We start from the raw sequence: 143,375 nt of genomic DNA, 5'->3' as shown, positions 1-143,375 counted from the left end.
ATCCTACAACTGATAGAGGGCTTATATCCAAAATATACAAAGAACTCAAGAAGTTAGACCGCAGAGAGACAAATAACCCTATAAAAAATTGGGTTCACCCCTCTGAACGTGATTGTTGGGGGGAGGGTGGTAATTGGGGGAGGATGGGGAGGGGAACACCCATATAGAAGGGGAGGGGGAGGGGTTAAGGGGATGTTGGCCCGGAAACCGGGAAGGGGAATAACAATCTAAATGTAAATAAGAAATACTCAAGTTAATAAAGATTAAAAAAAAAAGACTAGAGGCCACAGAGAATAGGGAAGTTTGCTGTGTAAGGGGGTGTGGTATGTACATGTTCATGGAGACAGGGTTGGGGAGGAGATAATGGGATATGGAACAGAGGGTGGACCAGGTAAAGGATAAAATCTGGACTGTAAAAAAGAAAAGACTAGGGGCTGGGGATTTAGCTCAGTGGTAGAGCGCTTACCCAGACAACTTTATGATGTCATTGTCTGTGAACAATAGTTCCCTCTACCCTACTAAGCCACTGACAGTCAAGATACTTGCCAGGACTTTTTTCTCCAAAGACAGAGTCCCTCTTGTACCTAGGTCTTTCTTTACCATGCACATGCAGCCAAGTACAGACGTATACAGTATAAAAAAAAATAAAAACCCTAGGTTCTCTGGTGGTATCTACATAGACACGAGGGCATGCAGACACACAACAGAGAACCCGGGCCTCTTTCCCTTGCTAGGATGACAGTACCACGCCTATCTCAACAGCACCCTTTCCTTAGGCTGTCCCTCTTTGTCTCATGTTGCCGAACTCAAAAGAAACTAATACTTCATCTTGTTTTCTCCTACGGATCTGAACACATGGAGGACAAAGTCAGTAGGGGCATCAGGAGAAGGAATACCATTTCTCTGTGTGTCTCTGCCTGTTTCTTTCTGTCTCTGTCTCTCTGTCTCTCTCTCTCTCTCTCATACACACACACACACAGAGAGAGACAGAGAGAGACAAAGAGAGAGAGAGGGACAGAGAGACACACACACAGAGAGACACAGAGAGAGAGAGGGACACACAGAGAGAAGCACAGAATGGGGATAGGAGTGTGGGATGGAGGAACAAGGAGGAAAGCCCAATACGACTGAAGGAGAACAGGGAAGAAGGATGGGCTAAGGGAGGAAAAGGGAAAGAAGAAAGGCAAGCATATGTAAATGGTGTGTGGATGTTCTGGGGCTCCCCAAAACCATGGAGAGAGCTCCAAACTCCAAGGCAGTGTCTGATTGCAGGAAATGGAGGCTAGGTATAGATGAGGGTTCAAAAAGTAACATGAATCCAGGGACCCTGTTGTGCCCAGAGCTACCTGGGCTGACTCTGCTTCTCTACGGTGGTAGGAGGATATGTGGTAGGAGGAACCATTAGCAGGTTGCCCACATATCTTCACCAACACAGCTCACTACTATCAGAGAGCTCCTCCTCACTCTGAAAAACATGGCTTCCATAGGAAATCCAAGTGTGCACTTTATGTGTGAGGTGTGTGTTGGGTTGCAGCTGTAGTAGTCACAGGTGTAACAGAAGATAAAAAGTTACAACTCATAGAGGTACCCGGGGTCCTTTAGATAAAGAAAACAAACATATACTCAGAAACCGTGTGGGAACAGAGTGGGGAGAAGTGTTAGGTTACAACAGATCAGGAATTCCTACTGAGTGATGGACAATTCCAAGGAGATCCTTATGGGTTGGTATTCAGGTCTCAAGAAGCAGAGAGTAGCTGAGGTGCAGCATTTTTCTTATGACATATTACCCTCTCAAGATAAGGATCATACACAATCTGTTATTTCAGCAGACATTTATTAGGGGTGTTCTCAGCTGAGCCACGAGCAAGCTGTGAAAGACGGCCTATGTGTATAATCTCTATGCCTTCATGGTGCCATACCCATGAGTGGAGAGTCTCAGTCCAGTGAAATTGAGAACCCTTTGTGGTCTTCGGCATGAAGGCCATTCCTATGACTCACTCTGGGAGATCCACCTCTGGCCTGCAGTACCTACGGTAGTAGGTTGTCACCAGGATGCCTGGTGGCAGGTAAGTATTTGGGGTGTTTTGCTAGGTGGGGGCCCAGGACCCAGGTATAGGATGCTCGACATTCTAAGAGAAATACTGCCTGGAAGCCTAATTATCTTGAGGATGTGCCTAAACTTTGCTTTGCTTGGTATGGCTTGAAAGCGTAGAGTCCATGTCATCTGGGGCAGGGCAAAGGATTCCTTCAGGCTTTGGAGTCCAGAGGGAGCTAAAGTGACTCTGGCAGCCTGAGCCAATACAGGCTACCAAAGCAGTCAAGGGTCGTGGGTCTTGGCCTACTAGACACAGGAAGCACGCATGCCTTCCATTGGATCTTTGCAGTAGAAAACAGTGTGTCAGTACAAAGAGCTTCCCACAGGAATCCTAGCAGCTTTCTGAATTCCCCAGTCACAGCAAAGCTCTTTTCTTGGAGCTACAAGCTGTCCTGGATATTCTGGCCTCTTCACATGGGATTGGGGATACACAGACCTTCCTCGAAAGGTTTTATTTATTTATCCAATTATTTACTTATTTATTTATTCATTTACATCAAACAATGCCCCTCCCATTCCCCCCTCACAGAGATCCCAATCCCCTTCTCTGAGAGGCTGCAGCCTCCCCTGGGTATCTTCTGACCCTGGCACATAAAGTCTCTACAGAGCTCTATGGGCTCATAGAGGACAGATCCTCTCCCACTGAAGCCTGACAAAGCAGCCCTGTGGAGGAATGCGTAGCCCAGTCAGGCTAAAGTTTTAGGGATAGCCTCTCCTACAGCAAAGTTTCTTTGTTGGTGATTTATTTTGAGTTATGGTTGTTGTGAGACAGGATTTCACTCTGTAGCCTTGGCTAATCTGGAACTCACTCTGTAGACTAGGCTGGCCTCAAATGCAGAGATCTGCCTGCCACTGCCTCTCCAGTACTAAAAATAAAGTCATGCGCCACTACTGCCCAATTCAAACCTTATTTTCTCCCATTGGTTGTTGTTATTTATTCAATTTACATGCTGATCGCAGCCACCTCCCTCCTCTCCTCCCAGTGCCACCCTTACAAATCCCTCCCCCATTACGCATTCCCTTCTTAGAATAAGGGACACTCACTTTGGGTACCACCCTGCTCTGGGACAGCTAGGCCTTGCAAGACTAAACACATCCTCTCCCCCTGAGGCCTAACCAGGCAGTCCAGCCAGAAGAAGATTTTTTTTTCAATTTCTGATATTATCATATAATTATTTTGTTTCTCTCTTCTCTTTTCTCCCTTCAACCCCTTCCATATAGCTTCTTCCTCTCTCTACACTGATCAGGGCTCACCAGTATGATACTTTAAACATGAGATGAACAAGGGCAGAATATATGGTAAACTGAACAGAGACAGCCCATGAGGCCTTAGCCCTACACAAGAGACTACGGGCAACTATAGAATGCTGAGAGTGGAAGTAATACCTGGTGCAGTGAAGAGCACACAGATTGGTTAGCAAATATTATTATTATTATTATTATTATTATTATCATTATTATTATTTCTTTTGTTGGGGTTATAATATAACCACACCATTTTCCCCTCCCCAGCAGAATATGAAATAAATTTTCCCCTATCCAGGTTTGAAGCCATTTGGGAACCTAGTAACCAGTTGAGGTAGGGGCTTGTGTCCCCCATGACAGTGACCCACCTTTTTATGCTCTACGTCTCCAGCAGTTTGGGTGTGGTATGGATCCATCGTGCTAGCACAGGCTAAGCAGGCCTGGCCACCCTGGGCATCACTCTGCCTTTGAGGAGTCAAGGTGGTAGCTGAGGATCCTGTACCAATGTCCTAGTGGTCATTTTTCCATTGCACAGTGAGAGGACCTGAGTTCAGCCCCTGGATCCAGTGTCCGTTCTATTGTTTCTGAAGTTTCTGATCTCTCCTCCAGGGATGGGAATCCATAAGGAGAGTTATACAATGGGTTCCTGTCCCTTAAGAGAACATTCTAGTCATAAGTACAATGTCACAGTACAGTGGACATGGGGACACAATAGGGTTTTTGTCTCCCAGGATGAACTACCTGATTTATTCTAAGAGGCCCATATCTAGCCTGAAGTGGCCAAGATACAGGAGTAGCCAACATTGAGTCTGAAAGGTAATAGGTTAGCGTATTGTGCTCAGTAGAGGGACCAGGTAGTGTGTGTCAATGCATCACTATGAAAATGCCTCTACAGCTGCAATTGGTTCCCGAGGTTGTGTCCAAACTCCCAGGACAGCATCTTGTCAGCTTAGTCAGCTGTCCTGTCAGTGGAACAGACAGGCAATTCTATGTACAGGACCCCCACTGTAATGAGAGAAGAGCGCTTCCTCTTTTAGGGATTCTGTTCCATGGAATTGGAGACTGCCTGTTTCAGTAGCCAAGTCTGCAATTTCATTCATACTGCCTTTATCTAAGTTACCTTTTGTCTCAGAACTAGGGTCGTGTCTGGGTTGCAGACTGGCTGTTGGCTAGAATACACAGTCCTGGGTTGGATCCCAAGCACCACAAAAACAAGATGTTTTCTTACTCATGTGTGAAATTTACATTTACTATTTTAAAATATTGAGATTTCCGCTGACACAAAGTCTGTTATTCTTGCTTATAAACACAGTACCTGGTACATTGCTTAATACACAATAGGAAATTAAATTATATCTCATGAATAAAGGGTTTGAAACCTTCAAAACATGCCTCTAATATCCCAGTTCTATGATCCTAGGGTTGACTCAGCAGAAGGGCATGTTGCTCAAGTAGCAGACTCTGCATCCTGTGTAATAAGCACCATGCCACCCACCTCCATCCCTAACCCTAGAGTTGTAGTTGATGACTACTACTAAAGGAACTTCATGATAGACTTATCTGTAACTCCATTATAAAATTACACATAACTGAAGTGATAGAGGCTCCTGACGACTATGGGGACTCCTTCTAACACATCCTTGATATAGCTGCCAAAAGCAAAAACCAGATTTCACAGATTTTAATTGCAATTTATTCCATTAATTTCAAGTTTAAAGGTATCTACCACTAAGAAACCCATTCTTTTGCTACAGTCTGGGGTAATCCTCTTCTTGGCTAATTCTGTAGTTAGTTCAGTGTGCTTAACCTCATACCAGTATATATCACAACTTTCATACGGCTCACCTATCTGAATTTCCTGTGGGTCTTTTGAGATCCTTTAATACATTGAATTTACATACCAGAATAATCCTGACAGACATGAAGAACTTGCTGCAGAGTAAAACAGAGAGGAAATTAGAGGGATCAATTCAGGTAATATGCACCTTTTGAGAATTAGCTTGATGACTCTAACGTCAGCACAAAATGGTTTTCTCAATTTAAGTTACAGTGACTATGTTTAGTTAAGATAAAAGGTAAACTGAGTAGTAGTTTATGTATACACAAATGACTGACAAAAATGGGCAATTTTTTTGGAATTGTCACAGAATAGCTTTAATAAAAATTACAATAAAACAATCACCAGTCTCTTGACCTGGAAATTCCATTATTTTCAACTCTAACTGGCTCTCAAGCCCAATATGTATCCTATCCCGTGACATTCCCAGAGAAAGAAGGCTAGCACTGTTCCTTTTTAGACAGACTATTAGAAAAATAAATTCCAGAGGCAAAATTATGCTAATCAATCAGTATAATACCTTTTTAGATGCGTTTACTAAAACGCATAATTTAAAATATACAGGCCTTTGTTGCTAAAAGAAATCTTTACTTGTTTTATTGGATATTTTTATTTACATTTCAAATATTATTCCCTTTCCAGGTTGTCTGGCCATAACCCCCCTATCCCATCCCACTCCCCTTCTTCTATAAGGGTGTTCACCCTACCCCTCACCACCTATACACCCCGACATTCCACTACACTGCAGTGTCCAACCCTGGCAGGACCAAGGGCTTCCCCTTCCAGTGGTGCTCCAACAAGGCTATTCTCTGCTACATGTGCAGTTGGAGACCAGGGTAAGTCCATGTATAGTCTTTGGGTAGTGGTTTAGTCCCTGGAAGCTCTGGTTGGTTGGCATTGTTGTTCTTATGGGGTAACAAGCCCCTTCAGTTCCTTCAGACCTTTCTCTAATTCCTCCAATGGGGGTCCTGTTCTCGGTCCAGTGGTTTGCTGCTGGCATTTGCCTCTGTATTTGACATGTTCTGGCTGTGTCTCTCAGGAGAGATCTATATCCAGTTCCTGTCATCATGCACTTCTTAGCTTCATCCATCTTATCTAGTTTTGGTGGCTGTATATATATGGCCCACATGTGGGGCAGGCTCTGAAGGACTCTTCCTGCAGTCTCTGCTCTAAACTTTGCCTCCCTATCCCTTCCTATGGGTATTTTGGTTCCCATTTTAAAGAAGGAGTGAATGGTCATCCTTCTTGAGTTTCATGTGATCCGTGCATCTTGGGTAATTCGAGCATTTGGGCTAATATTCACTTATCAATGACTACATCCCATGTGTATTTTTCTGAGACTATACCCCATTTTTAATAGGGTCATTTGGTTCTGGTGGCTAACTTCCTGAGTTCTTTCTATATTTTGGATATTAGCCCTCTATCTGATGTAGGATTGGTAAAGATCTTTTCCCAATCTGTTGGTTGCTTTCTTATCCTAATGGCAGTGTCCTTTTCCTTATAGAAGCTTTGCAGTTTTATGAGGTCCCATTTGTCGATTCTTGATCTTAGAACATAAGCCATTAGTGTTTTGTTCAGGAATTTTTCCCCAGTGACCATGCCTTCAAGACTCTTCTCCACTTTTTCTTCTATTGTTTGAGTGTATCTGGTTTGATGTGGAGGTCCTTGATCCACTTAGATTTAAGTTTTTGTACAGAGCTATAAGAATGAATCAATTTGCATTTTTCTACATGCTGACCTCCAGTTGAACCAGCACCATTTGCTGAAAATGCTATAGTTTGTCCACTAGATATTTTTAGCTCCTTTGTCAAAGATCAAGTGACCATAGGTGTGTGGATTCATTTCTGGGTCTTCTATTTTCTTCCACTGATCTACCTGCCTGTCTCTGTACCAATACCATACAGTTCTTATCACCGTTGCTGTGTAACACTGTTTGGGGTCAGTGATGGTGATTCCTCCAGAAGTTCTTTTATTGTTAAGAAGACTTTTTTCTATCATGGGTTTTTGTTAGTCCAGAGGTTCTTGCAAATTGTTCTTTCTAACTCTATGAAGAATTGAGTTGGAATTTTGATGGGGATTATACTGAATCTGTGAAAATTTTTTGGCAAAATAGCCATTTTTGCTATATTAATCCTGCCAATCCTTGAGCATGGGAGGTCTTTCCATCTTCTGAGATCTCAAATTCCTTTCTTCTGAGACTTGAAGTTCTTACCATACAGATCTTTCCCTTGCTCAGTTAGACTCACACCTAGGTGTTTTATATTACTTGTGAGTATGGTGAAGTGTGTCATTTCCCTAATTTCTTTTTTTAATGTGTAAAATGGAAGGATTTTATTGTGATACCATATAAGAAACCATAGTTATATCTGCTAACCACCTAGGAAATACCAGGCAGTACTACTGATTCACAGACTCATTTTGAATTGAAGGACGATGGTTTTGACTACATTTTCCAATATAATTTGCAACGATTAGAATTAGCATGTTCCAGGCAAGTATGTCTGTTTGTTTCCTTGAAAGAACTTGGACAAGCCCAGTTCCCCCAACTCCATTCTGTCTTCTTGAAATGGGTTTTATTTGGCAGAATAAGTAAAAATACGAGTAGGATTCTGAGAACCTAAATTCTGGTCTCCTTGCATCGTAAACTATACACAACTCCGTCATAAGTTCTGTAGACACCCATTTTAACTGCAAGACTCTGTGCTTGCCTGGCCTTTTTTCATTTAACTTCGAATTTACATAAGCAGAGTTCTACTTTTACACAAATTCACTTTCAGAGAGGTCAAACAATGCGGCCAAGAACCCACAGGTACAGCATGCCCCAATGAACCAAACTCATATTACCTCATTTGAGATTCTAATACTGGAATGTGTCAGGCTCCAGAGTTTAAGTGAATGAATCGGTAACTTTCTAGGTCTCTTGAGGGATTTATTTTATACTTCTACCGGCTACTTTTTCTCCTAGAATGAAAACAAGTATAAATGTTTGGTTATCAAATCAGATCCTCTTATTTTTTGCTGTTCATTCATATTTCTCTCATTTCTAAATTAAAGCAAGTTATTTGTTCAAATAGTCTTAAGTATTGCCTCTCAGAAAACTTTTCAAGTTACCTATTTCTATTTGTCAAGAGACAGCTACTAGGTCACAGACACTAATAATTCTTCTGAAAAGTTATTTCATATTTAAAACCAATTTAAAACATTAAAAACCCTCAAGGATTTTTATTTTGTTGAGTACTAATATATATTTTACTTCCTTTGCACTCAGTTTCCTCTCTTTCTTCACTTGGGAAATATAGTCACTGTGTCTCACTGCTGATTATCTGTCCCTAACACAATGCCAGTCTTATAGGAGTCAGGAGGGAGGGCTCTTCTTTCAGTGTCTCCTCCAAAGAACAAACCATCCTAAATTGGAAAGTGAAACTTAATATTGAATCATTCGACCCACATGATCAATACTGCTGACATATAGCCAGGAACTACACATAAATTAGAAAAATATATATGAACAATCCTGAAGAGGTCAAAGAGCTATCCAAGTTATGGCCCTCAATCACAGTAACTTGTATCATTTATATACATGAAAAACAAGGACTCAGAGTTTGGGAGCGCACACAGGAAATCGTTTTGTGATTTTCTTCATTTTGATTGTATTGCTTTCCTGTCTTCAGGAGGAACGATTTTGACTTCAAAAGTAACGAAATATTTGAGAAGGGAATTTACATCCTTCAGTTCTAAATGGTATTCTTGGGCGATTTTCTCAGCAGTCCATGTCTCTAGAGAGAGTTTATGGTTATTGAGAAGGGTCAGTGCTTCTACAACAGTGATCATCTTGCCTTTGGGAATGTCCATGACATTCTTGTCAAAGTGATCTCCTATTGGCAGTCTGAATTCCTTTGGTTCTTGCTGGGGTTCAATGGCTTTTACCGGCAAGGAAGGCACCGATCTTTGGGATCGACATAAACATCTCTTAGTAAGGATAGCAGCTTGTTATCTTTCCTAGAAACTTCTTCCTCGTTCTGGATACCGACTCAGGTCCTCCTGCAGGAGACTGTGGGTAGAAGGGTGCTTGGGTGCCATGGAGGGCTTCCTCTTGCTGATGTCCTGCTCTGCTTGCTTCTCCACGTTGAAGTTCCTGAAGGCACGGGTCATGCGAGCCCCCATCTCTACCTCATGATGCCCTTAGTTCACTACGCACGTGGGGAGACACAAGCACGGGTGACCCCCTAATTTCTTTCTCAGCCTGCTTATCCTTTGAGTAAGGGAAGGCCACTGGATTGTTTGAGTTAATTTTATGCCCAACTTTGCTGAAGTTGTTTATCAGGTTTAGGAGTTCACTGGTGGAATTTTTGGAGACACAACTATACTATCATATCATCTGCAAATAGTGATATTTTGACATCTTCCTTTCCCATTTGTATCCATTTCACCTCCATTTGTTATCTAATTTCTCTGGGCAGGACATCCAGTACAATACTGAATAGGTAGGGAGAGAGTGGGCAGCCTTGTCTAGTCCTTGATTTTACTGGGATTGCTTCAATTTCTCACCATTTAGTTTGATTTTGGCTACTGATTTGCTGTATATTTCTTTTACAATGTTTAGATACCAGCCTTGAATTACTGATTGTTCCAATACTTTTAACACGAAGGGGTGTTGAATTTTGTCAAATGCTTTCTCAGCATCTAATGAGATGATCATGTAGCTTTTTTCCTTAGGCTTTGTTTATATAGTGGAATAGGTTGATGGATTTCCACATATTGAACCATACCTGAATCCCTGGGATGAAGTCTACTTGATCATGATGAATGATCATTTTGATGTGTTCTTAGATTCAGTTCAGGAGAATTTTATTGCATATTTTTACATCGATATTCATGAGGAAAATTGGTCTGAAGTTCCCTTTCTTTGTTGAATCCTTGTGTGGTTTAGGGATAAGCACAATTGTGGCTTCATGGAAAGAATTGGATAGTGTTCCTTCTGTTTCTATTTTGTGGAATATTTTGGACAGTATTGGTATGAGGTCTTCTATGAAGGACTGAGAGAATTCTCCACTAAACCCATCTAGTCCTGGGTTCTCTTTTGTTGGGAGACTTTTAATAACTACTTCTATTTCTTTAGGAGTTATGGGGTTGTTTAGATGGTTTATCTGTTCCTGATTTGACTTTGTTACCTCGTATTTCTCTACAGAATTGCCCATTTCCTACAGCTTTTCACGTTTTGTTTAATATAGGCTTTTGTAGTAGGATCTGATGACTCTTTTGAATTTCCTCAGATTCTTTCGTTTTATCTCCCTTTTCATTTCTGATTTTGTTAATTTGGACACACTCTCTGTGCTCTCTGGTTAGTCTGCCTAAGGGTTTACCTATCTTGTTGATTTTCTCAATGAACCAGCTCCTAGTTTTGTTGATTCTTTGTATAGTCCTTTTTGTTTCTACTTGGTTGATTTCAGCCCTCAGTTTGACTATTTCCTGCCTTCTACTCCTCTTGGTGTATTTGCTTCCTTTTGTTCTAGAGTTTGAGGTGTGCTGTCAAGCTGTTAATGTATGCTCTCTCCTGTTTCTTTTTGGAGGCACTCATAGCTATGTGATTTCCTCTTAACACTGCTTTCATTGTGTCCCATAAGTATGGGTATGTTTTGCCTTCATTTTCTTTAAATTCTGAAAAATCTTTCATTTCTTTCTTTATTTCTTCCTTGACCAAGTTATCATTGAATAGAGCATGGTTCAACTTCCATGTATATGTGGGCTTTCTGCCATTTTTGTTGTTATTGAAGACCAGCATTAGTCCATGGTGATCTGATAGGATGCATGAAATTATTTCAGCCTTCTAGTATCTGTTGAGCCCTGTTTGTTGACCAATGATATGGTCAATTTTGGAGAAGGCACCGTGACATAATAGAAGAAGATATATTCATTTGTTTTACGAAGAAATGTTCTATAGATATCTGTTAAATCCATTTGGTTGATAACTTTTGTTAGTTTCTCTATGTCTCTGCTTAGTTTGTGTTTCCATGATCTGTCCATTGTTTTGAAATTTCCCACTATTATTGTGTGAGGTGCAATGTGTACTTTGAGCTTTAGTAATTGTTTTTATGAATGTAGGTGCCCTTGCATTTGGAGCATAGATGTTCAGAATTGAGAGTTAATATTAGTAGATTTTTTTGATGAGTATTAAGTGTCCTTCTTTATCTTTTTTGATAACTTTTGGTTGAAGGTTGACTTTATTTGATATTAGAATGGCTACTACAGCTTGTTTCTTGGGAGCATTTGCTTGGGAAATGTTTTCCCATCCTTTTACTCTGAGAGAGTATCTGTCAGTGAGGTGCATTTCCTTTATGCAGCAAAATTCTGGTTCCTCTTTATATATCCAGTCTGTTAGTCTATGTCTTTGTAGGAGAATTGAGTCAATTGATGTTAAGAGACTTTAAGGATTAGTGACTCTTTCCTGTTATTTTTGTTGTTAGAGATGGAATTATGTTTCTGTGGCTATCTTCTTTTGAGTTCATTGCAAGAAGATGACTTTCTTGCTTTATTGAGGGTGAGGTTTTTCTGCTCATGTTGGAGTTTTCCATCTATTGTCCTTTGTTGGGCTGGACTCGTGGAAAGCTATTATTTGAATTTCATTTTGTCAGGAAATATCTTGGTTTCTCCATATATGTTAATTGAGAGTTTTGCTGGATCTCTTAGCCTGGGCTGGCATTTGTGCTCTCTTAGGGTCTGTATGCCATATGTTCAGGATCGTCTAGCTTTCATAGTCTCTGTTGAGAATTCAGGTGGAATTCTGATAGGTTTGCCTTTATATGTTGCTTGAACTTTTTCCCTTACTGCTTTTAATATTCTTTCTTTGTTTTGTGCATTTGGTGTTTTGACTATTATGTGACAGGAGGAATTTCTCTTCTGGTCCAATCTATTTGGAGCTCTGTAGGCTTCTTGTATGTTTATAGGCATCTCTTCCTTTAGATTAGGGAAGTTTTCTTCTATAATTTTGTTGAATTTATTTACTGGACCTTTGAGTTGGGAGTCTTCACTCTCTTCTATACCTATTATCCTTAGGTTTGATCTTCTCATTGTGTCCTGGATTTCCTGGATGTTTTGGCTTAGGAGCTTTTTGTGTTTTACATTATCTTTGATGGTTGTGTCAATGTTTCCTATGCTAACTTCTGCTCCTGAGATTCTCTCTTCTATCTCTTGTATTCTGTTGATTATGCTTGTATCTACGGCTCCTTTTCTCTTCCTTTGGTTTTCTATATCCAGGGTTGTCTCCCATTGTGCTTTCTTTATTGCTCCTATTTCCATTTTCAATTCTTTCACCTGTTTGGTTGTATTTTCCTGTAATTCTTTCAAGGATTTTTGTGTTTCCTCTCTAAGGGCTTCTACTTGTTTACTTGTGTTTTCCTGCATTTCTCTAAGGGAGTTCTTTATGTCTTTCTTGGTCACAGAGACTGGCACTAAGGTAATATGAAATAAAGTCAAGTGTAAGTTACCCTTGGAACAAAGCAATGCTCTTGGGTATCCCATAGCTAGAGGACACATTTGAAGGTCCTATGAATATAGATGTAATGAATGAGAAACTCTTGGCCACCGGAGCCAAACCTGAGGTCTCAGTCATCATTGTTCCCTGGGACATACACCCTCAGCCAGGAAATGAGTGTATCTACAGCCCTTGTGGTTGAAGGAGAAAATTATAGACTCCTTTTGACCTACACCGACCTTCATGCAAGTGGACCTGATTCTGGCTTCTTCTTCTACTATTTTTTTTTACATGCAACAATGTCTTTTATTAGGCACAGAATTTTAAATGATCTCTTCAATTTTTCTATACATAGGCAAAACTATGTGTGCCACTTAACTTACTGGAGTTGCCAAATACCTAGAGAAGGACACTTGTCCCCAACATGTTTAACCAGGAGGCAAGTTCATCTGCTGACCCCCAAGGACGTGGAGGTGAATATGATAGACAGACTGTCCCCGTCCTCACCTTCATTTACCACCACCTCATTCCAGCACTTCACGCCCAGATCTGCAGCATTTTTCCTGCCAACAATCATTAAATGTCCTAGAAGACTTTCGTCATCGTCATCTGCCACAGAAATCTGGGATATGTGCTTCTTGGGTATCACCAGAAAGGGTGTTGGTGCTTGAGGGGAAATGCCATGAAAAGCAACTAACTGATCGTCCTTGAAGATGATCTTGGTGGGGATTTTTTGCAGATGACCTTACCAAAGATCCTGTCACCACCGGGCTGGGCCACGTGAGTCTTGGCAATCTAGTCAGCCATCGAAGCCCGTCTCTGTCCTTCCCATGCTACAGCCTGATTCTGGCTTCTACAGAGGGAATGACACAAGGCTTACCCAGCTGGAGCCTCCTTAGCCAGAAAAAAAAGACTTAGTCACACGTTCAAAGAAATGAAAAGTTGGAGAGTCTTTCCACTACATGAGTACTTGAGACCACCTTGGGCAAATGGTGAAGGTCTGCAGTAGGGTTAGTCATAGCAGGGAGGTCTGACATTCTCTTCAATGAAATAAATGAATTGGTTTAGTTGGTAACTTGGGAAGAGAGAAAGCACTGGGTCCCTTATGAGAAAGAGAAAACTTTGAGACCTGGTTATGCAAAGGTAAAGCTCCCTCCAAATTTAAGGTTACCTTGAGACTTCCGTTATTCAAACAAAATAGAATGTAGCCATCTTCCTTGATAGAATATGTCTGTAAGAGGTTCTTCACTGTATCACAATTGAACCTACAGTTTACCTTGAACTGAAGAAGAAACCTGGGAAACATTAGGAAAATTATCTGAGGCTCAGTCCATAATATCAGGAAGTTGTGTGGGGTTCCTGACCCTAAATGAGCGTCTAAACCTGCAATGGACAAACTGGAATGATCTGAAGCTACCTTTGCATCAGTGAGAAGATATGATGCCTCCTTAATCAAAGGTAGAAGGAGTGAGTAACCTTGGGAAGAGAAGAGCAAAAATATAATTGCTTACCATAGCTCATGAGGTCCTAGCGTTGCCTCACCTTGTAACTGTTCATCATAGTTTAGTGTATCCATATCTTTAGCTGAATCTGCAAGAGAATAAATATAGTTTCCATGATTCATAAACAGCTGAGCGTGTCCTCAGCATGATTGCCTCCTAAAGAACTGTGTTCAACCAACCAGAACTGAGCCAGACTGATGACTTCATGCCATGTCATGTGACTTGACTCAAGGAAATGGCATAAGGTTGCCAGATTTGCTTCCTCTTCTTGATTTCTGTGAACTTTGACCACAGGGAGCAATGCTCCTTGGTCAGAGGTAAAATATCCCATGGGCCCCTAAGCAGAGGGATGGTTCTGAGAGATCATTGGGTCAAAGGGGTAACTTTAAGGCCTCAATCATCAGAGGAAGAAAACTACCAAAGTTTTGAAAGTAGAAAGGCCTCAAAGCTGTTGGACAGCAGGGGAGTATCCCTGTTTACCTTCTGTAGATAAGGATGGTCCAGGCACTCCAGGCCTCCATATCTTCAGAGGACTCATGAAAATTCTTATCTCTGAGAACTCTACGGCAGATTGACAGAAATCTGAGGTTTCTACTGAGACATTGGGTCAAAGTCCCTAGATCTGTTCCCTATTTACACTTATAATAAGCCACAAAGGTGTTGAGTGTGTGTTGCAGTGGTCTTTCTGGTGAAACGCTTACATAGATGGCCTTGGATCCAGGCTGGGGTTTTTATTCATCAGCCATGGGACTTGAATCCAGAGTTCTCGGAGGTTTTTGATGGTTAAAGGTATATTTCCTAACCAATAAGTTCTGAGGAAGAAGTTATAGCTTCTCTTATTTGAATGGTAGGCCTGAGTCAGCCATGAACAAAGAGAGAATCTCCTATGCATTCTTAGTCACAGGATTCAGTCTCAAGCACACTATAGCAGAGGCTGAATGAGACACACTCCTCAGTCACAAGGTCAGTTCTATAGCTTGCTTCATCAGAGGGGCATGTCTCAGACCCCTCCAGTGGAGACAGAGGAGAATGAAGTGTTTTATTCTAGGGCAGCTGAATCCTTTGTGAAAACATTAAAGTCAGGGGCCACTATGGTTAGAGGAAAGAAGCCTAAGGCCCTCTTCAGAGGATATTCCAACTGGGTGTCAGGCCCCTTGAAGTCATGGAATAGTTTACTTCTGAGGGGGCATGAATTGTTGAGTTATTAGCTGGAGGAATAAATTTTCCTGGCTCTAGAAGGGCAGGTCTGAGTCCCTGTTGTTATTTCATTAATTCTGTTGCATGCTGATATTAAAAGGGCTATATTTGTGTCTTTCTTAGGACTTTGTTGAGGTCTAAAGTCCTTTGCTTATTGTGTCATATGTCTGGGGACCTCTTCAATCATTGAAAACCTATGTGACACCTTTGTTCTAAAGTGGTAAGTCTGAGGTAAATTTGAGCAATTAATAAATGTCTGAGGTTGTTGAACAGTGAAAGACCCTCGTTCCTGGTTGAGGAGGTTTGAAAACCTGGTGACCCTGAGGGATGGTAGGCATTTCACCTGACCCCAGGGAAACCAGGCAGGTCACTAGCCCAAAGCCCATCCATAGATTTGTGACCATCAGTCATATAAAGATGACACCCCAAGCACCTTAATAGGTAGAGGAGATGACCACAGGTCAGGAAGGCTCAAGACAGATCTCTATTATAATGGAGTACCTAAAGTCCTGGAGACTTAGCCAATGAATTTCCCTTCCCAGACACTCCTCCCTGCAAAAGGTATTTAATCTCATGCCCACTCTGAGAAGTGGAGAACGATTTTACTCATCCACCTTCTGCCATGACAGTAGACCCGCTGAAAACATGGACTGCCTCTTTTCACTGGGATCTGCTGTGGGGAGCCACAGAGAAGGCCAAAGTCTCTCCCCACAGGACTAGCTGAAGCTCCACCATTTCTCCTTCAGCCCCAGTCTAGATCCAGCCCCACGGGCCCCCATTCCATTCTCAGCTCTTTGGCAGCATCCCAGCAGTGCCTGGACGCCCAAGAGCCTGAGAAACAGACAGCCTCCTTGCAGGCCCGGGGAAATCCCGATCCAGCTCAGGCTGTGTCTTGCTCTCAGACTGCACTTTCCCAACCCCAGAGCAGTGTCCCACAGCCTAACACACGCTCGGCAGATACCCCAATTAATCCTACAACTGGCGTCCAATGTGGAACCCCATGACCCTAGGATTAAGAGTCTCATGCTGTACCAACTGAGCTAGCCAGGCACTGGTGACTGCTGTAGGGTTAATGGTGAGGTCCTGCGTCAGTTCTGCCACAAGGCTTGGGTTGCATGGAAGGCAAGACAGAGGAAGTTTGATGGCACTTACCCCATGCCACAGCCAGGTGAATACCTGGCAGTGGGAAGCTGCAAGACACTGCTCTGTGGATGGGGAAGTGCTCTCTGAGACATGGGACACAGCCAGAGTTGGGTCAGGGGTCCCAGTCCTGCAATAAGCCTGGGGTCATCTGGTTCTTAGGCTCTTGAAGGGGCATCCAGGTGCTGCTGGGATGACACAGAAGAGGGGAGTATAGAATGGGGTCCCACAGAGCTGAATCTAGCCCGGGGCCAAGGAGGAAAAGGAGGAGTTCTGGCTGGTCCCGTGGGAAGAGTATTTGGCTTGACTGCGGGTGCCTCTGGGATCACAGGGAGGCTTTCTTCAGAACATTAGATGGTGGCTCTATAGGCTAAGGCCTTCTCTGTGGCTTCCCATGGCAGGTCACAATGAAAAGAGGCAGTCCATGTTTTCAGCGAGTTTAATGTCATAGCAGAAGGTGGATGAGTAAAACCGTTTTCCACTTCTCAGAGAGGGCATGAGATTAAATACCTTTTGCAGGAAGGAGTATGTGGGAAGGGAAATTCATTGGCTAAAAGCTTCTAGGCCTTAATGTACCTCATTACAATGGAGATCTGTCTTAAGCCTAACTGACCTATGCTCAAGTACTCTATTTGTGAAGGGACTTGGGTCGTTGCCCTTAAGTGACTAATGGTCACAAATCTATAGAGGACTGCAGGCTAGTGACTGGCTTGGTTTCCTGGGAGTCAGGCAAAATGCATACCATTCCTCATAGTTACCTGGGTTTCAAACCTCCTCCACTGGGAACCAGGGTCTTTCACTCTCCCACATGAGTTTTCTTAGTTCTTGAAAGAACTGTAGGTTAATGCTCCTATGAACACTGTGGAGTTTCTGACACATTTGATGTTGACAGGGTATATCTGAAACCCCCGTGAGTTACTGGTGAAAGTTGTGAAACTCAATGGTTCTACACAGGTAAGATTAAGGTCACTTTGGCTATTCTGAGAGATCTTAGGATCCCTGGTTCAGGTCCATACACTAGTTTAGAAAATGTGTGGTTCTTAAGCAGTCGGTCTGAATCCTTCTGGAGAATGACTGGAGTGCCCTTGACTTCCTGGTTTAGACAGGATATGCCTGAAGACTCCTTGAGCCCTTGAGAATGATTTGCTCTCCACTTCAGTTATTGGGGAAAGTGTGAATCTCCATGGTTCTGAAGGAATAAATCTGAGGCCTCTGTGTCAGAAACACAACTTGGAGGACGCATTGACAGAATGAGAATGCTGGGGTATCTACAAACAAACTATTATGGATCCCATCCTTTAGAAGCAGAAAGTCTCATACTATGTTGGGGAAAGCAGAAATGCCAAAGACTGTTGTACCAGGGAAGATCAGAGTCAGATTGGAGAGTAGAGAAGGCCTGAGTATTTCCTTATCCAGGCTTCGTGGGAACCTAGGACCTCCATTTCATGCAGGGTGACCAACAGTGTAATCAATCTCCATCATTCTAGGAGGCAGTTCATGCTAGGTCTCCTGATAAATCAGCTGCCTACTTCTGAGCATGACTGGCTTTCTCATTTTTGCTGACCAACTTTAAGGTCTATATCCTGGGTCTATGGCTCTGCTTTCTACTCTTAGGCACTAGGACCTCAGGCACCAGGACCTGTTCTTTGAACAGAGGTTATAAGGACACAGGGTCATAATAAGATGCACTCTGTGCACCTTAGATCAAAGGAGCTGATTTGTCACCAATTAGGTGACATAAAGTAGGTCTCGGTCCACAGTGGTCAATGGAAGCACATATTATTCTCCATGAGGAGCAAATTGTATAGCATGCTCTCCCGGCTACAACTTGTGATCTACTCTTAATCAGAAGGAGAATACTTGCTGTGCTTTTAATCAGAGGGTCCTATCTGATGCTTCAATGTGGATCTGAGGCAGCTAGGAGTAGAAGTTGTAAGTTTGATAGATGGTTGATGAGAATAAAAAGTTCTAAACTCCTGTTGTTCAAATTCGGCGTAGCGTGGGAAAACATGAGGTTGGCTTGTGGATAAATAGAACAGAAAGTGCCATGGTAAGAAAGTGTTGGGCCCAGGCCAGAATCTTGAGATGGACTGCCTTACAGGTCCCATTTCCAGACTGGGGAGCTCTGGTAAGTTGAAGGCTACCTAGGGCAGAACTTGAAGGTCTCATCCACTCTTGATTAGAGGACATATTTCTGCAGTCTGAAGAATGTCTGAGCTGCCTTTTTGAAAAAGAGGTTGGTTTGCCACTCTCATGTTCTAAATGGGAACCTTGCATGTCCCTTTCATTAGAAGAACGCTTTTCTGATGTGGTTTTGGTAGATTAGGAAGGTCTGTGATTGCCTTGTCTAGTCAGCCACCTTGATCTATGATTCCCAGTCTCCAACTCTCCAAAGTGTCAGTGAGCAGGTACACTCTCTCAATGGTGATTGGGTACTGGGGATCTGAATTCTTGTCCTCATATTTGTGTGGCAAGTGCTTTATCCACTCAACTATCTCCCAGTTACTATTATTTTCTTATTAGGAATTGTCTTTTATTTCCTTTATTTCTTTCTCAGCAAGTTCATTGTTGGCATATATCAAAGTTGTTGATTTTTTTTTTCCGGAGCTGGGGACCGAACTCAGGACCTTGCGCTTCCTAGGCAAGTGCTCTACCACTGAGCCAAATCCCCAACCCCAAAGTTGTTGATTTTTATAGGATATTTTATACACATTTGAAATGTTAATTCCTTTCTCAAATTCCTGTCCATAAGCCACCTATCCCATCCCCTCCCCTTCTGTAAAGGTGTTCAAGCTTGCCAACCACCCTTGTTTCCTGCCTCTCCAACCTGACATTACCCTACACTGGGGGGCGGAGCGTCAGCCTTGGCAGGATCAAGGGCTTCTCCTCCCATTGGTGCCATCCTCTGCTACATATGCAGCTGGAGACATGGGTCTGTCCATGTGTAGTCTTTGGGTGGTGGTTTAGTGCCTGGGAGCACTGGTTGGTATTGTTGTTCCTATGGGGTTGCAAACCCATTCATCTCCTTCAGTCCTTTCTCTAACTCCTCCACCAGGGACCCAGTTCCCAGTTCAATGGTTTGCTGCTTGCAGTCACCTCTATATTCGTCATGGTCTGGCTGAGCCTCTCAGGAGACAGATGTATCAGGCTCCTGTCAGCACGTACTTCTTGGCTTCATCAATATTGTGTAGTTTTGGTGACTGTATATATATGGGCTGGAACCCCAGGTGCAGCAGGCTCTAAATGACTGTTCCTTCAGTCTCTGCTCCAGTCTTTCTCCCCATATCCCCTCCTATGAATATTTTTCTTCCCCATTTTAAGAAGGACTGAAGGATCAGCACTTTGGTCATCCTTCTTCTTGAGCTTCATGTGGTCTGTGGATTGTATCTTGGTAATTCTAGCTTTCGGGCTAATATCCACTTATAAGTGAGTGCCTACCAAGGGTGTTTTGTTGTGATCCGGTTACCTCACTCAGGATGATATTTTCTAGTTCATCCATTTACCTATGAATTTCATGGAGTCATTGTTTGCAAATATTGTGCCTTCATTTTCATTAAATTCTAAAATGTCTTTAATTTCTTTCTTATTTCTTCCTTTATCAAGTTTTCAATGAGTACAGAATTGTTCAACTTCCATATATATGTGGAGTTTTTGACAATTTTTTTGTTATTGAAGACCAGCCTTAGTCCATGGTGATCTGATAGGATGCATGGGTTTATTTCAATGTTCTTGTATCTGTTGAGGCCTGTTTTGTGCCCGATTATACGGTCAATTTTAGGGAAGGTACCATGAGATGCTGAGAAGAAGTTATTTTCTTTTGTTTTAGGATGAAATTTTCTATAGATAACTGTTAAAACCATTTTGTTTGTAATTTCTGTTAGTTTCTCTATGTCCCTGTTTAGTTTCTGTTTCCATGATCTGTCCATTGATGAGAGTGGGGTGTTGAAATCTCCCACTATTATCCTGTGAGGTACAATGTGTGCTTTGAGCTTTAGTAAGGTTTCTTTTATGAATGTAGGTGCCCTTGCATTTGGAGCATAGATATTTAGGATTGAGAGTTCATCTTGGTGGATTTTTCCTTGGATGAATATGAAGTGTCCTCCCTTATGTTTTTTGATAACTTTTGGTTGAAAGTAGATTTTATTCAATATTAGAATGGCTACTCCAGCTTGTTTCTTCATACCATTTGCTTAGAAAATTATTTTCCAGCCTTTTAGTCTGAGATAGTCTCTGTCTTTGTCACTGAGGTGTGTTTCCTATAGGCAGCAAAATTCTGGATCCTCTTTATGTATCCAGTCTGTTAGTCTATGTCTTTTTATTGAGGAATTGAGTCCATTGATGTTAAGAGAGATTAAGGGATAGTGATTGTTGTTTCCTGGTATTTTTGTTGTTAGAGGTGGAATTATGTTTGTGTGCCTCTCTTCTTTTGGTTTCGTTGCAAGGAGACTACTTTATTTCTTTTTTCTGGGGTGTAGTTTCCCTCCTTGTGATGGAGTTTTCCATCTATTATCCTTTGTAGGGCTGGATTTATAGAAAGATATTGTATAAATTTGGTTTTGTCATAGAATGTCTTGGCTTTTCCATCTATGTTAATTGGGTGTTTTGCTGGATATAATATCCTGGGCTGGCATTTGTGTTCTCTTAGGGTCTGTATGACATCTGTCCAGAATCGTACTGTTTTCATAGTCTCTGGTGAGAACTCTGGTATAATTCTGATAGGTCTGCCTTTATATGTTACTTGACCTTTTTCCCCCTTACTGCTTTTAATACTCTTCCTTTGTTTTGTGTGTTTGGTGTTTTGATTATTGTGTGATGGGAGAAATGTCTTTTGTGGTCCAATCTAGTTGGAATTCTGTGAGCTTGCTATATGTTTATGGGCATCTCTTTAGGTTAGGGAGTTTTTCTTCTATAATTTTATGAAGATATTTACTGGTCCTTTAATTTGGGAGTCTTCACTCTCTTCTATACCTATTATCCTTAGGTTTGATCTTCTCATTGTGTCCTGGATTTCCTGTATGTTTTGGGTTAGGAGCTTTTTGCATTTTACATTATCTTTGATGGTTGTGTCAATGTTTTCTATGGTGTATTCTGCCCCTGAGATTCTCTCTTCTATCCCTTGTATTCTGTCGGTGATGCTTGTATCTATAACTCCTGATCTCTTCCCTAGGTTTTCTATCTCCAGGGTTGTCTCCCTTTGTGATTTCTCTATTGTTTCTATTTCCATTTTTAAATCCTGGATGGTTTTATTCAATTCCTTCACCGGTTTGGTTGTGTTTTCCTGTAATTCTTTAAGGGATTTTTGTGTTTCCTCCTTAAGGGCTTCTACTTCTTTACCTGTGTTGTCCTATATTGCTTTAAGGCTGTTATTTATTTCCTTCTTAAAGTCCTCTGTCATCATCATGATCAAATGTGATTTAAAATTCAAATCTTGCTTTTCTGGTGTGTTGGGATATCCAGTATTTGCTTTGGTGGGAGTACTGGGCTCTGATGATACCAAGTAGTCTTAGTTTCTGTTGCTTAGGTTCCTGCACTTGCCTCTGGCCATCAGTATGTCTCTGGTGTTAGCTTGCATTGCTATCTCTGGCAGCGGTTTGACCTTCCTGTAAGCCTGTGCTGGCATTCCTGGAGACCAGCTTTCTCTCATCTCAAATAAGAAGCAGGAAGACGAGAGAGAAAACTTGAAATGCTGTGAGTCTTATAGCTTTCAAAACATGCCCCTAGTGACATACCTTCTTTAGCAAGGCCATACCTCTAAGACTCCCCCAAACAGCCACCAACAGGGGACCAAGTATCCAAATGCCAGAGAACAGGGGAGACAGATCATTCAAACACCACTGACAACTATTGAAGGAAGAAAGAAACTAGCCAGTGGAAGTCATGGGATCTGGGATGTCAATACAGCAGGTTGAACAATATGGAAAAAGGGAGGCTAGAGAGATGTCTTAGCAGCTGAAGGAACTGGCTGCTCTTCCAGAGGAGCTGTGTTCAACCTCCAGATCCACATGCTGTATGCATACATCTTTGCAGACTACTTTTAATAAAGCTTCAACCTCTCCTCCAGATCACCACCCAACAGAGGTAGTGGAAGAGAAAATGTATTAGGTTAGAGGGGAAGTGGACCTAGTCAGCAATAGTTCTTTGGGGGTGAGCCCGATGTTCTTGGACAGCAGTTCAGTCCCATAGCAAACACTGGAATGTTTGCCTAAGAGGACTCAGCAGCTGCAGACCAGTCCTCTCAGCAGGCAGACACCAGGCATGAACCTGCAGTGCAGTCAGTCCTTTCAGCAAGCAGACACCAGGCAGCTGGAGTGCAATCCTGAGGAAACCGACAGGTTCACCAACTGACCTGAGGCAAGGCCACAGAAGGGGCAAGCTGCCTCAGGAACCACAGGAGCAGTTCTTGGGCTAGTTTCTCTCAATGTCAGAGTTATCACGAGTTGAGCTCAACAATGTTATATGAGGCAAACCAATACATGCAGGTTGGTAGCAAATAGTGAAGCAATGCAAACCAAACCACTGAGCTGCCACTGCTAACCTGTGAACTGAACTGTGTTCCAGACAACACAGACAGGAGTTGCTGGATGGTAGGCTAAAAAGGGAGATTAGAGTGTTAAAAATCATTAAAAATAGGTTTTGACATTCTAATATTGTTCATCATGTGATACTGTTAATGTACTACTTCCACCTCCTTCCATGGTACCTGGCTTTTATTTTTAAATCTCAATAAAAGCTGAAAAGTTTCTTCTTTGGAAAAAAATAGGTTTTGATAAAATTAAATTACACCTCCTAATGATTTTTTCAAGTATAATATTCTTCAGTATTTGTTTTTTAAATAAACTTGGTATATTTCTTAAATGTTAGCTCATAGTTTGGCAGCTAGATAGCATTCCCTTTTTTTCCGCCTATGGCATGTTACTCTACCCATAATAATCTTATTTTCAGGGCGAAGTTCGGCGTGCGCTCCGCGGTGGAGGCTCCACTCCGCGCTCCTGCGCGAGGATCGCTGCCGCTCGGCTCCCCGGATACCACAGGGATGCTTTTCCCCTCGCGCTCCCTGGCGGGGTGGAAACAGCTGTGCCCACTGCCCTCGCCCGCGGTCGGGGAGGCCGGAGACGGGCAGAGCGTGGGGTAGCCGGAGAGCGCCTCGCCGAGGACGGCCGCCTGCCCACGGCGCCCCGCGGCCTCTGCCCGGCCTCCCACGCGCAGCCTCGGATCGCTGGGCTCCTGCTCGCACTTCTCTGATCTTCATCCTGTGCCCCCGTGGGTGCCTCCTCCTGTCAGCCCGCACTCTGGGCATTCCCTGGCAGCCCACGTCTCTTCGAAGCCGCCCTACGTCCCTGTCCCCAGCGTCCTGTGCCACCCAGCGTGCGAGCTCGTGGGCCTGCTCCTCCGCCTCGATAGAAACTCGCCCTCTTAATTTTTTTTTTCTTACGATGCCCCACCCTTGCGGACTCGAAACGACTACAAAAAGAACTGTTGGCTTTGCAGAATGACCCACCTCCTGGAATGACTTTAAATGAAAAGAGCGTTCAGAATTCAATCACCCAGTGGATCGTAGACATGGAAGGTGCACCAGGAACCTTATATGAAGGGGAAAAATTTCAACTTCTGTTTAAATTTAGTAGTCGATACCCTTTTGACTCTCCTCAGGTCATGTTTACTGGTGAAAATATTCCTGTTCATCCTCATGTGTATAGCAATGGTCATATCTGTTTATCCATCCTAACAGAAGACTGGTCCCCGGCGCTCTCAGTGCAATCGGTCTGTCTCAGCATTATCAGCATGCTTTCCAGCTGCAAAGAAAAGAGACGACCACCAGATAATTCCTTTTATGTGCGAACATGTAACAAGAATCCAAAGAAAACAAAATGGTGGTATCATGATGATACTTGTTGATGCCACTGTTCTCATCCTCGTAGCAGAAGATAGTCCTACTGAGAAAATGAGCACTTTGATCATTCAGTCTTTGAACTTTAACATTTGACTGGAAGTGACCTATAGGCAATGAAGACTACTTCCTTTTACTGCATTTTTACTCGTGTGCATTCTGGGCGCATGTTGATCGCTGGTTCAGTCCAGGCAACTGACATGCTTTTATAAGTCATACAGTATTAATGCAGGTGTCAGGAAATGTCAAATATAATTCCATTTTTTTATTTTTATTTTTTTAAGCTTTTGGAAAAGTTCCAGGTCCTCATGTATTGTGCAATAACAGTGACTTCCTCAGTGGTTTGGGGGCGTTCATTGCCGGCAATGGACGTTGTGAAAGAGTGAGTTTTCTTAACTCCTGCCACTCAGTGATTAATGCATGATAGGGCCTCTGAAATGAATTTACCGATTATTGTGGGATTATAAGGAAAGTGAGGGATCCAATGTTATATTGAAAGACACCCCAGCTGTTGATATTGGATTCTATGCACTGTGATCCTAAGGCTAACAGCATGAAAACATGCATCTTTAAAGGACCGTGAGAAAGATCATTGCATATTTATTTAATTGTTTATATCTGCTGTCAAATTGTTTTGACATGGAAAGTTTTCGAGGAACATTGGCAGAGAGGTACAATATGTTATCCCTATGGTGAAAATAAATTCATTTATTGTATATAATCCTCAATCTCTGAAGTAAAGGTGTGAATAATAGGGTATGAATGGTTTAACTAAGGCTTTGTTTTGGAAGTAAAAAAATAGCAGTGATGATTAAATTACTGCCATCCATCATTTGGGCCTGTTATTATTTTCCAAGTATATGACACTCTTACTTCCTGCTAGCCATCAGCATGAGCCCTGTTACCTAAACACTATTCATCTATTTATGTTTGGAAAAATCCATAAACATTTTTGTTTGTAATCTTGTTTCTTTTGTTATGTTTTCAGTTTGTTTTAATGTTACAATACTTTAATTGAAAGAATTTTGTCAACTTTTTCTTGTAACTTTTCTTTACTTGTATCATCTTGTTCTTCAATACTGTACCCTAAAATGAGAAATACATTTTTGACAGAGGCTTAATGTTTTAAAAAAAAAATCTTATTTTCAGAACTACAATACTTGACTCTTGTGGAAAACACAAGCTGTGTGTAAATCATTTATTATTTTAATCAGACGTTAGAGAATGGGATAGCAGAAGAGACGAGTCTTCCAAATACAAAGCCTCTTCCGCCTCCTGCCAGTGCATAGTTAGAAGCAGTGAATGAGCCAGAAATGGGTTCCAGAATGTTGGCAGCTTTAACGAGCAAAGAAAGCGCTACCACCGCGCCTGCTGATTGCAATTTTAGTTTCCAGTTAAAACTGCTTTTGATCTGGGCCTGCTTCTTAGATGCTCATATGATTAAACTGTTATGTTCATATCAAATTCAGAATGGAAAAGTTCACCATTAAACGTGGTTTTAGATTTTGGTGAATCGCGTTACGGGTAGGATGGATTCTGGTGAAACCAGCATGTACTCCCTCCTTTTTCCAACAGGTCAGGTCACTGTCACTACTTCAGGAATGTGCTGTGTTTCAGTTCTGTCTTTTTAAACCGGAGACTGGAAATAAAATCAGCATGAAATGCTTTGAAAATAATTACACACTGTTTTGTGCCTTGTAAGGACTTTACCAGCTGGGAGGTTTTGTAAAATTAATTGTTAGCTGATGCCATTTTCTGGCTCTCTCTGACTTCTTAATGACATTGAAATTGTTCCCTTCCAGTCCTAAGAAAGGCCCCTTGTGATTGGCTGATACGAGCGCCAAAATGCCACAATGTAAACAGGATTGGCATCTATTGAGAAAATACAGGGAGGGAGCCAAGTAGAACTGATGAAAGGACGGTGACACAATGATACACAATATCTCCCCCCACCACCTCATTTTTATTTTTATGGCTTGGTTTCTCTGTGTAGCCCCTGGCTGTCCTGGGTCTCTCTCTGTAGATCAGGCTGGCCTCACAGGGATCCAAATGCCTCTGCCTCCCTAGTGTTGGCATTAAAGTTGTGCACCACCATTGCCTGGCTAGATGATACACAGTCTAAACACGAAAATTATGAAGGATAAATGTCCTCAGGAATTCCAAAGTTGTACAAAAATTCGCAAGCCATTGGTTCAAGTGAGAACCAAGGGTTCTGACTGATTATTGTCTTCTTTTATTTGGGTTCAGCTTAGTGTCTTTGACAGATGGCTATGGTCACTTAGAAAACCAAATTACAGATCAGATGGTTGCTGTGTGGGGACAGGATTAGAACAACAGGAGTGAGATTAAATGTTATCTGAGAGATATTTCCATCCCGTTTTAGTTTCATGATGAACTGGCAATTTGTCTTTTTGGGGTACTTGTTCTGTAATTTTTGGTCTTGGCTATTTAGTTCTGTTTTGAAAAAGCTCATCTAGGATTAGAGCATTCTTCCTCCAGTTAGTGTCCAAGAATTAGTCTGTACAGTATTTTAGAGCATTTGACTCTAGAGCTTGGGGTGGAGTAATGGAGTTTGTATTTAGCATGCATAAAGCCCTGGTTAAATTCTTACCAAAGCAAAGACCAGAAAGAATGTAAAGATATACCATATAATGCCAGGATCCTGATCCTGTCACACACACACACACACACACACACACACACACACACACACACACCACCCAACACACACACACACACACACACCACCCAACACACACACACACACACACACACACACACACACACACACACCTACCCCTTCATATAACTGGTAAATTGGTCAGAGATAATTCATAATTTTGCAGGGCGTGGTGCCATGTGCCTATAATCTCAGCATTTGGGGAGGCAGAAGCGCAAGGATCTCTGTAGGTTACAAGGCCAGCCAGAACTATAAGAGTAAGACCCTGTCTCAAGCTCAAACTGCCAAATAAAAGTGCAGACACAACACAGTCAATATTTTAGAGGTTGTCCCAAAGTTAACTGCTGTAAGTCACACTTAGTTCACGTCATAAAAATATCCAACGTCTGTACTGTAACCCAGAAGAATGTGCAGGAGCCATAAAAAATGGCCTCTTTCCCCTTTGTTCACTGTGCTGAAGGATGCTAGACCTCTGCTGTTCCAGGAGCACAGGGCATGCACATCCGCATCACATATGGTGAGAGCTCTTTCCCCTACTTGAAATCGCTCAATCCTGGTGTCTGCCTTTGTCTCACACAAGTCTATATTCAAATGGAAGCTCTCGCACAATGGCTGTCCTTGACTATTCTGTCTGCATAATGGCCGTCCTTGACTTTTCTGTCTGAACAGTAGCCCCCACAATGTCATTATAACCCAGAGTTACTCAACCTCAGGGCCGCTTATATGTTGAGCTGCACCAGTCTGTGCTGCCTAGTGGCCAACAGTGTGTCATATGTGATGTGTTGCTGGAGATTTCGTGGGGTCCTTGCTCTCGACCCACTGGATGCCAGGAGCATCTTCTCCCCATTCAGATATGGCAATCAGAGACATCCTCAGCCAGAGCTGGTTGTTGGGTGCACGGCTGTCATCCCAACACATACAAGGCTGAGACAGAGATATCAGCACAAGTCACTGTGAGTTCTAGAGTAACCCGGGCAGCATAGTGCTACTCAGTCTCAGGAACACATGCAGAATCGTGCAGATGCTCCTCAGTTCCCTGCCTGGGTGCAGAGGAATGGCTGCTGCTCCAACCTTCTCCACTTCAGTTTTCATCGAAGGTTCATTTGCATTGTCATATGGTGTATTGTCATATGGTGCACTGTCATATGGTGCATTGTCCTATAGTACATTGTCCTATGGTGCATTGTCATATGGTGCACTGTCATATGGTGCATTATCCTATGGTGCACTGTCCTATGGTGCACTGTCGTATGGTGCACTGTCGTATGGTGCATTGTCCTATGGTGCATTCTGCTATGGTGCATTGTCATATGGTGCATTGTCCTATGGTGCACTGTCCTATAGTGCACTGTCCTATGGTGCATTGTCCTATGGTGCATTGTCATATGGTGCATTGTCCTATGGTGCACTGTCCTATGGTGCACTGTCCTATGGTGCACTGTCCTATGGTGCACTGTCCTATGGTGCATTGTCATATGGTGCATTGTCATATGGTGCTGTGCCTCAAAGTCGCACGGGCTCAGTTTGCACTGAGGTTAGAATGTGGGATCCATAAGGCCAGACATTCTGGGGCACTTTGGGTTCTAAGAAGAGTTCTCGGTGAGGCTTTTGGTTAATCCTGTTCATTTTGAGACAGAGTCTCTCTATGTAGCCCTGGCTGTCTTAGGGACCACTTTTTAGACCAAGCTGGCCTCGAACTCACAGAAACCCGCCTGCCTCTGCTTCCAGGGTGGGGGACTAAAGGTCTGCGCCACCTATCTGCCTTGGCAGAACTTTTAAGTAAATTCCCTGATCAAAACATTTCCAACATGGTCATCATGGGTCATTTGTTCATTTCTAGATTATTTCGTCCTTTACATTCTAATATACCTGCACTTCAAGATGCTAAACACAAAGAGATCATTTATAGAATCACTTTTTTTTTTTTATGAAGTAAAACATTTAATTGAGCCTGGCTTACAGTTTTAGGAGCTCAGTCCATATCATCATGGCAGGAAGCATGGCAGTGTCCAGGCAGACATGGTGCTGGAGGAGCTGAGAGTTCTATATCTTGTTCTGAAGGCAGCCAGGAAGAGCATTTCATTTGCACTAGGCAGAGCAATAAGACCTCAAAGCCCACTCTCACAGGGATGCACTTCTTCCAACAAGGCCACAGCTCCTAATAGTGCCACTTCCCATGGGCCAAGCACTCTCAAAACACCACAGTAGGAAATGAGCAGGAAAATTTGACCTTTGGTTGGAGTAAGCAGTCTTCAGTTGCAATCCTCCATCACTAAGTGCTTATAGAATCACTTTTTTTTGTTTTGTCTTTTTTTTGTTTTGTCTTTTTTTTTTTTTTTGTTTTTTTTTTTTGTTTTTTTTTGGAGCTGAGGACTGAATCCAGGGCCTTGAGCTTGCTAGGCAAGCGCTCTACCATTGAGCTAAATCCCCAACCCTATAGAATCACTTTTCACGCCTGCTTTACACAGTGCTCCCTTATTCTGTTGAACTATCTATTTGTCTGAGATTAAAGTTTGTTCACATTAACTCAAAAAATTGACCCTCGAAGCTGTTACTCCTGCTCAGACATGCTTTAAGATAAAATCACTGCGAAACCATAAAACCCATTTTGCAAAAAGAAAAGAATACAGATCAAATCCTACATCCTGCATAGAGACAGTAGAAATTAGGTTACACCGTGACAGTTTGTTGTTGTATAAAACATTATTTCTAAGACTCTCCTTGTTTCTATGATTTAATAATACCTTAGAAACTATAGTTTCTTATAATCAGGGATGTTTTTAAATAAAGATTTGTACACATTTTAAAATGCAAGATACATGATATAAATAAAACATTACCCTTCAGTTAAAATATACATTCCTCTTCCACACATACTTAGATTTCAAAGGATAAAAAAGATTTTAATTAGGCAGGCCTGAAAGTGATGATATTCTTACAATTTGATTTGTAGTCTTTTTTCTCTTTTCTTTGGCTGTTTTTTCCTTCCTCTTTTGCTGAAGACCTCAACTGCAATGGATTCATTTGCCACTATGAACTTCATGAGCTTTTCAAGGAATCTAATATGCCATTGTCTGGATGATGACAGAAATAAATATGGGAAGATAGGCTTTAATGGATTTATGTAAGTATGTGAAAGATCTGATTATTAAAAGTCATTGTTGTTCCACTGTTGAAGTGGAAGATTAAGGGTTCTTTGGAAAGTAAGTTGTGCTGGATGGTGTTCTGATGAGGCAAGTACAAGAATGAAGGTTTCACTTTAGTAGACACAGGCAAAAGGCAAAATCAGATTCGTGAAGGAGAGTACTGCTGAGGCAAGACATGGTGAGACAAGTCCTGTGGAGGACACGCGACATTTGGAGGGAGTAGAAGTAGGACTCGGGGTACTATGAGAAGGGCTTGGCTTGCTTGCATAGTCAAATGCTTCTTGGTTTCCCATCTTCACTTCCATAAGAGAGGAACAGCTGAGAATGTCTCCCGATAATCCTGAAAGTCCAATGATGATTAGTGCCTTCAGCTGAGGCCTGGTTGTCTCTGCTACGCCGTGCCACCGCTGCAATCCCGACTCTACTGAACTGGACTGCTGGTGTACCCATGAAGTGTTTGTGAGTGGATCAAGCTGCTGCTGCCCACTTGTGAAGTGAATTGCTCATTTCCTGACAAAGGCGAAAAGATGTGCTCCAAAGCACCATTTTCTAAACAGGAAAACTTACTCCGTATACTTTCTGTTCCAATACAGCTGGTGAGTGGTGGGCTAGAAGGGAAGTTAAAGCATTTAAGAACCGTCATAAAAAGTGGGCTTTCAAAAATAAAGTTGTACACTATCTAGTGGGAATCTTAAAACGTAAATATTACTGTATTGAAGGATTAAAAATATCATGGTAATACACTGGTCCTAATAACATTTTTATCATTTTGACCGTTAAAGGAAATTGCTTCAGCCATTAGAATATTTAAGAACACATCCAAAGAAAAAAGTACACTGACTAAAAAAGGCTATAGCATAATGTTCACAATGGGCAAAAGCAATCGCTTTAGGGACACCATTAGAGGACAACGATCAAGGTGCTACATAAATGTATTGAGCATTTTTCTCATCCAGATATAAAGGAACATGCTGCACAAGTTTAATAATAACATAAGACTGAGAAGGAAGCCTTTTGAGCCGAACTTTCTGATGAAAACAATGTAATCTAATCCCTGCACTAGTGATAAGGGACTAGTGAAATACCCTGTATTATACAAGGATATCATCTTGATAATTACAAGGTATAATGATATTATTGAATCAATTGGAAGACAAAATTACACTTTTGTTTTCTTTTCTAGTATCATCAAATGTTCCTCAAGGTTCGTGGCTGATTCGATGCAACATGTCCTCTGTAAGGATTTATAGTTCAGTGCTAGCAATACCTGTGACAGGCATGTGTTTCTTAAAAAGATCAAACTAACTTAGCTGACAGAAACCACGATCCAGAGTACACTGATGACCAGGAGCTGACACTGCCCACTGGGACCCTGATCGCCACCTGCTGAAGAGCCCAAAGAGAGAGCCTTTTCCAAAAGAAAGGAAGGGAAAATCAGAGATGACACTGGCCAGTGACAGGAAGGGGTTGAGGTGGGGTCATCTTGGGCCGACAGTGAGTTATTTGGATTAAAGACATGTGACCCCCAAAGGCTACCTGGCCCAGAGATTTGGAGACAGCCAGGAGAAGCTGTGTAGCCTGTCCTCTCGCCCTGTGTCTCTGGGTCTAACATGGGGTGCTGGGGGGCGTCAGGAGTTGACTTCCCGGAAGGCAGGTGCTGGGGAGACTCAAATGAAAACCAGGGGACCCTGGATCTATCTGGTGAACAGGGACGGGCAGGACAAGTTGCCCGCAAACACCCAGTTGCAGGCCTGGGTGCAGATTCCCGTGTACAGTGATCCAGGGCACCCTGTCGAGCCTAAGATGTCTGCCAGCCCTAGCTCAGGACCTGGGAGGCTGGGCTCGCAGAGTCCATCTAGCCAAAGCCTGTGTCGCCCGTGCTGTCCTCTGGACAGCTGCATCATGGAGGCTCACAGGCCTCTCCTCGGCCACCAAATCCTCGGAAAGCCCTGCTCCTTCCCGTTTAACCAGGAAACTTTCTAGACACTAGCAGGACTGCCGCCATGTTGAGAGAGGCGAAGTAGCCTGCAGGAGGAATACTCGAAACAATTCCGCTTGATGGCAGTAGTGCACTGCGAATGCTAACCATGGGTCGGCACTGGCGCTCTCCCTCCGCCCTTTCCGTGTCAAAAAACACCAAAATGCCACAGCCGCAAGCCACCAACATGGCCGACCAGCACCAGGACTTCTGCTACACTCAGATGGGTCTCTCTGCAGGACACTGGGGTTATCTAAGACATAGTTTTATAGGTTCTGCTCTGTGGCCTGTGTGTCCATGTGTATCCCCCGGTGCGTGCGGGCGGGAGTGGGTCTGTGTGTGTGTGTGTGTGTGTGTGTGTGTGTGTGTGTGCGCGCGCGTGTGTGTGTTTGTGCAAACCCCCACTCGAGTGTGCTGGGTGGAGCTTGTCTAGAAGATTCGGGACTTTTGAGGGTGTTTAAGTGCCACGGGAAAGTAGGAGCACAGGTCAGAGAAGACAGTAAGGGTTGCCAATCTCAGGCAATCCTCAGCTGTAGGGCATCTCCCAGCAACTGAAGCATCTGGCAGAGGAAGGAAATCACAAAGGGGCGTGACCATTTTCTCACAGTGGACCCTCAGAGAGCCCCACACAAGGTCAGTGACAATGGGGATCACAGGGGCTGATCCTCAGAAAGAGAGAAATGCCTCGACTTGATGACCAGGAGCTGACACTGCCCACTAAGTGCCCAGAAAGGCCACTGGTCTGAGGTGGGCGGGCCCAGGGAAGCAGCAGCTGCCTGCCTGACTCCGCCCACATGGGTGTCTAATACTGTAGGCAGCACCTTCTCTTCCCTCTTCAGGGTGCAAACTCCATGCTCCCAGGGCACACTCAACTTTCTAATCGAGGCAGCCAGCCAAGAAGGCCCTCACAGGATGGCCCGAGAGGAGACTAGGGCGGGTGGAGGGCCACCAAACTGCTCCATGGGGCACTAGGCACAGCACTGCCTTCCCACCAGGCAGGAGGAGGCTCTCCACCGGACCCTAGTCACAGCACTGCCTTCCCACCAGGCAGGAGGAGGCTCTCCAGTCGACCGGGTGCCATGGGTGGGCAGTTGTGTGTGCCTGACAGGCCTTCAGTTTCCCTGGCCTGAGCCCCTGCTCCGATGGGAGGTGACAAGAAGAGGCCAGGAAACCTCGTCCTACTTACTCGTGCACACAGCTTGTTATCTCTTGCATCCCTTCAATGGGACTTTTGGCTGATGCTGGGCCAAAGAGTCATCCAGCCGCCATCTGTCCACGACCGAGGCCTCAGAAGGTCCGGGAAGATCAAGTCCGCAATCTCAACTCCAGGCCGCCCGGCACCCTGAGCAGAAGACGAGGACATATCCAAAGAAAGAATGAATATACCACCCCAGGCCAGGCATGCGGGCTTCAGGCTTCCCCTCACAATCCAACCTGTCCTTCTCACACAACGCTGACCTCAGCCCAGAAAGGACTGCTACAACGTGGACTCTCACTGGACCTGCTTCACAACAAACACTCTCGGGCCTTGGATCCAGAACTGGGCTCACACAACCCATCGATTCATAGTCACAAAAGCACAAAGAGACAGAGACAGAGACACGGAAGGGGGGCGAGGGAGAAGGAAAGGGAGAGGGAGAGGGAGAGAGACCTAGAGGTACAAACAGACACAGAAACACTGGTTCCCAGACTTTTAAGAATCTAGACGGTGCATCTGCTCTTTCCAGAACCATCTCTCTCCTTCCACAAAATCCCTGGACAAGGCAGAAACGGCCAGGTGTCTTTTGATACTTCTTTCTGGCTCATCTGCCTGGATGTTAGGGAAGGTGAACCAAGAGTAATGCTTCCTGCTTGGGAGTGAGGCACCACAGCCACGAGGCTTTCCAAAGACCCTGTCCAGATGTCACCCTACCAGCCAGCCCTGAGTAGAACCCCCTTGGCAGCACAGCATCCTCTGGCTGTTTGTGTTCACATTTCCCCTGAGCCCCAATGCTGCCCCTGGCCTCTTAGTCCGCTTGGTACACACAGGGCGGTTGCTTGTTCTGGGCATCCAGGGCTTTTCCTGACAAGTCTGGGACAATTCCGGGACAGCATCATCTAGAGAGCCAGATGGAGAACGACAATGAGAGAGGAGGCAGAACTTTACTCCACAGCTACCAAGAGCCCTAACAATGGCCAGTGCCAATCCGGGCCACAGGGGTGCAGTCTGTGAAAGAACCAAAGGCCTGGATTTGAGGACCAGGAGCTGACACTGCCCACTGGGACCCTGCTCGCCACCTGCTGAAGAGCCCAAAGAGAGAGCCTTTTCCAAAAGAAAGGAAGGGAAAATCAGAGATGACACTGGCCAGTGACAGGAAGGGGTTGAGGTGGGGTCATCTTGGGCCGACAGTGAGTTATTTGGATTAAAGACATGTGACCCCCAAAGGCTACCTGGCCCAGAGATTTGGAGACAGCCAGGAGAAGCTGTGTAGCCTGTCCTCTCGCCCTGTGTCTCTGGGTCTAACATGGGGTGCTGGGGGGCGTCAGGAGTTGACTTCCCGGAAGGCAGGTGCTGGGGAGACTCAAATGAAAACCAGGGGACCCTGGATCTATCTGGTGAACAGGGACGGGCAGGACAAGTTGCCCGCAAACACCCAGTTGCAGGCCTGGGTGCAGATTCCCGTGTACAGTGATCCAGGGCACCCTGTCGAGCCTAAGATGTCTGCCAGCCCTAGCTCAGGACCTGGGAGGCTGGGCTCGCAGAGTCCATCTAGCCAAAGCCTGTGTCGCCCGTGCTGTCCTCTGGACAGCTGCATCATGGAGGCTCACAGGCCTCTCCTCGGCCACCAAATCCTCGGAAAGCCCTGCTCCTTCCCGTTTAACCAGGAAACTTTCTAGACACTAGCAGGACTGCCGCCATGTTGAGAGAGGCGAAGTAGCCTGCAGGAGGAATACTCGAAACAATTCCGCTTGATGGCAGTAGTGCACTGCGAATGCTAACCATGGGTCGGCACTGGCGCTCTCCCTCCGCCCTTTCCGTGTCAAAAAACACCAAAATGCCACAGCCGCAAGCCACCAACATGGCCGACCAGCACCAGGACTTCTGCTACACTCAGATGGGTCTCTCTGCAGGACACTGGGGTTATCTAAGACATAGTTTTATAGGTTCTGCTCTGTGGCCTGTGTGTCCATGTGTATCCCCCGGTGCGTGCGGGCGGGAGTGGGTCTGTGTGTGTGTGTGTGTGTGTGTGTGTGTGTGTGTGTGTGCGCGCGCGCGTGTGTGTGTTTGTGCAAACCCCCACTCGAGTGTGCTGGGTGGAGCTTGTCTAGAAGATTCGGGACTTTTGAGGGTGTTTAAGTGCCACGGGAAAGTAGGAGCACAGGTCAGAGAAGACAGTAAGGGTTGCCAATCTCAGGCAATCCTCAGCTGTAGGGCATCTCCCAGCAACTGAAGCATCTGGCAGAGGAAGGAAATCACAAAGGGGCGTGACCATTTTCTCACAGTGGACCCTCAGAGAGCCCCACACAAGGTCAGTGACAATGGGGATCACAGGGGCTGATCCTCAGAAAGAGAGAAATGCCTCGACTTGATGACCAGGAGCTGACACTGCCCACTAAGTGCCCAGAAAGGCCACTGGTCTGAGGTGGGCGGGCCCAGGGAAGCAGCAGCTGCCTGCCTGACTCCGCCCACATGGGTGTCTAATACTGTAGGCAGCACCTTCTCTTCCCTCTTCAGGGTGCAAACTCCATGCTCCCAGGGCACACTCAACTTTCTAATCGAGGCAGCCAGCCAAGAAGGCCCTCACAGGATGGCCCGAGAGGAGACTAGGGCGGGTGGAGGGCCACCAAACTGCTCCATGGGGCACTAGGCACAGCACTGCCTTCCCACCAGGCAGGAGGAGGCTCTCCACCGGACCCTAGTCACAGCACTGCCTTCCCACCAGGCAGGAGGAGGCTCTCCAGTCGACCGGGTGCCATGGGTGGGCAGTTGTGTGTGCCTGACAGGCCTTCAGTTTCCCTGGCCTGAGCCCCTGCTCCGATGGGAGGTGACAAGAAGAGGCCAGGAAACCTCGTCCTACTTACTCGTGCACACAGCTTGTTATCTCTTGCATCCCTTCAATGGGACTTTTGGCTGATGCTGGGCCAAAGAGTCATCCAGCCGCCATCTGTCCACGACCGAGGCCTCAGAAGGTCCGGGAAGATCAAGTCCGCAATCTCAACTCCAGGCCGCCCGGCACCCTGAGCAGAAGACGAGGACATATCCAAAGAAAGAATGAATATACCACCCCAGGCCAGGCATGCGGGCTTCAGGCTTCCCCTCACAATCCAACCTGTCCTTCTCACACAACGCTGACCTCAGCCCAGAAAGGACTGCTACAACGTGGACTCTCACTGGACCTGCTTCACAACAAACACTCTCGGGCCTTGGATCCAGAACTGGGCTCACACAACCCATCGATTCATAGTCACAAAAGCACAAAGAGACAGAGACAGAGACACGGAAGGGGGGCGAGGGAGAAGGAAAGGGAGAGGGAGAGGGAGAGAGACCTAGAGGTACAAACAGACACAGAAACACTGGTTCCCAGACTTTTAAGAATCTAGACGGTGCATCTGCTCTTTCCAGAACCATCTCTCTCCTTCCACAAAATCCCTGGACAAGGCAGAAACGGCCAGGTGTCTTTTGATACTTCTTTCTGGCTCATCTGCCTGGATGTTAGGGAAGGTGAACCAAGAGTAATGCTTCCTGCTTGGGAGTGAGGCACCACAGCCACGAGGCTTTCCAAAGACCCTGTCCAGATGTCACCCTACCAGCCAGCCCTGAGTAGAACCCCCTTGGCAGCACAGCATCCTCTGGCTGTTTGTGTTCACATTTCCCCTGAGCCCCAATGCTGCCCCTGGCCTCTTAGTCCGCTTGGTACACACAGGGCGGTTGCTTGTTCTGGGCATCCAGGGCTTTTCCTGACAAGTCTGGGACAATTCCGGGACAGCATCATCTAGAGAGCCAGATGGAGAACGACAATGAGAGAGGAGGCAGAACTTTACTCCACAGCTACCAAGAGCCCTAACAATGGCCAGTGCCAATCCGGGCCACAGGGGTGCAGTCTGTGAAAGAACCAAAGGCCTGGATTTGAGGACCAGGAGCTGACACTGCCCACTGGGACCCTGCTCGCCACCTGCTGAAGAGCCCAAAGAGAGAGCCTTTTCCAAAAGAAAGGAAGGGAAAATCAGAGATGACACTGGCCAGTGACAGGAAGGGGTTGAGGTGGGGTCATCTTGGGCCGACAGTGAGTTATTTGGATTAAAGACATGTGACCCCCAAAGGCTACCTGGCCCAGAGATTTGGAGACAGCCAGGAGAAGCTGTGTAGCCTGTCCTCTCGCCCTGTGTCTCTGGGTCTAACATGGGGTGCTGGGGGGCGTCAGGAGTTGACTTCCCGGAAGGCAGGTGCTGGGGAGACTCAAATGAAAACCAGGGGACCCTGGATCTATCTGGTGAACAGGGACGGGCAGGACAAGTTGCCCGCAAACACCCAGTTGCAGGCCTGGGTGCAGATTCCCGTGTACAGTGATCCAGGGCACCCTGTCGAGCCTAAGATGTCTGCCAGCCCTAGCTCAGGACCTGGGAGGCTGGGCTCGCAGAGTCCATCTAGCCAAAGCCTGTGTCGCCCGTGCTGTCCTCTGGACAGCTGCATCATGGAGGCTCACAGGCCTCTCCTCGGCCACCAAATCCTCGGAAAGCCCTGCTCCTTCCCGTTTAACCAGGAAACTTTCTAGACACTAGCAGGACTGCCGCCATGTTGAGAGAGGCGAAGTAGCCTGCAGGAGGAATACTCGAAACAATTCCGCTTGATGGCAGTAGTGCACTGCGAATGCTAACCATGGGTCGGCACTGGCGCTCTCCCTCCGCCCTTTCCGTGTCAAAAAACACCAAAATGCCACAGCCGCAAGCCACCAACATGGCCGACCAGCACCAGGACTTCTGCTACACTCAGATGGGTCTCTCTGCAGGACACTGGGGTTATCTAAGACATAGTTTTATAGGTTCTGCTCTGTGGCCTGTGTGTCCATGTGTATCCCCCGGTGCGTGCGGGCGGGAGTGGGTCTGTGTGTGTGTGTGTGTGTGTGTGTGTGTGTGTGTGTGTGTGCGCGCGCGTGTGTGTGTTTGTGCAAACCCCCACTCGAGTGTGCTGGGTGGAGCTTGTCTAGAAGATTCGGGACTTTTGAGGGTGTTTAAGTGCCACGGGAAAGTAGGAGCACAGGTCAGAGAAGACAGTAAGGGTTGCCAATCTCAGGCAATCCTCAGCTGTAGGGCATCTCCCAGCAACTGAAGCATCTGGCAGAGGAAGGAAATCACAAAGGGGCGTGACCATTTTCTCACAGTGGACCCTCAGAGAGCCCCACACAAGGTCAGTGACAATGGGGATCACAGGGGCTGATCCTCAGAAAGAGAGAAATGCCTCGACTTGATGACCAGGAGCTGACACTGCCCACTAAGTGCCCAGAAAGGCCACTGGTCTGAGGTGGGCGGGCCCAGGGAAGCAGCAGCTGCCTGCCTGACTCCGCCCACATGGGTGTCTAATACTGTAGGCAGCACCTTCTCTTCCCTCTTCAGGGTGCAAACTCCATGCTCCCAGGGCACACTCAACTTTCTAATCGAGGCAGCCAGCCAAGAAGGCCCTCACAGGATGGCCCGAGAGGAGACTAGGGCGGGTGGAGGGCCACCAAACTGCTCCATGGGGCACTAGGCACAGCACTGCCTTCCCACCAGGCAGGAGGAGGCTCTCCACCGGACCCTAGTCACAGCACTGCCTTCCCACCAGGCAGGAGGAGGCTCTCCAGTCGACCGGGTGCCATGGGTGGGCAGTTGTGTGTGCCTGACAGGCCTTCAGTTTCCCTGGCCTGAGCCCCTGCTCCGATGGGAGGTGACAAGAAGAGGCCAGGAAACCTCGTCCTACTTACTCGTGCACACAGCTTGTTATCTCTTGCATCCCTTCAATGGGACTTTTGGCTGATGCTGGGCCAAAGAGTCATCCAGCCGCCATCTGTCCACGACCGAGGCCTCAGAAGGTCCGGGAAGATCAAGTCCGCAATCTCAACTCCAGGCCGCCCGGCACCCTGAGCAGAAGACGAGGACATATCCAAAGAAAGAATGAATATACCACCCCAGGCCAGGCATGCGGGCTTCAGGCTTCCCCTCACAATCCAACCTGTCCTTCTCACACAACGCTGACCTCAGCCCAGAAAGGACTGCTACAACGTGGACTCTCACTGGACCTGCTTCACAACAAACACTCTCGGGCCTTGGATCCAGAACTGGGCTCACACAACCCATCGATTCATAGTCACAAAAGCACAAAGAGACAGAGACAGAGACACGGAAGGGGGGCGAGGGAGAAGGAAAGGGAGAGGGAGAGGGAGAGAGACCTAGAGGTACAAACAGACACAGAAACACTGGTTCCCAGACTTTTAAGAATCTAGACGGTGCATCTGCTCTTTCCAGAACCATCTCTCTCCTTCCACAAAATCCCTGGACAAGGCAGAAACGGCCAGGTGTCTTTTGATACTTCTTTCTGGCTCATCTGCCTGGATGTTAGGGAAGGTGAACCAAGAGTAATGCTTCCTGCTTGGGAGTGAGGCACCACAGCCACGAGGCTTTCCAAAGACCCTGTCCAGATGTCACCCTACCAGCCAGCCCTGAGTAGAACCCCCTTGGCAGCACAGCATCCTCTGGCTGTTTGTGTTCACATTTCCCCTGAGCCCCAATGCTGCCCCTGGCCTCTTAGTCCGCTTGGTACACACAGGGCGGTTGCTTGTTCTGGGCATCCAGGGCTTTTCCTGACAAGTCTGGGACAATTCCGGGACAGCATCATCTAGAGAGCCAGATGGAGAACGACAATGAGAGAGGAGGCAGAACTTTACTCCACAGCTACCAAGAGCCCTAACAATGGCCAGTGCCAATCCGGGCCACAGGGGTGCAGTCTGTGAAAGAACCAAAGGCCTGGATTTGAGGACCAGGAGCTGACACTGCCCACTGGGACCCTGCTCGCCACCTGCTGAAGAGCCCAAAGAGAGAGCCTTTTCCAAAAGAAAGGAAGGGAAAATCAGAGATGACACTGGCCAGTGACAGGAAGGGGTTGAGGTGGGGTCATCTTGGGCCGACAGTGAGTTATTTGGATTAAAGACATGTGACCCCCAAAGGCTACCTGGCCCAGAGATTTGGAGACAGCCAGGAGAAGCTGTGTAGCCTGTCCTCTCGCCCTGTGTCTCTGGGTCTAACATGGGGTGCTGGGGGGCGTCAGGAGTTGACTTCCCGGAAGGCAGGTGCTGGGGAGACTCAAATGAAAACCAGGGGACCCTGGATCTATCTGGTGAACAGGGACGGGCAGGACAAGTTGCCCGCAAACACCCAGTTGCAGGCCTGGGTGCAGATTCCCGTGTACAGTGATCCAGGGCACCCTGTCGAGCCTAAGATGTCTGCCAGCCCTAGCTCAGGACCTGGGAGGCTGGGCTCGCAGAGTCCATCTAGCCAAAGCCTGTGTCGCCCGTGCTGTCCTCTGGACAGCTGCATCATGGAGGCTCACAGGCCTCTCCTCGGCCACCAAATCCTCGGAAAGCCCTGCTCCTTCCCGTTTAACCAGGAAACTTTCTAGACACTAGCAGGACTGCCGCCATGTTGAGAGAGGCGAAGTAGCCTGCAGGAGGAATACTCGAAACAATTCCGCTTGATGGCAGTAGTGCACTGCGAATGCTAACCATGGGTCGGCACTGGCGCTCTCCCTCCGCCCTTTCCGTGTCAAAAAACACCAAAATGCCACAGCCGCAAGCCACCAACATGGCCGACCAGCACCAGGACTTCTGCTACACTCAGATGGGTCTCTCTGCAGGACACTGGGGTTATCTAAGACATAGTTTTATAGGTTCTGCTCTGTGGCCTGTGTGTCCATGTGTATCCCCCGGTGCGTGCGGGCGGGAGTGGGTCTGTGTGTGTGTGTGTGTGTGTGTGTGTGTGTGTGTGTGTGCGCGCGCGTGTGTGTGTTTGTGCAAACCCCCACTCGAGTGTGCTGGGTGGAGCTTGTCTAGAAGATTCGGGACTTTTGAGGGTGTTTAAGTGCCACGGGAAAGTAGGAGCACAGGTCAGAGAAGACAGTAAGGGTTGCCAATCTCAGGCAATCCTCAGCTGTAGGGCATCTCCCAGCAACTGAAGCATCTGGCAGAGGAAGGAAATCACAAAGGGGCGTGACCATTTTCTCACAGTGGACCCTCAGAGAGCCCCACACAAGGTCAGTGACAATGGGGATCACAGGGGCTGATCCTCAGAAAGAGAGAAATGCCTCGACTTGATGACCAGGAGCTGACACTGCCCACTAAGTGCCCAGAAAGGCCACTGGTCTGAGGTGGGCGGGCCCAGGGAAGCAGCAGCTGCCTGCCTGACTCCGCCCACATGGGTGTCTAATACTGTAGGCAGCACCTTCTCTTCCCTCTTCAGGGTGCAAACTCCATGCTCCCAGGGCACACTCAACTTTCTAATCGAGGCAGCCAGCCAAGAAGGCCCTCACAGGATGGCCCGAGAGGAGACTAGGGCGGGTGGAGGGCCACCAAACTGCTCCATGGGGCACTAGGCACAGCACTGCCTTCCCACCAGGCAGGAGGAGGCTCTCCACCGGACCCTAGTCACAGCACTGCCTTCCCACCAGGCAGGAGGAGGCTCTCCAGTCGACCGGGTGCCATGGGTGGGCAGTTGTGTGTGCCTGACAGGCCTTCAGTTTCCCTGGCCTGAGCCCCTGCTCCGATGGGAGGTGACAAGAAGAGGCCAGGAAACCTCGTCCTACTTACTCGTGCACACAGCTTGTTATCTCTTGCATCCCTTCAATGGGACTTTTGGCTGATGCTGGGCCAAAGAGTCATCCAGCCGCCATCTGTCCACGACCGAGGCCTCAGAAGGTCCGGGAAGATCAAGTCCGCAATCTCAACTCCAGGCCGCCCGGCACCCTGAGCAGAAGACGAGGACATATCCAAAGAAAGAATGAATATACCACCCCAGGCCAGGCATGCGGGCTTCAGGCTTCCCCTCACAATCCAACCTGTCCTTCTCACACAACGCTGACCTCAGCCCAGAAAGGACTGCTACAACGTGGACTCTCACTGGACCTGCTTCACAACAAACACTCTCGGGCCTTGGATCCAGAACTGGGCTCACACAACCCATCGATTCATAGTCACAAAAGCACAAAGAGACAGAGACAGAGACACGGAAGGGGGGCGAGGGAGAAGGAAAGGGAGAGGGAGAGGGAGAGAGACCTAGAGGTACAAACAGACACAGAAACACTGGTTCCCAGACTTTTAAGAATCTAGACGGTGCATCTGCTCTTTCCAGAACCATCTCTCTCCTTCCACAAAATCCCTGGACAAGGCAGAAACGGCCAGGTGTCTTTTGATACTTCTTTCTGGCTCATCTGCCTGGATGTTAGGGAAGGTGAACCAAGAGTAATGCTTCCTGCTTGGGAGTGAGGCACCACAGCCACGAGGCTTTCCAAAGACCCTGTCCAGATGTCACCCTACCAGCCAGCCCTGAGTAGAACCCCCTTGGCAGCACAGCATCCTCTGGCTGTTTGTGTTCACATTTCCCCTGAGCCCCAATGCTGCCCCTGGCCTCTTAGTCCGCTTGGTACACACAGGGCGGTTGCTTGTTCTGGGCATCCAGGGCTTTTCCTGACAAGTCTGGGACAATTCCGGGACAGCATCATCTAGAGAGCCAGATGGAGAACGACAATGAGAGAGGAGGCAGAACTTTACTCCACAGCTACCAAGAGCCCTAACAATGGCCAGTGCCAATCCGGGCCACAGGGGTGCAGTCTGTGAAAGAACCAAAGGCCTGGATTTGAGGACCAGGAGCTGACACTGCCCACTGGGACCCTGCTCGCCACCTGCTGAAGAGCCCAAAGAGAGAGCCTTTTCCAAAAGAAAGGAAGGGAAAATCAGAGATGACACTGGCCAGTGACAGGAAGGGGTTGAGGTGGGGTCATCTTGGGCCGACAGTGAGTTATTTGGATTAAAGACATGTGACCCCCAAAGGCTACCTGGCCCAGAGATTTGGAGACAGCCAGGAGAAGCTGTGTAGCCTGTCCTCTCGCCCTGTGTCTCTGGGTCTAACATGGGGTGCTGGGGGGCGTCAGGAGTTGACTTCCCGGAAGGCAGGTGCTGGGGAGACTCAAATGAAAACCAGGGGACCCTGGATCTATCTGGTGAACAGGGACGGGCAGGACAAGTTGCCCGCAAACACCCAGTTGCAGGCCTGGGTGCAGATTCCCGTGTACAGTGATCCAGGGCACCCTGTCGAGCCTAAGATGTCTGCCAGCCCTAGCTCAGGACCTGGGAGGCTGGGCTCGCAGAGTCCATCTAGCCAAAGCCTGTGTCGCCCGTGCTGTCCTCTGGACAGCTGCATCATGGAGGCTCACAGGCCTCTCCTCGGCCACCAAATCCTCGGAAAGCCCTGCTCCTTCCCGTTTAACCAGGAAACTTTCTAGACACTAGCAGGACTGCCGCCATGTTGAGAGAGGCGAAGTAGCCTGCAGGAGGAATACTCGAAACAATTCCGCTTGATGGCAGTAGTGCACTGCGAATGCTAACCATGGGTCGGCACTGGCGCTCTCCCTCCGCCCTTTCCGTGTCAAAAAACACCAAAATGCCACAGCCGCAAGCCACCAACATGGCCGACCAGCACCAGGACTTCTGCTACACTCAGATGGGTCTCTCTGCAGGACACTGGGGTTATCTAAGACATAGTTTTATAGGTTCTGCTCTGTGGCCTGTGTGTCCATGTGTATCCCCCGGTGCGTGCGGGCGGGAGTGGGTCTGTGTGTGTGTGTGTGTGTGTGTGTGTGTGTGTGTGTGTGCGCGCGCGTGTGTGTGTTTGTGCAAACCCCCACTCGAGTGTGCTGGGTGGAGCTTGTCTAGAAGATTCGGGACTTTTGAGGGTGTTTAAGTGCCACGGGAAAGTAGGAGCACAGGTCAGAGAAGACAGTAAGGGTTGCCAATCTCAGGCAATCCTCAGCTGTAGGGCATCTCCCAGCAACTGAAGCATCTGGCAGAGGAAGGAAATCACAAAGGGGCGTGACCATTTTCTCACAGTGGACCCTCAGAGAGCCCCACACAAGGTCAGTGACAATGGGGATCACAGGGGCTGATCCTCAGAAAGAGAGAAATGCCTCGACTTGATGACCAGGAGCTGACACTGCCCACTAAGTGCCCAGAAAGGCCACTGGTCTGAGGTGGGCGGGCCCAGGGAAGCAGCAGCTGCCTGCCTGACTCCGCCCACATGGGTGTCTAATACTGTAGGCAGCACCTTCTCTTCCCTCTTCAGGGTGCAAACTCCATGCTCCCAGGGCACACTCAACTTTCTAATCGAGGCAGCCAGCCAAGAAGGCCCTCACAGGATGGCCCGAGAGGAGACTAGGGCGGGTGGAGGGCCACCAAACTGCTCCATGGGGCACTAGGCACAGCACTGCCTTCCCACCAGGCAGGAGGAGGCTCTCCACCGGACCCTAGTCACAGCACTGCCTTCCCACCAGGCAGGAGGAGGCTCTCCAGTCGACCGGGTGCCATGGGTGGGCAGTTGTGTGTGCCTGACAGGCCTTCAGTTTCCCTGGCCTGAGCCCCTGCTCCGATGGGAGGTGACAAGAAGAGGCCAGGAAACCTCGTCCTACTTACTCGTGCACACAGCTTGTTATCTCTTGCATCCCTTCAATGGGACTTTTGGCTGATGCTGGGCCAAAGAGTCATCCAGCCGCCATCTGTCCACGACCGAGGCCTCAGAAGGTCCGGGAAGATCAAGTCCGCAATCTCAACTCCAGGCCGCCCGGCACCCTGAGCAGAAGACGAGGACATATCCAAAGAAAGAATGAATATACCACCCCAGGCCAGGCATGCGGGCTTCAGGCTTCCCCTCACAATCCAACCTGTCCTTCTCACACAACGCTGACCTCAGCCCAGAAAGGACTGCTACAACGTGGACTCTCACTGGACCTGCTTCACAACAAACACTCTCGGGCCTTGGATCCAGAACTGGGCTCACACAACCCATCGATTCATAGTCACAAAAGCACAAAGAGACAGAGACAGAGACACGGAAGGGGGGCGAGGGAGAAGGAAAGGGAGAGGGAGAGGGAGAGAGACCTAGAGGTACAAACAGACACAGAAACACTGGTTCCCAGACTTTTAAGAATCTAGACGGTGCATCTGCTCTTTCCAGAACCATCTCTCTCCTTCCACAAAATCCCTGGACAAGGCAGAAACGGCCAGGTGTCTTTTGATACTTCTTTCTGGCTCATCTGCCTGGATGTTAGGGAAGGTGAACCAAGAGTAATGCTTCCTGCTTGGGAGTGAGGCACCACAGCCACGAGGCTTTCCAAAGACCCTGTCCAGATGTCACCCTACCAGCCAGCCCTGAGTAGAACCCCCTTGGCAGCACAGCATCCTCTGGCTGTTTGTGTTCACATTTCCCCTGAGCCCCAATGCTGCCCCTGGCCTCTTAGTCCGCTTGGTACACACAGGGCGGTTGCTTGTTCTGGGCATCCAGGGCTTTTCCTGACAAGTCTGGGACAATTCCGGGACAGCATCATCTAGAGAGCCAGATGGAGAACGACAATGAGAGAGGAGGCAGAACTTTACTCCACAGCTACCAAGAGCCCTAACAATGGCCAGTGCCAATCCGGGCCACAGGGGTGCAGTCTGTGAAAGAACCAAAGGCCTGGATTTGAGGACCAGGAGCTGACACTGCCCACTGGGACCCTGCTCGCCACCTGCTGAAGAGCCCAAAGAGAGAGCCTTTTCCAAAAGAAAGGAAGGGAAAATCAGAGATGACACTGGCCAGTGACAGGAAGGGGTTGAGGTGGGGTCATCTTGGGCCGACAGTGAGTTATTTGGATTAAAGACATGTGACCCCCAAAGGCTACCTGGCCCAGAGATTTGGAGACAGCCAGGAGAAGCTGTGTAGCCTGTCCTCTCGCCCTGTGTCTCTGGGTCTAACATGGGGTGCTGGGGGGCGTCAGGAGTTGACTTCCCGGAAGGCAGGTGCTGGGGAGACTCAAATGAAAACCAGGGGACCCTGGATCTATCTGGTGAACAGGGACGGGCAGGACAAGTTGCCCGCAAACACCCAGTTGCAGGCCTGGGTGCAGATTCCCGTGTACAGTGATCCAGGGCACCCTGTCGAGCCTAAGATGTCTGCCAGCCCTAGCTCAGGACCTGGGAGGCTGGGCTCGCAGAGTCCATCTAGCCAAAGCCTGTGTCGCCCGTGCTGTCCTCTGGACAGCTGCATCATGGAGGCTCACAGGCCTCTCCTCGGCCACCAAATCCTCGGAAAGCCCTGCTCCTTCCCGTTTAACCAGGAAACTTTCTAGACACTAGCAGGACTGCCGCCATGTTGAGAGAGGCGAAGTAGCCTGCAGGAGGAATACTCGAAACAATTCCGCTTGATGGCAGTAGTGCACTGCGAATGCTAACCATGGGTCGGCACTGGCGCTCTCCCTCCGCCCTTTCCGTGTCAAAAAACACCAAAATGCCACAGCCGCAAGCCACCAACATGGCCGACCAGCACCAGGACTTCTGCTACACTCAGATGGGTCTCTCTGCAGGACACTGGGGTTATCTAAGACATAGTTTTATAGGTTCTGCTCTGTGGCCTGTGTGTCCATGTGTATCCCCCGGTGCGTGCGGGCGGGAGTGGGTCTGTGTGTGTGTGTGTGTGTGTGTGTGTGTGTGTGTGTGTGCGCGCGCGTGTGTGTGTTTGTGCAAACCCCCACTCGAGTGTGCTGGGTGGAGCTTGTCTAGAAGATTCGGGACTTTTGAGGGTGTTTAAGTGCCACGGGAAAGTAGGAGCACAGGTCAGAGAAGACAGTAAGGGTTGCCAATCTCAGGCAATCCTCAGCTGTAGGGCATCTCCCAGCAACTGAAGCATCTGGCAGAGGAAGGAAATCACAAAGGGGCGTGACCATTTTCTCACAGTGGACCCTCAGAGAGCCCCACACAAGGTCAGTGACAATGGGGATCACAGGGGCTGATCCTCAGAAAGAGAGAAATGCCTCGACTTGATGACCAGGAGCTGACACTGCCCACTAAGTGCCCAGAAAGGCCACTGGTCTGAGGTGGGCGGGCCCAGGGAAGCAGCAGCTGCCTGCCTGACTCCGCCCACATGGGTGTCTAATACTGTAGGCAGCACCTTCTCTTCCCTCTTCAGGGTGCAAACTCCATGCTCCCAGGGCACACTCAACTTTCTAATCGAGGCAGCCAGCCAAGAAGGCCCTCACAGGATGGCCCGAGAGGAGACTAGGGCGGGTGGAGGGCCACCAAACTGCTCCATGGGGCACTAGGCACAGCACTGCCTTCCCACCAGGCAGGAGGAGGCTCTCCACCGGACCCTAGTCACAGCACTGCCTTCCCACCAGGCAGGAGGAGGCTCTCCAGTCGACCGGGTGCCATGGGTGGGCAGTTGTGTGTGCCTGACAGGCCTTCAGTTTCCCTGGCCTGAGCCCCTGCTCCGATGGGAGGTGACAAGAAGAGGCCAGGAAACCTCGTCCTACTTACTCGTGCACACAGCTTGTTATCTCTTGCATCCCTTCAATGGGACTTTTGGCTGATGCTGGGCCAAAGAGTCATCCAGCCGCCATCTGTCCACGACCGAGGCCTCAGAAGGTCCGGGAAGATCAAGTCCGCAATCTCAACTCCAGGCCGCCCGGCACCCTGAGCAGAAGACGAGGACATATCCAAAGAAAGAATGAATATACCACCCCAGGCCAGGCATGCGGGCTTCAGGCTTCCCCTCACAATCCAACCTGTCCTTCTCACACAACGCTGACCTCAGCCCAGAAAGGACTGCTACAACGTGGACTCTCACTGGACCTGCTTCACAACAAACACTCTCGGGCCTTGGATCCAGAACTGGGCTCACACAACCCATCGATTCATAGTCACAAAAGCACAAAGAGACAGAGACAGAGACACGGAAGGGGGGCGAGGGAGAAGGAAAGGGAGAGGGAGAGGGAGAGAGACCTAGAGGTACAAACAGACACAGAAACACTGGTTCCCAGACTTTTAAGAATCTAGACGGTGCATCTGCTCTTTCCAGAACCATCTCTCTCCTTCCACAAAATCCCTGGACAAGGCAGAAACGGCCAGGTGTCTTTTGATACTTCTTTCTGGCTCATCTGCCTGGATGTTAGGGAAGGTGAACCAAGAGTAATGCTTCCTGCTTGGGAGTGAGGCACCACAGCCACGAGGCTTTCCAAAGACCCTGTCCAGATGTCACCCTACCAGCCAGCCCTGAGTAGAACCCCCTTGGCAGCACAGCATCCTCTGGCTGTTTGTGTTCACATTTCCCCTGAGCCCCAATGCTGCCCCTGGCCTCTTAGTCCGCTTGGTACACACAGGGCGGTTGCTTGTTCTGGGCATCCAGGGCTTTTCCTGACAAGTCTGGGACAATTCCGGGACAGCATCATCTAGAGAGCCAGATGGAGAACGACAATGAGAGAGGAGGCAGAACTTTACTCCACAGCTACCAAGAGCCCTAACAATGGCCAGTGCCAATCCGGGCCACAGGGGTGCAGTCTGTGAAAGAACCAAAGGCCTGGATTTGAGGACCAGGAGCTGACACTGCCCACTGGGACCCTGCTCGCCACCTGCTGAAGAGCCCAAAGAGAGAGCCTTTTCCAAAAGAAAGGAAGGGAAAATCAGAGATGACACTGGCCAGTGACAGGAAGGGGTTGAGGTGGGGTCATCTTGGGCCGACAGTGAGTTATTTGGATTAAAGACATGTGACCCCCAAAGGCTACCTGGCCCAGAGATTTGGAGACAGCCAGGAGAAGCTGTGTAGCCTGTCCTCTCGCCCTGTGTCTCTGGGTCTAACATGGGGTGCTGGGGGGCGTCAGGAGTTGACTTCCCGGAAGGCAGGTGCTGGGGAGACTCAAATGAAAACCAGGGGACCCTGGATCTATCTGGTGAACAGGGACGGGCAGGACAAGTTGCCCGCAAACACCCAGTTGCAGGCCTGGGTGCAGATTCCCGTGTACAGTGATCCAGGGCACCCTGTCGAGCCTAAGATGTCTGCCAGCCCTAGCTCAGGACCTGGGAGGCTGGGCTCGCAGAGTCCATCTAGCCAAAGCCTGTGTCGCCCGTGCTGTCCTCTGGACAGCTGCATCATGGAGGCTCACAGGCCTCTCCTCGGCCACCAAATCCTCGGAAAGCCCTGCTCCTTCCCGTTTAACCAGGAAACTTTCTAGACACTAGCAGGACTGCCGCCATGTTGAGAGAGGCGAAGTAGCCTGCAGGAGGAATACTCGAAACAATTCCGCTTGATGGCAGTAGTGCACTGCGAATGCTAACCATGGGTCGGCACTGGCGCTCTCCCTCCGCCCTTTCCGTGTCAAAAAACACCAAAATGCCACAGCCGCAAGCCACCAACATGGCCGACCAGCACCAGGACTTCTGCTACACTCAGATGGGTCTCTCTGCAGGACACTGGGGTTATCTAAGACATAGTTTTATAGGTTCTGCTCTGTGGCCTGTGTGTCCATGTGTATCCCCCGGTGCGTGCGGGCGGGAGTGGGTCTGTGTGTGTGTGTGTGTGTGTGTGTGTGTGTGTGTGTGTGTGCGCGCGCGCGTGTGTGTGTTTGTGCAAACCCCCACTCGAGTGTGCTGGGTGGAGCTTGTCTAGAAGATTCGGGACTTTTGAGGGTGTTTAAGTGCCACGGGAAAGTAGGAGCACAGGTCAGAGAAGACAGTAAGGGTTGCCAATCTCAGGCAATCCTCAGCTGTAGGGCATCTCCCAGCAACTGAAGCATCTGGCAGAGGAAGGAAATCACAAAGGGGCGTGACCATTTTCTCACAGTGGACCCTCAGAGAGCCCCACACAAGGTCAGTGACAATGGGGATCACAGGGGCTGATCCTCAGAAAGAGAGAAATGCCTCGACTTGATGACCAGGAGCTGACACTGCCCACTAAGTGCCCAGAAAGGCCACTGGTCTGAGGTGGGCGGGCCCAGGGAAGCAGCAGCTGCCTGCCTGACTCCGCCCACATGGGTGTCTAATACTGTAGGCAGCACCTTCTCTTCCCTCTTCAGGGTGCAAACTCCATGCTCCCAGGGCACACTCAACTTTCTAATCGAGGCAGCCAGCCAAGAAGGCCCTCACAGGATGGCCCGAGAGGAGACTAGGGCGGGTGGAGGGCCACCAAACTGCTCCATGGGGCACTAGGCACAGCACTGCCTTCCCACCAGGCAGGAGGAGGCTCTCCACCGGACCCTAGTCACAGCACTGCCTTCCCACCAGGCAGGAGGAGGCTCTCCAGTCGACCGGGTGCCATGGGTGGGCAGTTGTGTGTGCCTGACAGGCCTTCAGTTTCCCTGGCCTGAGCCCCTGCTCCGATGGGAGGTGACAAGAAGAGGCCAGGAAACCTCGTCCTACTTACTCGTGCACACAGCTTGTTATCTCTTGCATCCCTTCAATGGGACTTTTGGCTGATGCTGGGCCAAAGAGTCATCCAGCCGCCATCTGTCCACGACCGAGGCCTCAGAAGGTCCGGGAAGATCAAGTCCGCAATCTCAACTCCAGGCCGCCCGGCACCCTGAGCAGAAGACGAGGACATATCCAAAGAAAGAATGAATATACCACCCCAGGCCAGGCATGCGGGCTTCAGGCTTCCCCTCACAATCCAACCTGTCCTTCTCACACAACGCTGACCTCAGCCCAGAAAGGACTGCTACAACGTGGACTCTCACTGGACCTGCTTCACAACAAACACTCTCGGGCCTTGGATCCAGAACTGGGCTCACACAACCCATCGATTCATAGTCACAAAAGCACAAAGAGACAGAGACAGAGACACGGAAGGGGGGCGAGGGAGAAGGAAAGGGAGAGGGAGAGGGAGAGAGACCTAGAGGTACAAACAGACACAGAAACACTGGTTCCCAGACTTTTAAGAATCTAGACGGTGCATCTGCTCTTTCCAGAACCATCTCTCTCCTTCCACAAAATCCCTGGACAAGGCAGAAACGGCCAGGTGTCTTTTGATACTTCTTTCTGGCTCATCTGCCTGGATGTTAGGGAAGGTGAACCAAGAGTAATGCTTCCTGCTTGGGAGTGAGGCACCACAGCCACGAGGCTTTCCAAAGACCCTGTCCAGATGTCACCCTACCAGCCAGCCCTGAGTAGAACCCCCTTGGCAGCACAGCATCCTCTGGCTGTTTGTGTTCACATTTCCCCTGAGCCCCAATGCTGCCCCTGGCCTCTTAGTCCGCTTGGTACACACAGGGCGGTTGCTTGTTCTGGGCATCCAGGGCTTTTCCTGACAAGTCTGGGACAATTCCGGGACAGCATCATCTAGAGAGCCAGATGGAGAACGACAATGAGAGAGGAGGCAGAACTTTACTCCACAGCTACCAAGAGCCCTAACAATGGCCAGTGCCAATCCGGGCCACAGGGGTGCAGTCTGTGAAAGAACCAAAGGCCTGGATTTGAGGACCAGGAGCTGACACTGCCCACTGGGACCCTGCTCGCCACCTGCTGAAGAGCCCAAAGAGAGAGCCTTTTCCAAAAGAAAGGAAGGGAAAATCAGAGATGACACTGGCCAGTGACAGGAAGGGGTTGAGGTGGGGTCATCTTGGGCCGACAGTGAGTTATTTGGATTAAAGACATGTGACCCCCAAAGGCTACCTGGCCCAGAGATTTGGAGACAGCCAGGAGAAGCTGTGTAGCCTGTCCTCTCGCCCTGTGTCTCTGGGTCTAACATGGGGTGCTGGGGGGCGTCAGGAGTTGACTTCCCGGAAGGCAGGTGCTGGGGAGACTCAAATGAAAACCAGGGGACCCTGGATCTATCTGGTGAACAGGGACGGGCAGGACAAGTTGCCCGCAAACACCCAGTTGCAGGCCTGGGTGCAGATTCCCGTGTACAGTGATCCAGGGCACCCTGTCGAGCCTAAGATGTCTGCCAGCCCTAGCTCAGGACCTGGGAGGCTGGGCTCGCAGAGTCCATCTAGCCAAAGCCTGTGTCGCCCGTGCTGTCCTCTGGACAGCTGCATCATGGAGGCTCACAGGCCTCTCCTCGGCCACCAAATCCTCGGAAAGCCCTGCTCCTTCCCGTTTAACCAGGAAACTTTCTAGACACTAGCAGGACTGCCGCCATGTTGAGAGAGGCGAAGTAGCCTGCAGGAGGAATACTCGAAACAATTCCGCTTGATGGCAGTAGTGCACTGCGAATGCTAACCATGGGTCGGCACTGGCGCTCTCCCTCCGCCCTTTCCGTGTCAAAAAACACCAAAATGCCACAGCCGCAAGCCACCAACATGGCCGACCAGCACCAGGACTTCTGCTACACTCAGATGGGTCTCTCTGCAGGACACTGGGGTTATCTAAGACATAGTTTTATAGGTTCTGCTCTGTGGCCTGTGTGTCCATGTGTATCCCCCGGTGCGTGCGGGCGGGAGTGGGTCTGTGTGTGTGTGTGTGTGTGTGTGTGTGTGTGTGTGCGCGCGCGTGTGTGTGTTTGTGCAAACCCCCACTCGAGTGTGCTGGGTGGAGCTTGTCTAGAAGATTCGGGACTTTTGAGGGTGTTTAAGTGCCACGGGAAAGTAGGAGCACAGGTCAGAGAAGACAGTAAGGGTTGCCAATCTCAGGCAATCCTCAGCTGTAGGGCATCTCCCAGCAACTGAAGCATCTGGCAGAGGAAGGAAATCACAAAGGGGCGTGACCATTTTCTCACAGTGGACCCTCAGAGAGCCCCACACAAGGTCAGTGACAATGGGGATCACAGGGGCTGATCCTCAGAAAGAGAGAAATGCCTCGACTTGATGACCAGGAGCTGACACTGCCCACTAAGTGCCCAGAAAGGCCACTGGTCTGAGGTGGGCGGGCCCAGGGAAGCAGCAGCTGCCTGCCTGACTCCGCCCACATGGGTGTCTAATACTGTAGGCAGCACCTTCTCTTCCCTCTTCAGGGTGCAAACTCCATGCTCCCAGGGCACACTCAACTTTCTAATCGAGGCAGCCAGCCAAGAAGGCCCTCACAGGATGGCCCGAGAGGAGACTAGGGCGGGTGGAGGGCCACCAAACTGCTCCATGGGGCACTAGGCACAGCACTGCCTTCCCACCAGGCAGGAGGAGGCTCTCCACCGGACCCTAGTCACAGCACTGCCTTCCCACCAGGCAGGAGGAGGCTCTCCAGTCGACCGGGTGCCATGGGTGGGCAGTTGTGTGTGCCTGACAGGCCTTCAGTTTCCCTGGCCTGAGCCCCTGCTCCGATGGGAGGTGACAAGAAGAGGCCAGGAAACCTCGTCCTACTTACTCGTGCACACAGCTTGTTATCTCTTGCATCCCTTCAATGGGACTTTTGGCTGATGCTGGGCCAAAGAGTCATCCAGCCGCCATCTGTCCACGACCGAGGCCTCAGAAGGTCCGGGAAGATCAAGTCCGCAATCTCAACTCCAGGCCGCCCGGCACCCTGAGCAGAAGACGAGGACATATCCAAAGAAAGAATGAATATACCACCCCAGGCCAGGCATGCGGGCTTCAGGCTTCCCCTCACAATCCAACCTGTCCTTCTCACACAACGCTGACCTCAGCCCAGAAAGGACTGCTACAACGTGGACTCTCACTGGACCTGCTTCACAACAAACACTCTCGGGCCTTGGATCCAGAACTGGGCTCACACAACCCATCGATTCATAGTCACAAAAGCACAAAGAGACAGAGACAGAGACACGGAAGGGGGGCGAGGGAGAAGGAAAGGGAGAGGGAGAGGGAGAGAGACCTAGAGGTACAAACAGACACAGAAACACTGGTTCCCAGACTTTTAAGAATCTAGACGGTGCATCTGCTCTTTCCAGAACCATCTCTCTCCTTCCACAAAATCCCTGGACAAGGCAGAAACGGCCAGGTGTCTTTTGATACTTCTTTCTGGCTCATCTGCCTGGATGTTAGGGAAGGTGAACCAAGAGTAATGCTTCCTGCTTGGGAGTGAGGCACCACAGCCACGAGGCTTTCCAAAGACCCTGTCCAGATGTCACCCTACCAGCCAGCCCTGAGTAGAACCCCCTTGGCAGCACAGCATCCTCTGGCTGTTTGTGTTCACATTTCCCCTGAGCCCCAATGCTGCCCCTGGCCTCTTAGTCCGCTTGGTACACACAGGGCGGTTGCTTGTTCTGGGCATCCAGGGCTTTTCCTGACAAGTCTGGGACAATTCCGGGACAGCATCATCTAGAGAGCCAGATGGAGAACGACAATGAGAGAGGAGGCAGAACTTTACTCCACAGCTACCAAGAGCCCTAACAATGGCCAGTGCCAATCCGGGCCACAGGGGTGCAGTCTGTGAAAGAACCAAAGGCCTGGATTTGAGGACCAGGAGCTGACACTGCCCACTGGGACCCTGCTCGCCACCTGCTGAAGAGCCCAAAGAGAGAGCCTTTTCCAAAAGAAAGGAAGGGAAAATCAGAGATGACACTGGCCAGTGACAGGAAGGGGTTGAGGTGGGGTCATCTTGGGCCGACAGTGAGTTATTTGGATTAAAGACATGTGACCCCCAAAGGCTACCTGGCCCAGAGATTTGGAGACAGCCAGGAGAAGCTGTGTAGCCTGTCCTCTCGCCCTGTGTCTCTGGGTCTAACATGGGGTGCTGGGGGGCGTCAGGAGTTGACTTCCCGGAAGGCAGGTGCTGGGGAGACTCAAATGAAAACCAGGGGACCCTGGATCTATCTGGTGAACAGGGACGGGCAGGACAAGTTGCCCGCAAACACCCAGTTGCAGGCCTGGGTGCAGATTCCCGTGTACAGTGATCCAGGGCACCCTGTCGAGCCTAAGATGTCTGCCAGCCCTAGCTCAGGACCTGGGAGGCTGGGCTCGCAGAGTCCATCTAGCCAAAGCCTGTGTCGCCCGTGCTGTCCTCTGGACAGCTGCATCATGGAGGCTCACAGGCCTCTCCTCGGCCACCAAATCCTCGGAAAGCCCTGCTCCTTCCCGTTTAACCAGGAAACTTTCTAGACACTAGCAGGACTGCCGCCATGTTGAGAGAGGCGAAGTAGCCTGCAGGAGGAATACTCGAAACAATTCCGCTTGATGGCAGTAGTGCACTGCGAATGCTAACCATGGGTCGGCACTGGCGCTCTCCCTCCGCCCTTTCCGTGTCAAAAAACACCAAAATGCCACAGCCGCAAGCCACCAACATGGCCGACCAGCACCAGGACTTCTGCTACACTCAGATGGGTCTCTCTGCAGGACACTGGGGTTATCTAAGACATAGTTTTATAGGTTCTGCTCTGTGGCCTGTGTGTCCATGTGTATCCCCCGGTGCGTGCGGGCGGGAGTGGGTCTGTGTGTGTGTGTGTGTGTGTGTGTGTGTGTGTGTGTGTGTGCGCGCGCGCGTGTGTGTGTTTGTGCAAACCCCCACTCGAGTGTGCTGGGTGGAGCTTGTCTAGAAGATTCGGGACTTTTGAGGGTGTTTAAGTGCCACGGGAAAGTAGGAGCACAGGTCAGAGAAGACAGTAAGGGTTGCCAATCTCAGGCAATCCTCAGCTGTAGGGCATCTCCCAGCAACTGAAGCATCTGGCAGAGGAAGGAAATCACAAAGGGGCGTGACCATTTTCTCACAGTGGACCCTCAGAGAGCCCCACACAAGGTCAGTGACAATGGGGATCACAGGGGCTGATCCTCAGAAAGAGAGAAATGCCTCGACTTGATGACCAGGAGCTGACACTGCCCACTAAGTGCCCAGAAAGGCCACTGGTCTGAGGTGGGCGGGCCCAGGGAAGCAGCAGCTGCCTGCCTGACTCCGCCCACATGGGTGTCTAATACTGTAGGCAGCACCTTCTCTTCCCTCTTCAGGGTGCAAACTCCATGCTCCCAGGGCACACTCAACTTTCTAATCGAGGCAGCCAGCCAAGAAGGCCCTCACAGGATGGCCCGAGAGGAGACTAGGGCGGGTGGAGGGCCACCAAACTGCTCCATGGGGCACTAGGCACAGCACTGCCTTCCCACCAGGCAGGAGGAGGCTCTCCACCGGACCCTAGTCACAGCACTGCCTTCCCACCAGGCAGGAGGAGGCTCTCCAGTCGACCGGGTGCCATGGGTGGGCAGTTGTGTGTGCCTGACAGGCCTTCAGTTTCCCTGGCCTGAGCCCCTGCTCCGATGGGAGGTGACAAGAAGAGGCCAGGAAACCTCGTCCTACTTACTCGTGCACACAGCTTGTTATCTCTTGCATCCCTTCAATGGGACTTTTGGCTGATGCTGGGCCAAAGAGTCATCCAGCCGCCATCTGTCCACGACCGAGGCCTCAGAAGGTCCGGGAAGATCAAGTCCGCAATCTCAACTCCAGGCCGCCCGGCACCCTGAGCAGAAGACGAGGACATATCCAAAGAAAGAATGAATATACCACCCCAGGCCAGGCATGCGGGCTTCAGGCTTCCCCTCACAATCCAACCTGTCCTTCTCACACAACGCTGACCTCAGCCCAGAAAGGACTGCTACAACGTGGACTCTCACTGGACCTGCTTCACAACAAACACTCTCGGGCCTTGGATCCAGAACTGGGCTCACACAACCCATCGATTCATAGTCACAAAAGCACAAAGAGACAGAGACAGAGACACGGAAGGGGGGCGAGGGAGAAGGAAAGGGAGAGGGAGAGGGAGAGAGACCTAGAGGTACAAACAGACACAGAAACACTGGTTCCCAGACTTTTAAGAATCTAGACGGTGCATCTGCTCTTTCCAGAACCATCTCTCTCCTTCCACAAAATCCCTGGACAAGGCAGAAACGGCCAGGTGTCTTTTGATACTTCTTTCTGGCTCATCTGCCTGGATGTTAGGGAAGGTGAACCAAGAGTAATGCTTCCTGCTTGGGAGTGAGGCACCACAGCCACGAGGCTTTCCAAAGACCCTGTCCAGATGTCACCCTACCAGCCAGCCCTGAGTAGAACCCCCTTGGCAGCACAGCATCCTCTGGCTGTTTGTGTTCACATTTCCCCTGAGCCCCAATGCTGCCCCTGGCCTCTTAGTCCGCTTGGTACACACAGGGCGGTTGCTTGTTCTGGGCATCCAGGGCTTTTCCTGACAAGTCTGGGACAATTCCGGGACAGCATCATCTAGACAGCCAGATGGAGAACGACAATGAGAGAGGAGGCAGAACTTTACTCCACAGCTACCAAGAGCCCTAACAATGGCCAGTGCCAATCCGGGCCACAGGGGTGCAGTCTGTGAAAGAACCAAAGGCCTGGATTTGAGGACCAGGAGCTGACACTGCCCACTGGGACCCTGCTCGCCACCTGCTGAAGAGCCCAAAGAGAGAGCCTTTTCCAAAAGAAAGGAAGGGAAAATCAGAGATGACACTGGCCAGTGACAGGAAGGGGTTGAGGTGGGGTCATCTTGGGCCGACAGTGAGTTATTTGGATTAAAGACATGTGACCCCCAAAGGCTACCTGGCCCAGAGATTTGGAGACAGCCAGGAGAAGCTGTGTAGCCTGTCCTCTCGCCCTGTGTCTCTGGGTCTAACATGGGGTGCTGGGGGGCGTCAGGAGTTGACTTCCCGGAAGGCAGGTGCTGGGGAGACTCAAATGAAAACCAGGGGACCCTGGATCTATCTGGTGAACAGGGACGGGCAGGACAAGTTGCCCGCAAACACCCAGTTGCAGGCCTGGGTGCAGATTCCCGTGTACAGTGATCCAGGGCACCCTGTCGAGCCTAAGATGTCTGCCAGCCCTAGCTCAGGACCTGGGAGGCTGGGCTCGCAGAGTCCATCTAGCCAAAGCCTGTGTCGCCCGTGCTGTCCTCTGGACAGCTGCATCATGGAGGCTCACAGGCCTCTCCTCGGCCACCAAATCCTCGGAAAGCCCTGCTCCTTCCCGTTTAACCAGGAAACTTTCTAGACACTAGCAGGACTGCCGCCATGTTGAGAGAGGCGAAGTAGCCTGCAGGAGGAATACTCGAAACAATTCCGCTTGATGGCAGTAGTGCACTGCGAATGCTAACCATGGGTCGGCACTGGCGCTCTCCCTCCGCCCTTTCCGTGTCAAAAAACACCAAAATGCCACAGCCGCAAGCCACCAACATGGCCGACCAGCACCAGGACTTCTGCTACACTCAGATGGGTCTCTCTGCAGGACACTGGGGTTATCTAAGACATAGTTTTATAGGTTCTGCTCTGTGGCCTGTGTGTCCATGTGTATCCCCCGGTGCGTGCGGGCGGGAGTGGGTCTGTGTGTGTGTGTGTGTGTGTGTGTGTGTGTGTGTGTGTGTGCGCGCGCGTGTGTGTGTTTGTGCAAACCCCCACTCGAGTGTGCTGGGTGGAGCTTGTCTAGAAGATTCGGGACTTTTGAGGGTGTTTAAGTGCCACGGGAAAGTAGGAGCACAGGTCAGAGAAGACAGTAAGGGTTGCCAATCTCAGGCAATCCTCAGCTGTAGGGCATCTCCCAGCAACTGAAGCATCTGGCAGAGGAAGGAAATCACAAAGGGGCGTGACCATTTTCTCACAGTGGACCCTCAGAGAGCCCCACACAAGGTCAGTGACAATGGGGATCACAGGGGCTGATCCTCAGAAAGAGAGAAATGCCTCGACTTGATGACCAGGAGCTGACACTGCCCACTAAGTGCCCAGAAAGGCCACTGGTCTGAGGTGGGCGGGCCCAGGGAAGCAGCAGCTGCCTGCCTGACTCCGCCCACATGGGTGTCTAATACTGTAGGCAGCACCTTCTCTTCCCTCTTCAGGGTGCAAACTCCATGCTCCCAGGGCACACTCAACTTTCTAATCGAGGCAGCCAGCCAAGAAGGCCCTCACAGGATGGCCCGAGAGGAGACTAGGGCGGGTGGAGGGCCACCAAACTGCTCCATGGGGCACTAGGCACAGCACTGCCTTCCCACCAGGCAGGAGGAGGCTCTCCACCGGACCCTAGTCACAGCACTGCCTTCCCACCAGGCAGGAGGAGGCTCTCCAGTCGACCGGGTGCCATGGGTGGGCAGTTGTGTGTGCCTGACAGGCCTTCAGTTTCCCTGGCCTGAGCCCCTGCTCCGATGGGAGGTGACAAGAAGAGGCCAGGAAACCTCGTCCTACTTACTCGTGCACACAGCTTGTTATCTCTTGCATCCCTTCAATGGGACTTTTGGCTGATGCTGGGCCAAAGAGTCATCCAGCCGCCATCTGTCCACGACCGAGGCCTCAGAAGGTCCGGGAAGATCAAGTCCGCAATCTCAACTCCAGGCCGCCCGGCACCCTGAGCAGAAGACGAGGACATATCCAAAGAAAGAATGAATATACCACCCCAGGCCAGGCATGCGGGCTTCAGGCTTCCCCTCACAATCCAACCTGTCCTTCTCACACAACGCTGACCTCAGCCCAGAAAGGACTGCTACAACGTGGACTCTCACTGGACCTGCTTCACAACAAACACTCTCGGGCCTTGGATCCAGAACTGGGCTCACACAACCCATCGATTCATAGTCACAAAAGCACAAAGAGACAGAGACAGAGACACGGAAGGGGGGCGAGGGAGAAGGAAAGGGAGAGGGAGAGGGAGAGAGACCTAGAGGTACAAACAGACACAGAAACACTGGTTCCCAGACTTTTAAGAATCTAGACGGTGCATCTGCTCTTTCCAGAACCATCTCTCTCCTTCCACAAAATCCCTGGACAAGGCAGAAACGGCCAGGTGTCTTTTGATACTTCTTTCTGGCTCATCTGCCTGGATGTTAGGGAAGGTGAACCAAGAGTAATGCTTCCTGCTTGGGAGTGAGGCACCACAGCCACGAGGCTTTCCAAAGACCCTGTCCAGATGTCACCCTACCAGCCAGCCCTGAGTAGAACCCCCTTGGCAGCACAGCATCCTCTGGCTGTTTGTGTTCACATTTCCCCTGAGCCCCAATGCTGCCCCTGGCCTCTTAGTCCGCTTGGTACACACAGGGCGGTTGCTTGTTCTGGGCATCCAGGGCTTTTCCTGACAAGTCTGGGACAATTCCGGGACAGCATCATCTAGAGAGCCAGATGGAGAACGACAATGAGAGAGGAGGCAGAACTTTACTCCACAGCTACCAAGAGCCCTAACAATGGCCAGTGCCAATCCGGGCCACAGGGGTGCAGTCTGTGAAAGAACCAAAGGCCTGGATTTGAGGACCAGGAGCTGACACTGCCCACTGGGACCCTGCTCGCCACCTGCTGAAGAGCCCAAAGAGAGAGCCTTTTCCAAAAGAAAGGAAGGGAAAATCAGAGATGACACTGGCCAGTGACAGGAAGGGGTTGAGGTGGGGTCATCTTGGGCCGACAGTGAGTTATTTGGATTAAAGACATGTGACCCCCAAAGGCTACCTGGCCCAGAGATTTGGAGACAGCCAGGAGAAGCTGTGTAGCCTGTCCTCTCGCCCTGTGTCTCTGGGTCTAACATGGGGTGCTGGGGGGCGTCAGGAGTTGACTTCCCGGAAGGCAGGTGCTGGGGAGACTCAAATGAAAACCAGGGGACCCTGGATCTATCTGGTGAACAGGGACGGGCAGGACAAGTTGCCCGCAAACACCCAGTTGCAGGCCTGGGTGCAGATTCCCGTGTACAGTGATCCAGGGCACCCTGTCGAGCCTAAGATGTCTGCCAGCCCTAGCTCAGGACCTGGGAGGCTGGGCTCGCAGAGTCCATCTAGCCAAAGCCTGTGTCGCCCGTGCTGTCCTCTGGACAGCTGCATCATGGAGGCTCACAGGCCTCTCCTCGGCCACCAAATCCTCGGAAAGCCCTGCTCCTTCCCGTTTAACCAGGAAACTTTCTAGACACTAGCAGGACTGCCGCCATGTTGAGAGAGGCGAAGTAGCCTGCAGGAGGAATACTCGAAACAATTCCGCTTGATGGCAGTAGTGCACTGCGAATGCTAACCATGGGTCGGCACTGGCGCTCTCCCTCCGCCCTTTCCGTGTCAAAAAACACCAAAATGCCACAGCCGCAAGCCACCAACATGGCCGACCAGCACCAGGACTTCTGCTACACTCAGATGGGTCTCTCTGCAGGACACTGGGGTTATCTAAGACATAGTTTTATAGGTTCTGCTCTGTGGCCTGTGTGTCCATGTGTATCCCCCGGTGCGTGCGGGCGGGAGTGGGTCTGTGTGTGTGTGTGTGTGTGTGTGTGTGTGTGTGTGTGTGCGCGCGCGTGTGTGTGTTTGTGCAAACCCCCACTCGAGTGTGCTGGGTGGAGCTTGTCTAGAAGATTCGGGACTTTTGAGGGTGTTTAAGTGCCACGGGAAAGTAGGAGCACAGGTCAGAGAAGACAGTAAGGGTTGCCAATCTCAGGCAATCCTCAGCTGTAGGGCATCTCCCAGCAACTGAAGCATCTGGCAGAGGAAGGAAATCACAAAGGGGCGTGACCATTTTCTCACAGTGGACCCTCAGAGAGCCCCACACAAGGTCAGTGACAATGGGGATCACAGGGGCTGATCCTCAGAAAGAGAGAAATGCCTCGACTTGATGACCAGGAGCTGACACTGCCCACTAAGTGCCCAGAAAGGCCACTGGTCTGAGGTGGGCGGGCCCAGGGAAGCAGCAGCTGCCTGCCTGACTCCGCCCACATGGGTGTCTAATACTGTAGGCAGCACCTTCTCTTCCCTCTTCAGGGTGCAAACTCCATGCTCCCAGGGCACACTCAACTTTCTAATCGAGGCAGCCAGCCAAGAAGGCCCTCACAGGATGGCCCGAGAGGAGACTAGGGCGGGTGGAGGGCCACCAAACTGCTCCATGGGGCACTAGGCACAGCACTGCCTTCCCACCAGGCAGGAGGAGGCTCTCCACCGGACCCTAGTCACAGCACTGCCTTCCCACCAGGCAGGAGGAGGCTCTCCAGTCGACCGGGTGCCATGGGTGGGCAGTTGTGTGTGCCTGACAGGCCTTCAGTTTCCCTGGCCTGAGCCCCTGCTCCGATGGGAGGTGACAAGAAGAGGCCAGGAAACCTCGTCCTACTTACTCGTGCACACAGCTTGTTATCTCTTGCATCCCTTCAATGGGACTTTTGGCTGATGCTGGGCCAAAGAGTCATCCAGCCGCCATCTGTCCACGACCGAGGCCTCAGAAGGTCCGGGAAGATCAAGTCCGCAATCTCAACTCCAGGCCGCCCGGCACCCTGAGCAGAAGACGAGGACATATCCAAAGAAAGAATGAATATACCACCCCAGGCCAGGCATGCGGGCTTCAGGCTTCCCCTCACAATCCAACCTGTCCTTCTCACACAACGCTGACCTCAGCCCAGAAAGGACTGCTACAACGTGGACTCTCACTGGACCTGCTTCACAACAAACACTCTCGGGCCTTGGATCCAGAACTGGGCTCACACAACCCATCGATTCATAGTCACAAAAGCACAAAGAGACAGAGACAGAGACACGGAAGGGGGGCGAGGGAGAAGGAAAGGGAGAGGGAGAGGGAGAGAGACCTAGAGGTACAAACAGACACAGAAACACTGGTTCCCAGACTTTTAAGAATCTAGACGGTGCATCTGCTCTTTCCAGAACCATCTCTCTCCTTCCACAAAATCCCTGGACAAGGCAGAAACGGCCAGGTGTCTTTTGATACTTCTTTCTGGCTCATCTGCCTGGATGTTAGGGAAGGTGAACCAAGAGTAATGCTTCCTGCTTGGGAGTGAGGCACCACAGCCACGAGGCTTTCCAAAGACCCTGTCCAGATGTCACCCTACCAGCCAGCCCTGAGTAGAACCCCCTTGGCAGCACAGCATCCTCTGGCTGTTTGTGTTCACATTTCCCCTGAGCCCCAATGCTGCCCCTGGCCTCTTAGTCCGCTTGGTACACACAGGGCGGTTGCTTGTTCTGGGCATCCAGGGCTTTTCCTGACAAGTCTGGGACAATTCCGGGACAGCATCATCTAGACAGCCAGATGGAGAACGACAATGAGAGAGGAGGCAGAACTTTACTCCACAGCTACCAAGAGCCCTAACAATGGCCAGTGCCAATCCGGGCCACAGGGGTGCAGTCTGTGAAAGAACCAAAGGCCTGGATTTGAGGACCAGGAGCTGACACTGCCCACTGGGACCCTGCTCGCCACCTGCTGAAGAGCCCAAAGAGAGAGCCTTTTCCAAAAGAAAGGAAGGGAAAATCAGAGATGACACTGGCCAGTGACAGGAAGGGGTTGAGGTGGGGTCATCTTGGGCCGACAGTGAGTTATTTGGATTAAAGACATGTGACCCCCAAAGGCTACCTGGCCCAGAGATTTGGAGACAGCCAGGAGAAGCTGTGTAGCCTGTCCTCTCGCCCTGTGTCTCTGGGTCTAACATGGGGTGCTGGGGGGCGTCAGGAGTTGACTTCCCGGAAGGCAGGTGCTGGGGAGACTCAAATGAAAACCAGGGGACCCTGGATCTATCTGGTGAACAGGGACGGGCAGGACAAGTTGCCCGCAAACACCCAGTTGCAGGCCTGGGTGCAGATTCCCGTGTACAGTGATCCAGGGCACCCTGTCGAGCCTAAGATGTCTGCCAGCCCTAGCTCAGGACCTGGGAGGCTGGGCTCGCAGAGTCCATCTAGCCAAAGCCTGTGTCGCCCGTGCTGTCCTCTGGACAGCTGCATCATGGAGGCTCACAGGCCTCTCCTCGGCCACCAAATCCTCGGAAAGCCCTGCTCCTTCCCGTTTAACCAGGAAACTTTCTAGACACTAGCAGGACTGCCGCCATGTTGAGAGAGGCGAAGTAGCCTGCAGGAGGAATACTCGAAACAATTCCGCTTGATGGCAGTAGTGCACTGCGAATGCTAACCATGGGTCGGCACTGGCGCTCTCCCTCCGCCCTTTCCGTGTCAAAAAACACCAAAATGCCACAGCCGCAAGCCACCAACATGGCCGACCAGCACCAGGACTTCTGCTACACTCAGATGGGTCTCTCTGCAGGACACTGGGGTTATCTAAGACATAGTTTTATAGGTTCTGCTCTGTGGCCTGTGTGTCCATGTGTATCCCCCGGTGCGTGCGGGCGGGAGTGGGTCTGTGTGTGTGTGTGTGTGTGTGTGTGTGTGTGTGTGTGTGTGCGCGCGCGTGTGTGTGTTTGTGCAAACCCCCACTCGAGTGTGCTGGGTGGAGCTTGTCTAGAAGATTCGGGACTTTTGAGGGTGTTTAAGTGCCACGGGAAAGTAGGAGCACAGGTCAGAGAAGACAGTAAGGGTTGCCAATCTCAGGCAATCCTCAGCTGTAGGGCATCTCCCAGCAACTGAAGCATCTGGCAGAGGAAGGAAATCACAAAGGGGCGTGACCATTTTCTCACAGTGGACCCTCAGAGAGCCCCACACAAGGTCAGTGACAATGGGGATCACAGGGGCTGATCCTCAGAAAGAGAGAAATGCCTCGACTTGATGACCAGGAGCTGACACTGCCCACTAAGTGCCCAGAAAGGCCACTGGTCTGAGGTGGGCGGGCCCAGGGAAGCAGCAGCTGCCTGCCTGACTCCGCCCACATGGGTGTCTAATACTGTAGGCAGCACCTTCTCTTCCCTCTTCAGGGTGCAAACTCCATGCTCCCAGGGCACACTCAACTTTCTAATCGAGGCAGCCAGCCAAGAAGGCCCTCACAGGATGGCCCGAGAGGAGACTAGGGCGGGTGGAGGGCCACCAAACTGCTCCATGGGGCACTAGGCACAGCACTGCCTTCCCACCAGGCAGGAGGAGGCTCTCCACCGGACCCTAGTCACAGCACTGCCTTCCCACCAGGCAGGAGGAGGCTCTCCAGTCGACCGGGTGCCATGGGTGGGCAGTTGTGTGTGCCTGACAGGCCTTCAGTTTCCCTGGCCTGAGCCCCTGCTCCGATGGGAGGTGACAAGAAGAGGCCAGGAAACCTCGTCCTACTTACTCGTGCACACAGCTTGTTATCTCTTGCATCCCTTCAATGGGACTTTTGGCTGATGCTGGGCCAAAGAGTCATCCAGCCGCCATCTGTCCACGACCGAGGCCTCAGAAGGTCCGGGAAGATCAAGTCCGCAATCTCAACTCCAGGCCGCCCGGCACCCTGAGCAGAAGACGAGGACATATCCAAAGAAAGAATGAATATACCACCCCAGGCCAGGCATGCGGGCTTCAGGCTTCCCCTCACAATCCAACCTGTCCTTCTCACACAACGCTGACCTCAGCCCAGAAAGGACTGCTACAACGTGGACTCTCACTGGACCTGCTTCACAACAAACACTCTCGGGCCTTGGATCCAGAACTGGGCTCACACAACCCATCGATTCATAGTCACAAAAGCACAAAGAGACAGAGACAGAGACACGGAAGGGGGGCGAGGGAGAAGGAAAGGGAGAGGGAGAGGGAGAGAGACCTAGAGGTACAAACAGACACAGAAACACTGGTTCCCAGACTTTTAAGAATCTAGACGGTGCATCTGCTCTTTCCAGAACCATCTCTCTCCTTCCACAAAATCCCTGGACAAGGCAGAAACGGCCAGGTGTCTTTTGATACTTCTTTCTGGCTCATCTGCCTGGATGTTAGGGAAGGTGAACCAAGAGTAATGCTTCCTGCTTGGGAGTGAGGCACCACAGCCACGAGGCTTTCCAAAGACCCTGTCCAGATGTCACCCTACCAGCCAGCCCTGAGTAGAACCCCCTTGGCAGCACAGCATCCTCTGGCTGTTTGTGTTCACATTTCCCCTGAGCCCCAATGCTGCCCCTGGCCTCTTAGTCCGCTTGGTACACACAGGGCGGTTGCTTGTTCTGGGCATCCAGGGCTTTTCCTGACAAGTCTGGGACAATTCCGGGACAGCATCATCTAGAGAGCCAGATGGAGAACGACAATGAGAGAGGAGGCAGAACTTTACTCCACAGCTACCAAGAGCCCTAACAATGGCCAGTGCCAATCCGGGCCACAGGGGTGCAGTCTGTGAAAGAACCAAAGGCCTGGATTTGAGGACCAGGAGCTGACACTGCCCACTGGGACCCTGCTCGCCACCTGCTGAAGAGCCCAAAGAGAGAGCCTTTTCCAAAAGAAAGGAAGGGAAAATCAGAGATGACACTGGCCAGTGACAGGAAGGGGTTGAGGTGGGGTCATCTTGGGCCGACAGTGAGTTATTTGGATTAAAGACATGTGACCCCCAAAGGCTACCTGGCCCAGAGATTTGGAGACAGCCAGGAGAAGCTGTGTAGCCTGTCCTCTCGCCCTGTGTCTCTGGGTCTAACATGGGGTGCTGGGGGGCGTCAGGAGTTGACTTCCCGGAAGGCAGGTGCTGGGGAGACTCAAATGAAAACCAGGGGACCCTGGATCTATCTGGTGAACAGGGACGGGCAGGACAAGTTGCCCGCAAACACCCAGTTGCAGGCCTGGGTGCAGATTCCCGTGTACAGTGATCCAGGGCACCCTGTCGAGCCTAAGATGTCTGCCAGCCCTAGCTCAGGACCTGGGAGGCTGGGCTCGCAGAGTCCATCTAGCCAAAGCCTGTGTCGCCCGTGCTGTCCTCTGGACAGCTGCATCATGGAGGCTCACAGGCCTCTCCTCGGCCACCAAATCCTCGGAAAGCCCTGCTCCTTCCCGTTTAACCAGGAAACTTTCTAGACACTAGCAGGACTGCCGCCATGTTGAGAGAGGCGAAGTAGCCTGCAGGAGGAATACTCGAAACAATTCCGCTTGATGGCAGTAGTGCACTGCGAATGCTAACCATGGGTCGGCACTGGCGCTCTCCCTCCGCCCTTTCCGTGTCAAAAAACACCAAAATGCCACAGCCGCAAGCCACCAACATGGCCGACCAGCACCAGGACTTCTGCTACACTCAGATGGGTCTCTCTGCAGGACACTGGGGTTATCTAAGACATAGTTTTATAGGTTCTGCTCTGTGGCCTGTGTGTCCATGTGTATCCCCCGGTGCGTGCGGGCGGGAGTGGGTCTGTGTGTGTGTGTGTGTGTGTGTGTGTGTGTGTGTGTGTGTGCGCGCGCGTGTGTGTGTTTGTGCAAACCCCCACTCGAGTGTGCTGGGTGGAGCTTGTCTAGAAGATTCGGGACTTTTGAGGGTGTTTAAGTGCCACGGGAAAGTAGGAGCACAGGTCAGAGAAGACAGTAAGGGTTGCCAATCTCAGGCAATCCTCAGCTGTAGGGCATCTCCCAGCAACTGAAGCATCTGGCAGAGGAAGGAAATCACAAAGGGGCGTGACCATTTTCTCACAGTGGACCCTCAGAGAGCCCCACACAAGGTCAGTGACAATGGGGATCACAGGGGCTGATCCTCAGAAAGAGAGAAATGCCTCGACTTGATGACCAGGAGCTGACACTGCCCACTAAGTGCCCAGAAAGGCCACTGGTCTGAGGTGGGCGGGCCCAGGGAAGCAGCAGCTGCCTGCCTGACTCCGCCCACATGGGTGTCTAATACTGTAGGCAGCACCTTCTCTTCCCTCTTCAGGGTGCAAACTCCATGCTCCCAGGGCACACTCAACTTTCTAATCGAGGCAGCCAGCCAAGAAGGCCCTCACAGGATGGCCCGAGAGGAGACTAGGGCGGGTGGAGGGCCACCAAACTGCTCCATGGGGCACTAGGCACAGCACTGCCTTCCCACCAGGCAGGAGGAGGCTCTCCACCGGACCCTAGTCACAGCACTGCCTTCCCACCAGGCAGGAGGAGGCTCTCCAGTCGACCGGGTGCCATGGGTGGGCAGTTGTGTGTGCCTGACAGGCCTTCAGTTTCCCTGGCCTGAGCCCCTGCTCCGATGGGAGGTGACAAGAAGAGGCCAGGAAACCTCGTCCTACTTACTCGTGCACACAGCTTGTTATCTCTTGCATCCCTTCAATGGGACTTTTGGCTGATGCTGGGCCAAAGAGTCATCCAGCCGCCATCTGTCCACGACCGAGGCCTCAGAAGGTCCGGGAAGATCAAGTCCGCAATCTCAACTCCAGGCCGCCCGGCACCCTGAGCAGAAGACGAGGACATATCCAAAGAAAGAATGAATATACCACCCCAGGCCAGGCATGCGGGCTTCAGGCTTCCCCTCACAATCCAACCTGTCCTTCTCACACAACGCTGACCTCAGCCCAGAAAGGACTGCTACAACGTGGACTCTCACTGGACCTGCTTCACAACAAACACTCTCGGGCCTTGGATCCAGAACTGGGCTCACACAACCCATCGATTCATAGTCACAAAAGCACAAAGAGACAGAGACAGAGACACGGAAGGGGGGCGAGGGAGAAGGAAAGGGAGAGGGAGAGGGAGAGAGACCTAGAGGTACAAACAGACACAGAAACACTGGTTCCCAGACTTTTAAGAATCTAGACGGTGCATCTGCTCTTTCCAGAACCATCTCTCTCCTTCCACAAAATCCCTGGACAAGGCAGAAACGGCCAGGTGTCTTTTGATACTTCTTTCTGGCTCATCTGCCTGGATGTTAGGGAAGGTGAACCAAGAGTAATGCTTCCTGCTTGGGAGTGAGGCACCACAGCCACGAGGCTTTCCAAAGACCCTGTCCAGATGTCACCCTACCAGCCAGCCCTGAGTAGAACCCCCTTGGCAGCACAGCATCCTCTGGCTGTTTGTGTTCACATTTCCCCTGAGCCCCAATGCTGCCCCTGGCCTCTTAGTCCGCTTGGTACACACAGGGCGGTTGCTTGTTCTGGGCATCCAGGGCTTTTCCTGACAAGTCTGGGACAATTCCGGGACAGCATCATCTAGAGAGCCAGATGGAGAACGACAATGAGAGAGGAGGCAGAACTTTACTCCACAGCTACCAAGAGCCCTAACAATGGCCAGTGCCAATCCGGGCCACAGGGGTGCAGTCTGTGAAAGAACCAAAGGCCTGGATTTGAGGACCAGGAGCTGACACTGCCCACTGGGACCCTGCTCGCCACCTGCTGAAGAGCCCAAAGAGAGAGCCTTTTCCAAAAGAAAGGAAGGGAAAATCAGAGATGACACTGGCCAGTGACAGGAAGGGGTTGAGGTGGGGTCATCTTGGGCCGACAGTGAGTTATTTGGATTAAAGACATGTGACCCCCAAAGGCTACCTGGCCCAGAGATTTGGAGACAGCCAGGAGAAGCTGTGTAGCCTGTCCTCTCGCCCTGTGTCTCTGGGTCTAACATGGGGTGCTGGGGGGCGTCAGGAGTTGACTTCCCGGAAGGCAGGTGCTGGGGAGACTCAAATGAAAACCAGGGGACCCTGGATCTATCTGGTGAACAGGGACGGGCAGGACAAGTTGCCCGCAAACACCCAGTTGCAGGCCTGGGTGCAGATTCCCGTGTACAGTGATCCAGGGCACCCTGTCGAGCCTAAGATGTCTGCCAGCCCTAGCTCAGGACCTGGGAGGCTGGGCTCGCAGAGTCCATCTAGCCAAAGCCTGTGTCGCCCGTGCTGTCCTCTGGACAGCTGCATCATGGAGGCTCACAGGCCTCTCCTCGGCCACCAAATCCTCGGAAAGCCCTGCTCCTTCCCGTTTAACCAGGAAACTTTCTAGACACTAGCAGGACTGCCGCCATGTTGAGAGAGGCGAAGTAGCCTGCAGGAGGAATACTCGAAACAATTCCGCTTGATGGCAGTAGTGCACTGCGAATGCTAACCATGGGTCGGCACTGGCGCTCTCCCTCCGCCCTTTCCGTGTCAAAAAACACCAAAATGCCACAGCCGCAAGCCACCAACATGGCCGACCAGCACCAGGACTTCTGCTACACTCAGATGGGTCTCTCTGCAGGACACTGGGGTTATCTAAGACATAGTTTTATAGGTTCTGCTCTGTGGCCTGTGTGTCCATGTGTATCCCCCGGTGCGTGCGGGCGGGAGTGGGTCTGTGTGTGTGTGTGTGTGTGTGTGTGTGTGTGTGTGTGTGCGCGCGCGTGTGTGTGTTTGTGCAAACCCCCACTCGAGTGTGCTGGGTGGAGCTTGTCTAGAAGATTCGGGACTTTTGAGGGTGTTTAAGTGCCACGGGAAAGTAGGAGCACAGGTCAGAGAAGACAGTAAGGGTTGCCAATCTCAGGCAATCCTCAGCTGTAGGGCATCTCCCAGCAACTGAAGCATCTGGCAGAGGAAGGAAATCACAAAGGGGCGTGACCATTTTCTCACAGTGGACCCTCAGAGAGCCCCACACAAGGTCAGTGACAATGGGGATCACAGGGGCTGATCCTCAGAAAGAGAGAAATGCCTCGACTTGATGACCAGGAGCTGACACTGCCCACTAAGTGCCCAGAAAGGCCACTGGTCTGAGGTGGGCGGGCCCAGGGAAGCAGCAGCTGCCTGCCTGACTCCGCCCACATGGGTGTCTAATACTGTAGGCAGCACCTTCTCTTCCCTCTTCAGGGTGCAAACTCCATGCTCCCAGGGCACACTCAACTTTCTAATCGAGGCAGCCAGCCAAGAAGGCCCTCACAGGATGGCCCGAGAGGAGACTAGGGCGGGTGGAGGGCCACCAAACTGCTCCATGGGGCACTAGGCACAGCACTGCCTTCCCACCAGGCAGGAGGAGGCTCTCCACCGGACCCTAGTCACAGCACTGCCTTCCCACCAGGCAGGAGGAGGCTCTCCAGTCGACCGGGTGCCATGGGTGGGCAGTTGTGTGTGCCTGACAGGCCTTCAGTTTCCCTGGCCTGAGCCCCTGCTCCGATGGGAGGTGACAAGAAGAGGCCAGGAAACCTCGTCCTACTTACTCGTGCACACAGCTTGTTATCTCTTGCATCCCTTCAATGGGACTTTTGGCTGATGCTGGGCCAAAGAGTCATCCAGCCGCCATCTGTCCACGACCGAGGCCTCAGAAGGTCCGGGAAGATCAAGTCCGCAATCTCAACTCCAGGCCGCCCGGCACCCTGAGCAGAAGACGAGGACATATCCAAAGAAAGAATGAATATACCACCCCAGGCCAGGCATGCGGGCTTCAGGCTTCCCCTCACAATCCAACCTGTCCTTCTCACACAACGCTGACCTCAGCCCAGAAAGGACTGCTACAACGTGGACTCTCACTGGACCTGCTTCACAACAAACACTCTCGGGCCTTGGATCCAGAACTGGGCTCACACAACCCATCGATTCATAGTCACAAAAGCACAAAGAGACAGAGACAGAGACACGGAAGGGGGGCGAGGGAGAAGGAAAGGGAGAGGGAGAGGGAGAGAGACCTAGAGGTACAAACAGACACAGAAACACTGGTTCCCAGACTTTTAAGAATCTAGACGGTGCATCTGCTCTTTCCAGAACCATCTCTCTCCTTCCACAAAATCCCTGGACAAGGCAGAAACGGCCAGGTGTCTTTTGATACTTCTTTCTGGCTCATCTGCCTGGATGTTAGGGAAGGTGAACCAAGAGTAATGCTTCCTGCTTGGGAGTGAGGCACCACAGCCACGAGGCTTTCCAAAGACCCTGTCCAGATGTCACCCTACCAGCCAGCCCTGAGTAGAACCCCCTTGGCAGCACAGCATCCTCTGGCTGTTTGTGTTCACATTTCCCCTGAGCCCCAATGCTGCCCCTGGCCTCTTAGTCCGCTTGGTACACACAGGGCGGTTGCTTGTTCTGGGCATCCAGGGCTTTTCCTGACAAGTCTGGGACAATTCCGGGACAGCATCATCTAGACAGCCAGATGGAGAACGACAATGAGAGAGGAGGCAGAACTTTACTCCACAGCTACCAAGAGCCCTAACAATGGCCAGTGCCAATCCGGGCCACAGGGGTGCAGTCTGTGAAAGAACCAAAGGCCTGGATTTGAGGACCAGGAGCTGACACTGCCCACTGGGACCCTGCTCGCCACCTGCTGAAGAGCCCAAAGAGAGAGCCTTTTCCAAAAGAAAGGAAGGGAAAATCAGAGATGACACTGGCCAGTGACAGGAAGGGGTTGAGGTGGGGTCATCTTGGGCCGACAGTGAGTTATTTGGATTAAAGACATGTGACCCCCAAAGGCTACCTGGCCCAGAGATTTGGAGACAGCCAGGAGAAGCTGTGTAGCCTGTCCTCTCGCCCTGTGTCTCTGGGTCTAACATGGGGTGCTGGGGGGCGTCAGGAGTTGACTTCCCGGAAGGCAGGTGCTGGGGAGACTCAAATGAAAACCAGGGGACCCTGGATCTATCTGGTGAACAGGGACGGGCAGGACAAGTTGCCCGCAAACACCCAGTTGCAGGCCTGGGTGCAGATTCCCGTGTACAGTGATCCAGGGCACCCTGTCGAGCCTAAGATGTCTGCCAGCCCTAGCTCAGGACCTGGGAGGCTGGGCTCGCAGAGTCCATCTAGCCAAAGCCTGTGTCGCCCGTGCTGTCCTCTGGACAGCTGCATCATGGAGGCTCACAGGCCTCTCCTCGGCCACCAAATCCTCGGAAAGCCCTGCTCCTTCCCGTTTAACCAGGAAACTTTCTAGACACTAGCAGGACTGCCGCCATGTTGAGAGAGGCGAAGTAGCCTGCAGGAGGAATACTCGAAACAATTCCGCTTGATGGCAGTAGTGCACTGCGAATGCTAACCATGGGTCGGCACTGGCGCTCTCCCTCCGCCCTTTCCGTGTCAAAAAACACCAAAATGCCACAGCCGCAAGCCACCAACATGGCCGACCAGCACCAGGACTTCTGCTACACTCAGATGGGTCTCTCTGCAGGACACTGGGGTTATCTAAGACATAGTTTTATAGGTTCTGCTCTGTGGCCTGTGTGTCCATGTGTATCCCCCGGTGCGTGCGGGCGGGAGTGGGTCTGTGTGTGTGTGTGTGTGTGTGTGTGTGTGTGTGTGCGCGCGCGTGTGTGTGTTTGTGCAAACCCCCACTCGAGTGTGCTGGGTGGAGCTTGTCTAGAAGATTCGGGACTTTTGAGGGTGTTTAAGTGCCACGGGAAAGTAGGAGCACAGGTCAGAGAAGACAGTAAGGGTTGCCAATCTCAGGCAATCCTCAGCTGTAGGGCATCTCCCAGCAACTGAAGCATCTGGCAGAGGAAGGAAATCACAAAGGGGCGTGACCATTTTCTCACAGTGGACCCTCAGAGAGCCCCACACAAGGTCAGTGACAATGGGGATCACAGGGGCTGATCCTCAGAAAGAGAGAAATGCCTCGACTTGATGACCAGGAGCTGACACTGCCCACTAAGTGCCCAGAAAGGCCACTGGTCTGAGGTGGGCGGGCCCAGGGAAGCAGCAGCTGCCTGCCTGACTCCGCCCACATGGGTGTCTAATACTGTAGGCAGCACCTTCTCTTCCCTCTTCAGGGTGCAAACTCCATGCTCCCAGGGCACACTCAACTTTCTAATCGAGGCAGCCAGCCAAGAAGGCCCTCACAGGATGGCCCGAGAGGAGACTAGGGCGGGTGGAGGGCCACCAAACTGCTCCATGGGGCACTAGGCACAGCACTGCCTTCCCACCAGGCAGGAGGAGGCTCTCCACCGGACCCTAGTCACAGCACTGCCTTCCCACCAGGCAGGAGGAGGCTCTCCAGTCGACCGGGTGCCATGGGTGGGCAGTTGTGTGTGCCTGACAGGCCTTCAGTTTCCCTGGCCTGAGCCCCTGCTCCGATGGGAGGTGACAAGAAGAGGCCAGGAAACCTCGTCCTACTTACTCGTGCACACAGCTTGTTATCTCTTGCATCCCTTCAATGGGACTTTTGGCTGATGCTGGGCCAAAGAGTCATCCAGCCGCCATCTGTCCACGACCGAGGCCTCAGAAGGTCCGGGAAGATCAAGTCCGCAATCTCAACTCCAGGCCGCCCGGCACCCTGAGCAGAAGACGAGGACATATCCAAAGAAAGAATGAATATACCACCCCAGGCCAGGCATGCGGGCTTCAGGCTTCCCCTCACAATCCAACCTGTCCTTCTCACACAACGCTGACCTCAGCCCAGAAAGGACTGCTACAACGTGGACTCTCACTGGACCTGCTTCACAACAAACACTCTCGGGCCTTGGATCCAGAACTGGGCTCACACAACCCATCGATTCATAGTCACAAAAGCACAAAGAGACAGAGACAGAGACACGGAAGGGGGGCGAGGGAGAAGGAAAGGGAGAGGGAGAGGGAGAGAGACCTAGAGGTACAAACAGACACAGAAACACTGGTTCCCAGACTTTTAAGAATCTAGACGGTGCATCTGCTCTTTCCAGAACCATCTCTCTCCTTCCACAAAATCCCTGGACAAGGCAGAAACGGCCAGGTGTCTTTTGATACTTCTTTCTGGCTCATCTGCCTGGATGTTAGGGAAGGTGAACCAAGAGTAATGCTTCCTGCTTGGGAGTGAGGCACCACAGCCACGAGGCTTTCCAAAGACCCTGTCCAGATGTCACCCTACCAGCCAGCCCTGAGTAGAACCCCCTTGGCAGCACAGCATCCTCTGGCTGTTTGTGTTCACATTTCCCCTGAGCCCCAATGCTGCCCCTGGCCTCTTAGTCCGCTTGGTACACACAGGGCGGTTGCTTGTTCTGGGCATCCAGGGCTTTTCCTGACAAGTCTGGGACAATTCCGGGACAGCATCATCTAGACAGCCAGATGGAGAACGACAATGAGAGAGGAGGCAGAACTTTACTCCACAGCTACCAAGAGCCCTAACAATGGCCAGTGCCAATCCGGGCCACAGGGGTGCAGTCTGTGAAAGAACCAAAGGCCTGGATTTGAGGACCAGGAGCTGACACTGCCCACTGGGACCCTGCTCGCCACCTGCTGAAGAGCCCAAAGAGAGAGCCTTTTCCAAAAGAAAGGAAGGGAAAATCAGAGATGACACTGGCCAGTGACAGGAAGGGGTTGAGGTGGGGTCATCTTGGGCCGACAGTGAGTTATTTGGATTAAAGACATGTGACCCCCAAAGGCTACCTGGCCCAGAGATTTGGAGACAGCCAGGAGAAGCTGTGTAGCCTGTCCTCTCGCCCTGTGTCTCTGGGTCTAACATGGGGTGCTGGGGGGCGTCAGGAGTTGACTTCCCGGAAGGCAGGTGCTGGGGAGACTCAAATGAAAACCAGGGGACCCTGGATCTATCTGGTGAACAGGGACGGGCAGGACAAGTTGCCCGCAAACACCCAGTTGCAGGCCTGGGTGCAGATTCCCGTGTACAGTGATCCAGGGCACCCTGTCGAGCCTAAGATGTCTGCCAGCCCTAGCTCAGGACCTGGGAGGCTGGGCTCGCAGAGTCCATCTAGCCAAAGCCTGTGTCGCCCGTGCTGTCCTCTGGACAGCTGCATCATGGAGGCTCACAGGCCTCTCCTCGGCCACCAAATCCTCGGAAAGCCCTGCTCCTTCCCGTTTAACCAGGAAACTTTCTAGACACTAGCAGGACTGCCGCCATGTTGAGAGAGGCGAAGTAGCCTGCAGGAGGAATACTCGAAACAATTCCGCTTGATGGCAGTAGTGCACTGCGAATGCTAACCATGGGTCGGCACTGGCGCTCTCCCTCCGCCCTTTCCGTGTCAAAAAACACCAAAATGCCACAGCCGCAAGCCACCAACATGGCCGACCAGCACCAGGACTTCTGCTACACTCAGATGGGTCTCTCTGCAGGACACTGGGGTTATCTAAGACATAGTTTTATAGGTTCTGCTCTGTGGCCTGTGTGTCCATGTGTATCCCCCGGTGCGTGCGGGCGGGAGTGGGTCTGTGTGTGTGTGTGTGTGTGTGTGTGTGTGTGTGTGTGTGCGCGCGCGTGTGTGTGTTTGTGCAAACCCCCACTCGAGTGTGCTGGGTGGAGCTTGTCTAGAAGATTCGGGACTTTTGAGGGTGTTTAAGTGCCACGGGAAAGTAGGAGCACAGGTCAGAGAAGACAGTAAGGGTTGCCAATCTCAGGCAATCCTCAGCTGTAGGGCATCTCCCAGCAACTGAAGCATCTGGCAGAGGAAGGAAATCACAAAGGGGCGTGACCATTTTCTCACAGTGGACCCTCAGAGAGCCCCACACAAGGTCAGTGACAATGGGGATCACAGGGGCTGATCCTCAGAAAGAGAGAAATGCCTCGACTTGATGACCAGGAGCTGACACTGCCCACTAAGTGCCCAGAAAGGCCACTGGTCTGAGGTGGGCGGGCCCAGGGAAGCAGCAGCTGCCTGCCTGACTCCGCCCACATGGGTGTCTAATACTGTAGGCAGCACCTTCTCTTCCCTCTTCAGGGTGCAAACTCCATGCTCCCAGGGCACACTCAACTTTCTAATCGAGGCAGCCAGCCAAGAAGGCCCTCACAGGATGGCCCGAGAGGAGACTAGGGCGGGTGGAGGGCCACCAAACTGCTCCATGGGGCACTAGGCACAGCACTGCCTTCCCACCAGGCAGGAGGAGGCTCTCCACCGGACCCTAGTCACAGCACTGCCTTCCCACCAGGCAGGAGGAGGCTCTCCAGTCGACCGGGTGCCATGGGTGGGCAGTTGTGTGTGCCTGACAGGCCTTCAGTTTCCCTGGCCTGAGCCCCTGCTCCGATGGGAGGTGACAAGAAGAGGCCAGGAAACCTCGTCCTACTTACTCGTGCACACAGCTTGTTATCTCTTGCATCCCTTCAATGGGACTTTTGGCTGATGCTGGGCCAAAGAGTCATCCAGCCGCCATCTGTCCACGACCGAGGCCTCAGAAGGTCCGGGAAGATCAAGTCCGCAATCTCAACTCCAGGCCGCCCGGCACCCTGAGCAGAAGACGAGGACATATCCAAAGAAAGAATGAATATACCACCCCAGGCCAGGCATGCGGGCTTCAGGCTTCCCCTCACAATCCAACCTGTCCTTCTCACACAACGCTGACCTCAGCCCAGAAAGGACTGCTACAACGTGGACTCTCACTGGACCTGCTTCACAACAAACACTCTCGGGCCTTGGATCCAGAACTGGGCTCACACAACCCATCGATTCATAGTCACAAAAGCACAAAGAGACAGAGACAGAGACACGGAAGGGGGGCGAGGGAGAAGGAAAGGGAGAGGGAGAGGGAGAGAGACCTAGAGGTACAAACAGACACAGAAACACTGGTTCCCAGACTTTTAAGAATCTAGACGGTGCATCTGCTCTTTCCAGAACCATCTCTCTCCTTCCACAAAATCCCTGGACAAGGCAGAAACGGCCAGGTGTCTTTTGATACTTCTTTCTGGCTCATCTGCCTGGATGTTAGGGAAGGTGAACCAAGAGTAATGCTTCCTGCTTGGGAGTGAGGCACCACAGCCACGAGGCTTTCCAAAGACCCTGTCCAGATGTCACCCTACCAGCCAGCCCTGAGTAGAACCCCCTTGGCAGCACAGCATCCTCTGGCTGTTTGTGTTCACATTTCCCCTGAGCCCCAATGCTGCCCCTGGCCTCTTAGTCCGCTTGGTACACACAGGGCGGTTGCTTGTTCTGGGCATCCAGGGCTTTTCCTGACAAGTCTGGGACAATTCCGGGACAGCATCATCTAGAGAGCCAGATGGAGAACGACAATGAGAGAGGAGGCAGAACTTTACTCCACAGCTACCAAGAGCCCTAACAATGGCCAGTGCCAATCCGGGCCACAGGGGTGCAGTCTGTGAAAGAACCAAAGGCCTGGATTTGAGGACCAGGAGCTGACACTGCCCACTGGGACCCTGCTCGCCACCTGCTGAAGAGCCCAAAGAGAGAGCCTTTTCCAAAAGAAAGGAAGGGAAAATCAGAGATGACACTGGCCAGTGACAGGAAGGGGTTGAGGTGGGGTCATCTTGGGCCGACAGTGAGTTATTTGGATTAAAGACATGTGACCCCCAAAGGCTACCTGGCCCAGAGATTTGGAGACAGCCAGGAGAAGCTGTGTAGCCTGTCCTCTCGCCCTGTGTCTCTGGGTCTAACATGGGGTGCTGGGGGGCGTCAGGAGTTGACTTCCCGGAAGGCAGGTGCTGGGGAGACTCAAATGAAAACCAGGGGACCCTGGATCTATCTGGTGAACAGGGACGGGCAGGACAAGTTGCCCGCAAACACCCAGTTGCAGGCCTGGGTGCAGATTCCCGTGTACAGTGATCCAGGGCACCCTGTCGAGCCTAAGATGTCTGCCAGCCCTAGCTCAGGACCTGGGAGGCTGGGCTCGCAGAGTCCATCTAGCCAAAGCCTGTGTCGCCCGTGCTGTCCTCTGGACAGCTGCATCATGGAGGCTCACAGGCCTCTCCTCGGCCACCAAATCCTCGGAAAGCCCTGCTCCTTCCCGTTTAACCAGGAAACTTTCTAGACACTAGCAGGACTGCCGCCATGTTGAGAGAGGCGAAGTAGCCTGCAGGAGGAATACTCGAAACAATTCCGCTTGATGGCAGTAGTGCACTGCGAATGCTAACCATGGGTCGGCACTGGCGCTCTCCCTCCGCCCTTTCCGTGTCAAAAAACACCAAAATGCCACAGCCGCAAGCCACCAACATGGCCGACCAGCACCAGGACTTCTGCTACACTCAGATGGGTCTCTCTGCAGGACACTGGGGTTATCTAAGACATAGTTTTATAGGTTCTGCTCTGTGGCCTGTGTGTCCATGTGTATCCCCCGGTGCGTGCGGGCGGGAGTGGGTCTGTGTGTGTGTGTGTGTGTGTGTGTGTGTGTGTGTGTGTGCGCGCGCGTGTGTGTGTTTGTGCAAACCCCCACTCGAGTGTGCTGGGTGGAGCTTGTCTAGAAGATTCGGGACTTTTGAGGGTGTTTAAGTGCCACGGGAAAGTAGGAGCACAGGTCAGAGAAGACAGTAAGGGTTGCCAATCTCAGGCAATCCTCAGCTGTAGGGCATCTCCCAGCAACTGAAGCATCTGGCAGAGGAAGGAAATCACAAAGGGGCGTGACCATTTTCTCACAGTGGACCCTCAGAGAGCCCCACACAAGGTCAGTGACAATGGGGATCACAGGGGCTGATCCTCAGAAAGAGAGAAATGCCTCGACTTGATGACCAGGAGCTGACACTGCCCACTAAGTGCCCAGAAAGGCCACTGGTCTGAGGTGGGCGGGCCCAGGGAAGCAGCAGCTGCCTGCCTGACTCCGCCCACATGGGTGTCTAATACTGTAGGCAGCACCTTCTCTTCCCTCTTCAGGGTGCAAACTCCATGCTCCCAGGGCACACTCAACTTTCTAATCGAGGCAGCCAGCCAAGAAGGCCCTCACAGGATGGCCCGAGAGGAGACTAGGGCGGGTGGAGGGCCACCAAACTGCTCCATGGGGCACTAGGCACAGCACTGCCTTCCCACCAGGCAGGAGGAGGCTCTCCACCGGACCCTAGTCACAGCACTGCCTTCCCACCAGGCAGGAGGAGGCTCTCCAGTCGACCGGGTGCCATGGGTGGGCAGTTGTGTGTGCCTGACAGGCCTTCAGTTTCCCTGGCCTGAGCCCCTGCTCCGATGGGAGGTGACAAGAAGAGGCCAGGAAACCTCGTCCTACTTACTCGTGCACACAGCTTGTTATCTCTTGCATCCCTTCAATGGGACTTTTGGCTGATGCTGGGCCAAAGAGTCATCCAGCCGCCATCTGTCCACGACCGAGGCCTCAGAAGGTCCGGGAAGATCAAGTCCGCAATCTCAACTCCAGGCCGCCCGGCACCCTGAGCAGAAGACGAGGACATATCCAAAGAAAGAATGAATATACCACCCCAGGCCAGGCATGCGGGCTTCAGGCTTCCCCTCACAATCCAACCTGTCCTTCTCACACAACGCTGACCTCAGCCCAGAAAGGACTGCTACAACGTGGACTCTCACTGGACCTGCTTCACAACAAACACTCTCGGGCCTTGGATCCAGAACTGGGCTCACACAACCCATCGATTCATAGTCACAAAAGCACAAAGAGACAGAGACAGAGACACGGAAGGGGGGCGAGGGAGAAGGAAAGGGAGAGGGAGAGGGAGAGAGACCTAGAGGTACAAACAGACACAGAAACACTGGTTCCCAGACTTTTAAGAATCTAGACGGTGCATCTGCTCTTTCCAGAACCATCTCTCTCCTTCCACAAAATCCCTGGACAAGGCAGAAACGGCCAGGTGTCTTTTGATACTTCTTTCTGGCTCATCTGCCTGGATGTTAGGGAAGGTGAACCAAGAGTAATGCTTCCTGCTTGGGAGTGAGGCACCACAGCCACGAGGCTTTCCAAAGACCCTGTCCAGATGTCACCCTACCAGCCAGCCCTGAGTAGAACCCCCTTGGCAGCACAGCATCCTCTGGCTGTTTGTGTTCACATTTCCCCTGAGCCCCAATGCTGCCCCTGGCCTCTTAGTCCGCTTGGTACACACAGGGCGGTTGCTTGTTCTGGGCATCCAGGGCTTTTCCTGACAAGTCTGGGACAATTCCGGGACAGCATCATCTAGACAGCCAGATGGAGAACGACAATGAGAGAGGAGGCAGAACTTTACTCCACAGCTACCAAGAGCCCTAACAATGGCCAGTGCCAATCCGGGCCACAGGGGTGCAGTCTGTGAAAGAACCAAAGGCCTGGATTTGAGGACCAGGAGCTGACACTGCCCACTGGGACCCTGCTCGCCACCTGCTGAAGAGCCCAAAGAGAGAGCCTTTTCCAAAAGAAAGGAAGGGAAAATCAGAGATGACACTGGCCAGTGACAGGAAGGGGTTGAGGTGGGGTCATCTTGGGCCGACAGTGAGTTATTTGGATTAAAGACATGTGACCCCCAAAGGCTACCTGGCCCAGAGATTTGGAGACAGCCAGGAGAAGCTGTGTAGCCTGTCCTCTCGCCCTGTGTCTCTGGGTCTAACATGGGGTGCTGGGGGGCGTCAGGAGTTGACTTCCCGGAAGGCAGGTGCTGGGGAGACTCAAATGAAAACCAGGGGACCCTGGATCTATCTGGTGAACAGGGACGGGCAGGACAAGTTGCCCGCAAACACCCAGTTGCAGGCCTGGGTGCAGATTCCCGTGTACAGTGATCCAGGGCACCCTGTCGAGCCTAAGATGTCTGCCAGCCCTAGCTCAGGACCTGGGAGGCTGGGCTCGCAGAGTCCATCTAGCCAAAGCCTGTGTCGCCCGTGCTGTCCTCTGGACAGCTGCATCATGGAGGCTCACAGGCCTCTCCTCGGCCACCAAATCCTCGGAAAGCCCTGCTCCTTCCCGTTTAACCAGGAAACTTTCTAGACACTAGCAGGACTGCCGCCATGTTGAGAGAGGCGAAGTAGCCTGCAGGAGGAATACTCGAAACAATTCCGCTTGATGGCAGTAGTGCACTGCGAATGCTAACCATGGGTCGGCACTGGCGCTCTCCCTCCGCCCTTTCCGTGTCAAAAAACACCAAAATGCCACAGCCGCAAGCCACCAACATGGCCGACCAGCACCAGGACTTCTGCTACACTCAGATGGGTCTCTCTGCAGGACACTGGGGTTATCTAAGACATAGTTTTATAGGTTCTGCTCTGTGGCCTGTGTGTCCATGTGTATCCCCCGGTGCGTGCGGGCGGGAGTGGGTCTGTGTGTGTGTGTGTGTGTGTGTGTGTGTGTGTGTGTGTGCGCGCGCGTGTGTGTGTTTGTGCAAACCCCCACTCGAGTGTGCTGGGTGGAGCTTGTCTAGAAGATTCGGGACTTTTGAGGGTGTTTAAGTGCCACGGGAAAGTAGGAGCACAGGTCAGAGAAGACAGTAAGGGTTGCCAATCTCAGGCAATCCTCAGCTGTAGGGCATCTCCCAGCAACTGAAGCATCTGGCAGAGGAAGGAAATCACAAAGGGGCGTGACCATTTTCTCACAGTGGACCCTCAGAGAGCCCCACACAAGGTCAGTGACAATGGGGATCACAGGGGCTGATCCTCAGAAAGAGAGAAATGCCTCGACTTGATGACCAGGAGCTGACACTGCCCACTAAGTGCCCAGAAAGGCCACTGGTCTGAGGTGGGCGGGCCCAGGGAAGCAGCAGCTGCCTGCCTGACTCCGCCCACATGGGTGTCTAATACTGTAGGCAGCACCTTCTCTTCCCTCTTCAGGGTGCAAACTCCATGCTCCCAGGGCACACTCAACTTTCTAATCGAGGCAGCCAGCCAAGAAGGCCCTCACAGGATGGCCCGAGAGGAGACTAGGGCGGGTGGAGGGCCACCAAACTGCTCCATGGGGCACTAGGCACAGCACTGCCTTCCCACCAGGCAGGAGGAGGCTCTCCACCGGACCCTAGTCACAGCACTGCCTTCCCACCAGGCAGGAGGAGGCTCTCCAGTCGACCGGGTGCCATGGGTGGGCAGTTGTGTGTGCCTGACAGGCCTTCAGTTTCCCTGGCCTGAGCCCCTGCTCCGATGGGAGGTGACAAGAAGAGGCCAGGAAACCTCGTCCTACTTACTCGTGCACACAGCTTGTTATCTCTTGCATCCCTTCAATGGGACTTTTGGCTGATGCTGGGCCAAAGAGTCATCCAGCCGCCATCTGTCCACGACCGAGGCCTCAGAAGGTCCGGGAAGATCAAGTCCGCAATCTCAACTCCAGGCCGCCCGGCACCCTGAGCAGAAGACGAGGACATATCCAAAGAAAGAATGAATATACCACCCCAGGCCAGGCATGCGGGCTTCAGGCTTCCCCTCACAATCCAACCTGTCCTTCTCACACAACGCTGACCTCAGCCCAGAAAGGACTGCTACAACGTGGACTCTCACTGGACCTGCTTCACAACAAACACTCTCGGGCCTTGGATCCAGAACTGGGCTCACACAACCCATCGATTCATAGTCACAAAAGCACAAAGAGACAGAGACAGAGACACGGAAGGGGGGCGAGGGAGAAGGAAAGGGAGAGGGAGAGGGAGAGAGACCTAGAGGTACAAACAGACACAGAAACACTGGTTCCCAGACTTTTAAGAATCTAGACGGTGCATCTGCTCTTTCCAGAACCATCTCTCTCCTTCCACAAAATCCCTGGACAAGGCAGAAACGGCCAGGTGTCTTTTGATACTTCTTTCTGGCTCATCTGCCTGGATGTTAGGGAAGGTGAACCAAGAGTAATGCTTCCTGCTTGGGAGTGAGGCACCACAGCCACGAGGCTTTCCAAAGACCCTGTCCAGATGTCACCCTACCAGCCAGCCCTGAGTAGAACCCCCTTGGCAGCACAGCATCCTCTGGCTGTTTGTGTTCACATTTCCCCTGAGCCCCAATGCTGCCCCTGGCCTCTTAGTCCGCTTGGTACACACAGGGCGGTTGCTTGTTCTGGGCATCCAGGGCTTTTCCTGACAAGTCTGGGACAATTCCGGGACAGCATCATCTAGACAGCCAGATGGAGAACGACAATGAGAGAGGAGGCAGAACTTTACTCCACAGCTACCAAGAGCCCTAACAATGGCCAGTGCCAATCCGGGCCACAGGGGTGCAGTCTGTGAAAGAACCAAAGGCCTGGATTTGAGGACCAGGAGCTGACACTGCCCACTGGGACCCTGCTCGTCACCTACTGAAGAGCCCAAAGAGAGAGTCTTTTCCAAAAGAATGGAAGGGAAAATCAGAGATGATACTGGCCAGTGACAGGAAGGGGTTGAGGTGGGGTCATCTTGGGCCGACAGTGAGTTATTTGGATTAAAGACATGTGACCCCAAAGGCTACCTGGGCTTGAGATATTGAGACAATGCAGAGAAGCTGGGAGTCTCTTACCCCACCTTGTTTTTCATTGTGGAAAAGTATAATGTTCTACCCCTGGATGCAGATTCTTTTTTTGAGATTTCCTGTCTTTCTGCAGATCAAGAATCAAATACACACAGGTACTTTTTCTCTGCATTTACCCTGTACCCAATTCCATATTTCTAGTTCTCTCTAGCTTTAATTTTATGTTCTCTTCTTTTGTCCAGAATAAGGTGCCTATTTTATAGCTTGTTGGATTCCATTTTGCTAGTATCTCAATATCCTTGTGTCATCAACAGGTGCAAGGGAAATTTAACAATATAAAAACTTTTGTGTGTATATGTAAATACATATATATACACATACATATATATACATACATATACATACATATACATATATATGGAGACAGAGAGAAATAGAGAGGGAGAGAGGGAGAGAGAGAGCGCACATCAATTAGTTTTTAGTGATTGAAGTCAAATTACTTTGATAGGACTTTTGCACCCTTCAGAATTTAATCATTCATAAGGAATATAATCACACACTGATATCCATTTAGACGAGATAAGAGACAGCATGTGCTTGGTTTAAGAGTTTTCATTACATGTAAAAACGTGTATCATATGGACTGGAGATTTGGCTCAGCGGTGAGAGCGCTCATTGCTCATTCAGAGGTCCTGGGTTCAATTCCCCAGCCACCACTTGGTGCCTACAACCATTTGTATTGGGATCCAATTATCTCTTCCAATGTGTTTGAGGACACCTAGAGTGTACTCATATACATACAATTATATATCTAGGATTCTGGAGGTGTCTCAGCAGATAAGTGTTTTTAGCTTTGTGAGCCTGACAACTTTAGCTCAGCTCCCTCGAAAGCATAAACATAGCCAGGACCAATAGTGTACATGCCATCCCTACCTTTGTATAGGCAGAGAGAAATCAAAGAGAGCACAATAAACTCAGAGTGTAGGCCATTTAGCCTTGTGCTGGCAGTACAGTGTCTACTCAGACAAGGTTACAATGTCCTCTGATGAACATGTACACTTTGCTTTTCATACTGCACTCTCAAATGCTTCCTAAACACACACACACACACACACACACACACACACACACACACACACACACACTCATCTACATATATATACACACAAGGTTAAATCATAAAATACAGCTCTCCAGTGCTGGATGTGTTAGCGTAGGCCTGTAATCTCAGCATTCTGGAGCTGAATGGTGGAGAGCACTGGGTATAAGGTACTGACTTTGGGAGACCCGACAACAACAAACAAACAAACAAACAAAAGAGATAGCATGGTCCTAATGTCTTGTGGGGATCAAATCAGCTCCATGTACCCATAGGAATGGCTACGCACACAGAGTTCATGGATCCATGCCTGGTTCACTGAATAATAAACCTTTATAAACTGTGTTGCTATGAAAAAAGCCAAGGAAGAGGGAACCTGATTTTTGCTGTTTTTTTGTTTGGGGTACTAGGTCATTCCTTTAGCATTCTAGGCTCTCTAGGAAGCTTATGTTTTCCTACATAAGATTTTATACTTAGCAAAAGAGTACTGTATTTGAACATAATATTCACTGTGGCAAATAGGAACTTTAATATCCTACACTCCTGAATTTCTCCTTCAGTATGAATAACAAGGAATACAAGGACACAGAAATACACAAATGCAGACATTTCCGGAAGTAAATAACATCTGACCTACTTTAAGATAGTACTTGCTCGACTTAAACACATTTTGAATTATTATTGACCTTGGTAACTCATATCATTTCTTTTTATAAATTTAAAAGTTTGATTATTCCTTTACTATTCCAGGGAGCATGCGATCCTGTGGGAAAGTGACTTTACTTGAATGTGCCAGGCTTTGGTATCCACAATCAGTGCTGTAATAATAATAATAACAATAATTTCATATCTCCCAGGTTCACAAGTCTGGAGTCTTGAGCTATGAAAATGGACGTGGGCACCAGGCAACGATGGCCCACACCTTTAGTTCCAGTACTCGGGAGGCAGAGTGTAATGGAATCTCAGTGAGTTTGAGGCCAGCTTGGCCTACAGAATGTTCCAGGGCAGCCAGGTCTACAGGTCTACACACATAGACCATGGCTCAAAAAAAAAAAAAAGTAAAAGAAAAAGAAAACCAGAACAAAAACGGAAAAAGAAAACAGAGAGAGAGAAAGAGAGAGAGAGAGAGAGAGGGAGAGAGAAAGAGAGAGATCCTGAATTTTTGTGAGAACTTGCCAATGCACGCTCAAAAATGCAGCTGTTTTGCTATTGTTTGTATGTCTGTCTGTCTGAAACATCTATAATACTAAAAGTTCTTACTGGTTAAGTTTGAGGCTCCGAGTTAGCCATTCACAGGGCAAACCACCACAGCACCTGCACCTCCCTAGCCGAGGGTAGGTGAGCCCTGCTTAGGGTGAAAGTCCCTGAAACTTCTCTGCCTTTGCTGCGTCCTGTCCCAGAGAAGTGCTTCTGAATGCCCCATGGGATTCTTCCACCAAGGCTCTCCAGATGCTGGCCAGAGCAGAAAAGTCAGTGCCCCTAAACTCAAGAAAAAGGCCAAGCCACGTGGTGTTCCCTCCTCAGTCCAGAGGGTTCCCGGTGCGCTCCAAAGCCCAAGGCTCCCAGCTGAGATTTTCACACTCAGAGGGGAGAGGAGAAGATGCACAAAGACCGCACTAGACACCAATTCCTCCCGCACCTCAGAAGGAGTCAGAGGGTGGGGAGGTAGGGATAAACTTACTTGGTCCAGGCCAGGCTGTCCTGCGGGCGAATTTCAGACCTGTGGAGGGCTGCAATGGCCAGCAGCAATCGCTCTGCGCCATCTCTAGGACTCCGGATTCTTGGGAGCCAAGAAGAAAAGGAAGGGGAGCAATCCTTTCCCACCTAGTGCTGGCTCCGCCCTGCGGATGTGAGACAACTTAGATCCGCCCCCGTGTCTCAAAGCGGCTGAGAGCGATTGGCCTGGGAAAACCACACGGTTTTGGAAGAGCTCGTTTTGCTAGTCGCTGAGAGGCTATTTGGCCCCATTAAGTTACCGAAGGAACACTATTAACAGGAAAGTAGCCATCCAAAATTCTCAAAAGTATTTACAGGAAAAAAACACCTTAAATAAGGTTTAATAAGGATTAGCGTTCTGGCCACCACACCATTAGGATTGATTTGCCTACATGTCTGTGTACAGCATGCATTCCTAGTGCCCACAATGTCCGAAATAGGGCCAGAGAGGGCCCTTGAACAGGAGTTATAGAAACAGACGGGGATGAACTACTATGCAAGTGCTGGGAATTGTATCTGGGTCCTCTGGAAGAGCAGTGGGACCTCTTAACTGCTGAATCATTTCTCGAGCCCTGTACTAGGGTCATATCCTCAAGTTCTGGCAAAAAAAACAAAAAAAAAACAAAAAAAAAAAACAAAAAAAAAAAAACAAAAAAAAAAACCGCACCAGAATTGTTTGGGGGAATCTCTTGGACCAGGAAAGCACAGACCTCCAAGAGAGATTTCTACACTTGGCACCAGGTTTTTTGTTCTAAAGCCTTTGAGGGAAGAACATTATTCCCCAAGGTGGAGTAATTGTGATTCAACTATGTTTGTTTGTTTGTGTTTGTTTGTTTGTTTGTTTGTTTGTTTTGGGACGTTTCGCTGGGCCACTTTGGCTATCCTCAAACTTCCTCTGTACACCAGGATGGCCTCGAGCTCACAGAGATCCCATGTGCCTTTGCCTCCCGAGTCCCAAGATTAAAGGAGTGTGTCACCATCAGTGGATATAGATAGGTAGGTAGATAGGAAGATGGATGGATGGATGGATGGATGGATGGATGGATGGATGGATGGATGGATGGATGGACGGGTAGACAGGTAGGTAGGCAGACAGACACACAAACACACACAGACAGATAATAGATTTAAGAAATCTTACAAATAATAGGTGTGCTTATGGATTTTCCAAACATCCATCGTATTTTTTATCCCTTTTGGTTTTCCTGCCCTACACCTTAACCTCCCATAAACTTCCCCCGTTAAGTCTATCCCCCCCCATTGTCCCTCCCATCATCATAGCATCTGTATTCTACTTTGCCACCAAGAAAATCAAAACAGATATCCTTGTGTGTGAGTGTGTGTGTGTGTGTGTGTGTGTGTGTGTGTGTGCTGTTCTTGTTAATTTTTTAAAGAGAACAGACAGTAACGGCCTCCATGACAATATTTTCACAGATATGCGCCATTTTACTTTTTCACCCCGTCCTCTTCTCTACTCTCAAACCTCTGACTGCCACTTTCAATTTTGTTGGTCTCCTACCTCCACACAAATAGTCCCTCTCCTACGTGGTTGAAAGCAGCCCATTCTACTAAAAACTCCTTCCACAAACGTTCTTGAAATCATTCTTCACACAAACTGAACTGTGAAACAGCCTCAATGTCCTTTGCCTGATGAGTGTTTATACAAAATGCTTAGCCTATACCATGTCTCCATTTTGTTGTTTGGGATACAAATCCTCACAATGTAGCCTAAGCTGACTGAACTTAAAAATCCTTCTCCCTCAAGCCTGGCCTTGTAAGCATCTGCCATCCTGCCCAGACTTATGGGAAATATTTGTAGGAAATTTTACAATGCGCTTGCCAAAGAACAACTATTGCAAAGCACAGATCAATTTGGGAAGCCTAGGAAGGACAGTGGACAATGTGTGATGATGCACTGGGAGTAAAACCCTCAGCTGCAAAGTGTTCACATCGAAACAATGCAGCCTGATATTTCAAATGATCTTTTAAGGCATCAGGGTCTCATTGCATTAACTCAGGAAACTCACAAGAGCCTGTTTCCCAAGTGCTCAGACATTGAGCCTTGAAGGCATATGCCACCACACCATACCCAGCTCTCCATTTCTATGAATTATTTTCTCCCCATGAATGAGATGGCATTATTTATATTTGATTAGGGGCACTTTTTTCATACCTCTACCACATTCATCGCTACCACATTAACCCACCCCAAACACATGCTTTCTGGCTACATAGTTCAAGAAGGAAAGAGTGATTTATTAGTTCCATATATAGTATTATTTAAGGATTTACTGAAACTATATAAATGTATACTTTTTAGTATAAATATCATGGCATTCAGTGCTGGAAAATGAAATAATCAAAGCCCACTCCTAAGCTCAAGGCCAGATGTGGAAAACCAAAAGGAACAAAAGTGCACAGAACTTGGAGCCAACCTCAGATACTGCTACAAGACACAACTGGTATCTATCTGGTCACACTGAACCCCTTGTCAGTCAGTAGAGGGGGAAAATATAGACCCACCAGGCATCCTTTTCTACAAACTCGCATTTTAGCTTAAATAAAAATGTGTGTCTCATCTGCCAATGCACCCAATTATTTTCCTTTGTGGAAATGAGCCAGGAGTTAGTTTCTCAAATTGTGTGTTTTGAGCACACAAGCAAAATTGCTTGGAAGGGACCATTTTTATGATTGTGATAATAATTAAATCAATAATTTCTTTCCAAGCAGAAGTTATCCTATGTGTTGATCCCTTGGGTTTGGTGCCTAACATAACTAGGAAATAATTATAACGACTAATCAATAATCTGTACATTTACGTAAATCTCATAAATCTCAACTAATATTTGTTCTGAGCAATGGTGGTCAATGCCTTTAATCCAAGTACTAAAGAGACAGAGACAGCCTGGTCTAAAAAACCTATTCCAGGACAGGCAGAGTCACCCAGAGAAACCTTGTCCCTTGTTTTGAAAAATCATATATACATATATATATATATATATATATATTCTATTACATTCAGAAAACATATATTGGGCTGGAGAGATGGCTCAGTGGTTAAGAGAACTGACTGCTCTTCCAGAGGTCCTGAGTTCAAATCCCAGCAACCACATGGTGACTCAGTCATCTGTAATGAGATCTGATGCCCTCTTCTGGTGTGTCTGAAGACAGTTACAGTGTACTTACATATAAAAAATAAATAAATCTTAAAAAAAAGAAAAAGGAAAAAATATATTGTTTTATATTTCCTTGTTCTCAGGGGCTGAAAGAGGAGATTTATGTTAATTAGCCTTGCCTAAAATATGCAGGGCCCTGTTTTTAATCCTCCCGCATGTAAAGAAACAAGACAACTAAATATTTTAAAGGAGCTGGGAAGATGGATCGGTGGTTGAGAACAAGTATTACACTTTCAGAGGACCTGAGTTGAGTTCTCAAAACCCACGTGGTGCCTTACAACCATCTGTAGTTCTACTTTCAGGGGATCCAGTGAGATTTTCTGACCTCCAAGGGCACCAGAAACATGGTCGGCCCATATTCCTAACTGCAGGCACTCATTGCACATAAGACAAACAAACTAACAAACAAACCAAGTAAAATGTAGTTCCTGGGACTAGAGAGATGGCTGAGCAGTTAAAAGTGCTTGCGCCTTGTAAATGGTCCCTCCTAGTTTGGGTACCAACAGCTTCAGTGGGCGCTCAGAACCATCTATAACTGCAGCTCCACAGACTCTAGTTACTCTGTTGGTAATCTCTGTGGGAATCCCATTTGCCCACCCATCCCCCAATCCTTCCCTCAACTCCTCCATAAGACTCCCCAAGCTCCATCCACTGTCTGGCTGTGGGTATCTGTATCTGTCTGAGTCAGCTGCTGGATGGAGCCTCCAACATATTCCTGTCTGCAAGCATAATAGAGCATTAGTAGTAGTGTTAGAGATTGGTGGTTGCCCATGGGATGGGTCTCAAGTTGGGCCAGTTATTGGTTGGCCATTCCCTCAGTCCTTGAATTTCTTTTAGACCTGACCAATTTTGTGTAGAAAGTTTTGTGGGTGGATTGGTGTCCTTATTCCTCTACTGGGGGGGAGGTCTTGATTGGCTACAGGAGGTGGCCTCTTCAGGTTCCATATCCCCAATGTAGTTAGTCACAGCTTAGGTCACCCCCATTGATTTGTGGGTATCTTCCTTATCCCAGGTCTCTGTCCAGTCCTAGAGATGCTACCTCCCCCATCTCCTCACCCCAGTCAGTTCCAGATTTCCATTCCTTCTCATGACCATCTGTCCATATCTCCTGTTCTTTGCACACCTGATCCTCAACCCCCCATTCCCCTCCACATCCCCTCTCCCTCCCACTTCCCTTCCTTCATCTGAGTCCTATGACTGTTTTATTCCCACTTCTGAGTGAGATTCAAGCATCTTTGCTTGTGCCTCCAGTGGAGTGTAGCTTGGTACTGTATGGTTAATATGCAGTTATAAGCAAGTACAGACCATGCATGTCCTTTTGGGACTGGGTTACCTCACTTAGAATGATATTCTCAAGTTCTATCCATGTGCATGTAAAACTCATAATATCTTTGTTTTTAATTGTTCAATAGCATTTCATTGTGTAGATTACTAAATTTTCTTTATCCTATTCTTCCATTTAGGTACATCCATATTGTTTCCAGTTTCTGGCTGTTATGAGTAAAGTTGCTGTGAACATAGCTGAGAAACTGTCTCTGTGATATAGTAGGGCATCTTTTGGGGTGTATGCCCATGTTGGTCTTGAGGTAGACTTATTCCCAGTTTTCTAAGAAGCTGCCAAATTGATTTCCAAAGTAGTTGTACAGGTTTGCACTCCCACCAGCTGTGGAGGAGTGTTCCCCTTGCTCCACATCCTCCCCAGCATGTGCTATTATTTGAGTTTTTGATCTTACCCATTCTGATGGGTATAAGGTGGAATCTCAGAGTAATTTTTGATTTGCCTGTCCTTTTGAGACAGGGTTTCATGGTGTAGACCTGGCCATCCCAGACCTTGCTCTTTATACTGGGATGGCCTGGAATTCAGAGGTTTATCTGCCTGTGCCTTCCTCCCAAATACTGATCTTAAAGGCCCATATGTTTTCTCTCTGTGTCTGCCCCTCTCTCTGTCCCCTCCCTCTCTCTGTCTCCTTTTCCCTGTCCTGCTCCTTCTCCCTCTCCCCTCTTTCCCCTGACTTCTGGTAAAATTTATTGCAGGCTCAGTTGTCATTTAATGACCTTCTTGGCCTTTGCCTTGGTGGAGGTTAAGTTAGGTCTGTCTAATAGGATTTCACATGTGACTACAAGGATGTTAGTTCCCACTGAGAGGTGGGTAATTGGTGGTTTTTCATGGGGTAAAGAAAGCCCAAGACAATTTATCTCAGGGCCTACAATATTCCTGTTCACCACAACCACCAGAGAAGTCAGAGAAATTAATCAGCTAATTAGCTTCATGGAATTTTTAATATAGGAGAGCGTGCATGCGTATGCACATGTGCGCAGGCGCGCGCGCGCGCGCGCGCGCACACACACACACACACACACACACACGCACACACTACACAGTGTTTGGAATTTCAGCTCATGTTAAACTTTGTAGTAATAAGACAGGAGTTCAATAGTCCCTCTGCATGGAGGACAGGCATCTTGATTTAACACAAGGATTTCTGGTATATAGCCAACCAATTTGTACAGCTTTGTTTATAAATGAACTAATTAGCTTCCAGAAAGTGTGATATAGGACCCTCACTCATGCAAATATGACAGCAGTAATTGTATTCCCAACTTGTCTCTATATGAAAATATTTGGTGCATGATGAGAGCTCCTTACTCACCTGTATCCAGGAGACTGCTGTTGGTCTGTGCCCTGTGCTCCTGCCTTGGATTTTGTGTTGTTTGAAGGGGACCTTAGTTCAGTTACTCCATTGGTATTTGGTTTGAATGTCCTCACATTCCTACTTTATTTGTCAGATAAGTAACTGACTAGGTGTTTGAACTCAATTATGTCCTTATAGAAAATCTGATATGTTTTCTTATGTGGTGGCATGATGATGGGGGAGGGTGGTCTTAGCAGGCCTATGCCGAGGCAGCCTTCCCTCCACCCTTCCCCACTCTGCCCCCGGGTACCGGAATAAATGAAGTTTATTTGAGGTATGGGAAGGGAGTGAGAAGGGAATGCAGGCAGAGAAAGAAAGGACAGAAAGAAAGAGAAGATAGAAAGAAGGGAAGAGTCTGTTTGGGAACATGTGGAGAGAGGTGCAAGAACAGAGAGGGAGGAATAGAAGTCAGAGAGAGAGAGAGAGAGAGAGAGAGAGAGAGAGAGAGAGAGAGAGAGAGAGAGAGACTGGACTTTTTCAGGTAACTTTTTTGGTAACTGTTGGGCAGAGCCTAGAAGAAATGCTAACACCATCTGCGACCCTGCTTTCAGAAGGCAGAGGCAGCCAAAGCCTACCAATGCTATAAATCCAGATGTCATCTCAAAACAAAAGGAAACAAACAAAAATTTCTCCAGGGACACAAGGGGTAAGATGTGTAGCTAGAGTACTTGCTTAGCATGCAGGAGGCTCTGGGTTCAATCCCAACACTGCCAATCAAAACTAAACAAATGATACCAGGATTTCTCTCCTAGCACTGCATGCATGATTTTAAGGAATGATCATGAGGTGAGAAACATTCAAACTTCCTGCTGGACAATCTGACAGAAGTATGAGGTCTTTACTTTTGTCCTGCTTTTGCCTCATGATTTTTTGAATTAAATATAACCAGGAAAGGTAGAAAGAATTCTTAGCATGTGCAAAGCCTTGGGTTCTAGTACTAGCCCATTGACCCTAGACAAAGACGTTTTTGTTTGTTTGTGGTTTGCTCCCTGAGAAAGGGTCTCCTGTATTTCACAATGGTCTAGAACGCACTGTCACGCCTAGATTGACTTTAAAACCTTCATCTTCCTGCCTCCACCTTTAAACTGCTGGAATTAGAGGTAGTCTGTTCTCTTGGTGGTATAGTAGGACCAATAGGTCAGGGAATGGCAACTTTTGAGAATAAAGTTTGTGTTTCACAGGTCCTAAGAAAGAAGCTGCCACACTAGGAAGAGCTGGGGTAGGGGGCTGGGTATGAAAAAGGAGTAGGATAGGGGGTTGTAGAAAAAAATTTTTGTGTGATCTCCATAGGTAGTGGAGGGGCAAGGCCTTGTAAGCAGGTTGAATATTAGTTAATTTGAATGATTTCTAGGAGTGAGGCATGATTCATCTAGTAACTGGCCCAGGAGAGATTAAGGCTGGAAAGCACTGGCGAAAGGGTGAGGGAGGGTCAGGTGAGTTGGATACTAGTCAGTTTTCAGGTGAAAGATAATAGCCCAAGCAGCTGTTTACTATCTCTAGGTCTTAGACAGGGCATTCTCTCTGGGATCAGAGAAACCACATGAGGTCAAAGTATCAGAATTACAACAGAGAAAAAGCCCTGATTAATATAAGGTTCTGTAAAAGTGTTTCCTGAATTCATTTTCCTTTCTGATTTCTGATTCAGGAGTATCTTGAAACCAGATGCACCCTAGAAAATAAAAGGATAATGGAATTTAAATCCCAAGGCAGGAATGGTTTAAAAATGGCTTTTTTTTTTTACCCAGAGCTGAGGAGGGAACCCAGGGTCTCAGACTTGCCTAACACGAAGTGCTTTATTTATCCTGGCCAAGCAGGAGTCTTTGCATTTCAGGACCTCTCATAAAATCTCCATTACATTCTCCCAGTGAAGAACCCTTGCAGGAGAGGAAAAGGCTAGGACATCAGTTTCACCTCTTTGTAAGTGTAAGGAGGACTCCCAGGTGATCATGGAGTCCCATGGAGACCTCTGGACTGGGATTGCAGATCTCCCCAACTCCTTAGAAGCAGTTTCCTGATTCTGGTTTCTTTTCCTTCTCTTTCACTGTGGGGTGTAATGGGCATTCAAAATCAAAAGCCTAGTTTCTTTTGGGGGGTTGGGGTGGGAAAGTTTGTTGAAAGAAGCCCTCAATGTTTCTCATTCTCAACTATGAGCCTGCAGTGGTCAATACCTCTAGACAAGATGCCATCTTAGAGAATCATTAAAAATTGTGATAAAGATGCTGAAGTGTGTAGCTCTTCAGAGTTGATGGCTTCTGGTGGGGCTGGGCATAGGAGCTGTTGAAAATCCTGGTTGTCTTTAAGGGGCTGGTCACTGGGAGTTTGACCATGAGCAGTGAGTATATGGGCAACACAAATTAGATTTGGTTTATTTAAAAAAAGATTTTTGGAGAGGGAGAGCACAAGTGTGGAAGCTGGACTTTAGGGGAACAGGAAGTGAGCATGATTGGGGTGCTTTGTGTGAAATTCCCAATTAATGGGGATTATGTTGGAAAAAAACCCCTTTACTCTGCAGGTTTCCTGGACTGACATAAACTAAATGATTTTGCCAAAGCGAGGCTCTTGTAGCCCAAATCCTGTGCTCTCTCCTTTGTTGGGAGCATTTATCTATAACACTGACATCTAGTGGTCGCTTGTATTACTACCACCTTTAGCTTTCTTCTGACATCTTTACTAGGTCATAGTTGATAAGCATGTTAATAAGATGTCTTTACTCCACCAATCCCCCGAGGACAAGTCCTTAGCCATGCTGTCTGTTTTGTACTTAAGGCAAGTGCCTTTGTTCCCCGGGGTCCCCGTATCATCAACTAGGTGTTCCTACAATAAAGGCTGATTGAGAAGGATCCAACGGTGTTGCGTCTTCCTTGCCGGTCGAGGTGGGCGCGGCAACTGGTGGCCCGTACGGGGACCCGAGAAAATTATCTTTTCTCGTCTGGATCCAGAACTTTTTCAGCCTCAGGACGGTCGGCGCCGGTAAGTTCCCAGTAGGGGCAATTAGTTGCCGGAATTGGGACAATAGAGTTCCTAGAAGTGGAACGGTAAAGTTCCTAGAATTGGGACTGTAAAGCTCCGGGATAAGGGATTGTAAAACTTCCCTGGTAGGACAATAAAGTTCTCTGGAAAAGCAGGGACAATGATAGCCTTGGTTTAGAGGCAAAAAGGGGTTTGTGGAGCATGGTAATGTTGTCTTTTCCATTTGATCCTTTGTGGGTTGGACTAGCACTTTTGCCTTATACTCTTTTTGTGTTGTGGTGTTGCTTCTGTCTGAATTGCCACCGTCCAGGGCATGAATGCATTTGTTGGGAAGAGTCCACTGATGAGCCACAAGATCGTGTGTAAATAAACACGCCAGCTCGCCAGCTCGCCTTGCTCGTAAATCGATCGTAAATAAGGTCGTAAAAGCATGGGAAGCTCACACTCCACCCCGCTCCTGTCAGCTCTTCAGGAGCTTCTTGGTCAGCGTAAGCTTAAAATTGAAAAGAAAATCCTGCTGAGTTTTCTTGATGAGTGTAACCGTTGTGCCCCGTGGTTTATAGTGTCAGGGTCACTCACTTTGAGAGCATGGGAGAAGCTGGGAAAAGATCTGGATAAGGAGACTACAGTGGGCAAGCTTAAACCAGGGACAAAGCCGCTTTGGCGTATAATCCGTGCCTGCTTGGAAGATAAAAGATGTGAAGAAGCTGTTAGGACAGGTCAGAGAATCCTTACAGAACAACAGGAGAGTATGTCAGAAGGAGAAAAAGTTTTGAAGGAAGGAAAGAAAAGAAAAGGAGGAAAAGAGGTAAAAGAAAAGACAGAAAAGATCAAGGAGAGGATAGACAAAGGCGAGAATAGTAATCAAGATCAAGGAATAAAGAAAATTTATCCCTCATTAAAGGCATTGACCTTGGAGATGTCTAGTGATTCAGAATTTAGTGATAGTGACCTAGCTGACCTTGAGGAGGAGGTAGCTCATTATGAGAAAGAGATTTATCATTCTGACTGGCCAAACACTTATGCTGTGCAGAAACAAGCCAAGGACTTAGATAAGAAGGCAATTATGCCAACAGCACCTCCTGCACCATCGTATAACTTTCAAAGGAAAACAATGGTGAAGTCTGCAAGAGGTACTTCTTTTTGCCCAGAAGTGTGGAAAGAGTTAGGACTGAGTTTTCCAGTTTTTCTGGATACAAACGGGCAGCGACATCATGAACCTGTTGACTTTAAGACAATAAAACAATTAGCAGAGTCAGTCAAAACCTATGGAGTCAGCGCAGCCTTTGTTATGGCTCAAATTGAGACTCTTGACAGATACTGTCTCACCCCTGGAGACTGGGGGACTTTAGCCAGAGCTTGTCTCTCTCCGGGTCAATACCTGGACTGGAAATCTTTTCTTTATGAAAATGCTAACGCTCAGGCTACAATCAACTTGGCTTCAGGAGCCGACCCTCAGAGACATTGGGACGCTGACATGCTATTGGGAATAGGCAGATTTGCTTTGGACCAGACTGGTTATCCAGATCAGGTCTATACTCAAATTAATGACATAGCAATTAAAGCCTGGAAAGCATTGCCTAATAGAGGCGCAGTCTCTGGGAACCTTACCAAGGTTCTACAAGGACCCACTGAGCCATTTTCAGACTTTGTAGCCCGCATGGTGGAGTCCGCCACTAAGATTTTCGGAGACCCTGATACAGCTATGCCTCTTATCAAACAACTAGTGTATGAACAGTGTACTAAGGAGTGTAGGTCTGCTATAACGCCGTACAAACATAAAGGTTTAGAAGTTTGGATGAAGGTCTGCAGGGAGATAGGCGGGCCATTAACTAATGTTGGACTAGCAGCGACAATGATACAATTAAAAGGAAAGGGTTCTACAGATACCTGCTACAAATGTGGCCACAAAGGGCATTACAGAAGGCAATGCCCTAAAAATAATAAGGAACAGAGTATTAAAAAACATCAAAGACCTAACTTGTGCCCTCGCTGTAAAAAGGGGAACCATTGGGCAAGTGAATGTCGATCTGTAAAGGACTTAAATGGCCGACCTCTGGTGACAGGACATGATAGTGCATGGCCAAAAAACGGACGACGGGGCCCACGTCCCCAGGGCCCTCAAATATATGGGGCTCTACAGAACGACAGGCAGGGACAGAGCAGACGGAGGTCCTGGCCTTCTCTTCACCACCCGAAGGACCTAAGAGAGCCACTAAGGGCTCCGCAGGACTGGACCTCCACTCCACCACCAGACTCGTATTAACCCCCCAAATGGGAGTACAGCCTATAGACACAGATTTTAAGGGACCTCTCCCTAAAGATACAGTTGGGCTGTTGTTGGGGCGCTCCTCTTCTGCCCTGAAAGGCTTACACATTGTACCTGGAATAATTGATCCTGATTATTTGGGCACAGTAAAAGTCCTGGTAGCCTCTCCCCAGGGAATTTCTGCTATTTCCCCTGGAGACAGAATTGCCCAGCTGCTGCTTCTGCCCAGCCTGCATAAACATTTTCCTGCTGATAATAGAATTAGAGGAGATAGGGGCTTGGGATCTACAGGCTCCCGATTTGCTTTCATCTCATTAGAGCTTGGCAATCGTCCAATGTTAACCTTGACTGTGGAAGGACGCTCTTTTCTTGGCTTATTAGACACTGGAACAGATAGTAGCATTATCTCTGTGCATGACTGGCCATCCAGGTGGCCTGCACAAAAATCTTCTCGGGCCCTACGCGGCCTTGGGTACGAAATGGCTCCTCTAATTAGCTCAAAGGAATTGACATGGGAGGATTCAGAAGGAAGGTCAGGAAGGTTTACTCCCTATATCATAGACATTCCAGTGACACTGTGGGGCAGAGATGTCTTAATAAATCTGGACTTGAGGCTGACTAATGAGTACTCTCCACAGGCCAAGGACATGATGATTAAAATGGGCTACATGCCCAAAAAAGGTTTGGGAAAAAATTTACAAGGACGAGTTGACCCAGTGCTACTGGAATCAAAAAGAGACAGAACAGGTCTGGGTTTTTCCTAGGGGCCATTGAGGGAAGCATACCCATTACATGGATTTCAGAGGAACATGTGTGGATTCCTCAATGGCCTTTATCCTCTGAGAAATTAACTGCTGCTACTGAATTAGTGTCTGAACAGCTAAAATTGGGACATATACAGCCATCCACGTCGCCCTGGAATACACCTATATTTGTCATTAAGAAAAAATCAGAAAAGTGGCGATTGTTGCATGATTTAAGAGCTATCAATTCTCAGATGCAAATAATGGGCCCCATACAGAGGGGTTTACCTTTGCTCTCCAGTATTCCTGATAATTGGCCTATTATTATTATTGACATAAAGGATTGCTTTTTTTCCATCCCTCTTGCCCCGCAAGATAGCGTGCGATTTGCATTTACCTTACCCTCTATGAACAATGAAGAGCCCGATAAGCGCTATCAGTGGGTAGTCTTACCTCAAGGTATGGCTAATAGCCCTACTATGTGTCAGCTGTATGTGGGAAAAGCCTTACAGCCTATACGTGATCAATTCCCAAAATTGAGAATAATACATTTTATGGATGATATATTGCTTTCTGCTAAAGACTGTAGTACCCTAGAAACGGCCTATGCTGAAGTGATAAAGACGCTTGAAAGTAATCAATTGTTTATAGCACTAGAGAAGGTTCAAATGGACAAAAAGGGAGAATATTTAGGAGCAAAGATTACTCCTCATAATGTTTCCCCTCAGAAAATTGAATTACGAAAGGATCATTTAAAAACATTAAATGATTTTCAAAAGTTGCTGGGAAGTATTAATTGGATTCGACCCTATATAAACAGGCCTAATGCAGATTTACAACCACTCTATGAGATCCTTAAAGGGGATTCTCAGCTTACTTCACCCCGTGCTTTAACTGAGGAAGCACGAATGTCTCTAAAGAAAGTGGAGAGAGGACTAGAAAAGGCAATGCTGAGAAGATACAAGGAAAATGAGGATCTTTTTTTGTGTATACTGAGAACTTTTCGTCAGCCTACAGGGGTGCTATGGCAACAGGGACCACTTCTGTGGATTTATCCTCATATTTCTCCTAATAAGACTCTTGAATACTATCCTTCTGCTGTTGCGCAGCTTGCTATGTTAGGTGTTAAATCTTGCATTCAACATTTTGACATCTTACCAAAGAGGATTATTGTACCATATACTGCAACTCAGGTAGAAACATTGTGTGCCTTGATAGATGATTGGGCTATATTACGCTGTAGTTTTGACGGAGAGTTTGATAATCATTATCCTAAGGATCCTTTGTTACAATTTTTTACTGAGCATCCAGTAATTTTTCCAAAGGTCACTGCCTCAGAGCCTTTGTCTGGAGCATTAGATATTTATACAGATGGCTCCAAAACAGGTGTAGGTGCCTATATGGTTAATTCTCAAGAACCAGTCTTAATTCAATTCAATCCAGGCACCCCCCAAATTACAGAATGCAAAATTGTATTGGAGGTTTTCAAAAGATTTCATGATCCTTTTAATTTAATTTCTGATTCTGCTTATGTAGTTAACGCTGTGCGCTCTCTTGAAATAGCAGGGCCAATTAGGTCGACCAGTACAGTATGTCAAATTCTTTTAGAATTACAAAGATTAATTTGGGCCAGAAAAAATAAGTTTTTCATACAACATATTCGAGCTCATACTAATTTGCCTGGTCCCATGGCCAGTAATAATGCTTTGGTGGATGCTAGTACTCGCAGAGAATTTATTTTTCATACAGCTCCAGTTGATCTTGCTAGAGAATTTCATCAAAAGTTTCATGTTCCTGCTTTCACTCTTCAACAAAAATTTAAAATCTCTAGAGCTACAGCTCGTGATGTAGTATTACGTTGCCAGAATTGTGTTCAATTTCACCACCCTCCTCAGGTGGGAATTAACCCTCGTGGCCTGATTCCATTAAAGCTCTGGCAGATGGATGTTACACATATATCTCAGTTTGGAAACTTAAAATATGCACATGTTTCTGTTGATACCTGCTCTGGCATTATACATGCCACTCTAATGACTGGTGAGAAGGCTCGTAATGTCATTAGTCATTGCTTAGAGGCGTGGGCAGCCTGGGGAAAGCCTGACAGCCTCAAGACAGACAACGGACCTGCCTACACCGCAAAGTCTTTTCAGACATTTTGCCAAACAATGCAGGTCAAACATACTACAGGATTGCCATACAATCCCCAAGGTCAAGTAATTGTGGAAAGAGCACATCGTACTTTAAAAGAGCTCTTACAAAAACAAAAAGGGGGAATTGCCTATGGCAGGACACCAAAAGAACAGTTGTCTTTAGCTCTCTTTACTCTAAATTTTTTAATTTTGGATGCGCATGGCCGCTCTGCTGCAGATCGCCATGCAGCCACGAAACCCATGACTTATGCAGATGTAAAGTGGAAGGATGTCTTAACTGGTGAATGGTGTGGCCCAGATCCCGTAATTTCGAGATCTAGGGGAGCTGTTTGTGTTTTTCCACAGAATCAAGACAATCCAATCTGGGTGCCTAAACGTTTGACTCGCAAACTGCCTCCTGCTATTCGTGAAGATGAGACTACGAATACTACTACTACTACTGGAAATGATGATCCAGGTTGATTCACTCACACTGTGGGCTATCGCCAGATCCTGGCCAGTACTTATGCCAGTTCATAGCAATTCTACTGTTTTGCCAACCTTTTTCTCCACATCCTGTTTGCGTGATGTTCCTTGTATAGTGCCTAGTGGAGAATTGCCTCAACGATATACTGCCACTAATCTTTCACTGTTACATACTTTATGTTTCACTCTTAGAAATTCCTCCCAGCCTTGTATATGGCTGCAAAGGACCACTTTGGCAAACTGGTTAGATCCTGTGAGCAACCGTGCTATGGGCACTGGAGCCATCCAGGCTGCTCTGAGTAAAATTACACAAGGGGCCTCTTCAGGCAATGGAGATACATCAATTGATAACTCTGCTAATTCGTACATTACAACTTTGATTATGATGCATAATGGTAGCTTTCCATCACTCCCGGGGCAAGGCATTCGCAAACTGGTTAACTCTACCTGTCGTAGAGTCCTACCTACTTGCCCCCCATATAAAGCCTTTCCACCTAAATTTACCCCATGTCAGAGTCCGTTCCATAGACCTAAACAATTCCTACCGGGATTTGAATTTTCCCCTCCTCTTAGCAATGCCCAATATGATAGGAAGAGAAATAAGACTGGCAAACGTAATTTTTGGCCCTGGTATCAATGGGTATTATCTAATGAGCAGGGAGCATACACATCTCTAACTCCTTTTGCTCGATTATTAGGTGAAAAATTTACATTATATAACATTTCAGCCATTAGAACCAATAACAATACAAGTTTAGTAGGTGTTAAGATTAATAGCCTAATAGCTAATGATGCTGCTGTTGGCGCTCCAGTATGTGTTAGACCACCTTTCTTTTTTCTGATAAGCGCTAATGCAAGTGATTATGCTTTAAATTGCAATAGCTCTGACGTAGTTTGTTATTTAGCTGAATGCTGGGATGGCACCAATGATACCGCAGTGATTGTAAAGATTCCCTCCTTTGTGCCTATCCCTGTAGTAGCAAATCCAGATGATTTTCCCATACTTCATTTATTAAGAACTAAAAGGGATTTTGGTATTACGGCAGCTATAATTTCAGCCATTGTATTATCAGCCACTACAGCTACAACAGCCGCGATTGCTATGACTAATCAAATACAGACGGCTGAGTCTATCAATAAGATTGTAGAAAGAACCACAGTAACATTGGAGATACAAGAAGAATTCAATACCCACTTGGCATCTGGCTTTCTATTAGCTAACCAACGAATAGATCTGCTTCAAGAACAAATTGAGGCATTATATCATATGACGCAGCTGTCCTGCGTTTCCTCCTTGAGAGGCTTATGTGTTACTCCATTGAAAGCTAACTTTTCTCAGTATTCTCAACAGAGCAAAGAAATCTCTAATTATTTGAAAGGAAACTGGTCCATGGAAGCGGAACAATTATCAAGACAATTGCTGATACAGATTGCTGTCCTTAACAACACCAGAATGGAACCCATCTCGATTGGGGATTTCACCTCGTGGATCACCAATGCTTTCTCGTTTTTCAAAGAATGGGCTGGCATGTTTGCCTGGGGGGCCATTGTCCTCTTGGGATGTGGAGTATGCCTATGGCTTTTTTGCCGTTTAAAACGAGAACATGCTAGACACAAAGCGATTGTTTACCAGGCTATGGCGGCCATTGAGAGTGGTGCTTCTCCCAGTGTGTGGCTGGCCTCTCTAAAAGATTGAGAGTTCGCCCTAGATCGTATTTTGTCACTGTCATGTGAGGTCATTGTGTCCAGAGACGGGCAACTTTCCTCAAGCTCGGACCAACCTAAGCCAGGAGCCCGGTGGCGATAGGGTTAATTTCCAGTGACGGGTAAGGCCGAGTTTTGAGAGGAACGACCTAAGACAGGAACAATGACGTGTATTGACGTGACACCCAGATCTAGACCAGTCATAAACAGAGGTGGCCCTGCCCTGTTTGTACATTCGGGCTGGTCTCATGCCCCTCTGCTCTGTCTCTCCCCTATTATTAGCACACCAATAGCCCAGAACGGTGTGTTGTACATTTCAGTCATCTCTAGCCATTGGGGTGCAGTCCTAACTGCAGGAGTGGCTCGTCATGGCCGAGCTGGGCACTCTGTGAGGCATGTCTGATCTCTCTCAGACCACTACCTCCACCTAATGGACTCATCTTTTAATAAAACAAAAAAGAGGGAGATGTTGGGAGCATTTATCTATAACACTGACATCTAGTGGTCGCTTGTATTACTACCACCTTTAGCTTTCTTCTGACATCTTTACTAGGTCATAGTTGATAAGCATGTTAATAAGATGTCTTTACTCCACCAATCCCCCGAGGACAAGTCCTTAGCCATGCTGTCTGTTTTGTACTTAAGGCAAGTGCCTTTGTTCCCCGGGGTCCCCGTATCATCAACTAGGTGTTCCTACAATAAAGGCTGATTGAGAAAGATCCAACGGTGTTGCGTCTTCCTTGCCGGTCGAGGTGGGCGCGGCACTCCTTGCCATAAAAGAATGCATAGGAGGGCTAGAGAAATGGGTTAGCAATAAAGAACATTGACCGCTCTTCCAGAGGATCAGGGTTCAATTCCTAGCAACCACAAAGTGGCCCCACACCATCTGGTTTTCCTGGGCACCTGACACACTTTTTAGCCTTGACCGTGCCAGGCTATAGGTGTATATGAGGCTACAACACCAATATGCATTAAGGGTGTGTGTGGGGGGGTGCACTTTGAGAATGCTTAGGGATGGGAAGATTGTGGAATTGCTACAAAGCATGAGTACACAGCCTTGAATTTGGTTCCCAGACAGAGGCAGGGAAGAAGAGAAATTCAAATGATGCCCAGTGAGTTAGCCATCAGCCTGGGATATAAGAAACCTTGGGTAATAAATTGATTATAAATAATTATGGGGCCAGGGTCTGGAGAGATGGCTTAGTGGTTAAGAGCTCTGGCTGCTCATACAGAGGACTGAGGTTTTGTATCCAACACCCACAATGTGACTCACAGCTCTCTGTAACTCCAGTCCTAGGAGATCTGACCTTTGTCTTCTGGATGATGCGGATGCCAGGCACATACACCACCTGCAGATATAAATGCAAGAAAAACACACAAGCACATAAAAAGAGTGTGTGTGTGTGTGTGTGTGTGTGTGTGTGTGTGTGTAATTTTTAAAAGTTTTTTCATGTTTTAAATTGATTTATTTTATGAGTTTGAATATTTTGACTGCATGTATGTAAGGACACCACAAGCATGCAGTTACCACAGAGGCCAGAAGAAGGCATCATATCCACCAGGCCTGGAGGTTTAGGCCCTTAGAGCTGCCATTTGTGTGCTAGTAAAGGAACTTTGGTTCTCTGTAAAAGAGGCAAAGGCTTTTAACTGCTGAGCCCTCTATCCAGCGGATAAAGCAGCTTGTCTCTACCTTAAGCTTGAACCCTTCATTAAAGGGGAAGCAGCCTTTGTACACGAAACAAAAAGCTTTCATTAATTAATTGCTTGCTCTAATTAATTTGGCCATGATAATTTGAGTCTGTGGCCTTTTCCCTCAAATCTTTTGGATTGACTCGGCCCCTCAGTTTTCAGAATGTTTGAAAAAATTCCACTGTGTTATTAGTGTGACCCTATCTCAACAAAACTAGAAAACAAACAGTCAAAACAAAACTAAACTAAAACGTTTAGTTTTTCTCTACAAATGCATCCAACCAGGTGGAAGAATTCCCACTGAAGGCTGCCAAATTCTTTTTAACTACAAGTTTCAAATTTGAAAAAAGCAAAAAACTGAAGCAGCTGCCTGACGACAGTGGGAGGCAAATGCACAGAGGATTTCATAATACTGAAACTATTCTGTCCTACACAGTAATATTGGTTATGTGTCACTGTGTCATTATGGGTTTGTCTAAACCCATAGACTGTACTTTTATGAGTGAGGCCTGAGGGCGGAACTCAGTGGTGAAGATTTGACCAGCATGCCTTGTAGTCTGGTTTCCATCTCAGGAATAGCAAAAAGGAAAAAGCAAACAAGCCATCTCTAATGTAAATGATGCCATCTTGTGACAATGGTTTTGTTACAAGCTATTTGATTATTGTACACAGGAAACCTAATTGTTAGCAAAATATATAAGCTTAAATAGATGTTGTGATTGTCAGGTGCAGTTATGTGTGTCCTGTAGAGATGCACGCTGTGTGTGCCTCTTGAAAACTCCTTAGATAAGAATGATAAAGAATGGAAAGATCCTGCCTATTTTAAGGGAAAGTGCTTGGGAGAGGTCTTGTGGTCCTTGCTTTATGTCCCAAGGGAAAGTCAGATTGGCAGCCTTGACTTACCCTACCATAGAACGAAAGAGATCAGCCTCTACTGACTTAACCTGGAGCACACTAACCATGTGGCATCATACCACCAGGTCTGGAGGTTTAGGCCATTATGAGCTGCCATTTGTGTGCTAGTAAAGGAATTAAGGTTATAGGAGTGGAGCTAGATTGTGGGAGCTGTATTGGATTTGGGCCTGGTTGCTTTGTCACTGTGTGGCACAAGAAGTTAACATTCACAGAATGTTGTCAGCCTGAACAAGACCCTTCTGGGTCTCCAGCAAGGTTTGACCCCTGCTGAGCCCTGCCCTTGCATGTGGAAGCCTTTTGTCCCCAACTGGGAACAGTCTGGCCAGGTACTTCTCACCTGAGTCAGAATTAGGCTGGCCTTCCTGGTTATTTCCCTAATTTATTCAGGCCACATAGTCGGTCCTTTGTTACCGAAGTCTCAGCCAGGGTTCCCCACTGTGCTTGACAGATACCTGCTAAGTGGTGTTCTTTGGATATATAGTTTGGTCAATAAAGAAAACAGAAGCTTTTTCCTCTTCTGGCTTGACACGAATAACCTGTGTGTGTGTGCTTCTTTCATCCCGCAGGCTTTCGCCCGATTCTCGGTACCGTGTCGGTGCTGGCGCCGACACTAGATGCTTCTTTTTATAAGCAATTTGATTTTTGTTACTCTGTTCCTTTTGGCTTGGAAGAGCCTTTATGGAAGGAGCTCTGGGTTTTTTCTTTGGGCTTGCAGGAATAACAGAGAAGTAGCTGGCAGGAAGTAGATATTCTAGGAAAAAGAGCAAAGGAGCCTTCTTGGGTGTGGAGGAGCTCAAGAGAAAGGTAGAATAGATCAGTAAGATAACACAGATAGAGATTCCTAAAGATCTAGCAGTTTAGTTGTAGGATGAGGCTTGGAAATAGATATTTTGTATATACTTATGAAAATACAGTTACCTTTCTGAGCTATCAGGTTTTTATCTCATTTTCTGCCTTCCCTGTCTTTATTAGTATAAGTTATTTAAATGGCTTCATATTACACATTTTAGCATGTGTTTATTGACCATAAGAAGCATACTCTTCTAGTGTTGTAAGGGTCTGAAAATCACTGAAGAAAAACCCCAGACTCAAATAGTGTGCAAAGCCAATGAGCCCTCATTCTGCAGAAACAACCAGCATTGGGGGGTGTTCAACCACTCATTAATATGTCTAACCCAGAGGAGCTTGCAGACCCCTTATTATGCAGGAATATGGGGATTTCCCAAAAAGGATTGGGTAATATCTAATGTAATTGGTAGGGGTCAAAGCAATGACATTAATACAATTTTCATAGGCTACTATGCTAATTTTCTTATATTTGCTAGTTTTCCTATATTTGGTGGGTGCTGGGGACGCCCCATGCATCGGGTTCTGATTGGCTTGTGCTAGGTGGTCAGTGGTCTGCATTCCTATGTTTTGAACATTTAACCACAGGATGAGATAACCAAACAATATAAGATTGGTCATCACAAATGGTCATCCTGAGATAAGATATTTTCCTGTCCCTATGGTTATCTCCAGGCTGATGGGGAATTTTATGGTCTAATTTCCTGGGACTACTGGCTTAGAGGGACAGGATATGACCGGCTAGTTCCTGGAATGGATGACTTTTCTTTTGATGTCAGGCCTGGTCCTGAAATAGAATTTATTGTAGTCTTCCCTGTATCCTGTAGCTTTTGCTACCCTGCTTTAAGCTCCGGACAGACTGCACTACCAGTCCCCTGCCCAGAGAATATTGGGTCCTCAGATGAAAGACACACACACACACACACACACACACACACACACACACACACACACTTATTTTATATTGCTTTATCTCAATGGAATGGCTGGGCTCTTCTAAGTCTTCCCAGCTAGCGTTCCCTTCTTTTTGCTCCCAGCTCAGTACCCTAAATCTGCCCTCAACTTTCGTTGCTCGGTTACTTTTAGCCCTAGAAAAGCACCTTAAATCTGTCCACAGCTTAGTTATGTTTCTAACCTCCCACTTGAAGAGGTGACCTACAGCCACTCCACCTGAGATATCATTTAGCTGGTCACCTTTTCTTCTTCAAACATGGAGAAATCTCCATGCTACTTTGCATCTGCTTGCCTGCCTACGGGAAAACTGGAAGTCCTACCTATTCTTCCCCGGTCATTAGCAGCTAGCATCTTTATTGATGGATCAAGAACCAATTGGGGAACATGACCTTCAAGGGTTCATAAGCAGATTCCCGATCAAAATATCAGAAATACCCCACTCTCAGTGTGCAATATTGATAAGAGGAAGGTTGTATGTCTGGGGTAAGGAATATATGGAAAATTTTGTCCTAGCTATATTTCCTTTGCTGTGATAAACATCATGACCAAAACATCTTGGAGAGAAAGGGGTTTATTTCAGCTTATAATTCTATGATTAGACTTTATCACTGAAGGAAGTCAGGTTAGGAAATCAAGGCTTGAACCCAGATGCAAAAGCTGATGCCCAGGCCATGGAGGAGTGCTGCTTACTATCTTAGTCCTCCTGGCTTATTTCTTACTGCACCCAGGACCACCTGCCCAAGGGTGATCCACCCCCCAAAGTGGGTGATCCAATCCAGTCAATCACCAGTCATGAAAATATACTACAGGATTACCCACAGGCCCATCTGATTGGGTTATTTTCTTAAATGATGTGCTCTTTCCAAATGACTTTAAGTTGTGTCACATGGCCTAAAATTATCTAACAGAATTCTGTTTATGTTTTTTTTCCCCTTGAGTCAGATTCTCATTTCAGGCAAGCTGGCATAGTGAACATTGACCTTAAACTCTTGGTCTTCTGTTTTTATCTCCTCAGCCTAAGAATAGTTAGATGCCATCATACCTGGCTGTTATTATTATTTAATGAATTTTGTTTCCATTTACTTGTTTTTCAAATGATTTTTTTGCAATTTGGCATATACATATATAATATATTTCTGGTTCCACTCATCATCCCACCTTTGCTAAAGTTTCCGCTATTTCTTTTCTGAGATAGGGTTTAGGGTCTTATGTATCCCAGGTCCCTAATTTGCTATATAGCAGACAGCAATCTTCCAGTTTTCTTTTTTGTTTTCTATTTGTTTGTTTGTATGATTTTTGAGACAGGGTTCATCTGTGTATCCCTGGGTGTCTCAAACTCACTTTGTATATCAAGCTGGCCTTGAACTCCAAGATCTGCCTACTTCTACGTGCAGAGTGCTGGGATTAAAGGCGTGCACAACCATATCTGGCTTGAGCATTTTAACCTTCTTTGATTCATGTGTGTGTATTGTATATGCAAGTGTTTCTGTAGGATGTGCACTCATTTGTGTGAGTGTTCAGAGGCCAAAGTTCCACACAAGGTGATTTCTTCAGTTACTCCCCACCTTAGTTTTTGAGGCAGGATCTCCCATTGAGCCATCTCCTTGGTCCTACCTTAAACTTCTGGCCCTCTTGTCTCTGTCTCTACTTGATGAAATTACAAACTTAGGCCACATGCTGTTAGTTTTTGAGATGGAATCTCACCACATAGCCCAGTCTGGCCTTCAATGTGATATGTAGCTCAGGATCATTTCAAATTTGCAGCCTTCCTCCTTCCTGAGCCTATAGGAACTAACCACTATATACATTTATTTTAAAAGCAGGGGGTCTTATGCAGTCCTCTGGCCTCAAAGCTATATAGATGACTATGGCTCAACTTCTGACCACCCTGTCTCCATCTCCCCAGTGCTAGAATTGCAGGTCTATACCCCCATGCCCAGTTTATGAGGTTGTAGGGATAGAATCCAGGTTTGCTTGCACACTATGCAAACAATATCAGCTGTGTTGCTTCTGCACTTGGGTATCTTGTGTTACTAAGCTTTGCCCTTTTGTCATCTTTAGTTTTATATCTTTTGTCTGTATATGTATAAGGATGCATGTGTGTGCATGTACACATGGGTGCTGACACCTCACCTTCTTTCTCATTGGCAGGGAACTCACAGACTAAGCTAAAATGACTGCCCCACCATGCCCAGGGACCCAACAATCTCTACATCCTCAGCACTTGGAATTGTAAGGGTCTAATTTGCAGAGGAATGATACCCATGACCCAGATAGTATGTAAAAGCAAAGAGCATTTAACCTGCAGAAATCCAGCATACAGGCATCCACCATTCACCAGAATGGAGACAGAAATGTTCGCTTCACAGGCTCAATTTAAAGATGATTAAGGCAATTCCAGGGAAGAATAGGTAAACTATCCTGATTGGTTGGCTCTATCTCCAGGGTATGGGTGTCTCTGGGATTGGCTAGGGCTCTAGGAACTTACCCTAGAGCCTAAAAACTGCTGCTGACTCATCCTGACTGTTTTTGCCTCAGGCCATATGATGAGGCGGCTCCTGATTGGCTACCTTGATAGATAAATCTCATCAGACTCCTTGTTAACAACCTTGAAAGATGGGTGGTAGTGGCACACATCTTTAATTCCAGCATTCCGTACACAGAGGCAGGTGGACCTCTAGGTTCGAGACCAGCCTGGACTATAGAGCCCTTAAAGAGATGTATTTGTTCCATTGTTTCTAATGCCTTTAGTGATTGTGTTGTATTTTAGAAAGTCCCCTTTCAAACTTTCAGACAGTATTATAAACTTTCATTTTCCTTCCTTTCTTTCCTTCTTTCTTTCTTTCTTTCTTTCTTTCTTCTTTCTGTCTCAGTGATGATTTCAATATTTTGCTGAGGCAGTCTTAGAAATAATCATCTTCTGGTTTAGCCTCCCAAGTGTTCTAACAACAGGTGTGTGTAACCATGACTATTTAAACTATTTTAAGATATTGTCATGTAACAATACTCTAAAATGACTAGACTTCATGTTATTGATCATACAAAACTTTTTTTTCCTCTTTTTTATTAACTTGAGTGTTTCTTATTTACATTTCGAGTGTTATTCCCTTTCCCGGTTTCTGGGCAAACATCCCCCTAATCCCTCCCCCTCCCCTTCTTTATGGGTGTTCCCCTCCCCATCCTCCCCCCATTGCCGCCCTCCCCCCAACAATCACGTTCACTGGGGGTTCAGTCTTAGCAGGACCAAGGGCTTCCCCTTCCACTGGTGCTCTTACTAGAATATTCATTGCTACCTATGAGGTTGGAGCCCAGGGTCAGTCCATGTATAGTCTTTAGGTAGTGGCTTAGTCCCTGGAAGCTCTGGTTGCTTGGCATTGTTGTTCATAAGGAGTCTCGAGCTCCTTCAAGCTCTTCGAGTTCTTTGTCTGATTCCTTCAACGGGGGTCCCGTTCTCAGTTCAGTGGTTTGCTGCTGGCATTCGCCTCTGTATTTGCTGTATTCTGGCCATACAAAACTTTTAAAGGGTACTGTAACCCACTGCACTTGTCCACTAGGGTTCATTTTGTATTCTATGGGACAAGAGGCCGTGGCTGGAGATACTTTGCATGAATACCATTAGAGACATGGCCTGGGCATCCAGTAGACAGAGGCTACATGGTGCTTCTGTACCCCCTAAAGTACTCAGAGAGAATTATCTAGTCCTAATGACAATTGTAAGGCTATGTTCTCTCTTACTGAGCTACCCTCACTTAAGGAGATCTGGTGAATTAGAGGAAATAATTACACCTAACATTTATTTGTACTTGAGTTTGTCTCATACCTCCAATTCAGCCCTCAAAGCTCAAATCTAATACAAATGATTTTATAGAACATAACAGAAACTGGAGGAAATGCAGGTCACCATTGGCAAATCACTATTGAGGAGAAGCACTGAGAGGAGAGACTTGGGGAAGGCATGGGGAAGCTGAAGTGGAAAGATTTAAGTTCAAGACCATCCTGAGTTACAGAGGGAGACTTGTCTCAAAAACAAAACAATGTGCTGGAGAAATGGCTCAACCATTAAGAGTGTTTGCTGCTCTTTTCAAGTTTGATGCCCAGCATCCTCATCAAGCAGATTCCAACCTTCTGTAACTCCAGACCCAGGGGAACCAATGCTTTCTGTTGGCCATAGGCATCCCCTTCAATGACACAACCCCACCCCACACCTCCCCTACATATACACACTAAGAAAAACAAATCATTAAAACAAAACCAAAAAGATTTGAGAACGATTATTATGCAAATGCCTTTATTTGGACTACTATGTTGCTACCAGATTACATCACTTTTCAGAGTTAGAGTAACATAATGATCTTGAAAACTATAGCAAATAGCTTGACAGAGCAAGAGGACATCAAGTCCGACATACTTTCTCATTTTTGTGACCACATCTCCTTGTTACAGGTGTGAAACTTAAACATATATTGTACACTTTAGCATTCTTTGCTTATCAAATTCCCATCTAAATTCTGAGCCCACTCTCCCCTCAAAGTGTCATATTCAACAGCATTGTAGACCAAAAAGAGTTTTGTGATAAAGATTTCCAAACAAAGAAGTATGTATCAGACTGACTTATTGAAGACAAAATATTTCATTCCATTTGAGCCTGGGTATGAGGGGGAAATGCAACCTTCGGGTCCACTTTCCTCCACCTATAATTTATGCCTTTGTATGTTTTACTTACATGAAGACCCCTTTTAAAAAAGTAGCAAATCAGCAGACGTGTTGGATGTAATCAAAATATTCTTAAATGTACAAAAAAATAATCATGTAGAAAGAATACTGTAAAAAGATACTGATTTTAAGAATAAAAGAATGAGAAAAGCTTCTAGTACATTCTGCACAGCCAGTTACTTCAGCAGATTTTCAGCACTACAAGGTAAGCAAAGAACACTCATCTCCATATAGCCTCAGAGCACAGTTCTTCAGAAAGAATCGCTAGCACTTGGAAAGCAAAATGACGAGCTAATAATATTCCTATCTACACATCTATGCAAGTCTCAAGAGATGGATATCCCAGGAGGGAAAAGATACATAGATAATACAAAGCAAGCCGGAATGTCAAGGGCAGCATTCTAGGAGGAGAGAGCAAAAAGGTTGGCTGTGAGCTTGTTCAGGTGTGCTGAACAGATCCAGGTCTACAGGAAAGAGGAACTGCTTGTTTATTAAAATGCTTTCTCTGAAGGCCGTCATGATTAACTAGTCTTGCTAATCAAAACTAAAAGTCCTTTAAATGACCAAGACTTCTGAAGCCATGTGCACTTCACCTGAGACTAGCTGACTTGCTAATCATGCACCTGCGAGTAAGGTTGGTAATGTTCTAATTAGCTATTTCACACTCTCTTCATCCCTCTGCCCATCAAACAGGCAAACACGGTCATGACCATCTTCGGTTTTACTTCCACAAGGTCTTCAGGGAGAGCATACACTCTGGCTCCTATTCTTCTAGCCATCGACACTGCATACCTAGTTTTTGAGGAAACAAAAATCAAGATGAGTTTTTTTCCATCAAGAAGTTCTTTGCACTCTTTTAATAAAAGATTAATTTTATTTTATGTGCTTTGGTGTTGTGCATTCATGTATGTCTGTGTGAGGGTGTTGGATCCCCTAAAATTGAAGTTATGGCAGTTGTGAGCTGCCCTGTGGGTACTAGAACTTAAGCCCAGGTCCTCAAGAAGAGCAGCCAATGCTCTTAACCAAACACTGAGCCATCTCTCCAGCCCAAGGACACCCTTTTTTTTTTCCGGAGCTGGGGATCGAACCCATGGCCTTGCGCTTGCTAGGCAAGCGCTCTCCCACTGAACTAAATCCCCAACCCCTCCAAGGACACCTTTTTAAGAAAGGTACTTCCTCTTATAGAATTTGATGGCTGGGATGCAACATTTCTGAGATGAATGTATAACTCAGAGATCGGGGCCTGGTGACACATACTCATAGTCCTATAATCATAGTGCTCTTGGGGCAGAAGGTGAAGCCAAAGAGTCCCTGTAAGTTTGAAAGCAGTCGGAAGTACACAGTGACACTTTACCTCAGAAAACACAAAGTGCAAATTAATAATTTCAGACTTGTTTTCTGCTTAATTTTTGTTTTGAATTGATTTTTAACTTATACTATCAAAGCATGAGATTTATTTTATGGATTTAAGTGTTTTGCCTACATGCATGTGTGAACTACATGTGTTCCTGATGACTGAAGAGGTCAGAAGTGGATTTTAGTTTTCCTGAAAGTGGAGGTACCACCATTCGGTGCTGGGACCAAACCCAGCTTGTCTGTAAGTGCAACAAGTGCTTCTAACAGTTGAGTCCCCATCTCTCCAGGTCCAAGTTAGACTACATTTTTACAATTTATTATTTTGGATTGTATTTACTCATTTCTTCCAAATATGAAAAGAAAAGGAAACCTTGATGCACTGAGTTCATATAAAAATGAAATTGTTGGCCAGGCATGGTGGCACATGCCTTTAATTCCAGCACTCTCGAGGCAGAGGCAAGAACATTTCTGAGTCTGAGGCCAGACTGGTCTACAGAGAGATCCAAAACAGCCAGCGATAAACAGAGAAACTCTATTTTGAAAAATCAAACAGATAAACAGCCTACCCCCACAACAAAAAGAAATATTTGTGGGGTGTGTGTGTGTGTGTGTGTGTGTGTGTGTGTGTCTGTGTGTGTGTAATTAGCCGGACTGACTGCATAATCAATTATGAAATCCTCTGTGCAGTGTAATGAGATAACAGATTCTTAAAATATTTGTAAACATTTGAACCTTTTAAGGTAAAAATTAGATTTATTTTTGTATGATAAATTTGTGGTTTAAAGATATTTGCCTTATATGGGTTGCTGGTTGCTCTTCCAGAGGACTCAGGTTCAATTCCACGTACCTACATGGTAGCTTACAACAGTCTAGAACTACAGTTTCAGAGGATATGACACACTTTTCTGGCCTATTCACGCACACACTAGGCACACATACAAGTTTTACACCAACATACCTGCAGACAAAACACCCCTACACATACAATAACAATATAGGTTTATAATGATATTTCTTGTGAACACCTTTAATTCTAGCACTTGTGAGGAAGACACAGGCAGATCTCTTGAGTTTGAGTCAGAGGTCTGCCTGATCTACTGAGGGAGTTCCAGGACAGCCATACGTACACAGAGAAACCTTGTATCAAAACAAACAAACAAACAAATGCAACTAAACCAAAACAAACAAAGGATGCTTCCCCTCACAGATCTAATATCAAACCATACTGCTATTTCTGTGTCTGAAATTTAACATCATCTTCATATTCACCCTTGTTGTTACAACTGAGAACATTGCATTCTTACTAGAGGTCCCATTGTGTTTCATTGTCCCATATGGGCTCTCTCCAAAGCTATTCTCACAAAAGGACAGAGATGCGAGCTGTAATGTCAAGGTTTACGGGGGAGATGTTGGTGAAGTGGCTATATAATTGATATTAAAGAGCAGAGAGACAAAATAGAGTTAAGGGTAGGCAGTTATAAACTAGAACATAGGTTTGCTGGGTACTCAGGAAGGTTCTGTTTTATCTGATAACAGTGTTCTAAAATCGATTGTGTTGATGGTCATATATCAGTGTGAGCAAGGTCAAAAACATTAGATTGTATATACATAAATGAGTGAATTGTTTATCTGTGAGTTGGATCTCAGTAAAGCCATTAAAATCGTGGTTTGAATACACTTGGCCCATAAGGAGTGGTAACTATTAGGAGGTGTACATTGTTAGAAGTGTGTCACTGTAGGGGTGGGCTTTGGCGATCTCCTCCTACACTCAGGCTTCACCCATTGCAGGAGAGACTTTCCTCCTAGCTGCCAGAGGATGCCAGTTTTCTCCTGGATGCGTTTGGATCAAGATGTATACTCTTACTCCTCCAGTGTCATGCCTGCCTGGATGCTGCCATGCTCCTGCCTTGATGATAATGGACTGAACCTCTGAACATGTAAGGCAGTGCCAATTAAATGTTATCCTTTATAAGAGTTGCTTTGGTCTGGATGGAGAGATGGCTCAGTGGTTAAGAGTACTGACTGTTCTTCCAGAGGTCCTGAGGTCAATTCCCAGCAACCACATGGTGCCTCACAACCATTTCAATGCCCTCTTCTGGTGTATTTGAAGACAACTGCAGTGTACTCATATAAATAAGAATAAATAAATCTTTCATTGAGGTTGGAGTAGGTGGGTAGGAATGGGAGCATCCTCATAGAAGCAGGGAGAGGGGGAAAAGGGGAATATTTGAAATGTAAATACATAAAATATACAAGAAAAATAAAATTAAAAAAAGAGTTGCTTTGGTCATGGTGTTTCTTCTTAGCAATGGAAACCCTAACTAAGACAAAAAGTAAAGTTAAACCCTTAAAAGAGAAGACATCTTTCCCCTAACGTCCTCACTAACAAGTGGGAGAGCTTGACTTAGAGTAGAACTGCCTGGCTGGAACACCAGTGTTCTTGAGTGACCCTGAGAGACCACACATGGTCGCCCTTACTTGGCGTTATTGTGCTTGTCTTCTTCTGTTAGATTTCCAGTCTTCACAAGGTCATAGTTAATGCAGCCTGGCTGGATGGCATCAATTAAATCCACAACTGCCAAACTGGAGCTGATCGTCTTGTCCTATTATGAAAAAGGGAACAAGCCTAAGAATTCCAATATTTACAAATGATCACGTGCTTCTTTTTGTTAGCCTGACCTTGGAAAGGAAAATGCTGCCCCGAGCTCAACAATGATAACTCTTACAAAGAAACTCAAGGTTGTCCGTAAAATAGCCGATATTATCTAGCAAACATAATGTATAATAATCAGTATTCTGACCTTAAAACTCTGAATAGAAGTTGACTTTCCAGCTTCACTCAATGTTCCATTGACCCAGTTTACAATGATGTCATCAGTTGCTTTCTGACCCTCTCCAAGATCTTCCATAACATTAAGGGTATATCTAAGAGAAGCAGCAGAACAAAGTCACCATGCATTCTATCAAGAAAAATGCAAACATTAGAAATATACCTTATGTACATATGTATCACATAGATTTTATAGGGGTCAGCAAGATGGCTCAGTGGGTAAAACAGCCTAATACATTGTGTGAAAATTGAATCTGATTCCTACATAGTAGATAGTGAAAAATTATTACCCAAACTTATACTCTGACGTCTATCTGAGGCAGTAGTATGAGCCTTACTATACTTAGTCATTCTCACACATACAGTTTATACACATGCATAGAAATTATATACTTAAACCAAATTAGTATACACACACAGAATAAAAGTAACTTCATGCAAAGAGCCATGTTTGTGTGTGTGTGTGTGTGTGTGTGTGTGTGTGTGTGTGTGTGTGTGTGAGTGTGTGTGTATGTGTATCAAGGAGGAGTTGGGAAATAGCTCAATCGGTAAAGTGCTTGAGTTACAAACACAAACATGAAGACCTGGATTCAAACACGAGCACCTATATAAAGAAATGCCAGGCATGCAGGAATGTATTTGTAATTGTAGTGCTGGGCAGGTGGAGACAGTAGATTCCCGGGTTCACTGGCCAACCAACCTAGCCAAAGAGCTACGCCCAAGTCCCTTTGAAAGGCTCTACCTTTATCTTAGATAGTAGGCAGATCTCAAGGCAGGTGAATGGTATTTCTGAACATGACACCTGAGGTCAAATCTAATCAAAGAGCTATGCCCAATTCCCTATGAAAGGCTCTAACTTTATCTCGGGATAGTAGGCAGATCTCAAAGCAGGTGGATCGTGTTCCTGAACATGACACCTGAGGTCATCCTCTATTCTCTACTCTCTTTCTCTCTCTTTCTGTGCTGGCTAGTCTTGTGTCAACTTGACACACAAAATACAGTTATCTGAAAGGAAGAAGCCTTAATTGAGAAACTGTCTCCATACGACCTGGTGTAGTCACTTTCTTAGTCAGTTATTGATGGGGGAAGGTCCGTCCCTTGTGGGTGGTTCTAGAGCTGGTAATGCTACGTTATATAAGAATGCAGGCTGAACAAGCAGTGATGAGAAAGCCAGGAAGCAGCATGCCCCACCCCCTGCGACCCATGGCCTCTGCACCAGCTTCTGCTTCCAGATTCAGGACAGGTCTGTTTGCCCACATCAATTCACAATGGCTGCCACTGCCTGAATAAGACCCACTCAAGATCAAGACACAGCATTACAGCATGGATAGAGAAAGGACCCATGATGCCTCACTCTTAGTGTTGACAGTGGATACGACTGGGTGACAGAGTAAGTTTTTTATCATGGAATGTGGCTTTTAATTGGTCCCTATGCTTCACATGTAACATTCCACACTGTACATATGGGAGACATTAATGGGATTCAGTAGGTTATAACAAAAGTAGGAAAGAAAAGTGGGGGAATCCAGCGCGGTTGGAGGGGCTGGAAGTGGGATTGGGTATTATTAGAGCTCATTGTATGAAATTCTCAAAGAATTATTAAAAACGGATCAAGATAAAGGAATCTTCAATTTTTTAAAGAATTATAACAACTATAATTATTTATATGTATTTGAACACATGTATGTTATGGTACCCCTATGGAAATCAAGGAACAACTTATGGGACTTGGTTTTGTTCCTTTACCACATGGGTTCCTGGAACAGAACTCAGGCCATCAAGCTGGGCACAGGATCCTTAACACTGAGCTATCCTGCTGGCCCTGTTCGTCATTTCAAAATGGATACATACAGATGTTCATATTTCTTCTGATACTGTTTTTGGTTTGTTGTTTTGAGGCAAGGTTCCACGTTATACTTCAAGATACCCCAGAATTCACTATGTAGCCCAAACTGGCCTCAAACTAGCCATTTCTCCCCCCTCAGACTCCTAGGTGCTGACATTTCAAGTATGAGCCACCATTTTGGGTTTCTGTCAATTCCTTATATTCATCTGGGGGCTCTGAGGTTAGCCTCCATGCATGCTAAGTATATCGTAGACTACTAAGCTAGAGCTGCACACCCTCTGACAATTTTAGTCAGTGAACTACATTAGATTGTCTGTTAATGTTATTCAGTGACATTGCATCAGGCTTAAATCTACACATGTAGACTTCTGTGACAGACTGGCAATAGCTACGATTCTACCTAACTCACAAGGAGTTATCTCCCAGTGAAGATCCAACATACACTCATTTCAGAGTCTAAGTACAATGAGCTCTGAATTGTATTCATTGAACTAAATGATTAATTTAATCAGTGAAAATATACTAAGGGTGAATTCATATAGGCATATAACTGTGAAGCTTTAATAGTCAACACTGTGTACAATACCTTCTCATCAGCTGCCAGACTACAGCCAAGGTCAAGGTTGGGTTCCCATCATTCAAGTCTTGTCCTCCAATGCCAACCAAGGAGAATTTAGCTTGATTCTTCCCTAATTCAACTGCATAGTTGCAGTTTTCTAACTGCAAATCGACAAAAGCAAAGTAATGGTTAAATATTGTCATTTGTTCAATCTGCATAATCCCACCATGCATGCGTGTGTGTGTGTGTGTGTGTGTGTGTGTGTGTGTGTGTGTGTGTGCGCACGCTCACGCATGTATTGTATAATAGTAAGTATCTGCTCAAAGCCAAGATCTAGTTCTTGTCCTTGTCCTCCAGAAGCAACTTAGGCTCAAGAGGTTTTTTATGTATATATGAATATATGTATGTATGTATGTATGTATGTATGTATGTATGTATGTATGTTGTATGTATCTATCTATATATCATTTTTATTTTTATTTGATTTGCATTTGTGTATGTCTGTGTGGTTTCAGAGGCCTGAAACTGGAGTTACAGACAATTGTGAGCTGCCATGGAGTTGCCGGGTATTGAACCTTGGTCCTCTGGAAGAGCAGCCAGTGCTATTAACCACTGAGCTGTCTCTCCAGCCCGGGTCTACAGGTTTTAAAGGAAAAGAAAGTAATCAAGAAGATTCAAGGTTCTCTACCTTTTTCATGTTGGCACCCAGCTTTGGGTATGGAGGCTTGTTAACTTTACTCCAGTCCACAGGAACTTTAATTCTCTCATACAGCTGTAAGATCACCAGGGCATCCTGCAGGTCACTAACAATTTGAAACATAACTTCATCAGTGTTTGTAAGCAGTGATACAAATCACACAGGATCTATAAAGTCACAGTTCCTATAACTCATATACCTGTTCTGAAAATAGAGCCAAGACCATTCAGTTTACTTAATAGTGTGTGAGAACAGCTGGGCAAGGTGGCACACACCTTTGGTCCCAGTCTTGGGAGGGAGTGGCAGGGTGATCTTTGTGAGTGAGTTAAAACTGGTCTGTATAGCCAGTTCCAGGACAGCCAGGGCCACAAAGTTGCTGTCCTGTCTTAAAAAATAAGGGCCAGGCAGTAGTGGCACATGTCTTTAATTACAGCACTTGGGAAGCAGAGCCAAGCAGATCTCTTTGAGTCTGAGGCCAGCTTGGTCAACAGAGAGTGTTTCAGGACAGCCAGGACTACACAGAGAAAGCCTGTCTTGAAAAACCAAAATGATGACGATGATGTAAGGATGTGCACTTATTGCAAGCAAAAAATATTATAAAGGTGGAGAACACAAGATGAAAACCCAAGGCCCTACTCGAGAGTCAAAAAGATGTGTAGATAAGCAAATAGTATGATTTTGACATATATGTAAATGCAATGAGTAGACTTCATAGGTAGTGAATGGCAGATGGTAGGAAAATAATGAAGCTAGGGAATATTGTTAGGATATAAACCACTGTATGTCAGCAAAGAACAGTCCGACCAGGAAGCCAAAGACTGTAGGGAATCATGGGTAGTCTGTTATGAATATTCCTGGACTATTTAAGAAACTTAAAGTACCTTTTCCCTGAAGTACCATCAAGACACTTATATTCTATCACATACAGCCAATAGGTAGGCAAAGAAAGAATTTGGGTTCGTGTGTATTTGGAAAACGATAATAGAAATCAGTAACGCTTCATAATAGGAATAGTTGCTATAAACGAACATGTAGAAAAATTTTATAGTTGTCATTATTTATGCTACATATATTCATGATATTCATAACTTCCTAAGAGCAGTAAGGCAGCTTACACATAGAGATGGTTGACATGGGGATTCACACCAAGAGAGTTCATCCAGTTACGAAAGGTTCTTTCTTCACGAGTTTCTCCTATTAAAACATTCACAAAATATATTCATTAATTCATTGTCTCGTACATACAACACCACTGCATCTATCCATTTATTTGATATGCTTTATTCTGAGCTAATAATCATTGCATGCTAGGATGTCTCTATGGATAAATGAAATATGTTTACAAAAGCTTATACGTTAAATTCTGTATGTATTTATACCTTTCTGTGGTCTAGTCAGGCATGGTGGCTCATATCTTTAATCTCAGCCCTCATTTGGCTGAAGAAAGAAGATCACCAAGAGCTTGAGGCCAGTCTTGGGCTACATAGTTTGTTTCAGGCCAGCTTACCGCTACAGGGTGAGACCCTGTCTCACAACTATCTCAGAGGCTCTGGGGAATGAAGCTCAGTTTATAGAGTCCTTGCCTAGAGTGCATGAAGTTCCAGGTTTACTCCCTAACACCCTCAAAACCACAAATGATGCCTGTAATCCCAGCACTTGGAGACAGGAGCATCAAAATCTTACGTTCATTCCTTACTGTGTAGTAAGTTTGAGGTCAACTGGAGACACATTAAATGCTTGTCCCAAAATAGATGACTAGGTTAAAAAGATCTCAAAGAAGCAATACATGAGACTCTTCGCTCAAAATCAATAAGGAGGTTTAAAACAAACAAAAAAGAGAGAAAGATATGGCACTAAACATTGGAGCCAAACATTTGTTTACTAAGTGTTCTCATATCAGGTGACTCTGGATGTTCTAGTTTCTTTTTTTTTTTTTTTTTTTAAGATTCATTCATTTATTATATATAAGTACACTGTAGCTGTCTTCAGACGCACCAGAAGAGGGCATCAGATCTCTTTACAGATGGTTGTGAACCACCATGTGGTTGCTGGGAATTGAACTCAGGACCTCTGGAACACCAGTCGGGTGCTCTTAACCACTTAGCCATCTCTCCAGCCCTCTAGTTTCTTTTGTAGCAGTGGCCGTGCTAGGTAAGAGCTCTGGCACCGAGCCACATTCCCCCACTCCATTATTTTATTTGCATACTTTGCTTCCATCACTCCCTCCATCCAGCCATTTCCAGTTCTCACTCAGCACGGCATCTGCTTCTAACAGATTCTTTCAAAAGCCAAATGGATAAAGCAACTCACTGGGTTGGAATGACATCATTGCGGCCTCTGGGGTTTTATGCTACAGACTGCACATGCGAATTCGAGGACCTTTGAGTTACCTTCTAGAAGAGTCCAATCAATATCCTGGTTCTCAGGTTTAGTTAGTGCTGGATATTTATTAAAGAGGTTGGCTACAAAGGCCAAGTTCAGTTTGGGGTTTCCGCTCACAACATCAGCCGGGGTAACGAACTGTCTGCAGCCTAATTTATCTGCTTGCTGAAGCATACTTTCGGCTCTCTTTAAATCATCTGTTTCCTGTTGAAGAAAATGAAGACATATTTTAAAGGCCATCATCTATGTATGTATGTACTTATGTATGTATGTATGTATATATACACACACATTTCATCTATAATCTAATCATAGGTTGGGTAAAGCATAGCTCTTTCAGCTAACACACGGTACTTATAAAATTGGTTTTGAATGTTAAAACGAGGCATGCAATATGTAGTACTTTTAAATTCCCCAAGATGGCGCCAGAATACATCTAAGGACTGAATAAAGCATTCCATTGAGATTAAGGCTCATGGCAACGTGCAAAGGGAATGAAGCCATTACCCAACCTTTGAAGACTTGTCTTCAAATATGGATAGTTTCAGAAAAACATTTTATTTTCAAAACAGCTTTTTTTAAATCTCTCTCATTCCCAAATGCCTGAATAGAAGATGAAGGCATTTGGATCTCCTAGATCTGGAGTTAAAGGTTGGAAGCCTAAAAAGAGCACTCTGCTAGAGCAGCAAGTACTTGGCTGAGCCATCTCTCCAGACCCTTAATTTTTTACTTAAAGAACATATCTGAAAAAACTTGCAAGCATGGGCTTGGACTTAAAAGGGATGTTTGGGCTGGGTGGTTGTGGCACACGCTTTTAATCCTAGCACACAAGAGGTAGAGGCAGGTAGAGGCAGGCAGATCTCTGAGTTTAAGGCCAGCTTGGTCTACATATTGAGTTTCAGGACAACCAGGGCTATGCAAAGAAACCCTGTCTTAAAAAACTGAAAGGGGAGGAATGTTTGGTAAAGTCTAAGACAGCTATATGCAGGTGAAAAGAGGTTTTTGGGGCAGACTGAAAGTGATGAGTAATATTTTGTAGGAATTTAAATGCTAAGCAGAGAGACCAAATTCTAGAGCCAGTAGGGGAAGCCTGGATGGATTTTGGGGGATGAATCAAACATCATTCAGGGAGGATTTGCTGTTGGGATGGATCATCTTAGCTGTCAACTCACCTTGATTTCAAATGAACTTGGAGACGCACCTCTGAGCATGACTGTAATTTTATTTCAAGAGGACAAGCTACCACAGATAGTTCCCTTAATGCATAGACTAGCCCTTTACCCCTACCGTGGGGAATAAGCTTCTTCCCCCATACTCTCTTTGAATGTTTATGTCATTCATAAAATCTACTACCATCAAAATTATGGACCTCACAAGTTATCAAAATAAATCAGGATACTTTCTCTTCTAAGAGTCACATGTATCAAATCCTCTTTAAAAAAACCTTAAAAGTGTCAACACCACACACCACTACATGAAGTTACATAAACATTTTGATAGAATTTATGCAAAATTATTTGGGTATGGGAGCACAAAGCTTTAGACCCAATACATAGAAAACAGAGGCAGGTGGACTCTCTATGAGTCTAATACAAGCAGGTTACAGCATTACGTAGCAAGAGTTTGCCTCATCGAAACCAAAGGGAAAAAAAAGAAACAATGGGAAAAGACTAGAATTTGAAAAGGCACCTATACTTACGTTGAAACCTGACATGTTAATATCTATCCGTGGTTCCCCTTCCTTCTGTCCTTTCGGTGCAATTTGATTGAGTAGATGGAAATAGGCTTTGGAATCCTACAAAAGAATCAAACATACCAGTGTGAGCACATTTACAAAGAGTAACTGCATCGTATTGTCCCTTGTTGACGAGGACGTTTGGATCAGCTTTGGCGATAATATATGGCATTCTTCTCTGTCTTCTTATTTGAGATATTTCTCCCAGGAAAAGTCCATCTGTCTGGCTTTCCACCTCTCTTTGAGCTTGATTTTGTTCTGACTTTACAGTTTATTGATGCCATCAACCCAATAAAGCTATTAAGCATTTCTGTACCTTCACTGAATTACTGAAGTCAAGGAGCTTGACAAATAAACAACCATGAAATAGAAGAGCAGAAATCCAGGAAGCATAGGGAAAGAGAAAATGGACACATTACAAAGCAAGATGGGTATCGACCTAAGGAAACAACACTTGTTATGTTAATTATATATTTAATTATATAAAAAGTTGAAATTTAGAAAAGCTTAAATGAGAAACACATATAGTTGGCAAGATAAAATTTAACCTTTTAAGGTCAGAACTCACTTAACAAAACATGCTCGTCTCTCCCCCGTCTCCCACAGTGATGGGGATTGAGGTTAAGGCTTCACATGGTCAATAAATGCAAGCATTCTTTGATTTTCAAAAGTATTCAAAGCAGAATTCCTAATAAAGATTTCCACTGACTAGGCATTTCAGCATATGCCTGTATATAGTTTTTAGCCAGAGGCAGGAAGATTGCAGTTTTGAAGCCAGCCTGGTTGACACAAGCCGACCTGGGCTACAGAGTCAAATCACATTTGAAAAAACCATAATGGCCACAGTTAGTAGTGTGCTTGCCTTGAATGGAGGAAACCCTGGATTTAATCCTGAACATCCCACAAAATGTGACTACAGCATCTCACATCATCTTTAACTACATGGCAGACTTGAGGCCATCTTGGAACATAGGAGACATTCTTTAGTAAACAAAAACAAAAGCAAACGACAACATCAGTGTATGGAAAGATAATCATCCAGCTATGGTGGTATCTCTCTGTATACCAGTGTTCAAGAGGCAGAAGAAGAATCACAGTAAGTTTGAGGCTAGCATTGTCTACAAAAGTCATGTCTAGTATAGCCTGAGCTACATAGCAAGACCTTATCTCAAAACATGAGAGACTTTTGTCTCTCATGGGCCTGGTGATAGCCTATAATTTTTGTCTCTGTTAAAATGGGATAAAAAAAATCTCTGAAGCCATCACATCTCCCTGAATGCTCTGGCCCTTTGCATAGTTACCTTGATGTCAGCACTGAAGTTGTTGATCTTTTGCCAGCCTGAGTTTTCCAGATGGAAGTTGGCCCATCTCAGCAGAAGCTCTTCTGGAGACAATTTCATAAGCTCCTCCAGAGTCTCACCATCTCGAAGCAAAGCCGCCAGTGCTTGTAGACAGAAATGCCTCAGTCAGTATATTGTGTGCTAGTGGTCATGCCAAGTACTTGAGCACGCTCTTTCTCCCTTTCTCCTACCATTTTACTTTGAAACATTCCCATGCTTCCCCTAATCTCATGATCTCCCTGCCTCAACCTCCCAAATGCTGGGATCACAGGCATGAGGCATCATACGTCATTTCAGTCTTTTGATACTTTGGTAATAGAGACCTAACTTCCAGGTCCTCAAACTCTGGGCTAAAGACATGGCTCAGTCAGTAAAGGGCTTGCTGTGAAACCATGAGGACCCAGGTTCAACTGCTAGCACCCATGTGAAAAGCCAGACGTGGTAGCACAAGTCTCTACCCTTTAGAGCTGCAGAGGTGAAAGCAGGGTTGGGGTGGGGTGGAGCGTGTGCCAGTATCTGGGGTTTGCTGTCTGGCAATCTAGCCAAATTTGCAAGCTCCAGATTTAGTGCTAGATCTTGTCTCAAGAGTAGGCCTGGGGCTGGAGAGAAGAGCTTGGTAAATTGCTTGCAGTTTAAGTATGAAGACCAGGGGCTGGAGAGATGGCTCAGCAATTAAGAGCACTGACTGCTCTTGCAGAGGTCCTGAGTTCAATTCCCAGCAACCACATGGTGGCTCACAGCCATCTGAAATGGGATCTGATGCCCTCTTCTGGTGTGTCTGAAGACAGCTACAGTGTACTTATATAAATATAATAAGTAAATTAAAAAAATACATGCACACACACAATTCTAAAGTGGAGAGAGACTAAGGAAGGCACTTAATATCAACTTCTCTGTGTATTTTTGTCTTTAGAGAAAAATCCAATGTGAACTGTCATATTAGCTACAAATAAAGAACAGAGGTGTATGTACAGGTTGTTTTTCTGAATAGCTCTGGATTTATTCTAGTTTCCATCTGCTCAACTCAGTTAAGTGCAAGCATGACAGTTTTCATGAAGAGAAAGTAAAAATCAACAATATACATCTTTCAAAAAACAACTGTGTTCCATTACCTTCATTCCTGCTTAATTCAATGTCAGCAAATAAGCCAATCTTAATAATCTGCCAGAGCAGTCCCAAGACCAGATGAGGTTTCCCGGCACGCAGATCTTCGGCACCAATGTTCACAACGTGACACCCAATGGCAGAAGCAGAATTCAGGGCCAAGTTCAAGTTTTCCTGGAAGACAGACCAAATTATGCACTTCTTGACCTTTTTTTTTTCCACACCCAGTCCACCTCAGCCTTCACTGAAAATACCGCTCAGTTGAGAAATTAGCAAGAGGTATTAATTTCATCCACCCACATTTACAGAAAACAAATGGCAGAGTTGGGCAATAAGCAGCAAAGCGACAACAATCCTCAGCCTCACTCGTAATCTTTGTGCAGAATTCTACAGGGAATGGACTTTTTCTTTTGACCTGGTTGCTTTGGAATTATGCCAATTCTAAAGTAAAAATGTCAAGTCACCAAAGTCAATATATCCATGGTGTTATTTTTTCCAAAACTGCCTAAATTTGGAGTCCAACAGTATATGGCATAAATCCAGGTTCTAGAAATGACCAATCTATCTATCTCAAGGTCACTCCTGCCTGATGGCACTTCGCTGTACTAATCTACTACTTATTCAGTGGAAAACCAAAAACGCTCCACCCTTTAAGCACACCAGCTAAGAAAGAGCTTGATCATTTTGTTCATTTTGGTGATATCTTAACTCAATAGGTAATGAAAGGAACACAGGGCTTTGAGTTCAAAAGTGCCAGTGTTAATTTCCAGCAAGCCCCGCAATCCTTTCTGAGTTCCAGCTCACTGAAACATCAATGATCATTCCACACGCGGAGCTGCTCTAAAGATTAAAGGCCAGCAAACAGAATACACAGTGTATGGTCTCTGTTTCAAATCACAGTTCATGGAAGAGAGAATAGAGAACTCCTCACACCTGAATGATGAAGGGTGTAAGCTTCTTCTTATTGATTGCTCTCTCATCAATTGTATCGGGAACAGAAAGGTTGATCATTTTGCTGAAACAAACAAAAGTTGGTTTACTTTGAAAGAGTCCACAAAGTTCGGTGTTAATATCTCACTTTGTAGAGTGCTTACCTAGCATGTATGAGGTCATGGGTTCAGTGACCAGCACCACATAACTAGGACATGGAGAAATATATATTCCTAGCACAAGAGCATGGAGGCAAAAGAATCAGGAGTTCGAGGCCATCCTGGACTACATATCAAGTTGAGGCTAGCTTGAGACATACGAAATCCTGTCTCTAACAACAACACTTTGATAAATCTTCATGAATGTTAAAGCTTATTATAAACTATCTTTCATGCAATATAAAAAATGCACTCGATCTGGGGCTGAAGAGATAGCCCAGGAGTTAAGAACATTACTGCTCTTGTAGAGGACCCAGGTTTGGCTCCTAGCACCTATACTGAACAGCTCACAACTGCCTGTTAACTCCAGTTTCAGGGGATTCTAGGCATTCTTTTGGCCTTCACAGGTACGTGCACAAGGTGGTATACATAAACCCATGAAGCTACACATAAAATAAAAACAAAATGTCACAGATGATGTTTATCACGTTGACCACAAAATATATATGTCCAAACTGCAGATTAGATAAAATATGATGACATTTTGGGGTGCCCAGGTCTGAAAAAATTATTCATATTCCATATACATATATATACACATATATACATATGTACATGTATGTATGTATACACACAAACACATGCATACATACATAACCCAAATCTAAGTTTTACTTTTTGGGTTTTTTTTGTGATGCTAAGGTTGTGAGGGTTTTTAATTTTGTTTTGTTTTGCTTTGTTGTTTTTTTTTCTTCCTTTTTTTTTTTTTTTTCGGAGCTGGGGACTGAGCCCAGGGCCTTGCGCTTGCTAGGCAAGCGCTCTACCACTGAGCTAAATCCCCAACCCCTGTTGTTTTGTTTTAAGATAGGGTTTCTATGTGTAGTCCTGGCTATCCACTTTGTGGACAAGGCTGGCCTTGAACTTATAGAGATCTGCCTGCCTCTGCCATCCAAGTGCTGGAATTAAAGGTGTGTGTCATCACTGCCTGGCAGGTTAGCTCTGTTGTTGCTTTTTCTTCTATCTTTTGTTTTTCTGTTCTTTCCTTCCTTCCTTCCTTCCTTCCTTCCTTCCTTCCTTCCTTCCTTCCTTCCTTCCTTCTTTTTTATTTTGGGACAGGATCTCCCTGTCTCCTTGGCTGTCCTTGAACTCACAGATATTTGTCTGACCCCATTCCATGAGTGCTGGGATTACAGGCATTTGCTCTCATGTGCTGAGTTTGGAAACCAAGGCCATGAACATGTAAAAGGTTCTGACTATCTGGACCCCATCCACACAGCTACTGTGTGGGAAGCCTTACATAGGAACCCAGACTTCAATAATGAGCTTATTTTAGAACAGTGTGGCAAAACCATCTCTGAGAACAAGAGCAGCAACAGACAAGTGATAATCTTACATCACTCCTGCCAAGATACTGCTGGTTCAGATGTAGCTAAAGTGAGGAAAGCAGTTTTCAGAATCAGATCACTGGAGAGTTAGAACTGAAGGCTAGCCTCTTATTCTCCCTTGAGAAGTCAAGGTATTTCAGAATAGATAGTGACATACTTACATTTTTTTTTAAAAAATGTAATGTTCTGCTTTCTCAGTAATGAGAAATTGGAAGCCAAAAATTCTACCCTATAAAAGAGGTCCCCACTCTGTGACTGACTTTTACTTTTACACATAGATTTAGATATTAAATGAAAAAGACAAACCTGAGCAATTGATGCCCCCCTTCTAGATATCAAACAGCCAAATAACCACATAACCAAGTACAGTTATTCTGTGGAGATTATCTTTGGAGATTGGGATACAAAACAAAACTAGTCTCTTACCAGAGCACAATTCCATCACCAACTGCTTTGAATAGGTCATCAGTATTTGGGTTCATGGGTATGACATGTCTGCAATCGGGATCATTTTCCAAAGCTTTATTTATCCAATTAACGAAAGCATATTTTTCTTCCTCTAAAATTATATTAAGTAAGCAAGAAATCAGTTCATACTCTCTGTTAATTATTTGGCCCCAACCCTACACTTGTTGTGTAGTGCTGTTAAGAGATAATGCTTCACAATTATGTGGCCATCTTCTTTGAATACTCAGAGACGTGAAGGCAATCCAGTGGCCATTAGGGATTAATTAATATGCTAGTAGAAACAAAAGAACTGATCTTTAGGGAAGTTATAAAATATATAAAAATTGTATTTATATTATTGCACACCTCCACTGTAATGAAGATTATCATCACCGAACTTTCTGACAAATATGTGACCCAAGACCCAACTAGGTCACTAAGACTCCTTAGTACATTTACTTAGAGAAACGTGCTTTTTAGGGCTTCAGTCTGTATCTGCCCAGTGCACTGTACTGACCCAAGTACACCCATGCCATGATTACCTGAGTAGGAATGCTGGGTTCCTTCACTGGACAACTCTGAAGTTCCTCCCAGAGCACAAATCCCTTCTTTCCTGTTGATGGCTTTGCGGAAGGTTTTAGCAATGTCACTGCTCTTTACCTCTTGGAAAATCTATCAATGAAAACAAGGCTGCAGATTCACACTTTTCAAGAGGACACAAGAACAAGCACATTGAACTCCGTTTTACCTGTCTGTCACCTACAGTGTTTTCCACAGGCAGTGAATGTTAAGGGGAAAACTGGCTTGGGTTTCTGCAATGCTACAGTACTGTTACTAAAGATGAAGCGTCAAGTTCACACACTCGCCAAAAGCATTCAGGGCTGCATGCATTGAATGCACTTTTAAGTGAAAAAACTTGCAGTTCCAAGGCACAGGTAAAACTGTTCATTCCTCATAGTGAAGCATAGCTTTGTTCTTTTCTTAGAGAGAAGAGGCTGATGGACAGCCCCTTCTTGAACCACGATTCTTAGCACACAGACAAAAATTTATGACTCGACCAAAAAACTATTTTGTGGTATGATGTGGTAGCTAAAAGTTTACTCAATCAAAGCAACAGAGTAACAAAGGAAAAATGTGTTATCCTGGTGGCAGAGATGATTCCCAAGGAGAGTAAGTATGATGTAGGCAATATTATTAATACTGTATAGTCTACTGCTCGATGCAGCGTACTCAACAAACTAGTCGAAAAAGGAAGAAAGAATGTAGACAACAAAGGCAAAGCATGGTGGGCACATTTGTATAGAGGCAAGAGGATCTATACAAGTTTGAGCCCCGCTACAAAAGGGGTTCCTGGTTGCTAGGGCTGCATAGAAAATTTTTACCTCAAGAAAGAGCCGGCAGGAAACAGAACGATTGCATGTTCGTGGCCACCTTGAACAAGACAGTGAGAACTTGTCTAAAAATAAAAATTAAAACTGGGAAATTTCACTAGGCGGTGAGCATGCACACCTTTAGTCCCAGCACTCTGGAGGCAGAGACAGACTGATCTCCAAAGTCTAGGCCAGCCTGGTCTACCATGTGAGGTCTAAGACATCTGGGACTATTACACAGAGAAACCCTGTCTTAAACAAACAAAACAAAAAAAGTGAAACTAGCGCTGTGTCCACGCAAGTGCCAGGGTTTTGTCCTCAGTTATGTGAAGGAGATAGAAGAGGAAGCAAACTCAGAAAGGGCTTTTTAATGATTGTCCTATTTGGGCTTCACCGCCCTTCGCAGAACCTGGATAATATGTTAATGTTTTCAAAAATAATATTTCCCCTTTTAGAAAAGATTTATTTTTATTTCTTATGCGTTGATGTTCTGTGTCCATATATGTCTGCGAAGGTGCCAGATCTCCTGGAACTGGAGCTACAGACAGTTGTAAGCTGCCATGTGGATGCCATGTGGAATCGAACCTGGGTCTTCTGGAAGAACAGACAGTGCTATTAACCACTGAGCCATCTCTCCAGCCCAAATGTAAGCTTTCTATACTGGTTTAATAATGTGAATGAATGAGCGTCCTTAAAATCTGTCTCTATACTTCTGTTATTCTCAAATTTGTCTCCTTCCAAAATCTCCCCTGCTTACAATGTTCATGCTTCAATTTTTCACTGGCAACTAGGAATAAGTCTGGCAACCTGCTAAATATTCTTTAAAACAAATTGAATCACTGTTGTTACGGCAGGGGCACACAAATGGAGGTTAGAGAACAATTTCGAGGAGTTGGTTCTCTCCATCCATGTTTACATGCACTCTGGAGATCAAATTCAACTCAGCAGGCTTGCTACGCAATGCTTTACCTACTGAGCCATCGTTCAGGGTCCTGAAACTTTTGCTAAATGCCTTTTGAACCTCCCTTTAAATAGAAGCATAAACCAAAGAATGGCTAAAGAGAACATAGCCCATGTCAAAGTCTTTTAGTGCTGCTGACTCATAGACACTGTCACTCTCCTCCCTGGAAGAGGTCACCTTTAGTTGAAGTTCACAATGTACAGCCGTGCAGACTGGAAGAGTCTAGCCTATGCAGGCTTCGGGCAAAGCCCTTTTGTAATCAATCCACTAAGAGAAAGGATCGTTTTTGTTGTTGATTTGTTAGATCTACCGGCCTCTGCCTTCTCAAGGGCTGGGATTACATATGTGCCACCAAGCACAGCAAAACAGGGACTTTCTGTAATGGATAATTGTTATTCATTATCATAGTCATATCAACCCATCACCAACTTTGGTTCTCTAAACATACTATTGTTTAGGAAAATGCTGTGCAATTAACTTTTAAAAATCAAGTTCCCTCTAGTTTTTTGCAGGTGTGTGTGTGTGTGTGTGTGTGTGTGTGTGTGTGTGTGTTTGTGTGTGTGTATGTGGGTGTAGTTTGAGACCAGGTTTCTCTGTGTAGCCCTGGCTATTCTGAAGTTATTTTGTAGACCAGGCTGGCCTTGAACTCAGAGATGTCCTGTCTCTGCCTCGTAAGTGTTGGGCTTCAATGTATGCGCCACCATGCACAGCACTTCCTCTAGTTTTAATGCTGTGCCCTCAAAAGTTGAAATTTCATGCTATACCCATAATGAGCCCCTGTCTCAAAAACAAAAGAAAAATAGTCCGGCCTGGTGACTCACTCAGGAGATTAAAGCAAGAGGATTGCCAGGAGTTCAAAGCCTGCTTGGTTTACAGATTGTGACCCTTGCTTAGACAAAACAAAATGAAGAAAAAAAAAGAGTATCTGCTCAGACAAAAGTTAGTCTTCCTAATTGTGAACCACTCCGATTTGTAAAAAAAACAAAACAAAAAATGTGGAATTAGGTGTGCATTTCCTCATACCAAGCATACCAGTCACCACTGCCAGACCCGAACCTGTTTCAGCTTCAGAGGAAGACAGGAAGAGCTGTTTTTCTTGTTCTGTGTGCGTCTGCTTCGCACACCATGGTCTTCTAACAAATTAAGTTGTTTCAATGATCATGATTCTTGCTGAATGATAAATCCACTATATATATATATATATATATATGAAGAGTGGAATACTGCAGTAAGAATATCGTGGGGGTAAAATATCCTACCTCTTTCATAATTATAAGAAACAGTGCTTGTGAATGATGCAGAAAGTCTAATTAAATTTTTATGCCTTTTTATGTGGTGCTGATGACTGAATCTATATTTACCACTGAGCTATGTTACAAATTCTCCATACCAAATATCTCTAAACACATTTCAGCCAACCTCAAATTTTGTTCCATAACATTTTGCTCTGTCTCTTAGTTTAAATCCTTTTTCTTTCCTTTTGTGAAACAAGATCGATTTATTATGCAGTGTTTTGCCTGCATGTATGCCTGCAAGCCAGAAGAGGGCACCAGATCTCATCATAACTATTCTCTCTCTCTTTTTTTTTTAAGATTTATTTATTATATACAAGTACACTGTAGCTGCCTTCAGGCACACCAGAAGAGGGCATCAGATCTCATTACAGATGGTTGTGAGCCACCATGTGGTTGCTGGGATTTGAACTCAGGACCTCTGGAAGAGCAGTCAGTGCTCTTAACCACTGAGCCATCATCTCTCCAGCCCAACTATTCTCTTTTATTGTATATTTTATTTATTTACATTTCAGATGTTATCCACTTTTCCGGTTTCCCCTCTGGAAACCCCCTATCTCATCCTCCCTCCCCCTGCTTCTATGAGGGTGCTGCTCCACCCATCCACTCCTACCTCTCAGCCCTGGCATTCCCCTATACTGGGGGTATCCAGCCTTCCCAGGACCAAGGGCCTCTTTTCCTATTGATAAGGTTACATATGCGGAGTCACGTGTTCCCCCCATCCCATGTATACTCTTTAGTTGGTGTTTTAGTCCCTGGGAGGTCGGGGGGGGGGGTGTTAGTTGATAGAACTCTTTTCTTACGAAAATTAAGAGCATTGAAAATTTATACATCAGAGTCAACTAAAGTGGACCCTCAGATGCTCCCAGAGACTGAGTCACCAACCAAAGAGCAAGCATGCTTTATACCTACACACCCTGCACATATGTAGTAGATGAGCCACTTGGTTTTCATGGAGTTCCCCTAAGGACTGAAACAAAGGCTGTCCAAGAGCTTGTTGCATGCCTGTCTATCTTTGGATTCTCCGCCCCTAAAGTATATATAGCCTTGTCTGGCCTCAGTGGTAGAGGATGCCCCAAGTCCTGCAGCAACTTGATATATGGGGGAGAGGGTGGAGAGTGGGTAGGTAGGTAGGTGGTGGGGAGAGCGTGTGTGGGTGGTATTTGATACAGAGTCGGGGGCTTCGGGGAAGTTCAGATGGGGGAGGACTTGCTTGAGGGGTTCTGGGAGGAGAGGAAGGATTGATATTGGTTCGTAAAGTGAATAAATAAATTTAATGATATTAAAAAAAGAAAATTCCTATATCAGATTGGTTCACTACATGAATGTCTGCATTTTTCTTTCTACTCAGGGAAGACATTCCTGGATTGGATGACAAAACCGTTGGGGTATATATATATATATATATATATATATATATATATATATGTATGTATATATATATATATATATACATACATATATATAGTCAGTCTTTGGCTTAACAGGCAACTCAGAAATCAGAGCCAGCACAAGACTGCGCTCGGCTGCCCAGTGAATTTTTTCAAGGTTCACTTGTGATCCTAATGAGCTCTCTGTGCTACGCTGTTTTCCCTCCTCGAGGACAAAGTTGTTTTATCACCTGGAGACAAATTCCTTGCGTACACTACTCAGAAGGCAATAGCCACTCTCATCCTATGCATCATTTTTAGTTTCTTTGGTGGCATCCTTTCCAAAGCCACACCAACTTTCTCTCAAAATCTTCAGCAGACACTTAAGATCTTTTTCACCCCAAAGTGAGTCCTGCAAAGGCCAAGCAGCCAGCCCAGAGCAATGCAGAGGCATATGACTTAAGAAGGAAAGATTTCAGAAAGAATTTGCAGAAAATATCGATTGCTTCTAGTATGGGGCTTGTTTCCAACATAGCTGGTTTGAATTTTTCCTTCTTGTGGAAATTGTTGCCGGCCTAACGTTGGAAAAGAGCATGACGACATTTATTTTAAATAGGAGAAAATCAGAGAGGGGGGGAAGGGAGAGGGGGAGGGGGAGAGAGAGGGAAGGGGAGAGAGAGAGGGAAGGGGAGAGAGAGGGGGAGGGAGAGAGGGGAGGGGAGAGGGAGAAGTACTAGTAAGGGGTTGGGAGTCCCACATTTGCCACAGAGGCTGAGAGCAAGAAAATCCATTGAATTATTAAGTTTGTCCAGTTGAGGTAACTTGGTGAGACGCTGGCTCAAAGGAATCAATCAATAAAAATAGAAATAATTATTTAAACTACCAAGAGCTGTGGAGCATTTACTCTGTGCCGGACATCATTCTAAGTACTTTGCTATTTTTAAATGATTAATCCTGTGGACCGATCTTATTAGCAAAAGGTTAAAGACTTATCACCACGATGTGAAAGCAAGTCTATCATTGTGAAAACAAGAAATCAACATGTAATCATCTCTGTTTAAAAATACATTGCCCCATTAGGCTTTCACAATCAAAGAAAGCAACTGTGTTAGTTTATAAGTATAAAACCCAGTGTTCTGTGTATATGGTTCAGTAGTAGAGCATGTGCAAATACAGCATGTTACCTAGCATGTGCACAGCCACCGTGTTTAAGTCATTGAACACAATAAGTCAAAATAGGAAAAAAAATCAACATTTAAAAAGCCCAATAGCACAGCATGACAGCAGATGCCTTTAATCCTAGCACATAGGAGGCAGAGGCAGGCAGATCTCTGTGAGTGTGAGGCCAGCCTGGTCTACAGAGAGAGAGAGTTCCAGTAGGGTCTGAGTTCTTACACAGAGGAAATCTGCTTCAATAAACTAAAAAATATGTAAGTAAACAAGACTAGTAACTTCAATTCGTGATACTCAAAACAAAAACAATTATTAATTACAGTCCTAGCTTTGAAGTTTGTTTACAATATCTGGAGCCTCTTTTGTCCTTTATCTGTCCTTGAAAATTAATAGTGACTGGTATTCTTTGTAGCTTAGTTTACACTGAATACTGTTTTAAACTCTAATTTACATAAAAATACTAAACCTAGCATGTAAGAACATGTGTCCTTTCTCTTCCCTCATACCAACAGCCAACAAGAGTTGCAGTCTCGCCCAGACCCAGTGAGAGAGAGACCCAACCGCCTGGTCAGGTGGGCACTCCTGAGGCTGCAGAGCGGAAGAGACCACCAACACTGCTCACCCCTGCCCACATCCCTGGCCCAAGAGGAAACTGTATAAGGCCTCTGGGCTCCCGTGGGGGAGGGCCCAGGAGCGGCAGGACCCCTGCCACAGACACTGCCGGACCCTGAAGGAAACAGACCGGATAAACAGTTCTCTGCACCCAAATCCCGTGGGAGGGAGAGCTAAACCTTCAGAGAGGCAGACAGGCCTGGGAAACCAGAAGAGACTGCTCCCTGCACACACATCTCGGACGCCAGAAGAAAAAGCCAAAGACCATCTGGAACCCTGGTGCACTGAAGCTCCCGGAAGGGGCGGCACAGGTCTTCCTGGTTGCTGCCGCTGCAGAGAGCCCCTGGGCAGCACCCCACGAGCGAACTTGAGCCTCGAGACCACAGGTAAGACCAAATTTTCTGCTGCAAGAAAGCTGCCTGGTGAGCTTGGGACACACGGAAGCAGAATTTCTCTAGAACCGGGCACGTTCTGTGTTTACCGGAAGTCCCACACCCGCGGATCCCGGCCCGCAGCAGCTCTCTGCTCCCAGACCCGGTGAGAGAGAGACCCAACCGCCTGGTCAGGTGAGCACTCCTGAGGCTGCAGAGCGGAAGAGACCACCAACACTGCTCACCCCTGCCCACATCCCTGGCCCAAGAGGAAACTGTATAAGGCCTCTGGGCTCCCGTGGGGGAGGGCCCAGGAGCGGCAGGACCCCTGTGCCTAAGACACCACCAGAACCAGAAGGAAACAGACCGGATAAACAGTTCTCTGCACCCAAATCCCGTGGGAGGGAGAGCTGAACCTTCAGAGAGGCAGACAAGCCTGGGAAACCAGAAGAGACTGCTCTCTACACACACATCTCGGACGCCAGAGGAAAAAGCCAAAGACCATCTGGAACCCTGGTGCACTGAAGCTCCCGGAAACGGCGGCACAGGTCTTCCTGGTTGCTGCCGCTGCAGAGAGCCCCTGGACAGCACCCCACGAGCAAACCTGAGCCTCGGGACCACAGGTAAGGCCAAATTTTCTGCTGCAAGAAAGCTGCCTGGTGAACTCAAGACACAGGCCCACAGGAACAGCTGAAGACCTGTAGAGAGGAAAAACTACACGCCCGAAAGCAGAACACTCTGTCCCCATAACTGACTGAAAGAGAGGAAAACAGGTCTACAGCACTCCTGACACACAGGCTTATAGGACAGTCTAGCCACTGTCAGAAATAGCAGAACAAAGTAACACTAGAGATAATCTGATGGCGAGAGGCAAGCGCAGGAACCCAAGCAACAGAAACCAAGACTACATGCCATCATCGGAGCCCAATTCTCCCACCAAAACAAACATGGAATATCCAAACACACCAGAAAAGCAAGATCTAGTTTCAAAATCATATTTGATCATGATGCTGGAGGACTTCAAGAAAGACCTGAACACACTTAGGGAAGCACAGGAAAACATTAATAAACAAGTAAAAGCCTACAGAGAGGAATCGCAAAAATCCCTGAAAGAATTCCAGGAAAACACAATCAAACAGTTGAAGGAACTAAAAATGGAAATAGAAGCAATCAAGAAAGAACACATGGAAACAACCCTGGATATAGAAAACCAAAAGAAGAGACAAGGAGCTGTAGATACAAGCTTCACCAACAGAATACAAGAGATGGAAGAGAGAATCTCAGGAGCAGAAGATTCCATAGAAATCATTGACTCAACTGTCAAAGATAATGTAAAGCGGAAAAAGCTACTGGTCCAAAACATACAGGAAATCCAGGACTCAATGAGAAGATCAAACCTAAGGATAATAGGTATAGAAGAGAGTGAAGACTCCCAGCTCAAAGGACCAGTAAATATCTTCAACAAAATCATAGAAGAAAACTTCCCTAACCTAAAAAAAGAGATACCCATAGACATACAGGAAGCCTACAGAACTCCAAATAGATTGGACCAGAAAAGAAACACCTCCCGTCACATAATTGTCAAAACACCAAACGCACAAAATAAAGAAAGAATATTAAAAGCAGTAAGGGAAAAAGGTCAAGTAACATATAAAGGGAGACCTATCAGAATCACACCAGACTTCTCGCCAGAAACTATGAAGGCCAGAAGATCCTGGACTGATGTTATACAGACCCTAAGAGAACACAAATGCCAGCCCAGATTACTGTATCCAGCAAAACTCTCAATTAACATTGATGGAGAAACCAAGATATTCCATGACAAAACCAAATTTACACAATATCTTTCTACAAATCCAGCACTACAAAGGATAATAAATGGTAAAGCCCAACATAAGGAGGCAAGCTATACCCTAGAAGAAGCAAGAAACTAATCGTCTTGGCAACAAAACAAAGAGAATGAAAGCACACAAACATAACCTCACATCAAATATGAATATAACGGGAAGCAATAATCACTATTCCTTAATATCTCTCAATATCAATGGCCTCAACTCCCCAATAAAAAGACATAGATTAACAAACTGGATACGCAACGAGGACCCTGCATTCTGCTGCCTACAGGAAACACACCTCAGAGACAAAGACAGACACTACCTCAGAGTGAAAGGCTGGAAAACAACTTTCCAAGCAAATGGTCAGAAGAAGCAAGCTGGAGTAGCCATTCTAATATCAAATAAAATCAATTTCCAACTAAAAGTCATCAAAAAAGATAAGGAAGGACACTTCATATTCATCAAAGGAAAAATCAACCAAGATGAACTCTCAATCCTAAATATCTATGCCCCAAATGCAAGGGCACCTACATATGTAAAAGAAACCTTACTAAAGCTCAAAACACACATTGCACCTCACACAATAATAGTGGGAGATTTCAACACCCCACTCTCATCAATGGACAGATCATGGAAACAGAAATTAAACAGTGATGTAGACAGACTAAGAGAAGTCATGAGCCAAATGGACTTAACGGATATTTATAGAACATTCTATCCTAAAGCAAAAGGATATACCTTCTTCTCAGCTCCTCATGGTAATTTCTCCAAAATTGACCATATAATTGGTCAAAAAACGGGCCTCAACAGGTACAGAAAGATAGAAATAATCCCATGCGTGCTATCGGACCACCACGGCCTAAAACTGGTCTTCAATAACAATAAGGGAAGAATGCCCACATATACGTGGAAATTGAACAATGCTCTACTCAATGATAACCTGGTCAAGGAAGAAATAAAGAAAGAAATTAAAAACTTTTTAGAATTTAATGAAAATGAAGATACAACATACTCAAACTTATGGGACACAATGAAAGCTGTGCTAAGAGGAAAACTCATAGCGCTGAGTGCCTGCAGAAAGAAACAGGAAAGAGCATATGTCAGCAGCTTGACAGCACACCTAAAAGCTCTAGAACAAAAAGAAGCAAATACACCCAGGAGGAGTAGAAGGCAGGAAATAATCAAACTCAGAGCTGAAATCAACCAAGTAGAAACAAAAAGGACCATAGAAAGAATCAACAGAACCAAAAGTTGGTTCTTTGAGAAAATCAACAAGATAGATAAACCCTTAGCCAGACTAACGAGAGGACACAGAGAGTGTGTCCAAATTAACAAAATCAGAAATGAAAAGGGAGACATAACTACAGATTCGGAGGAAATTCAAAAAATCATCAGATCTTACTATAAAAACCTATATTCAACAAAATTTGAAAATCTTCAGGAAATGGACAATTTCCTAGACAGATACCAGGTATCGAAGTTAAATCAGGAACAGATAAACCAGTTAAACAACCCCATAACTCCTAAGGAAATAGAAGCAGTCATTAAAGGTCTCCCAACCAAAAAGAGCCCAGGTCCAGACGGGTTTAGTGCAGAATTCTATCAAACCTTCATAGAAGACCTCATACCAATATTATCCAAACTATTCCACAAAATTGAAACAGATGGAGCCCTACCGAATTCCTTCTATGAAGCCACAATTACTCTTATACCTAAACCACACAAAGACACAACAAAGAAAGAGAACTTCAGACCAATTTCCCTTATGAATATCGACGCAAAAATACTCAATAAAATTCTGGCAAACCGAATTCAAGAGCACATCAAAACAATCATCCACCATGATCAAGTAGGCTTCATCCCAGGCATGCAGGGATGGTTTAATATACGGAAAACCATCAACGTGATCCATTATATAAACAAACTGAAAGAACAGAACCACATGATCATTTCATTAGATGCTGAGAAAGCATTTGACAAAATTCAACACCCCTTCATGATAAAAGTCCTGGAAAGAATAGGAATTCAAGGCCCATACCTAAACATAGTAAAAGCCATATACAGCAAACCAGTTGCTAACATTAAACTAAATGGAGAGAAACTTGAAGCAATCCCACTAAAATCAGGGACTAGACAAGGCTGCCCACTCTCTCCCTACTTATTCAATATAGTTCTTGAAGTTCTAGCCAGAGCAATCAGACAACAAAAGGAGATCAAAGGGATACAGATCGGAAAAGAAGAGGTCAAAATATCACTATTTGCAGATGACATGATAGTATATTTAAGTGATCCCAAAAGTTCCACCAGAGAACTACTAAAGCTGATAAACAACTTCAGCAAAGTGGCTGGGTATAAAATTAACTCAAATAAATCAGTTGCCTTCCTCTATACAAAAGAGAAACAAGCCGAGAAAGAAATTAGGGAAACGACACCCTTCATAATAGACCCAAATAATATAAAGTACCTCGGTGTGACTTTAACCAAGCAAGTAAAAGATCTGTACAATAAGAACTTCAAGACACTGAGGAAAGAAATTGAAGAAGACCTCAGAAGATGGAAAGATCTCCCATGCTCATGGATTGGCAGGATTAATATGGTAAAAATGGCCATTTTACCAAAAGCAATCTACAGATTCAATGCAATCCCCATCAAAATACCAATCCAATTCTTCAAAGAGTTAGACAGAACAATTTGCAAATTCATCTGGAATAACAAAAAACCTAGGATAGCTAAAGCTATCCTCAACAATAAAAGGACTTCAGGGGGAATCACTATCCCTGAACTCAAGCAGTATAACAGAGCAATAGTGATAAAAACTGCATGGTATTGGTACAGAGACAGACAGATAGACCAATGGAATAGAATTGAAGACCCAGAAATGAACCCACACACCTATGGTCACTTGATTTTTGACAAAGGAGCCAAAACCATCCAATGGAAAAAAGATAGTATTTTCAGCAAATGGTGCTGGTTCAACTGGAGGGCAACATGTAGAAGAATGCAGATCGATCCATCCTTATCACCCTGTACAAAGCTTAAGTCCAAGTGGATCAAGGACCTCCACATCAAACCAGACACACTCAAACTAATAGAAGAAAAACTAGGGAAGCATCTGGAACACATGGGCACTGGAAAAAATTTCCTGAACAAAACACCAATGGCTTATGCTCTAAGATCAAGAATCGACAAATGGGATCTCATAAAACTGCAAAGCTTCTGTAAGGCAAAGGACACTGTGGTTAGGACAAAACGGCAACCAACAGATTGGGAAAAGATCTTTACCAATCCTACAACAGATAGAGGCCTTATTTCCAAAATATACAAAGAACTCAAGAAGTTAGACCGCAGGGAAACAAATAACCCTATTAAAAAATGGGGTTCAGAGCTAAACAAAGAATTCACAGCTGAGGAATGCCGAATGGCTGAGAAACACCTAAAGAAATGTTCAACATCTTTAGTCATAAGGGAAATGCAAATCAAAACAACCCTGAGATTTCACCTCACACCAGTGCGATTGGCTAAGATCAAAAACTCAGGTGACAGCAGATGCTGGCGAGGATGTGGAGAAAGAGGAACACTCCTCCATTGTTGGTGGGATTGCAGACTGGTAAAACCATTCTGGAAATCAGTCTGGAGGTTCCTCAGAAAATTGGACATTGAACTGCCTGAGGATCCAGCTATACCTCTCTTGGGCATATACCCAAAAGATGCCTCAACATATAAAAGAGACACGTGCTCCACTATGTTCATCGCAGCCTTATTTATAATAGCCAGAAGCTGGAAAGAACCCAGATGCCCTTCAACAGAGGAATGGATACAGAAAATGTGGTACATCTACACAATGGAATATTACTCAGCTATCAAAAACAACGAGTTTATGAAATTCGTAGGCAAATGGTTGGAACTGGAAAATATCATCCTGAGTGAGCTAACCCAATCACAGAAAGACATACATGGTATGCACTCATTGATAAGTGGCTATTAGCCCAAATGCTTGAATTACCCTAGATCCCTAGAACAAACGAAACTCAAGACGGATGATCAAAATGTGAATGCTTCACTCCTTCTTTAAATGAGGAAAAAGAATACCCTTGGCAGGGAAGGGAGAGGCAAAGATTAAAACAGAGACTGAAGGAACACCCATTCAGAGCCTGCCCCACATGTGGCCCATACATATACAGCCACCCAATTAGACAAGATGGATGAAGCAAAGAAGTGCAGACCGACAGGAGCCGGATGTAGATCGCTCCTGAGAGACACAGCCAGAATACAGCAAATACAGAGGCGAATGCCAGCAGCAAACCACTGAACTGAGAATAGGTCCCCTATTGAAGGAATCAGAGAAAGAACTGGAAGATCATGAAGGGGCTCGAGACCCCAAAAGTACAACAATGCCAAGCAACCAGAGCTTCCAGGGACTAAGCCACTACCTAAAGACTATACATGGACTGACCCTGGACTCTGACCCCATAGGTAGCAATGAATATCCTAGTAAGAGCACCAGTGGAAGGGGAAGCCCTGGGTCCTGCTAAGACTGAACCCCCAGTGAACTAGTCTATGGGGGGAGGGCGGCAATGGGGGGAGGGTTGGGAGGGGAACACCCATAAGGAAGGGGAGGGGGGAGGGGGATGTTTGCCCGGAAACCGGGAAAGGGAATAACACTCGAAATGTATATAAGAAATACTCAAGTTAATAAAAAAAAAAAAAAAAAAAGAGTTGCAGTCTCTGGTTCTTGTATACTTAAGCTTTGGTTCAATTTTCTTTGACACCTTGCAAAGTGTTAAATGAGCAGCAAAGCACATAAAGAGTGGACAGCCATTTCAATGTCCCCCCTTTTTCTAACAGTCATGTCCATAGTAATATGATGGTATATATGGGTCACTTTAACATCATTGGGATGTCCTTGGAGACCAGAAGAGGGCAATGGGTTTCCTGGTTGTTTGGGAGCTGGGAATGAAGTCTGGGATTTCTGGAGGAGTAGTTAGTGCTGCTGAGCCATTTCTCCAGGTCCCAGTCCAAGTGTCTTGATGAGCAGAGGACCGACTAGAAAAGACTTCTCACCCTCTAGACAATGCTGGCCAACTCAATTTCTCTTTCATACATGCTTGTTTCATGTTGAAGCAAGGCATCGAGGTCACCTTTTTAATTGCAGCAGGCGAGGCAGAGGTAGGTCCACTTCTGTTAGTTTGAGGACAGCCTGGTCAACATAGTTCCAGGACAGACAGGGCTACAGAGACGGATTCTCCTCAAACAAGAGAGAGTGGAAATCCTTCTAAATATTACTTTGATCTTAGATGTCCTCCTCAATTTTTAAAAAGTAGATTTTTCTCTTGTGGTTTTTATTTATTGATGTATATGAGTGCTGTATTCCTGTATGCCTTGCACAACAGAAGAGGGTATCAGATCCCATCAGATGGTTCTGGGCCACCATATGTGTACTGGGACCACTGTGCCCACTCTTCAGCCCCTCCTTCCTCTTTTACTCTAGAAAATCCCTGCTTTCCCCTAAATTATTATGCCTCTACTTTTAAAGTACATACTAAGTCAATGTTACTTTGTGACTTGAAAGCCACTAAATGATGTGTGGAAACTGCAGTGTTTAAAATATACAAAATTGAATGTTTTATCATGATTGTTCGTTGTAGACATGTTTATATATAATTTTGACCTCAACAGTACTAGTTAGACTACAGATTCTAATGACTTTGGCTGCCTCTTTCTGGTGGTTAAAGACTCCCGGCTGTAAGTTATAGGAAAAGCAACTGGCCATGGTTCCCAACCGCTCCGGCCTGCTTTAAATTCACAGTGACACATGCAAAGTACACACAGAGACATGCAAGTGCTGATATCACGAGTCACTTGTAACTTACTATCGAACACAGAATTCAAAGCAAACGCTTTAGCCATAACTGGAGACAGAAATGATGAGAGGAAATCAGTTTATCACCCAAAATAGCAAGAACTGTGTAAGTATAATAGTACACATCTGTAGTTTTTAGTACTGACCACCCCCCCCCATATCTGACAAGTCTATTTGGTTTTAA

At 47.1% G+C, this 143,375-nt stretch overlaps 3 protein-coding genes, 1 long non-coding RNA gene and 2 pseudogenes across 43 annotated transcripts in view; 2 read left to right on the top strand and 4 right to left on the bottom strand.

The window, feature by feature from the left end:
• Positions 1–5,889: 5,889 nt before the first annotated feature.
• On the bottom strand, positions 5,890–9,570 carry Ndufaf4-ps4 (NADH:ubiquinone oxidoreductase complex assembly factor 4, pseudogene 4; annotated as a pseudogene).
• A 2,912-nt stretch (positions 9,571–12,482) lies between these two features.
• Hint1-ps3 (histidine triad nucleotide binding protein 1, pseudogene 3) lies at positions 12,483–13,455 on the bottom strand (annotated as a pseudogene).
• A 9,287-nt stretch (positions 13,456–22,742) lies between these two features.
• Ube2wl1 (ubiquitin-conjugating enzyme E2W like 1) lies at positions 22,743–24,383 on the top strand. The gene is made up of 3 exons (XM_063280562.1): positions 22,743–22,819; positions 23,430–23,610; positions 23,889–24,383. The coding sequence occupies exons 1-3, from the start codon at positions 22,743–22,745 to the stop codon at positions 24,381–24,383; spliced, it is 753 nt and encodes a 250-aa protein (XP_063136632.1).
• A 4,587-nt stretch (positions 24,384–28,970) lies between these two features.
• Positions 28,971–86,411, bottom strand: LOC120099378 (uncharacterized). Of its 33 annotated transcripts, none has more exons than XR_010061486.1 (13): positions 82,234–83,314; positions 76,486–79,515; positions 73,612–73,767; positions 64,992–70,897; positions 59,242–62,271; positions 50,618–56,521; positions 47,740–47,895; positions 44,866–45,021; positions 41,992–42,147; positions 39,118–39,273; positions 36,242–36,397; positions 33,366–33,521; positions 28,971–30,809 (listed from the first exon to the last, which is right to left on the bottom strand). It is a non-coding gene; the product is annotated as an uncharacterized LOC120099378 (long non-coding RNA). The 33 variants fall into 33 exon arrangements; XR_010061487.1 differs by having other exon boundaries at positions 28,971–30,541; XR_010061485.1 differs by having other exon boundaries at positions 33,366–39,273; positions 47,740–56,521.
• An 8,344-nt stretch (positions 86,412–94,755) lies between these two features.
• Positions 94,756–103,180, top strand: LOC134484073 (uncharacterized). The gene is made up of 2 exons (XM_063280440.1): positions 94,756–95,130; positions 100,638–103,180. Exon 2 carries the CDS (start codon positions 100,705–100,707, stop codon positions 102,451–102,453), a length of 1,749 nt encoding a protein of 582 aa, XP_063136510.1. The 5' UTR covers positions 94,756–95,130; positions 100,638–100,704; the 3' UTR covers positions 102,454–103,180.
• Positions 103,181–111,136: 7,956 nt separating this feature from the next.
• Pls3 (plastin 3) overlaps positions 111,137–143,375 on the bottom strand; it is a 94,652-nt gene continuing 62,413 nt past the window's right edge. For 4 of the 8 annotated variants that reach the window (XM_006257434.3, XM_063280325.1, XM_017602163.3 and 1 more), the window contains exons 4-17: positions 128,890–129,019; positions 128,327–128,459; positions 126,361–126,442; positions 125,436–125,601; positions 124,285–124,427; positions 123,300–123,326; positions 122,948–123,043; positions 121,257–121,452; positions 119,982–120,060; positions 118,858–118,972; positions 118,197–118,330; positions 115,736–115,859; positions 115,413–115,537; positions 111,137–112,370 (exon numbers count right to left, since the gene is read on the bottom strand). In XM_006257434.3, coding sequence (XP_006257496.1) covers positions 112,238–112,370; positions 115,413–115,537; positions 115,736–115,859; positions 118,197–118,330; positions 118,858–118,972; positions 119,982–120,060; positions 121,257–121,452; positions 122,948–123,043; positions 123,300–123,326; positions 124,285–124,427; positions 125,436–125,601; positions 126,361–126,442; positions 128,327–128,459; positions 128,890–129,019 — 1,683 coding nt within the window. In that variant the 3' untranslated portion in view covers positions 111,137–112,237. The remainder of the gene's footprint in view (positions 112,371–115,412; positions 115,538–115,735; positions 115,860–118,196; positions 118,331–118,857; positions 118,973–119,981; positions 120,061–121,256; positions 121,453–122,947; positions 123,044–123,299; positions 123,327–124,284; positions 124,428–125,435; positions 125,602–126,360; positions 126,443–128,326; positions 128,460–128,889; positions 129,020–143,375) is intronic. The other 4 variants (NM_031084.1, XM_063280326.1, XM_006257438.5 and 1 more) reach the window with 1 other exon arrangement.

Source organism: Rattus norvegicus, chromosome X, assembly GCF_036323735.1.
Source record: "Rattus norvegicus strain BN/NHsdMcwi chromosome X, GRCr8, whole genome shotgun sequence".
Taxonomy (NCBI): domain Eukaryota; kingdom Metazoa; phylum Chordata; class Mammalia; order Rodentia; family Muridae; genus Rattus; species Rattus norvegicus.
The sequence above is the reverse complement of the archived record's forward strand: the minus strand, read 5'-3'. Positions and strand labels throughout refer to the sequence as shown.

Excerpts from the sequence above, each read along its gene's own strand:
- LOC134484073 (XM_063280440.1), top strand. The coding sequence starts at position 100,705 with ATGAGACTACGAATACTACTACTACTACTGGAAATGATGATCCAGGTT.
- Ube2wl1 (XM_063280562.1), top strand. The coding sequence starts at position 22,743 with ATGAACCTGCAGTGCAGTCAGTCCTTTCAGCAAGCAGACACCAGGCAG. Across the intron at positions 22,820-23,429 it reads AATCCTGAGGAAACCGACAG|GGCGAAGTTCGGCGTGCGCT; the intron begins GTTCACCAACTG and ends TCTTATTTTCAG. Across the intron at positions 23,611-23,888 it reads AGGCCGGAGACGGGCAGAGC|AAACTCGCCCTCTTAATTTT; the intron begins GTGGGGTAGCCG and ends CCGCCTCGATAG.